General features: G+C 34.0%; 9 protein-coding genes and 5 pseudogenes across 9 annotated transcripts; 9 read left to right on the top strand and 5 right to left on the bottom strand.

The window, feature by feature from the left end:
* The first annotated feature begins 2784 nt into the window (after positions 1-2784).
* LOC100778568 (berberine bridge enzyme-like 8) lies at positions 2785-4597 on the top strand. The gene has a single exon (XM_003546238.5). The coding sequence runs from the start codon at positions 2858-2860 to the stop codon at positions 4463-4465; it is 1608 nt and encodes a 535-aa protein (XP_003546286.1). The 5' UTR covers positions 2785-2857; the 3' UTR covers positions 4466-4597.
* Positions 4598-8206: 3609 nt separating this feature from the next.
* Positions 8207-9832, top strand: LOC100802131 (berberine bridge enzyme-like 8). The gene has a single exon (XM_003547293.5). The coding sequence runs from the start codon at positions 8207-8209 to the stop codon at positions 9830-9832; it is 1626 nt and encodes a 541-aa protein (XP_003547341.1).
* Positions 9833-12231: 2399 nt separating this feature from the next.
* LOC100801606 (MYB-like transcription factor EOBI) lies at positions 12232-13010 on the top strand. The gene is made up of 3 exons (XM_014767624.2): positions 12232-12399; positions 12693-12822; positions 12908-13010. The coding sequence occupies exons 1-3, from the start codon at positions 12258-12260 to the stop codon at positions 13008-13010; spliced, it is 375 nt and encodes a 124-aa protein (XP_014623110.1). The 5' UTR covers positions 12232-12257.
* A 6317-nt stretch (positions 13011-19327) lies between these two features.
* On the top strand, positions 19328-21364 carry LOC100801058 (berberine bridge enzyme-like 8). The gene has a single exon (XM_003547291.5). It carries the CDS (start codon positions 19563-19565, stop codon positions 21240-21242), a length of 1680 nt encoding a protein of 559 aa, XP_003547339.1. The 5' UTR covers positions 19328-19562; the 3' UTR covers positions 21243-21364.
* A 3659-nt stretch (positions 21365-25023) lies between these two features.
* Positions 25024-29289, bottom strand: LOC100800516 (alpha-glucosidase-like; annotated as a pseudogene).
* A 3737-nt stretch (positions 29290-33026) lies between these two features.
* LOC100777498 (alpha-glucosidase) lies at positions 33027-37581 on the top strand. The gene is made up of 5 exons (XM_003546236.5): positions 33027-33376; positions 33534-34252; positions 35171-35401; positions 35516-36162; positions 36254-37581. Exons 1-5 carry the CDS (start codon positions 33060-33062, stop codon positions 37151-37153), a joined length of 2814 nt encoding a protein of 937 aa, XP_003546284.4. The 5' UTR covers positions 33027-33059; the 3' UTR covers positions 37154-37581.
* Positions 37582-38293: 712 nt separating this feature from the next.
* LOC100799987 (alpha-glucosidase) lies at positions 38294-42546 on the top strand. Its single transcript, XM_041010013.1, has 5 exons — positions 38294-38797; positions 39090-39799; positions 40221-40451; positions 40570-41216; positions 41421-42546. Exons 1-5 carry the CDS (start codon positions 38577-38579, stop codon positions 42318-42320), a joined length of 2709 nt encoding a protein of 902 aa, XP_040865947.1. The 5' UTR covers positions 38294-38576; the 3' UTR covers positions 42321-42546.
* A 3460-nt stretch (positions 42547-46006) lies between these two features.
* Positions 46007-54318, top strand: LOC100799456 (uncharacterized). The gene is made up of 14 exons (XM_003547290.5): positions 46007-46121; positions 46199-46260; positions 46349-46460; positions 47570-47652; positions 48501-48566; positions 48894-48994; positions 49717-49835; positions 50162-50202; positions 51274-51362; positions 52620-52797; positions 52876-52992; positions 53096-53140; positions 53595-53723; positions 53831-54318. Exons 1-14 carry the CDS (start codon positions 46073-46075, stop codon positions 53963-53965), a joined length of 1326 nt encoding a protein of 441 aa, XP_003547338.1. The 5' UTR covers positions 46007-46072; the 3' UTR covers positions 53966-54318.
* A 470-nt stretch (positions 54319-54788) lies between these two features.
* On the bottom strand, positions 54789-60427 carry LOC100798934 (wall-associated receptor kinase-like 10; annotated as a pseudogene).
* Positions 60428-63636: 3209 nt separating this feature from the next.
* LOC106796089 (wall-associated receptor kinase-like 22) lies at positions 63637-65744 on the bottom strand (annotated as a pseudogene).
* A 3300-nt stretch (positions 65745-69044) lies between these two features.
* LOC100797880 (berberine bridge enzyme-like 21) lies at positions 69045-75767 on the bottom strand (annotated as a pseudogene).
* Positions 75768-81088: 5321 nt separating this feature from the next.
* On the top strand, positions 81089-82766 carry LOC100797333 (berberine bridge enzyme-like 21; annotated as a pseudogene).
* A 7900-nt stretch (positions 82767-90666) lies between these two features.
* LOC100776438 (berberine bridge enzyme-like 21) lies at positions 90667-92491 on the top strand. The gene is made up of 2 exons (XM_003546234.4): positions 90667-91452; positions 91580-92491. Exons 1-2 carry the CDS (start codon positions 90667-90669, stop codon positions 92405-92407), a joined length of 1614 nt encoding a protein of 537 aa, XP_003546282.3. The 3' UTR covers positions 92408-92491.
* A 7573-nt stretch (positions 92492-100064) lies between these two features.
* On the bottom strand, positions 100065-102179 carry LOC100775893 (berberine bridge enzyme-like 21). Its single transcript, XM_003546233.5, has one exon. The coding sequence runs from the start codon at positions 101902-101904 to the stop codon at positions 100270-100272; it is 1635 nt and encodes a 544-aa protein (XP_003546281.1). The 5' UTR covers positions 101905-102179; the 3' UTR covers positions 100065-100269.
* Between the last annotated feature and the right edge of the window lie 8205 nt (positions 102180-110384).

Here is a 110384-nt window from a genome sequence, read left to right as displayed (position 1 = left end):
TCATTAAGTTAAAAAAAATGATACTAGGGACACCAACATTTTATTCTTAATTATTGCATTCTCATTTATTCAATAAATTGTACTGTATTAATTATCATGATAGTTTTTCGGGTTTATCATTTTTTAGATAAACACGATGGAGTGCAAAAGCATCATTGTAGAACCACTTTTTTTTTGGGTTTATTATCATTAAATCATTCAATAGATAATGGATTTTTAATGTATTTTTTATAAATATTTTATTTTTCAGTTTTGTCATTGTCTTGGAGGAAGAATAATAAATGTTAATGATTTTAATATTTTTATAATTGAATTCATGTTTTCATTTTGTAGTTTTTATGTTTTTATCACCATAATAATGGTGAGAATTACATAATTTTGTTGATGGCTAATTTTTATAAAAAAAACATGACTAATAATTATTTTTGATGAAACTTTTTAAGTGATTTGACTTGATGTAACAATATGGTATTTATTAGTTTTTATATATTTAGTTATTATATTTATATATTTTTAAAATAGAGATATCATATACAAAGAGAAAATAAATGAAAAATTTTATTTTCACTATTCTAACTTTTAATTTTGAAATAAATAAAATCAAATAAGGGACGTTTTAGGTAATAAGTAGTACTTTCTTAATCATTTTATTTTTATTTATTTGAAAATTATATTAATTACTAGAGTATTTAATATACACTGAATTGTTAATTAACACTTTATAAAATATATTATTTTTAAATTTATAATAATTTGAAATTAGGAAACATATATTGTGTTTGATTGATTTATTACTAAGTATTTAAATTTGCGCTTTGTTTTTATTCATTTATTTATTATATTTATTATTTATGAGTTTTTGAAATACAAATATCAGATGCAAAATGTAAATAAAAATATTTTGTTTTCACTTTTTATTTTTTAATTTTGAAAATAATTAAAGTGAAAATAAAAATAATTACAGATGTTTAATTTTGTTATTCATTTGTTATATTTATGAATTTTATTTTTTAAATAACAATTTTATATTAAAAAAAAGAAAACTATTTTTTTAATTTAAAAAATTAATAAAGTTAAAATAAAATAGTATTTTTATCATTAAATGTAAAAAAAGTTCCCCAAATTAGGGACACTTTAGACATTTTATTCTTTATTATTGTATTTCTCCTTTATTTAATAAATTTTATCAATTATCAAGACATTTTTTTGCTGTACCATCACTAAGTCAAGTCACTTAATATATAATGAGTTTTTAATGTGCATTTATATATTTTTCATTTCTTTATTATTGAGTATTGGGGGAAGTATAATGGAAACTAATGATTTAATATTTGTTTATTTGAATTCAAGCATTTATTTATTAGTTATTATGCATGTTTTTTTTATAATTTTTAAATTTTATTTTTCAAATAATGATATCATTTTAAAAAAATAAATTAAATGGAATATTTTACTTTCTATTTTTGTAATTTTTAAAATAATTAAACTCAAAATATTTTTACAATTAAAAATATTTGAATAGGCACATTCATTTATTATATTTATATATGATTCTTATGAGCAGATTTAGGGACACCTTCCTTTCAAATTTTGCAATTTTTTTATAGACATTAGTGGAATTGATTAATTCATTATATAACTATAATTTTTGTACACTATAATTTTTCTATTTAATAATTATATTTATTTCTTATTAATATAACACATTTTTATTGTGTGAGAAATACTTTTACTTGATTAAAAATAATCTTTGAATTTATATATATGCACTGATATTTTATACTGTCATTCAATTATAAATTATTATTTAAATTAATTTAAGATAATTAATTTAAAAATCAACAAACTTATTATATATAATATGTTATGATGGTATGACTTTTGTAAAAAAAATTTATGGTTAGTGCATGACCCATTTTCTCTATATTATATTATATTTTACCATAACCATGTAAAAGTAAAACTAGCATCTGAGTCAACCTATTACGCATCCTGTATTTACTAGCATTTATGTTATTAGTCATAAAAGGGTATTTTCTTATGCAATATATAACAAATAAATATGAGCACTTTTGTTAAAACTAGCATTTGAGTCAACCTATATATTAATCTGCATGCAGGGCCGTGTCTAGAATTATTTAGGCCTTAGACAAATTTTATATTTAAAAAATTGTTAGTTAAAATTTAATAATTAAGCAATTTAAACATCTCATTCAATAGGAATTCTTTTAACCAACATCTTTGCAATATAATTTATCTCAAGTTAATTTTTTTTAAAAATATTTTCTTTCAAAAATGGTAACAATTACTAGTATTATTAATAATATTATGTATTACATGCATGTAAAATGAACTAAATTTTTAAGATATAATTTAATATTTTTAATAAAACATTAATTGATTTTTTTTTGCTTGTAATTTTTTGATTATATTTGTTTCACAAAATAATTTACGGCAACTAATATCAAATTCACGTTTATTAAAATTTTCAAGATTAATTTACGGCAACTAATATCAACTATTATAAACTAAGAGCTTGGAAGGGACCCAAGGCAATGTTGTCATTGGCCATGAAATAGCCACGGCTCAATCTGCATCCTCGCTTAAGGGATATTTCCAGAAATAAAAAAATGCACAATTAAGGTCAAAGAATGATTGAGTTACGTTATCTATTTCCTTTGGGGAAATATTTTGGTCAATTAGGGAGGTAACCTAAACCATCTTCTCATTTATCTTTGACAATTTCTGCCTCCAAGGGATCCTTATAAATTGCATCACAGATCAAGCCAAATAGACTCACTAAAAATCCTCTTTTCTTTTTTATATTGATAACATCTCATCATTGGGATAAGCCAAAATGGGAGTCCTTTCTTCTCATAGAATACAACTATTATTATTTCCCATTGTTGTGTTGCTTTGGTCAGCTTCAGCTGCAAATTCAGCTAACAACACTTTTCTTCATTGCCTCGTGAACCATTCTGAGCCTTCTCACCCCATAACTTCAGCAATTTTCACACCAAACAACACCTCATTCTCTTCAGTATTGGAAGCCTACATTAGAAACCTTCGTTTCAACACCTCCACAACCCGTAAGCCATTCCTCATAATAACTGCACTTCATGTATCCCACATACAAGCATCCATTATTTGTGCTCAAAAACACAACTTGCAAATGAAAATCCGAAGTGGTGGCCATGACTATGAGGGTGTGTCTTACGTGGCAGAGGTTCCATTCTTCATCCTTGACATGTTCAATCTAAGAACCATTGAGGTTGACATAGGCACTGAAACCGCTTGGGTCCAAGCTGGTGCAACACTTGGTGAAGTTTATTATAGAATTGCTGAGAAGAGTAAAACCCATGCTTTCCCAGCAGGGGTTTGTCACACAGTTGGGGTGGGAGGACACATAAGTGGTGGTGGCTATGGCAACATGATGAGAAAATATGGTCTCTCAGTGGATAATGTTATTGATGCACAAATGGTTGATGTTCAAGGTAGATTGCTTGATAGAAAATCCATGGGTGAAGATCTCTTTTGGGCCATCACAGGTGGTGGTGGAGCTAGCTTTGGTGTTGTTCTTGCCTACAAAATAAAGCTAGTTCGAGTTCCAGAAATTGTCACTGTTTTCCAAGTTGGGAGAACCTTAGAGCAAAATGCCACTGATATAGTTTACAATTGGCAGCATGTTGCACCAACTATCGACAACGATCTTTTCCTTAGGGTTATCTTGGACGTTGTGAACGGTACACGAAATGGAACAAAGACTGTAAGAGCTAGGTTCATAGCTCTATTCCTTGGTGACTCCAAAAGCCTTGTTTCTCTCTTGAATGACAAGTTTCCTCAATTGGGTTTGAAGCAATCTGATTGCATCGAAACGAGCTGGCTTCGATCTGTGCTGTTTTGGGACAACATAGACATTGCATCCTCACTTGACATTTTGCTTGAGAGACAACCACGATCACTCAACTACTTGAAAAGGAAATCTGACTATGTGAAGAAACCGATTTCCATAGAGGGTTTTGAAGGGATTTGGAAGAAGATGATTGAGTTGGAGGATACACTATTTCAATTCAATCCTTATGGCGGAAGAATGGCTGAGATTCCTTCAACAGCATCTCCTTTCCCTCATCGAGCTGGGAACCTATGGAAGATCCAATACCAAGCGAATTGGAATAAGCCAGGGAAAGAGGTAGCAGATCACTACATAAACTTGACAAGAAAACTTCACAAGTTCATGACTCCTTTTGTCTCCAAGAACCCTAGAGAGGCTTTCTACAATTATAAGGACCTTGACTTGGGGATTAACCACAATGGTAAAAACAGCTACGCTGAAGGGAGAGTTTATGGAGTGGAGTATTTCAAGGATAACTTCGACAGGTTGGTTCAAATAAAGACCAAGGTTGATCCCCATAATTTCTTTAGGAACGAACAAAGCATCCCTACGCTGTCATATAGGAAGGGTTAGAATAATGGTGACTAATATTTTCTTTTTCTTTTTTGTATTCAAAGATTAGTTTTTTCTATGGTTTGTTGTTGCTTTGTTTGTCTGTAATAAATTGGATTGTGGAAATAAATAACTTGGTGTTAAAGCTTGTTAGATGTAAGTTCAACTAGATATGGCTCCATGCCATGCGTGGGTAAATAAAAAAATTACTTAAATTAAGGATGATAAAAAGACGGTTAGAATTCAGTAAAACAAATTATTAAATATATTATTTTATTGGCTTAAATATATAATTGATTTTTCAATTATTAAAGAGTTAAATTAGATCCTTCAATTGCTTAAAAATATTTTAATTTGATTCCTTAATTTTAAAAAGTTGAATTACATCATTCAATTATTTAAAAACACTATCGTACTTTTTTGTCAACTCTATTATTTTGATTGATAAAAATAAATATTTTTACATCAATTTTCAATATAATTGACATAAACAAGAATTTTTTTACTTTGCTTATCAATACAATCCATGTAAAAACAAAGTACTTATTAAGATCTTTCATCGATGTGAATAGATATATTTTTTACATCAATAATCAATACAATTGATATAAAAATGTTTATTTATAAAACTTTTGTCGATCAAACTAAAGAATTTATGGTATGATTCTAGTTTTCTGATTAAAAATTTTAATAATTGAGAGACTCAATTGAAGAATTTATAAACAATCAAACAATCTAATTGAATTTTTTAATAATTAAAAGACCCAATTGAATTTTTAATTTAATTAAGGAATTAATTATATAATTAAGCCTATTTTATTAGTTTATGTGTTACTTTTAATTATAATGTGATTTCTTCGAACCATGTAATGTAAGCTTATTACTGTAATTTTTTGGTCTTTACATTGAAAAATATTTAGAATCTTTGAAAATAACGTATCAAAAAAATCTAAAAATATTAATTACTATACTATTTATTAACTTTCTGTAACTAAAACTTTAATCAAATTAAATCTGTTAATTAATTTTAAATTAATATAATCATTCATATATAAATACTAATTAAATACAATTTCAAATTATCAGCTTCTGAATCCTTTATTAATTAGTAAAGATTTGTTTTTATTTTTATTTCATTCTAATTTATTTTTTAGATATCCAGTCATCTAAGCAAATAAAAATGAAACCTCACAAACTAGATAGATAATTAAAATTTCTTCTAAATTTGTGAGGGACAATTCCGTCCCAAACAATGAGAGATTTGAACCCTCACAAATTTAAAGGAACAAATTTTCTCATTAAGAACAAGAAATCTAAAAATTCCTTTTGTTTGTGACAAATTTTGTTCTTTGTAAATTTGAGGGATTTATAATCTATCATAAATAGCGATGGATATATATATATATATATATATAAATGTTTCCTTTATTATCAGTTTATAGTGATGAAATTTGTATATTTGTGACGGGTATATTTAGTCACAGTTTGCGACAGATTATAAAATATCCCATGATAAAATTTTGCAATGTTAATTTTTGTGACAGAAATGATATTCATCACAAATTACGTCACAGACTACGTTAGTGACGGATTTTTGATATTTTTAGTGATGAAATTTACCCTCATTAGTAATCATTTTTCGAGTAATGTATCCCAAAAAAACTTCTAAGGACAAGCGTTCATATGCATAATTTTCCTTTTTACAAAAATCAAATTTTTTGTTACTAGCATGATTATATATTTGTAGTATAAATGTGTTTCAAATGTTTTTTTTTTACATTTAATTATTAATTTTAATGTATGTATTTTGTTGAAAAACGACTTGTTTGACTTGATTTCTTGACTTGTTGATGCTACCAGATTTTGTATGATTACACATGGGTGAAGGACTATTGTAAGATGTAGACACATGTGGTTTCTACCCAAAATTTAATTTTGGCACACTTTTGGAATTTCCATAAGTTATTATTTGTGATTTTAGACTCTTGGTGGGCTTCTAGTTGGTGGTATATGTGGAAGTTCTTCACTTGAAGGAAAATTTAAGAAATCGGAAGGTTTAGGAAGTTAATAGAATGAAATAAATTAATTTAATGATTAAAATTTTAATCAATGGTGCAATTAACAAGGAGTCCTGCCACTTTTAATAGCAAACTAGCTTTTAATTTGTTGCAAATGGAGGATAAATCAAGCGCCTTTTTGTTACCAATATGTTCCTCATCTGTAATTAATGTATATGCACAATAATTCAATAATCACAAGCATAAATCCAGAATTTTTGTTAAGGAAGTGTCATGTGAAGAGTTGTAAATACATTACTATAACCTTTAATAAAATTTTTTTGTCTGATATCTAATAAAAGTATTACTATTTTTTTACAATATTTTAAAAAAATGGTCAAATATAGATAAATGTTACTAGTATACTTTTGAGATATTTTATCAAATATTAGGTATACATCTTGATAGACTATACATAACATCTAATAAAATGTCATAAAAATATATTAGTAATTTTTTTCTGTTCTTTAGTTAACATGTTACTCTTCACTCCTCACATATAATTATTATGCATAATGGCACCTAACCATTATGAAACGAAATGGAAACCTTGCTTTGCTGCATTTTACGTATTTCTTGTGCTATTAACATGTATCCAAGAGTATCATGTTAACTAAAGAACAGCTTTCTCCTTTGACTTGTTTTTGCATTTCATGTTAGCTTTTGACACACCTCTCAACATGCGTGTCTACGTTAAGGGCCCCACACCTCTCAAATCTGTTGTACATGTAACAAGGGTGCGATCACGTGAGGAAGGGTAATTCTGGAAAGAATATTTATATTTTAAATGTTAAATTAAATGAATATTTATTAGTAAAATTAGAGACAGGTATAAATTTTTTATTGCGTCAGAAGGTTTCTGGCGGAGGATATATATAGCATTTCTCCTTCTAAAAACAACCTTTATTTAGTTAGTGACTAAATTCGGAGATAGCTAGATCGCAAATAATAAGTATCATCATCAACATATCGTAGAAAATACATCTCACTTAATTACTCCTCCCACCTTAAAACCAGAAATATTTCCAATCTCCATTACCCTTTTCATTTAATCACTTAGTCAAAAGGAGCAACGGCATCACACTATCTTAGACCTTTTGAGTTTTGACAACGATATTTCATTAGATGAGTTGCCTTTAACCATGATAGAAACAAAAGCAGCCAACCCCTCCATTTTTGACAAAAACCAAGCCTAGTCATCATATAATTTAAGAAATCTCAATTCTCAACTCACAAATTGTAAGATTTTTTAAAGTTGACCTTTAAAATCAAACAATATTAACACCTTCATTAATTACCAAAATAAAATTTGCTTATTACAAAGTAAGACAAATTGCCAGCAGGAAGAGATTTTTGAGGCCAACACTTTATTAATACCTCCGTTTATCTCTCTCACTCTTTTTTCTTCTTCTTTTCTCTCTCTCTACCTTCCTTTTTCACTCGTACATCCAAAAACAATTGAGATGTACCTTGTACCATTTTCCTTTCAGAAATAAAAAAAGTGCATTTGCAAGGTCAAAGAATAACTGAGTTAAGTTACCTATTTTGTTTCTCCGACTGTAACCCTAAGCCACCTTCTCATTTATGATTTATCTTTGACATTTCTGCCCGATCCTTATAAAATCCAATACCGATCAAGCCAAATAGACTCACTAGGAATCCTCTTTTCTTTGTTATTCTAACACCATCATTAATATAAGCAAAAATGGGAGTCCTTTCTCCTCATAGAATCCAACTATCATTCTTTTCCATTGTCGTGTTGCTTTCTATTCCTTGGTCAGCTTCAGCTGCAAATTCAGCTCCCAACACTTTTGTTCAATGCCTTCTAAACAACTCAGAGCCCTCTTACCCCATAACATCAGCAATTTTCACACCAAACAACTCCTTATTCTCTTCAGTCTTGGAAGCCTACATCAGAAACCTTCGTTTCAACACCTCCACAACCCGGAAGCCATTCCTTATAGTGACCCCTTCTCATGTTTCCCATGTGCAAGCAGCCATTGTTTGTGCAAAAAAGCACAAATTGCTGATGAAAATCCGAAGTGGTGGCCATGACTACGAAGGGTTGTCTTATGTGGCTTCACAGCCACTCTTCATCCTTGACATGTTCAATCTTCGATCCATTGAGATTGACATGAAAACCGAGACAGCGTGGGTCGAAGCCGGTGCAACGCTTGGTGAAGTTTATTACAGAATTGCTGAGAAGAGTAAAATTCATGCTTTCCCAGCAGGGGTTTGTCCCACTGTTGGGGTAGGAGGACACATAAGTGGTGGTGGCTATGGCAACATGATGAGAAAATATGGTCTCTCAGTGGATAATGTTATTGATGCACTAATGGTTGATGTTCAAGGTAGATTACTTGATAGAAAATCAATGGGTGAAGATCTCTTTTGGGCCATCACAGGTGGTGGTGGAGCTAGTTTTGGTGTGGTTCTTGCCTACAAAATAAAACTAGTTCGAGTTCCCGAAACAGTCACTGTTTTCCGGGTTCCGAAAACGCTGGAGCAAAATGCCACTGACATAGTTTATAATTGGCAGCATGTTGCACCAACCATCAACAACAACCTTTTCATTAGACTTGTCTTGAACGTTGTGAACGTTACACAAAATGAAACAAAGACTATAAGAGCAACCTTCGTAGCTCTATTCCTTGGTGACTCCAAAAGCCTTGTTTCTCTCTTGAATGACAAGTTCCCTCAATTGGGTTTGAAGCAATCCGATTGCATCGAAACAAGCTGGCTTGGTTCAGTGCTGTTTTGGACAAACATCAACATCACAGCTCCGGTTGAGGTTTTGCTTAATAGACAACCACAATCAGTCAACTACTTGAAAAGGAAATCTGATTATGTTAAGAAATCAATTTCCAAAGAGGGTTTGGAAGGGATTTGGAGGAAGATGATTGAGTTGGTGGATACATCACTGAATTTCAATCCTTATGGTGGAAGAATGGCTGAGATTCCTTCAACAACATCTCCTTTCCCTCATCGAGCTGGGAACCTATGGAAGATCCAATACCTAGCGAATTGGAATAAACCAGGGAAAGAGGTAGCAGATCACTACATAAACTTGACAAGAAAACTTCACAAGTACATGACTCCTTTTGTCTCCAAGAATCCTAGAGGGGCTTTCTTTAATTATAGGGACCTTGACTTAGGAAGTAATAACTACAATGGTAAAAATAGCTATGCTAAAGGGAGAGTTTATGGAGTGAAGTATTTCAAGGATAACTTCAACAAGTTGGTTCAAATAAAGACCAAGGTTGATCCTGATAATTTCTTTAGGAATGAACAAAGCATCCCTATGCTACCATATCATAAATTATTAGAGTAATAATTGGTACTCTTTACTCTAAACAATTAATTAACTCTTGTTAGTTCTTACTCACTGCTAGAAATGTATGAAGTGTTAATGAAAGTTACATGCAAGAATAAAAATTTAGAAAAGATATAGAGTGAGACAGAACTTGAGGTGCTCTATATGCTTCAGGCTTCAGTTTCTTTTGGTTGTTTAATTATTTTTCTGTCTATGGTAATATCAGGAAAGTGTAATACTACTAAGATATATAGTTATAGATTTAGTGCATGTTTGGACACTTCCAAACTCATGTATTTCAGGATTTTTACGTCAAATATAAAAAAATTCACACGCCTTTGTTTTTGCTAATGATTTAAGGTAATCTAAATCATTACTGTGGTGTTGAAATTTATTCTTTAAGTATGATGCAAAGGAAAAAGCTCTTGGCTAGAACCCAAAAGGCATGAATGTTCTTGTACACAAACTTCTAATTTCTAGAATTGCAAAAAATCATAGACCATATATCTGTCCAGCCACATGGCCACAAAACTGGCTTTGCCTCTTACCCAAGACGCAGTAATGTTTTGAAAATACAGTACCAGAATCAAGCATATTGATAACCGCTAGACATGGGCTATTTTTGATAATAAAAATATATTGAAAATATCTTTAAAAATATTTATTTAACAGTTATTTTTGACTTAAATGATATGAATTGATATTTTTTTATTTATGACTTGCAGATTTGAAAAAAAAAAAGATTAAAATAAAAAAATCCAAAAGATATCAAAAAGGGAAGATTTTTTGCAACAAGTTCAAGTCCACTCCAACACTTATAAAAAGAGAGTTAAGTCAAGAAGGAAACACACACATCGAGTCTCAAAACCTTCTAGTGCATAAATCCATATTCTAAGCCTCTCCCTTGGGGGAAATCTTCTTCTTAGCCATTCTCCCCCTGTTTTGGTTGGTTACTTGTCATCTATTACTTTCTTAGCCTTTGAATTGTAAAACCTCTCATGACTATGAGAGGTTAAACCCCCCTCAATTGGAGCTTGGTAGCCAAAAGCTCTTGTAATGTAACTGTTCTTCTTATCTATTAATGCAATTTCAGTTTCTATTGTTCTTGCTTGCTTTTATTGTTATTGTGTGGTTTGACCATCCATACATATGTTTTAGGGATTATTCATTGGGAAGTGATCATGTCTAAAAGAACTGGAAAAGAATATCTCAACATTAAATTGCTAGGGATAATTTGATTTTGTTGTGTCTTTGCATAACATCTTTTTACTTAATGTTGTTATTATTCTCTTTTTGCAAAGAGATTTGAGAGAAATAATATATAAATTAAGCTCTTCAGTGTGAGGGATTTGGATTGAGTATATTAGCAAATGTGAGGTAGAAATTGGAAAAACATTCAATAGAGAACATTATTAAAATTACATCAAGGTAGTTAGATATACTAGGTACTAACATCTCATTCTGAACAAACCCTTAACAGAAAAGTTATTACTTAATTTTCTTGTTATTTTCCCTTTTACCTTCTGTACTTCAAATTTCTTCTTATCTTATCTTTCTTTATCTTCTATCTTCTCTTATCTCTATTATCTTTTCATTCAAATATTTTCTATCTTCTATTTTTATCTTTAAATATTTATATTTTTTACTAAATCTTTATCTTATCTCTTGCTTTTAAATTGTATTTGTATCAATCTAAATATTACTTGTCATAAGATTGGTACACTTATCAATAAGTTAACATATATAATATAATGGTTTTTTTTTTAAAGAAAACAGTAGAATCAAATTAGATATAATGAATATTTTTGAAGGTGAGGACATTGAATTGATTGTCACTGCAGTAAATCATTAAATAAATGTGAATAATTGGAGGACTTATGTTCATTTGGAGGCCCGTAATATCCTTTTGACTTTTGAGCTTAAAATACAAAAAAAATAAAATTATGAATGTCAAATAAAGAAAAAGCCTTGTTTTCAATAGATAAAGAACAGTTTAAAGAGAAATATAAACAACTTTAAATATGATCAAATATCAAACTAAATATCAGTCTTAATTATATAGCCAGTTCAAAGGACTAAACTGTATAGGAATATTTTAAAATTCTACAAAGAAACTAAATACTCTAATAAGGTTAAAAAAACACTTTTATTTTAAACATTCATTGAATTATATGATTTTGTCCTGATATTTATATTAATTTTAATTAAAACACTCATTTTTGTCGGGATTAACATTTGCAAATTATAATCTGATCACCCTAGCATGCTATGAAAAAAAATGGTATCAATATGCAGCAAACATTGACTGATAGGATCAAGTTGAGTCATAGCTGCAGGTATAAATATGCAGCAAACATTGAACACAAATCAATACCATAGAATTTGGAAGACAAAGTTTACCCAAGAGCCAACTTAGGCACCTTTTTGTATGTATTAGGAAGTTATGGCAGGAAACATGGGGTGGGGTGTGATAGAAGAGGAGGGATGGAGGAAGGGACCTTGGACTTCTGAGGAGGACAGATTGCTCATTCTGTATGTCAAGTTCCATGGTGAGGGCAGATGGAACTCTGCTGCTAGGCTTGCAGGTCCCTACCAAACTTTATACACTATATATGTCTTGCTCCTTAATTCCTAACATAGTTTACACCTAAGTCTAATATCAATTGACTTTCACAATACAAGTGACACAGCAATTAAATTGCTTCCAACTTCAACTCAGTAAATTGACTACCCTTTACCATAAGTTTTTCTTTTGGCCTTTTGGGATCATGTTTTTTATTATTCTTAACTCTTGACTCTTGAGTATCATTCTTCATAATTGTTTTTATCATCTTTTTTTTTTGTCCAAATGATTGATCATTTATTATTCTCTTAACAGGACTAAAAAGAAATGGGAAGAGCTGCAGATTGAGATGGGTGAATTACCTGAGGCCAGACCTCGAGAAGGGTCAAATAACACCACAAGAAGAAAGCATAATTCTAGAGCTGCATGCTAGGTGGGGAAACAGGTAAAAAAAATGAATTCCAAATCTCTTTGAACTTGCATGTTTTTATAATAAATCTGCGAAGCTAAATCAAAATTAATCACTTCAGGTGGTCAACAATTGCAAGAAGCTTGCCAGGAAGAACTGACAATGAGATAAAGAATTATTGCAGGACTCACTTCAAGAAAAAGATAAGGGCTCACTTCAGCTAAAGATATGAAGAAGACTCCAGAATACAAGTGGACTATGATGTAGTTATTTCTGGTAATAAGTAGACAACTATCATTGCCTTGTGTACCCCTATAAACTGTCTACATTATATAGAATCATGATATAGAGTTTGGGACATCTAGTCTCCCCTGCCAATTAATCCAATCCTATGATTAGGAAACATGACAAAATTAATTAAAATCTATTCATCTAACCTACTCTAAATTGAGATGCAAAATTGTACTATAAAGGGCTAAATTTCAGGTATCTTCACAATTCATCCATAAAAATTGAGTATTTCAGTCCACTTGAACAAAATTTCAGAACATTCATCGATCCATAAAAGATCTGATTAAAGGTCTATGCCAGCACAGAACAAACAGAAGAGGTTGTGGAACTCTGAAATTCTGGAAATGAATTGCTTAGAAAGAATCAATTATGAAAGGAAATAAGGAATGTAAATATTGTAGAGGGTGCTATAGTGGAATGCGTTAAATTTATTCTTATTTTTTTTCCTGTTTTTTCCCATTTCATAATAGCAAGTTAATTTATTAACAGCAACAGTGAAGCCTAATCCAAAAAATCTACATGAAGGCAAACCATACAGAATTTACAGACACAACAAAGAACATATATTTAAGGCATATGATTCAAATGAAAAGGAAAATATGACACTATATCATGAATCACTGAAGAGAAACATCTCAAAATAAGGGGAAAATACAAGACAAGACTGGCCACATTTGTACTCATTCCAATCTTACAACATTTATTTAATATACAAACTTCATTTGCTCTGCTAAAATTAGCAAATATGTTTTGGGAATTACCTTAGTATGAGCTGGTCCCATTCCTTAAACCCAGCATTGATCAAATTATCAACAGTGACACTCCTGTGCCTTTCACTCCGTCCTGTCAGTAGAATAACCTTGAATCCCAGATTCAAAACATCTTCATAGAGCTTTAAACTGGGTTCAATGGCTGGAGCTACACCCTTCTCCACCCAATTGTTAAACTTCTCACGGTCAAAGACCTCAAGCCTACAAGCAAATGCAAACAAAGGTTCATGTTAGGAAGAAAGAAAAATAAGTCAAGTTAGCATGATAGATACAGAAGAATACTATCTAGAGTCATTCATTCCTAGAGGAATATTCACAGGAAGGAATAAGAAAACATCAAAACCTGATTAACCCCTCCAAATGTTCACACTACAGAACTTTTGGCCTAAAAGCTATTTTGGTGTAAAAGTAAACTCCAATTCAAGCTCCAACATTATCCAAACAAAACTAGGGGCAATTAAGCATGAATTTGGGGTTATTTAACTCTTTTTTTTTTAAACCAAAGAGTACAAAACAGAGTTCTTAAATCCCACAAAAGCATAAAATTCCCAACTCCAAATAGGATTACAGTATCTTCAATCTCTCTTGATTGTTAAACAATAATTTATAACACTTCTTATGTCCTTTCCGAATTACCCTATTTTTCAGCTTTCAGATGAAAGCAAACTAAATTTCAGCCAAAAAACTATCTTTACAACACCATTACAACACCATTAAAAGAAATTACATGGAACCCGTGACCTTTCTTCAACAGTACACGAACCAATTAACCTAAAACAAGGTTAAAATAAGCTTAACCTAACAAAGTTAGTAACTGACTAACCAATCTCTGTCTTCACGAAACTTCGAGCGGAGAAGTTGGAGCGATGAAGTCGAAGAGGTGAAGGAGCTTCAATGGAAGAAGGGGTAGAAGCTTCAATGGAAGAACAGGTGAAGGAGCTTCAATGGAAGAAGGAGCAAGCAGAAAGCGAAAATCAGTAGGGTTCATGCAAGCAGAAAGAGAAAATCAATAGGGTTCAAACACAAAGGTCTAGGATTCAAAGCAGAAAACGAAGGAGCAAGCACAAAGGTCTAGGGTTCAAAGCAGCACAATCTCGAAAGCTAGCAGAAACGTGCACACCCGTGAGGTCTAGGAGCAATTTCCCTTATTTGTTTTTACAACTACGACGGTTTTTTTTTAAAAACCGGCTTAAATTTTATAAAACATAACATTCTAAGGCGGTTTTCAATAACCGCCTTAGAAAGTGCGTCGTAAAATGAAATTTGTTACCCAATAATTACAAAAATGCCACCGCACCGCTTTCTAAAGCGGTTCCTCAAATAACCGTCGTAAATCGCGTGTCTTAAAAAGCCGTTTTTCTAGTAGTGGAAATTAAATTTCTGCACAGCATTAAGCAACCAAACTATATCCCGAGAAAATATAGCAAGGTCAACATAATTTAGCATGTGAGATATTGAAGAGAGAGAGAAGGAAATGAAGAGATAAATTATGAAATGAGGGAAAAAAGTTATTGACAGTCATATGTCTTTCCTTCGGATTGGGATGACTGGGACTTGAATACCAAAACTGCAGGAATCAGATTCTTGAAGTAGCAACAAATATTTTAGTATGTATATGTCCAAAATCAGTGCTGTAATTAAAACCTTAATTTGTTGGCATTATCAATAAGCAAAACTCTTCGTCAATTATAAACCTTCTATTAAATCATAGTACCTGATTGTTTGAGATCTGGCAGTTGAGGACAGTGTACATGTTAGTGATCACTTGGACTAGTATGCATCATTTACGTAGATAATGATAGAACATGAACACTTTATTAATTTATGCCTGTTAATTAATTTCATGCAGCTTTGCCTCATCAGAATTTTCAGTTTGAGCCAGATCCAAAGATTGAAAGCCATAATTGTTTGTTAGTGCATTCAGTATTTTTCATTTGCTTCCCATTTATAATCTTTTATGTGTGACTTGTAACTTGGTTGCATACCTTTATAGTTTGGATGGTTTGGCAACCCAAGTTCTATGGTTATTCTATGGTCTGGCTGAAGTAGACCAAGGTTTAATTAACAAAACTAAGCTTGGTGAAATTTCCTATAGTTATGGCAAACTATTGAAAAATTATCAGTATCTTTTTAAAGGATTAAAGGAGAATGGAGAACTCATAGTATTGTAGAATCCCACTCTACTGATCAAAGTTGAATATTTGTCAATAATTTTTTGTTGTGTTTCATTGTGCAACTTGGTCCCTACGTATTCTACTTTGGTTTTGCTACCTTTGCATGATGACAATAATCAAAAGTAAAAATGGAGGACACCAAAAGGAAATCACTTCATGAAATCGAAGATTGAATTTTTAAGATACGTGCATCATCGAAGGTGAACAATATAATTAAGGAGAAGCTCCGAGCACGCAAGACACTATTTTCGTGTATCTTCATTATGGGGGTAATTATATTTATATACTTACTTTTTCTTCTATTCTGTTTTTTATTCCTCTACTAATTATCCTATAGTATTTCTTGTTTCATTCTTGACTAAAGGTATATTTCATTGAAAATAATGATATTCGGGCCAAATAAATCTATTATGAACTTCAAAGTTTGATCCCTCTAAGTATTTATCACCCATGTATACGCTTAATTAGAACTTAATCTAAGACCACTACTTAAGAAGAAACAATTCCACACCAGATGGTTGGTTCACAGGCTCTTGATGGTGTCATATCACTTATTACATCTTTTGTTTTTGTTTCTATCAATTCAATTTATGTGATAATTTACTCAATAACGTTGTTCATGGGATAGTTTGGATCAAATTTGAAAAAAATAGTATCCGAACCAATCAATTAATTTTCATAAGTTTGAATTGGTTCAGATTGTCCAATATTTTTTTTGCACAACCCAAATCATCAAACAAACTTGATTAAGGACGGGTCAATTTAATTCCAATCAAATGGATCTCTTGCTATATACAAATATCAAAATTTCGTTTAGAGTAAAAAAATGAATCAGTGTTAAATCAATGGCTTTCATAAGTTGCCAAGATCACATAAATTGAATTGCTCGTCCATAATAGGTAGCACAAAATGGGAAACCACTATGTTGTCGCGAAGCTAAGTGGTGCGAGGACTGTGAGGGTTGTGTCGCTGCAAAGTGCAAAGGTGTTAGGTTTTAGGACGAATTAATATTTTTTATTGGTTTTGAGTAATTAAGAAAAAAAATTGTATATTTATGAGCTATTTTTTATAATAAAAATATATTGAAAATATCTTTAAAAATATTTAATTAGCAATCATTGTTTGCTACCACCCGAATCAATGTGACAAAAATATGAATAAGATAAGTGAGGTCCTGATCCAAGGAGGAGAAAGAGGACTGCAAAGGGTTGTTCTGTCTTAACTCGCATCACCGGGCAACATGATCATAACACAAATAATTGTCTTAACATATCCTCATCCAAAATATAATTGTTTAAGTATTTTATTGATAATGTAATATAATGTTCTTTTATAAATAAGTTGTTAAACAAAAAATCTTCTCATTTTTAATTAAATCTAATGACATAAATAAATTAATTTTATTTTGTAATATAATTATATTAAAAATAATTATATTAGAAAATTCAAATTTTGAGCAAAAATATTTACCTAAAAAATATTAAGTAAATTAAATAATAAAATAAAAATAATTATATTTAATAATATCATTTTCTTTAAAAAAATTTAGAAACAAAATTATTAAATTTAATTTAATAAATAAGTAACTTTGAAACTAATTAAAAAAATTATATAATATAATATTTATATTTTATAATATTTTAAATTATAAAAAACAAAAAAAAGAAAAAGTTCCAAATAATGTATATTGATAATTAAATTATAAAGTAACTAATAGAAAGATGATGTATTTACCGAAAAATAAAAACTGATCATGTTATATAATCATATTTTCAGACAAAAATTTAGGCTCATTATTTATTATTTTAATCTCATCTTTAGTTTATTTGATAAGACGAATCTTTATTTTTTTAGAAAGATTTGCGAAATTTTTTTGAAAACACAGCTCAACTCCATTATTATAAGTTCTTGTGTTATATATATATATATATATATATATATATATATATATATATATATATATATATATTTTTTTTTTTTTTTTTTTATTTTTTTTTTATTTTTTTTATTTTTACAAATAAGTGAAAGAAAGAAAGAAAAAACATTTTGAAAAATGTTCTCAATATTTCTGATTCTGATGCGATGAGGTGTGTCTGAGTCCTTACCACACATCTCAAGATTCAATTATCACTATTTTTTGTACGGTGAACTGATGCATATTGCATAATGACAATAACCTTTTTACTTTTTCTGGGTCCAGATAATGCAAACAAAGAAACAACCAAGCTAGGACCACAACTCGTTGTACGCTTGTACGATAATGCACCAGAAACCCAACTGAATGACCAATCAATACATCGATCTCATAAAGAAATATTCTCCTCCCATCCTCTTTTTTAAATACTTATCACATCGTGTATTACATCTTTTTTTAAGGCAAATCTGGCCAGCAAAAGCAAATTTGAGTTAAATATTCCAACTATGTTATTCAGAAAGTAGACAAAATGATTGGAAAATTAGCATACAATAACTTTATTTATGTCACTAAATTAAAAAAAAGGAAAATTATTAGATAGAATGAAATAAAATAGATTCTAATAAATTTATTTTATTTTAAATCTTCCAAAAAATTTTAATCATTTAAGTCTTATGTTTTCTTACAGATATATTCATTGACAAAACTAACCCTGATGACGCTTTCTTTTGGTATGTTTGCTTTAATTTTTTTTGTAAAACTAATATTGAAATGAAAGTATTTTTTTTGGGAGGATTTATATTGGAAAATTAATTTATTTTGAAAGTATTATAAAACTAATCTTATTTAAACAGTAAAATAAAATCATTTTTATAATATTATATATTTTTAAAATTTTATGAATTCCAATTCCAAAATCCATTTTATTCTACATAAAAAATAAAAAAATTTACTTATTTCAAAATCGATTCCGTTCATTGTAAATTGGGATCTCTTGGATGATCACACATTGCAATCTCTTGTCCAGTGAATTGAAAGTAAAATCAACCTTATTTGGAGGGGGGGAAATTAAAATATATATTGATAGAGAAAAATTGATAAGAAAAATAAAATATTGAGTTAATGCTTGCTTAATTTTCTTCTAGTAGATTTTATCTTTAATTTTACACATAAATTTAATAAGAATTATTTTGTAAATTTTTTTATTTATTTACCAAATAATTATTTATTATAAGTTAAAAAATAGAATAATTATGTAAAAAAAAATTGCCCCCTTTAATTTTATATGTGCAAAGTTCAGACTACCGACATTTTTCAGTAAGCAAATCACGTTTCAGATAAGTGGACCGAATTATTTTATAAGAAAGTTTCGTTGGCTCCAAGTCTTATAGAAGCATGCTAGATAAGTGGAGCTGGTTGGTAGGTATCACAGTGTGTGAAAGCCTTTTTGCGAACGAGAGGTTGCAACATATTCCAGGTATCCAAATTTGCAACCTAAGATCTGTACCTTTATGGTAAAGGAATTGCATTGATGTTTGGTGCTTTTAATACCATAGTTGGTTGGTTAGTACTTAGTTCTAAGTTCTAACTTTCCATCAAGTACTAAGCAAATAGAAGAAAGTAAAAATGGGACTTTCTTCTACAACACTGCTTCCAATTGTTGTGCTGCTTTCTCTTCTTTGCACAGCCTGTGCCAGAAATTCAGCTGAAAACAACTTTGTTCACTGCCTTGTGAACCATTCTGAGCCCTCTCACCCCATATCTGCAGCAATTTTCACACAAAAGAGTTCCTCATTCTCTTCAGTCTTGCAAGCCTACATCAGAAACCTACGTTTCAACACCTCCACAACCCATAAGCCGTTCCTCATTGTGACCCCATTTCAAGTCTCTCATGTGCAAGCAGCCATTGTTTGTGCCAAAAAGCACAGCTTGCTGATGAAAATTCGAAGTGGCGGCCATGACTATGAAGGGGTGTCTTATGTGGCCTCACAGCCATTTTTCATCCTTGACATGTTCAATCTCCGATCCATTGAGATCGACATGGACACCGAAACCGCGTGGGTCCAAGCCGGTGCAACGCTTGGCGAAGTTTACTATAGAATTGCTGAGAAGAGTAAAACTCATGGTTTCCCTGCAGGGGTGTGTCCCACTGTTGGGGTGGGAGGTCACATTAGTGGTGGTGGATATGGCAATCTCATGAGAAAATATGGCACTTCAGTTGACAATGTTGTTGATGCACATATAGTGGATGCTCAAGGAAGGTTGCTTAATAGAAGAACCATGGGTGAAGATCTCTTTTGGGCTGTTAGAGGTGGTGGTGGAGGTAGCTTTGGTGTGGTTCTTGCCTACAAAATAAAGCTAGTTCGAGTTCCTGAAAAAGTCACTGTTTTCCAAGTTGGGAGAACCTTAGAGCAAAATGCCACAGACATAGTTTACAATTGGCAACATGTTGCGCCTAGCATTGACAATGATCTTTTCATTAGGCTCATCTTGGAGGTGGTAAATGGTACACAAACTGCAACAAAGACTGTGAGGGCTACCTTCATAGCACTCTTCCTTGGTGACTCCAAAAGCCTTGTTTCTCTCATGGATGAGAAGTTTCCTCAATTGGGTTTGAAGCAATTCGATTGCATTGAGACAACCTGGCTTCGATCGGTGCTGTTTTGGGACAACATAGACATTGCAACCCCAGTTGAGATTTTGCTTGAAAGACAACCTCAGTCTTTTAAGTACTTGAAAAGAAAATCTGACTATGTGAAGAAGCCAATTTCCAAGGAGGGTTGGGAGGGGATTTGGAACAAGATGATTGAATTGGAGAAGGCAATAATGTACTTCAATCCTTATGGTGGAAGAATGGCTGAGATTCCATCAACAGAAACCGCTTTCCCTCACCGTGCCGGGAACCTATGGAAGATCCAATACCAAGCAAATTGGTTTGAGGCAGGGGAAGAGGTAGCAGAATACCACATAAACTTGGTAAGAGAACTTCACAAATACATGACACCCTTTGTGTCCCAGAATCCAAGACAAGCTTTCATATGTTACAAAGACTTAGAATTGGGCATCAATCACCACGGTTACTATGGCTACTTTGAAGGGAGTGCTTATGGAGTTCAGTACTTCGATGATAACTTCAGAAGGTTGGTTCAAATAAAGACCAGGGTTGATCCCAGCAATTTCTTCAGGACTGAACAAAGCATCCCGGTACATAGCCATGTGGAATTTTTTAGAATGGTTACTGAAAAATCGTTGGTTTCTGTATTGTTCGGGTTGTTCGCATTAAATTGGATTCGGAACCTCAAGTAACATGTATTAGATTTCTCTTTGTAATTATTTAGTTTCCGTATCTATTTGTCTTATGACAAAATGTTGTGGTGTTAGTGAGTAACTTGGAACGGATTCCAATCTTATTCTTAATTAGTAATAAATTTGGTTTTGGAATGAAGACTTGATATTTAGAGCCAGTTTACATGTTTTAACTTTAATAACTAAGCCTTTGTGTGTAATTTATGAGATTAAACATATATTTAAGCCAAATTAACAATTTCAGTTATTAGTATCAGGCAACATTGAAAGGATAAATACTAACATATATTTAAGCCAAATGAACAATTTCAATTATTAGTATCAGACAACACTAGACTGAAAGAGTGAAAGGATAAATACTTAAAGTACTCGTACTTATATTAGGTAACTAATTCGTTAAACATAAGTAATTAATGTATTAAAATAAAATTTAATTTATTTGAATAACATTTGAGTTTAATCAAATAATTATTAATCAAATTTTATTTATTTTTTGATAAATTTAGATTAATTAGGTTTCTTTCCCTTGATAAATAAGAGAATTAAGAAAAAAATTTATTAATATTTTTTCATTTGTATTTCTTTTTGGAATTTATAATCTATACTTATAATAAAGAAAATATCTTCATTTGGTGTCCATATTTTATTGGACAGTTTTATTCTTAAATCACTTAAACTTTCAATTTTTTCTTCAAACCCACTTTAACCTCTGATTACTTTTATATTGTTAGCTTCTTTTATTCTATTTTTTTATTAACTACATTTAACTTCTGCTTTTTTTATTTATTATTTAAAAAATTTAGAAAAACACGCTCTTTCCCTAATTATTATAAAGGGAATAATTCTATTTAATGTCTACTTTTTTTTTATATTTTTATCCGCAACTATTAAAAATCATTAACCACTTCATTTTAATTTAGCTTTTTTTCTAATTATTTTAAAAAAAAATGACTACGTAAAATATAAAACTATACACATAGTTAAGTTGCAATTTCAGTCTAAGCACAAAATGCCTATTTTGTACTAGCTAGAATATGACGAAATGATGCACGGAGCCACATCCCTGTCTGAATTCATTGGGTTCCAACTTGCAATAATTTAGAGAACGATTGGTGTGGGCAGCACAAATAACGTGAATAGTAGTTAAATATTAACAAACTACGCCCAACAGATATGAGGTAAGATATGCGTGATTCATTAACTTCAATACATGTATTTGCACTGAACCTGTGTGGGCTGTGGCCCTTCTTTAGCCCTTGTGTTAAAACTTTCTTACACCCACAATTACTTTAATATCCGTCTTTTCCACGGGTGTTGAATTTATATTTTTATATGATTAATTATAAGGTTTTGATATATTTGTAATAGTTTTTGTAGTTTTTAAAAATAACTTTTAGTTAATATTATATATATATTTGTTAATTTATAAGCTCTTGTTATTTTTTAGTATGATTGCGTTAACAAACTTCTTGTTATTATTTTGATGGAGTGAGATTGTTTATAGGTATTTTGAGAATAATATGTCAATTTTTTGTATGTAAAAAAAAAGTTACAATTTGGAAATCATAAAATATAAAAAAATCAAACTTACAATTTCAAAAGTCATAAAATTTTAAAAAATAAATATACGACTTTAAAGTGATAAATAAATAAAATTTAAACTGAAATTGTAAAAAAACTTAAAAAAATTTATTACAACTTCTAAATCAGAGGTGACACTATATATTACTACTCATCCCATTTCAATAATAATTCAAAATCAACTCTCATATAAAAAAATCATAAAAAATTTACACCCATTTAATAAAAAAACGTATGTATCTTAGGCTAATATTTTTTAAGAAGGGCAGAACAAGAGAGATGAGCTGGACTTGGAGATAGCATGGACCACCAAGAATATGTATGGCAAAAACTAGAGATAGTGCCTTTTGGAACTATTGGCGTCAAGCAAATCGTTGAAGGAAAGGTGAAACACAAAAAGACAGAATTAGCTAATCCCGTATCAGGAGAAATTATTAGTAGACTAATTATTAAGTCTCTTGTATTATTATTTTTAAATTAAAAAACTCAAATATATATTTTACAAATATTAGTTAAAAATTTAAAATCTTCGTACTATCTAATAATTTTTCCTGTATCAGTAACATGCTGAAACTTGAAAAAGGTTTCCGGTTCGACCAAAAAAAATATGAATCTAGAGAAGAATGACAAGAGAGGGCAAGGCTGAAAGCCTGCAACGGCTCATGTGCTTTGTAAGAAAAGGAAACAGAGAAGAATAGAATAGAATAAGATAATAATTATAGTAACTAACAAAATTAATCCTAACAAATAAGGTAAATTATTTTATTTCATTTTTTTTTGTGAAAGGAGAAATTATTTTAATTGAATACAAACTAATTTTACGTTAATCAGGATCTCATGCTAGCATGCATGTTATTTACTTCAAGTACTAGCATAATTCATATTCGCAAAAAGCTTTTTTTTTTTTTTTATAAAGAAAAAATTGAGCTGATTTCACGCATTAATTCTCTCCAACTGTAGTTTTTTTTTTTTTGAAATAAAATATTTGATAGACAGATGCATACTCACTAACATCTAGAGAGATGAAGAAATAAAAAAGAAAAATAGTGGACTTATAAGAAATAAGATGTAACAAAAAAAAAAAAAAAGAAGAGATCAGACACAGAGAAGAGGGATGTCACATGGCCAATAAGTGTTTATTATAAAAAAAGTGTCCATTTATCGTTATGTTTTCCAACAAATTAAACCCCTTCTCTAAATCACCTTGTGACAGTTGTGTACAAATATTGTGTTTGAAATGTATAAATAAACCTATTGAGAAATGCTAATTTTGGACACACTTTTTTAACATTTTTTTATTGGTTAAAATTTATTAAAAATAATAAATTTTGTGAGTCACATATTATATTTAATTATTCTTTCTCTTAATTTTATAATTTTTAATAAATTTTAAAATATTAAAGGATGCGTTTGAAAGAATACGTTTCTAATACTTTTCTTAAATATTTGACGGAAACAAACAATGAAAATTCTCTTCAATGAAATTATGGCATTAATTAATCAAGTGACATCAATTAAATAAAATTCAAACTATTTCCAAATTTGAACGACTAATATTATGGCTAAATTAAAAACTATGCTTAAAAGAAATTATTTTAACTTACAGAAGAAATTTAATTTATTTTATCTTCTCTATTTTCTTCTCTTATGATATTATACAAGATATTATGCAAAAAATTATCCAAGCAAAACCTTAATATTTTTAATTTTTATTCTTTTATAAATATTATATATCTTTTTGAATTTAAAATTTAAAAACTTAACTTCTCATTTCTTTTCTTCTAAAATTAAGTTGACCCCCAAGAAAATGATGTCCTAAAATAAAGATGGAGAATGAAAATTGAAAACTTGAAAGGAAATAAGAATTACAAAACCACATAAATATTGGTGACGGGTTACACTCAAATATAAGTAAAAAACATGTGCTAATTAAGAAAATTAGTTTATATTTTAATCCACCATTCATAATTATTTTTTATATTTTAATCCGATTAAAATACATAACAAGCGACCAACTGTACCAATTAATACTCAGCTCTATTATTATTAATTGATAGAAAGAGATGTTCATAAATGAGCATAGTAGCCATATGTTAACATTTTTTTGGACAGCAAGCCATATGTTAACATTTATTTCTGATACCAAAAGATGACACTTGGGAAAATGCCATCCCTAGCTAGTAAGAAAGCACATGTATCTTTACCTGATTTTAATGTCCATCTTAAAGTCCTCTCCAATAAGCTGAGACAATTTTGAAACTTCCACAATATCAAACTGTGAGGAGGTATCATTTTGTGTTTTCACAAATTTCAAATTTTTCCTTGCTAAATTCTTGCTTTGCTTAGGTATCCCCAACACAGTTACTTTCTCTAAGATCCACTTTTTGTCCAAAGCAAATGCTCCATTGGTAACCTTAGATGTAACAAGAACGCTAGTAGTGTTCAGTAATGTGGCATTAAAGCTTACCAATGTCCCTGCTATGTCAAGTTGAAAAGTAGTGTTCCGAGCAGCTTCAGTTGTCATTGCTTCTCCTTGCATGGCCAAAATGTTACCTTCCCCAACATGCACATTTATGTGATCGGATGGAGCATCAAGAGTGACATTCTTGCCCGATTCGCCGTTCACCGAATTCGAGAAATTAAAGAGATCAAACCAGTTTCCTTTAGGGAAGTATGTATCAACAGTGGTTGCTCCAGATTTTAGCACAGGTGACACCAGAACCCCTTTACCTAATAGAAATTGTGAGCTTATTTCGTTAAGTTGTGACATCCTCAGGGAAAGAAAAGAAAAGGGGTCGTGCAATTGGTGTCCCTTTTGTGTGTGCTTCATACATCAGTGTGTACAAATAAGGGAGAAGACGATAACGGAGGCCAAGCACTTTCTTAGCTGAATCTGCAACGGAGTCCCAAAGATAAAGCTCTTGCCTATTGGAGTTCTTGTCTGAATGATCTCTGGCAAAAGGGTAAAAGGCCCCCAACTACGTACATTGAGGAAAACTAATTAATGCAGAGTTAGATACATGTATACAATGCTTTTGTTGTATCAAAATTGTATCATAATTAAACATTATAACAAGATATAAGGTTAGTTCAATAGTTTAGAAGGAAGGGCTTAAGAGTAATGGAAAGAGAAAAGAAGTCATAAATTTGAATCGTCATATATCACAAAACAAAGAAATTAACATTTGTCTATAAAACAAATCATAATTAAAGATTATATGTCCCTATATATATATTACTGCATGCATTTGAGAATCAATTTAATTACCTGTGTCCAACGGCGGCAAAGTTCTTCATTTGTACTTCCTAAGAAACCACATATATCTGCTCCAACCATTGGAATTCCAAAGATTCCGGAATTTAATATAGCCCGGATTGAGTATGCCAAATCATTCCATGAAGCAGCATTGTCTCCTGTCCAGTGGGCAACATACTTACCAGAACTCACAAAAGTTGATCTACTTAGGATGAATGGCCTTTTACCAGTTATATTCGTCAATGCCTTGTTTGTTGCTTTGGATTCTAGTAATCCATTCATATTGTGGAGGTTATACTAGCTCTGTGATATTACCAAAGTGTAAAGATGTTGGTGGGACTGTTCTGTCATTGATACCATGGGTAATTTTGTAGGGAGGGTTATCAAGAGTAGAATTTTCAATGGGAGAAGCAATGAAATTGGCCAACTCATTCATGTCAAGCCAAATACCATCGACAGGGAGAAGGTCCCTAAACAATTTGATTTCCCCACCCCAGAAATCTTGGGTGGTAGGGTTTAGAAAATCAGGTAAATAAACTGGTCCAGGCCAAACTTTACCAAGATAATTGGTTCCATTCCTCTTTATGTAGACATCAGCCTTTAAACCTCTAGGATAGGTTTCGTACGTGTCATTGATACCGATACCTGTTAATTCCAAAATTTAATTCAATTGATTTCGCTCAAATTAATGAATAAAAGATGCATGCACAGATGTTTCTAGATCCAACATTAATTAAGAACGTACATAATATGTATGATTTGTTTGAAGGAATAATGTTTATGGTGTCAAATTAGATAATTAAGTTAATTACCTGGATCCACGATAGGCACATATTTCTGACCATTTTGGTGAAGAGTGTCAACAAAATTTTTCATCCTTTCGATTGGAAAGTTGATGGGATCAAACGTGAAATCCTTATATGCATCCATCTAATCAATATCTGTCCACATAAATTCAAGGGGTATACCTGTTTTTGAATAGTTGGCAACAACAGTCTCGAGATCACTTACATTCTAGTAGCCATATCGACACTGATGAAAACCTTCACATACAACAGATAACATACATTAATGATCAATGATGTGAATTAACATGGGAATGAAGTAGATATATATAGTACTGGATTATAGCATTTGCAATGCATGAATCGACGACAAAATATATAAGGCTAGCATGGTGCTTGCAGCTAGGCAGGCAGTGATTATTTTTTTTTGTTCATAAGAATTAAATACAAATATCAGATAATTTATAATAACTCATCCACACTACTCAATCAACTAAACTAGATCCGACTCCGTAGTTATGATTTATTCAACTTGCCAAAGGACCAATAAGGAATGAGAGTAGGCCTGCCAATGAGTTGAGTGTACTGGTCCAACACCAGTTCAGGAGAGGATCCAGCGAAGAAATATAGATAAAAAACCCCAACAATTACCTTATAAGTAATGCGATCACCGATGTACTCGACGTCCATATATTCCATTGCTGTTGAGAAGCAACACCCCGTGTGTGGTGCCGGCCTTCACTCTTCCATCGGAGGAGGTTGATCTCACGTCCATGTAAAAAGGGTGAGAGCCATAGAGGTTGCTGTCCACGTTGGCGCTAGGAATGTCCGCATTCCACATGGTGAGGAGGCTCGGCTGAAGCTTGAAGGATTTCTTGGTGTGCTCACCGAGACCGTAAAGAGAGGCTCTTTGAGGTGGAAGAGAGGAAGATAGTTGCAGGTATTGATCCTTAAAAATAAGAAAATTTGAGGTGTTGGAAGGGTCTGGTGTGGTGTTGAAGAGGACATCATTGGAGGATTTGCGTGAGACTGTGAAGCCAAATGGGGTGGTTTTGTGGAGAGTGAAGATAAGGTCTGAGTCTGGATGAGTTAGTGTGAGATTTGAAGGAGAGTCTTGTGGCTGAGGCTGAGGCTGAGGCGTAGGAGAACTTTCAGGGGCACCTTTTCGCTATTGAGGGAGCCAAGAAGGTCATTAATTTTGGCAAGAGGAGCCTCTGGGAAATGGGAATGATGTCTTCTGGGATTTCCCATCTTTGGTTGTTGGAGTCAGTGATTCTCACTCTCAGCCTATCCTTGGTCTCAAAACTGCATGCAATTCAGATCAACCAATTATTTATATATATAGATCGATAAACCATGTGTCAAAATTTTATTATATATAGTATAAGACAAGTTACTGGATTTTTATAATTTTTTTAAAAGCTTGGGTACTTCACATATACATATGAGTGAAGTATCCAAGAATATTAGTATCAGATATAACTAAATTAAAATATTAGTGCTTTCATATTGTATGAGTGAATGGACAATACTTAACAACTTAAACTAATTGGTTGTTGATGATGTTGTTTGTTACCTGGCAGTGAGGGAGAGGTTTTTGATGTCGGGTCCATAAATATAGAGGGAATTTATGAGATTAAGGTTGACAGTCAAAGAGCTGTTTGTGGGATCATTGTTAACAGTTGAGATGGTGTAGCCATAACCAATTGTTTGATCATCCGATGATGAAGGGGAGCAAAAGATGAAACAAACACATACAAAAGATCATCTTAGTGTTGATAGTGGTAGCGACCTCAGTCCTCCATCGTGTAGCCATAATGTTGAAGTGAGTGTGAAAAAGGATAAGAAATGATAACATATCTTAGTGTTAGTTATATATAGTAAGCATGATAAAGCAAGGCGAGTTGACTTTTTTTAATACAAACGACTTGACTTTTTTGTTGACTTTTTTATTTTTGTTGAATACAAGCTAGTTGACTATCATGTCTTACATGAGCATTAAAGACTTATAGACCAAAATGGATTAAAAAAAACAATTTCTTGATTTGGTATAATTTTGAAATAATTTACCTAGCATCAGTTGCATGTTTTGATCACATAAGAGGCAGGAGATGTCATCATGAATGACTCTTTATGCTAGTATTTTGTCATTAAAGATATAAAAGATAATGTTTTATGCTAGTACACAATTGATATAAAAAAATATGACAAACAAAACATGAGACCACTCAAGAGGACTCTTCCTACTATAAGACAAAAAAATGAATATAAAGTGTCATTAAAGATAATGTCTCCTGCATTTTGTGTAACAAAAAATAATTCATAATAAATTATTTCAAAACTGCACCAAACGAGTAAATAGTTTTCTTGTTAACCCATTTTGGTCAAATAAGTCTGAGCATTACTCCTTGGAACCAACTACCATTTTTTCCCTCGTGCATTAAAGTGTATCAATCATGTTTGATCATTGATGCGAATGTGATTCAATTAGTCTTTTGCTTGACCAAATTTTCTTTTGGTAACCATCCATACCTTCATTTTCAATTCACGTTAGACTTTTCCTAATACTAACAAGCTCCTGGATCCATGCAATTCGTGGGATACAAGGGAATATAGTTTTAGAAATATAATTACATTCTGGTTATATTAAAAGATATTTACTAATGGAATATAACTTAATTGGTTGAATATAATAGGTAAATTATTGTAAATTTCTTAATACCTGTCTTTTTTAATTCATGTGGATAAAAAAATACTAAAAGATATTTTTAAGAATTAATTAAAATTTGAGATAAAATATGCTTTTAGTCCTCATGTTAAACATGACCAAAGATACTATATTTTAATATTAATGAATTTCATGTTCAATTTTTAAAAAAAATGTAAATTTAGTTCTTATTTTAGGCATTTTTAAATAATCAATTAATTAGTAACTAATTTGTATGTGTTTTTTATTTTGAAGATTAAATTCATAGGAATTAAAAACAGAAATAAAATACTATGTATATTTAATTAGAAATTATATTTGATATTGTATTACATTAGATTATTTAAAAATCATTCAATAGAAAAATCTATTTTTTTATCTCTACATATAAAATAATTAAAATATTAATAATATATTAATTTAGTGAACTAAATATTTAAGATATATAATTAATAATATATATATATATATATATATTAAAAATTAATATATCTAATAAATTATGTATTTATCAATAAATTTTGACCCTTCACAGTAATTATTTTTATATATTAATTAATTAATAGTTATATGTATAATATTGTTGCATTATACCAATAAAAATATATATTGGTAACATATTTATATACTTATCATTATGTACATTTAATTATAAGTTGTATAAGATAATATATTATACTAACTTATTTAAAAATATTTCAATAGTCAAATATATAATATAATTAATATTTATGAATAATATATTTATATTACTTTTAATATACTAAATATTTAATTTTGATGTAATTAAAAATATTGTGATTTAAAAAATTGTGTATAAATATTAAAAATGTTAAGAATAAAAATATGGGAAAAGATAAATTATTTTTAACTTTTATTTCCATAAATCCTTAAATTCTATTTTTTTACAGATGGACACCATATGAACTTTGATTTTATTTTAGGGAAAAGAGTATCTAACCACTCTAAATTTTACCTTTTTCACAAATACACATCCTAAACTTTAATTTCATCCTCTTAAACTTTATCATTTTTTTAATTAGACACCATAAAATTTATTTTTTTAATTGATCTTTAAACTTTATGATTTTTGTAAATAAAGACCTTGAACTTTAATTTCATTTTAATTGATACTTAAAATTTATCCTTTTGCAATCATTTCGTTCTATCAAATTAGAGTTAAATTATTTATCTTAAATGCCAACATTTAAGTATCAATTAGAATGAAATTAAAGTTTAAGATGTTTATTTACAAAAATCATAAAGTTTAAAGATCAATTAAAAAAATGAAGTTTATGGTGTCTATTTAAGAAAAAGGATAAATTTTAAGATATAATAAAAGTATAATAAAAATATGAGTTCCAAAAAAAACAATAAAAAGTCTTTATTTGATTTGTAATTATAAGTTTTATTGTGATTTATTGTTTGCAATAGATATTTATAAAAAAAATAAATGATTGGAATTTAAAATAAATAAATTGTTTAATTTAACAACAATTTAATATAAGACACTATAAGTCAATTTTAAGGATTAATTGAGATTCCGATGTCATCACCCCTGGGTTTGCTATGTCTTTATCATCTTTGTTATCACCATACAATTAATTACATCCTTAAACTAATTTTAATATGATAAAATCTCTAATTATATAAGATTATTTTGAAACAAAAATTTAGACAAAAAAAACTAAATCTAAATTTTACAAACTAAAAAAAATGATTATTATTTTTAGAAGTTTTGAACTTACAACTAAAATCACTTTAAACTGGCTTGGCTTGTCCCTTTGTTCAATAAAAACATGAGGGCATACATGAAATTCAAATTAATATATAGTGGACTCATTAGCAATTTGTAATTTTTATTCATATTACAGGACTATTAGTAAAAGATATGTATTTTTGATGTCCTAGTAAAAGATAATTCCTTAAAAAAAAAAAAATCTCCATCATTTATTATTTTAATATTATCCACATGTTTGGTGTAGCGTTGTCAAAGAAAGAACGCACGTTACTTGAAAAGTAAAATCAATTGGAGGAGAAATATATATTCATGTACTTGCATTGTTAACGCTAAAACAAAGACACTCACATCCTATAGATAAAAATGGTGGTAGACCACTTAATTGATGATCACGGTAGAATGCACCATGTCGGTTTGATTTTTTATAGAACGTGGGGGCAAATAAAGGAGATAAGTTGGAGATACGAGGGACCACCAATAATAATCATCAAATTTAATGCACCTCGTTTCAAAGTTTCAACAATTGCTTGGCGTTAAGCAAAGTTGAAGTGAAGCACAAAAGGACAGGATTTGCTCATCCCGTATCATTTCTTCATTGGGTTTATCGAAAGGATTTCCGATTTTCGAAGCTGATGACAAAGAATGAATTTTAGAGAAGAGTGACAAGGGGTAGCAACGCTGCAACTGCAAGGACACATGCATTGTAAGATAAGATATGGAAACAGATCGAGAAGAAGAAAATATGAAAATAGTCATCATAGTAGGCTACAAATTAATTTTACGCCAATGAGGATTTCACCCTAACGTGTAGTTTATTTACTCCAAGTAGCATATAATCCATATACTTATAGGTTTCTTTTTTTTAAATATTTTCACCCCCTTAAACAAGAGAAAAATTATGATGAACATACATTATAAAAAAATCAATATTTAAAATAAGTTTAGATATTTTTTTTTCTTGGTGTACAATAGTCTTATAGAAATTAGAATCTATAACCTTATACATACTACTTAAAACCCCATTTTTTGGCCAACCCTAGAAGGTTTAATACGTTTATATTTGATCATAAGGTTTAATAAGTTTATATCTGATCATGATCATGGTTATCTTTACACCAATACATTTCATTGAAAATAACTCATTTTTCTAGTGAATTTATATTTGAAATATAATGCTTTTCATTTTAATTTTTAGAATTTCAATTTTAACTTTTCATTTTTTTTGCACAGCTTTAACTTTTAAAAATAAAGTATAGGTTTTATAATTGTAAATATTTTTATTTCTAAAATAGACTATTTTACTTCTACTTGAATCTATGTTTATTTATAATCTAAGCATTCCTTTAAATTAATCAAATGATTGAGTACAAATGGTTAATATAAAAATTAAGGTTGAATTGTTTAAATAATATACAAATTTGATTCTTAATAAAAATAATTTTTAATCAAATTTTAATTAACTTCAAGCTGAATTTCAAATTAATGAATTTCAAATTAATAAGAAATCTTTTTTTTTGACGAATGGGATGATTAAAAAAAACAAAAAATTCCTTGGTGCAAAGAAAAGTCCTAATGCAAAGTGAAAATGGTGGATGCTTGCCAAAGTGACTTTATATCCAGCGAAAGAGCCATAATTTGAACAAATTGCGGAATTACACTTGCATCAAACATGATACGCTTATAACAAATACACGTGGGAAAATATTGTTGGTGGTTGGTTCCAAAGAAGACAACAAATAATGTTAATATGAGAAACAATAGTGAAGTTAACTTGCCTCGCCTCCATCATGCCATCATTTCCTATCCTTATTCACACACTCACTTCAACACTAACACTATGGCCACACGATGGAGAGTGACTAAAGCCACCGCTACTATCTTCAGTGTTTTTCTCATCTTTTGCTCCTCCTTTTCATCGTTGGAAGCAACACCAGTTGGTTATGGCTACACAATCTCAACTGTTTACAATTTTCCCATAACCAACTCTTTAACTGCAAACCTTGATCTCATCAAACCCTCCTCTGTTTTCGGACCCGACATTCCACACCTCTCCCTCACTGCCAGGTAATAACAACAACATCATTAACAACCAAATAATTAACGTTGTTGATTGCTGTCCATTCACACTTACACAATTCACACCATTAACTTGTCTTATACTAAAATTTTGACATGTAATCTATCTATGTATCTATCTAAAATTGGATGTTCTGAATTGCAGTTTTGAGAACAAGGATAGGTTGAGAGTGAGAATCACCGACTCCAATCACCAAAGATGGGAAATTCCACAAGAAGTCATTCCCAGAGGCTCCTCTTTCCAGTATTACCCTCTTCGCTCCCTCAATAGTAAACAAGGTTCCCCTCAGAAAAAACACTCTTTCAGTCTCACACATCCAAATTCAGACCTTGTTTTCACTCTCCACAACACTACCCCATTTGGCTTCACAGTCTCGCGCAAATCCTCCAACGATGTCCTCTTCAACACGGCACCTAACCCTTCCAACCCCGAAACTTTTCTTATTTTTAAGGATCAATACCTGCAGCTCTCTTCCTCTCTTCCATCACAAAGAGCCTCTCTATTCGGCCTCGGGGAACACACCAAGAGCTCCTTCAAGCTGCGACCGAACCAGACCCTTACACTGTGGACTGCAGACATTGCAAGTGCCAACTTGGACTTGAACCTTTATGGCTCTCACCCTTTTTACTTGGACGTGAGATCATCCTCTTTTGATGGAAAAGTGAAGGCTGGCACCACACACGGGGTGTTGTTATTCAACAGCAATGGAATGGACATTATGTATGGCGGTGATCAAATTACATATAAGGTCATTGGTGGGGTTTTTGATTTCTACTTTTTCGTTGGATCAACTCCTGAACTGGTGTTGGAGCAATACACTGAATTCATTGGCAGGCCTGCTCCCATGCCTTATTGGTCCTTTGGTAAGTCAAGGTTTTTAATTGCAGTCATGATCGAAGTGTTGTTGCGATCCTTGATATTGCGAGAATTTAAAGACAAATGCGATTAATGCAGCCAGGCAGCTGTAATTGCAGTCACAGATACTCTAAAATCCTTAACATTGTGGCCAAAATTGCAGACAATTTTATAAAATTTTGCTTTTGAGTCTTCAATTTCATTGTTTTTAACTATTGTTAAAGAAAAATAATATAGAAATGACAAGCTTTGAAACTTGAAAGGAGGTGTAATTTTTTCTACAGGTTATTGTATCATTGATAATAGAGTAGTACAACTGCTTAGCTTGTTTCTATAGTCTTGTAGTTTCCAGTGTCCTGTGATTTTGTGTTACAGATACCTGGGAACAAAGCAGTTAGTCATATGTTTAGTTGTTTACTTTTTGCTACATAAGTTTTTGAGTGAATATTGGTTCTCATATTGTAGATACATATACATACTGTAGATTCAAGGCAGAGGAATAATGAGCTACAATTATGCTATGGCATTAATAAAGGAAGTTATTTACATGTTTTCTCGAAAAAGAGAGGCTAGTAAATATAGCATGATTCCTTTTCGTATCTGAAGTAAAAATAGTAGGAGATAAAGCTAAAATGGCTTTGTTTTCTTTTCCTTCTTGAAAACTTTTAGCATTGACAAGTGATCACATTTTCTATTTTGTTAGTGACGAATCTTGCTACTCTGTTTCTTCCAAGGACAAATGGTCGATTCATGCCTCATTGAATTAAAGATGTGTTGGTGAACCTTGTGTACTTTATGAATTTATCTATGGAATGGGCCACAGACATCAAAATCTAACTTATCAATTGCAATTTTTCTGTCTATTCAAGCTAATCCATTTTATCTACTTCCCTTGTTAATCCACATAATTATTATCTATTGTGAAGGTTTTCATCAGTGTCGATATGGCTACAAGAATGTAAGTGATCTCCAGGATGTGGTTGCCAACTATGCAAAAGCAAGTATACCCCTTGAAGTTATGTGGACAGATATCGATTACATGGATGCATATAAAGATTTCACATTTGATCCAATCAACTTTCCGCTGGATAAGATGAGAAGTTTTGTTGATACTCTTCACAAGAATGGTCAGAAATATGTGCTTATCGTGGATCCAGGTACCTAATTTTTACACCATAAATTTTTTTTTAAAAACGAAAATCAAAATCATTATGCTTGAGGAAGCATCTGTACATTTTTTTTTATTAATTTGAGGCAAATTTTGGAAATAGGTATCAGTGTAAATGAGACATATGCAACCTATATTAGAGGTTTGCAGGCTGATGTCTACATAAAGAGGAATGGAAGCAACTATCTTGGTAAAGTTTGGCCTGGACCAGTTTATTATCCTGATTTTCTAAACCCTCGCAGCCAAGCATTTTGGGGCCGGGAAATCAAATTATTTAGGGACCTGCTCCCTATTGATGGTCTTTGGATTGACATGAATGAGTTATCTAATTTCATTACTTCTCCTCCCATTCCATTTTCTAATCTTGATAATCCTCCCTATAAAATTAACAATGTTGGAGATCAACATTCCATTAATGACAGAACAGTTCCAGCAACATCTTTACACTTTGGTAATATCACTGAGTATAATGTCCACAATTTATATGGACTACTAGAATCCAAAGTAACTAACAAAGCCTTAAAGGATATAACTGGCAAAAGGCCATTCATCCTAAGTAGATCAACTTTTGTGAGTTCTGGTAAGTATGCTGCCCACTGGACAGGAGACAATGCTGCTACATGGAATGATTTGGCATACTCAATCCCTGCGATATTAAATTCTGGAATCTTTGGAATTCCAATGGTTGGAGCAGATATATGTGGTTTCGGAGGAAATACAACTGAAGAACTTTGCCGGCGCTGGATCCAGGTAAAATTGATTCAGTAGTATGGATAATATTTTGACTTGTGTGAAATAAATAAACATATATATTTAACTTCTTTTATTTTCCTCAATGAAGTTGGGGGCTTTTTACCCCTTCGCAAGAGATCATTCAGACAAGAACTCCAATAGGCAAGAGCTTTATCTTTGGGACTCCGTTGCAGATTCAGCTAAGAAAGTGCTTGGCCTCCGTTATCGTCTTCTCCCTTATTTGTACACACTGATGTATGAAGCACACACAAAAGGGACACCAATTGCACGACCCCTTTTCTTTTCTTTCCCTGAGGATGTCACAACTTACGAAATAAGCTCACAATTTCTATTAGGTAAAGGGGTTCTGGTGTCACCTGTGCTACAATCTGGGGCAACCTCTGTTGTTGCATACTTTCCTAAAGGAAGCTGGTTTGACCTCTTTAATGTCTCAAATTCAGTGAATGCAGAATCAGGCAAGTATGTTACTCTTGATGCTCCATCTGATCACATAAATGTGCATGTTGGGGAAGGTAATATTTTAGCTTTGCAAGGTGAAGCAATAACAACTGTTGCTGCCCGGAAAACTGCATTTCAACTTGTGGTAGTTATCAGTAACAGCGGAAGTAGTTTTGGACAAGTGTATTTGGATGATGGGGAGGCACTTGACATAGCAGGGGTGAATGATCAGTGGACATTGGCAAGCTTTTATGGCGCATTACACAACAACAGTGTTTTAGTAACATCTAAGGTCACTAATGCAAGATTTGCTCTGGACCAAAGGTGGATCATAGACAATGTAAGTTTCTTGGGGATACCTAAGAATAAGAGATTTAATGGAATGGATTTGGCAGGAAATGAGTTGAAAATTGTGAATGGCATGGATTCAATGAGGACGGCAGTTGTGAAGTCAGAATTTGATAGCTCTTCTCAATTTGTTAATGTACAAGTTTCAAAATTGTCACTTCCTATTGGAGAGGAATTCAAGCTGGAGATAGAAATCAAGTAGAAGGGTACTTTAAGATAGCAAATTCCCACAAAGAATTTGTGCTCTCTTTATAGTTGCATCGTTTTGGCTCTTCGTTTTATCACTGCTAAGGTTACTATATAAGGATGTCATTTTCCCAAACCACGACACAAACATTCATAAAATGTCATATTTTGTGTCAGGAATAAATTTTACAGAATATTGTCAACATGGCTATGAAGTTCAAGCCTAAACGTATGTCTGCCTATCAATAACGGGGTGAGTATTACCTAGTACTGGTGGTCGCTCTTAATTTATGCAATCAATGTAGCAATTACCTTTAGTTGAGGTTCCATGAGTCCTACTCTTATAACTCTTCACACTCTATTTAGTTGGATTCATGCTAGCAGTGCAGTATCCACAAACATCTTTTGCGTAGACTGATAATAGAAACTACTGTTTCATTTGTAGTTCAACTTATATGAGATTTATTAACTTACCGAGGAAACCACAAACTGCTTCTGACACCAAATCTCAGGTCCCAACTGAATAGGTTAATTGGTCCTTTGACTTTATTTGATTCTGACTTTATTTTCAATGCGGGATTTCATTCATAACCCACGTTCCACTCACAACTCCGCTTGCAAATCACAATTCACTTGGATTCCCATTTCCTAACAAGTGCACAAATAATACACTCTGCACATCTACAACAAGCATGTCACTAGTGTCAAGACAGAATCACAGTAAATAAAGTGAGACGCTAAATTCAAATACATGAATAATTGTTCTGTGCACATCTAACATGTGTGTTTGGATGAACGCTAATAATGTTGATTTTGAATTTAATTTGGTTAATTTTGATTTTAAAATAGTGTGATTTATGTTTTGATGTTTTTATTTTAAAAGTTAGTAATGTAACCAAAAAAATTCTAAAACTTTGTAAAGTTACCTAAATTGCTTCAACTTAAAAATCAACACTAAAACCAAAATCATATCCAGATTGCAGAATCAAATATATAAAAATTTACTTAAAATCATGTTAATTGATTTTTGAATGTAATTCTGGAAAATTCAAAACCCACTCTACACAAGCACGTTACAGTGTGAAGTGATATAATCAGAGTATTTAATATAACGCGGTGTGGAAGTTTATGGGGTAACACCTACATATTCTTGATGATTATTGCAACCTTGTGCAACGGAAACAGTCTCCTCTAACAATTCGTAGAGATAGCAGCAGGACAAATGCCATCATATGTTAGCAAATTATAAAGGATTAATGTAATACTATTTCATATATCCTCAAGTGATCAAAAATCGATTTTTTAAAATTATAAATACCCGTGAGGAAAAAGTGGTGATTGGTTCCAGGTAGTAAAGCTCACAAAGTAAAAGACATGAAAGTCAACTCGCCTTCCTTCCACGATCATCCTTCGTTTCACATCCACACCCACATCAACACATGGCTACAACCACTGTCATCACTCCACTACTATTCTGTATCTGTGTTTGTCTTGGCTTCTGCTCCAGTTCTTTGTCAGAAGCAACACCAGTTGGTTATGGCTACATCATCTCAACTGTTAACAGTTATCCCATAAGCGTCTCTTTGGCTGCAAACCTTAAACTCATCAAACCATCCTCGGTTTTCGGACCCGACATTCCGCACCTCTCTCTTGCTGCCAGGTAACAACATCCAATTAATTAACGATGTTGACTATTGTCCATTCAGTCAATCACACTTAACGTAATTCATATCATTAACTTGTCTGATATAATTACTTTCTAGTTCTAGAGAATAAGTGTCTATGACGGATCCTAATCAATTTTTACATTACAGGTATTAAAAATTTTCAAAAAACTAATGACACTTGATAACATATCATGTGAAGATTCATTATCACCTAATAGTTTGTCATATCTATGTGATGTATCAGTCTAAATAATACTACTATTGCTTGTTCTAAATTGCATGCAGTTTTGAGAACAAGGATAGATTGAGAGTAAGAATCACTGACTCCAACAACCAAAGATGGGAAATACCCCAACAAGTCCTTCCCAGAGGGTCCCCTTCCCAATATTACCCTCTTTACTACTTCAATACCAACCAAGGTTTCCAACACTCTCTCAGTCTCACACATCCAGACTCAGACCTTGTTTTCACTCTCCACAACACCACCCCATTTGGCTTCACAGTCTCGCGCAAATCCTCCAACGATGTCCTCTTCAACACGGCACCTAACCCTTCCAACCCCGAAACTTTTCTTATTTTTAAGGATCAATACCTGCAGCTCTCTTCCTCTCTTCCATCACAAAGAGCCTCTCTATTCGGCCTCGGGGAACACACCAAGAGCTCCTTCAAGCTGCGACCGAACCAGACCCTTACACTGTGGAATGCAGACATTGGAAGTGACAACTTGGACGTGAACCTTTATGGCTCTCACCCTTTTTACTTGGACGTGAGATCACCCTCCGCTGATGGAACAGTCAAGGCTGGCACCACACACGGGGTGTTGCTACTCAACAGCAATGGAATGGATATTGTGTACGGCGGTGATCGCATTACTTATAAGGTCATTGGTGGAGTTTTTGATCTGTACTTTTTCTCTGGATCCTCTCCAGAACTGGTGTTGGAGCAGTACACCGAACTCATTGGCAGGCCTGCTCCCATGCCTTATTGGTCCTTTGGTATGTCACACGCACCAAATTGCTTTCATTACTTGTGAATTGGTATACACAGGAAAATTATTACATAGTATCCCACTATCATAATCCTGATTAATCTCCGTATGACGTATCCCACCATCATAATCTTGGTTAATCTCCATGTGACGTATCCCACCATCATAATCTTGGTTAATCTCCATGTGACACATAATTGAGTTTAATTAACATTTTCTAGTAAATTATAAAAAGAAAATTGAATATATTTCATTTGGAGATTGATCAGGACCATGTCATGTGGTGGTCCCAAGCTATACTCATGTGATGATCTCAGACCATACAATAATTTCTTGACACAGATTAAAATCTAAGTTATGAATTGCTATACATATAGTATGTCTATTCATGCTGATCCTCATTGGTATGATCTTTCTTGGTCGGGAAGGTTTTCATCAGTGTCGATGGGGCTACAAGAATGTAAGTGATCTTGAGGGTGTGGTTGACAACTATGCAAAAGCAGGTATACCCCTTGAAGTTATGTGGACAGATATTGATTACATGGATGCATACAAGGATTTCACATTAGATCCCATCAACTTTCCGCTGGATAAGATGATAAGTTTTGTTGATGCTCTTCACAAAAATGGTCAGAAATATGTGCTTATCTTGGATCCAGGTACCTAATTCTGACTATAGCAAAATTCTTTTAAACAAATAAAAATCATATTCTGCTCTTAATGTTTGAGGACATATCTATGCTTCTTTTATTAATTTGTGGTAGATTTTGGAAACAGGTATCAGTGTAAATAAGACGGATGCAACCTATGTTAGAGGTTTGAAGGCTGATGTCTACATAAAGAGAAATGAAGTCAATTATCTTGGTGAAGTTTGGCCTGGACCAGTTTATTACCCGGATTTTCTAAACCCTCGCAGCCAAGCATTTTGGGGTGGGGAAATCAAATTATTTAGGGACCTTCTTTCTTTTGATGGTCTTTGGCTTGACATGAACGAGTTATCTAATTTCATTACTTCTCCTCCCAATCCATCTTCTAATCTTGATAACCCACCCTACAAAATTAACAATGGTGAAGTTCAACAATCCATTAATTACAGAACAGTCCCAGCAACATCTTTACACTTTGGTAATATCACTGAGTATAATGCCCACAATTTGTATGGACTACTAGAATCCAAAGTCACTAACAAGGCATTGGTGGATATAACTGGTAAAAGGCCATTCATCCTAAGTAGATCAACTTTTGTAAGTTCTGGTAAGTATGCGTCTCACTGGACAGGAGATAATGCTGCTACATGGAATGATTTGGCATACTCAATTCCATCGATATTAAATTCAGGAATCTTTGGAATTCCAATGGTTGGAGCAGATATATGTGGTTTTGGAGGAAATACAACTGAAGAACTTTGCCGGCGTTGGATCCAGGTAAAATTGATCCTCAAATGCAGTAGTATGGGATTACATTTTCATTTTTTGAAATAGTATAAAGTAATCAATGCCTTCTTTGCCTAAATATACAGAAGTAACTTGTGAAAACTGAAAAGTACCACGATTTTTGTTTGTTGAAAATACATGCAAAAATGAACTACGAAATACCATATTATACTACTTTAATTTTTCTCAATGTAGTTGGGGGCATTTTACCCCTTTGCGAGAGATCATTCAGAGAAAAACTCCATCAGGCAAGAGCTTTACATTTGGGATTCAGTAGCTTCATCAGCTAGGAAAGTGCTAGGCCTCCGATACAGTCTTCTCCCTTATTTCTACACACTAATGTATGAAGCACATACAAAAGGGACTCCCATTGCAAGACCCCTTTTCTTTTCATTCCCTGAGGATGTCACAACATATAAAATAAACTCACAGTTTCTAGTAGGTAAAGGGGTTCTGGTGTCACCTGTACTACAATCTGGGGCTACCACTGTTAATGCATACTTTCCTAAAGGAAGCTGGTTTGACCTCTTTAATGTCTCAAATTCAGTGAATGCAGAATCAGGAAAGTATGTCACTCTTGATGCTCCATCTGATCACATAAATGTGCATGTTGGGGAAGGTAATATTTTGGCCTTACAAGGAGAAGCAATGACAACTGATGCTGCCCGAAAAACTGCATTTCAACTTGTGGTGGTTATCAGTAGCAGCAGAGATAGTTATGGACAAGTGTATCTGGATGATGGGGAGGCACTTGACATAGCAGGGGAGAATGATCAGTGGACATTGGTAAGCTTTTATGGCACATTACACAACAGCAGTGTTATCGTAACATCTAAGGTCACTAATGGAATATTTGCTCTGGACCAAAGGTGGATCATAGACAATATAATATTCTTGGGGATACCTAAGTATCAGAGATTTAATGGAATGGATTTGGCAGGGAATGAGTTGAATATTGTGAAAGGCACGGATTCAATGAGGACGGCAGTTGTGAAGTCAGAATCTGATAGCTCCTCTCAATTTCTTAATGTACAAGTTTCAAAATTGTCACTCCTTATTGGAGAGGAATTCAAGCTGGAGATTGAAATCAAGTAGAAGGGTATTTAAGATAGCAAATTCCCACCAAGAATTTGTGTTCTCTTTATAGTTGCATCGTTTTGGCTTTTCTTTTTACCACTGCTAAGGTTATTATATAAGCATGTCGTTTTCCCAAACCACGGCAGCAACATTCATAAAATGTCATACTACTTTGTATCATGAATAAATTTTACAGAATATTGTCAACATGGCTATGAAGATCAAGCCTTAACATATTTCTGCATATTAATAACGGGGTTAGTATTACCTAGTACAAATGGGTGGCTTATAATTTATTCAATCAAATTAGCTGTTACCTTTATTTTGAGGTTCCTTGAGTCCTACTCTTATAACTCTTCACACTATACTTAGTTGCATGCAGGCTAGGAGTGCTGTATTCACAACATCTTATGTGTAGAGAGTAGAAAATTAAGACATACGAAACTACTGTTTCAGTGTTTGGCACATTAGGGTATTAAACTCATGAAGTTCAATTTATATGAGATTTGTTAACTCATCGAAGAAACCACAAACTGCTTCGACACCAAATCTCAGGCCCCAACTGAAAGATTGATTGGTCCTTTGACTTTATTTGATTCTCACTTTTTTTTCAGTGAGGGACTTCTTTCCTATGGAATCTCAGAATTCACTCATAACTCACGTTCCACTCACATCAAAATTCACTCAAATTCCCATTTCCTAACAAGTGCACAAATAATACTCTGTGCACATCTACACCAAGCACGCAATTAGTGTCAAGTGACAAAATTCTTTTCAAAAACTTGTGAGGTTCCTTGAGGTCCAACCCTTATAACTCATCACACTCTATCTTTAGTTGCATGCAGGTTAGCAGTGTAGTATTCAGTGATTACTATTCACAAAACCTTATGGGTTCGTAGTATGACATTCTCTACCCATACATATATGTGCTAATAATAAAAGGAAAAAAAATTATAATTAATTAAAAGTTCTTAAAACACATTTAAATAAAATCCTTTCAAAAGGGTAAAAGGTTTACATTCGCTTTTTTCGCATCATAATAAAACTTATCTAAATAAATAATAAAATCATCTCGGTTCAAACAAGGTCGTCCAAGACTTCATGCAATTAATATAAAAACCTATATCCCAATGTCACATCCTATCAGAGCATTGTGTTCCCGCGTCATTTAGCATTAGGTTCTCCATAACCATTCACCTAACCATCTACTCTCACGAACACAAAGTTCGAGATCATCACATGATCCAAACACAAATAGTACACGGGGAGTGAGTTATCACATTCCTAACTAATAGAGAGAAACGAGACAACTAGATATACATATCATGTAAATGAGATACAACTTACTTTAAGATAACTCACATAATTTCACCACTTTGTCGCGTAACATCACATCACAACACAACACGTCTTATTCATTTTCACATCATTCACGTACTCAAAGATCAAAACACAATATCATTAAATCAATCAATATCAATAAATACACAAACATTATGCAACAAATACACTAAGACTCAAGCCTATATGCAATGTGGTACCATATCAGTGAAAAATCACCCTAGGACGCTTAGGAGTACATAACAAGTCACACCACACAATGGGTATGTCAAGTCATTCTCACTAAGTAAAATCATAAAGTGACAAGTCATGGTCACTCTATTTTGCGAGAATGTTCCAACCATATGGGATCAACATAAACTTAAAGGAGTACTCAAACCGAGTGTCTTTACCCCCAAGGTCTAGACTTCGAAGAATCCGTTAGAGCCTCACCTGCCTGATTCAGGTCCAACCCCTAAAACAATTTTTTTTTACACACAGACACTACTCATGAATTATACAATACACATGACCTCATACTCATGTTTCAAACACGTTTAACACATTACGTTACAATTTAACATTGGTTCCTAACAAGGAAACTTACACTTTCCCTTTAACATTGCGCATAAACATTTTTCTCAAGGTAAACACTGGTTGGGTTATTGTATAATTCACAACGCACAATACAAGTATAATCACATCAAGTGTTAAACACACTTATTTACAACCAAATCTCATGTCCACAATTTAACATCTCATAATGTCACAATCCACCATCACATGTTTACGCGTATCTCACAAATTAACACATGTTCAACTTTGCACTTATACTCAATCTCAATAACAATATTATAATTTCAAAGCAACATGTTATCCCACAATTCGTCACATATTTAATTTATCACTTATACACAATTTTAATCATAATTTCATGATCACAATATAACTATTTATCACGTTAATCCTATCAAAAACACAACCAAATTATACAAAAATATTTCTCAATCCACAGGGAGTAAAACCCCTTAAAAAATTTCACATAATTATACAGAAAGAATTTCAATACAATAAACATCAAAAAATAAACCCCAATTTGATCCTCTAAGGATTCCTACACTTGTTCATTCTAATCCCAATTGCGATAAACTCATCCCTTACTTCTAAGCAGGCTCACGTGTGTTCCGACAGTGATAGCGGCATCTCTAACGATACCCTGACATTCCTCAAGCTTTTTCCTCTGGTTGCTCTGATAAGGTTTCCAAACGTTAGAGAGAAGGAGAAAAAATTGAAGCCTTCATTCCATTGTATACGTGCAGTGAGTATTTCTACCTCCTCAGATATCATTTTTCAAATCTCAACGATGAAGATATGCGGAAATGAATTGCAAACTTGGTGTCCAAATTCCACAATGACCCAATGATTAATGAGTCCGGGATCATAGTTTTACTGAGATAGATGTTGGGTCTCTACGGGAAAAGAGAAAACTCCAATACGAAGGGAATTTTTCTCATCTCCAACATTGTTTCATAAATTCCAACGGTGAAAATGTTCGTAAATGAGTTCTGAACCTGGTGCTCAAATGTCACGATGATCCAATGATTAACAAGTTGGAGATCATCGTTTTACTGAGATATGTTTGAGTGTATGCGTAAAAATAAAAAATTTTGGGAAAACGGAGAGGAAGAGGAACAGCAGATACTAACCTCAATCTGAAAAATCACCTAACATATCTCTATTTATGGCTAGGGTACTCTCAATCCATTATTTACTCTATTTTTTATTTATTTATTATTTTATAAAGAAATACTCTAATTTATTTTCTATCAAATAAATAAATCAAATATTTTTTTATTTTTCTTCAAACCATTATTTGAATAAAGTTATTTCTCCTTATTTATTTAATTATAAAAATCTCACCATTTTTTAAAACTATTTATTTTTAACTAAAAAAATCTTTTTAATTTATTTTACGAAATAATAGAATATTATAGATAGTATATCTACAAGAGCATCCTCGGATGATTGTAATTTTTTCCAGTAAAAATGATAATAAGAATATCTTACTGCAAGAATGTCATTGTCGGTTGAGTTGAGAGTGTAATTGTGTAAGATACCCAACAATTTAAAAATATTAATTAACTACAAATAAAATTTAAAAAATAGTTATAATTTGTTATAGTTTTCCACATTTTTTTATCAAAATTAAAAGTCTCATCTTAATGATTTGTATAATAAAAAAACAAATTCGGCATAATAAAATATATATTAAAAATCAGTATAGAGTATTAAGATAAACTATAATTTTGATGAAGTAATTGCAATTTAAGTTTTGTCCAATTGAAAAAACCAGCTTATAAAAAGCCTAAAGAAAACCCTTGAATAGTGACTGAGGGGTTTAAGAGCATAAGTGGCTTGTGCAGTTGAGCTGAGCACTCAGTTGTTGAACCATGCTTTCTCGCACTCGCACCTTTCCTCTCATTTCCCTCGCTTCCAAAGGTACTATTACTCTCTCTTTTCCCTTTTCTCTCTTTACTGACCTAACGCCGTTTCTCTTTCCCGATTCCCAAATCCAGTGTGTGCCCCTCCACTGGAAGCCCTCTACTCCACCCACATTGTCGGCGACAAGCCCGTTCTGGTAAGTGATCCGTTCTCTTTCTCATACATTCAAAATTCAAAGCGATGCCTGCGCCGCAGCCACTGTTGTTCCTTCAATTATCGAACAGGTTCGGGATTTTATTCATTCTGCACTCTACCATCCGTTACATGGCTACTTCTCCCAAAGATCGCGGTCCGTTGGAGTTCTTCCTAATGCTATTAAGTTCAACCAACTTCAAGGTGCTGCTCCTTGCATTCGTTTATCTGTTATCTTAGTTATTTGATTTTTGAGAATTTAATACTGCAGTAATATGTTTGTTGAATGTTGATAATTAATAAGGCTAAACTGCGTACTCCACGTGCTTAATTGGAAATCACATTTTTTTATCCCTATGCTAACCCGGTTAATTGATTGGAAAACATTACACTGACACCCATTATACTTTACATTAACCCCCTTAATTGTTTTGAAAAATATTACACCCATCATACATAAGGGAGGGACTTATGTGTAATTTAAAGAAACCTTAGAGGGTGTTAGTGTAATTTACTTTTTTTTATATATATATATACTTAACTACTTTCTAATTCATGTCTCTAACTATTGGTAACTCGAACTTGCCATAACAGACAGACGTTTTAGTTTAAATCTTTAGCAATCCTGGCTGTTGAACTGTGAAATGTGAATAGTGTGACAGTTATCTAATAGGGCACCACAAATTTCAAAGTTCAAGACCCACCAATGCTGAAATGTGAACCAAACCAGTTTGAGGCTCTAATACGTGCCTCAGATTCTGGTGGAGGAAAGTAGGAGGTTGATAAAAGTTGGGGATGGTGAGATTGTTTTCGAGAGAGAAAGGAGTAGGAAGTTGATGCGAGTATGGAAATAATAGCCAGAAGGTTTTATTAGTTTGGATTACATGATGCAGTTTTTTAGCCTTTTGATTTTGTTCAGGCAGAGCTGTTGTATCCTGCAAATAATGACATCGGCTGTTCCCTTATTTATAGCAGAAAATGGGGTTAATATTTTACTTTGCCTGAAGGAGGGTGAGTGTACTTTACCCTATTGAGATTGATTGTTTGCTAATTTTTGACTGTCGGTTGTAAATATTTAGTCTGGGGAATTGGCTTTTCAATATTCTGCTTTCATATTATTTCAGTCCAGACAGTTTGTCAGTTCTCTGGATTAAAGGCAAAACATAGAACTTCTTAAAATTCCCAAATTATTATAAATTTAGTTCCAATACCTGCTGTTAGTTTAAGAAGCTGACTAACTCAATTTAACACTGATTATAACTTTAAATTTTCTGTGGTTTGTACTCATGTAGTAGAGTGGTGACATATTTCAGGCCGGAAAGCTTATATGAAGTACTTGGATAATATTTACAAGCAGAGTGACATATCATGGTTTACACCAGTGGAACTTTTTAAGGTACACTCTATGGGATAAAAAAGTTTCTAGTCCTTAATATATAAAATCAATAATATGACTCAGAATGTGATTTTTATGGTTCTCAGTTTGCTATGAAGAAAATTGTTATGTTTTATTTAATCAAGAATTTATAGTTTCCATGAACGTCTATTCTTTAAGAGATATTATCATGGTCAAGCTCAACCTTATTGTCAACAGGGGCTGCAAACAATAGAAATAGATTTAAAGGATCAATTGGTGTCTTTTTTGGGGCTGTGAGCATTACCTGCAAATTTGGGGTGCTAAGATGGATGCATCTAGGGAAAGTCTTGGCGAGAATTGACTAGGTTTTCAAGAAAATGGATATTTTATCCTGTCTGGCTACATAATGAGACATTTGAATTTGTAGGTTAACACTAAAGAAATCTAAGTTAAAATTGATAGTAAGAAAAATTAAGCTAGGTATCACACAAACAATAGGACTGAAGGACCAAGTCTGAATTCAATTCCCCATAACTACAAAACCCACAAGGAATAATTGGATGTTGAAATTATAGTTACAAAATTCTCTCAGCCATCCTGTGTATTGCCTACCAAATTCTCCCTACCATGTTCAGTTCACCCAATTCATCATTGGAATCTAAATGCAAAATCAGGCACATGTTGGACATGGGATGGTGTGCAATTTTTCAGAATTTGTACAGTATTTTTGGTAAGCACATCAAATTATAATGAAATTACTTTCTGGTGCTTGAAACATCTGTAGAATCATAAATAATATATTTATTTTTCAAAAATTTTGAATCATGTGTGTCAATGCAGTGTTATAGCTCTTTTATGTTTATTTATTTATATATTTGCTTTTGTAGCCTTGGTATGCTCATGCTATTGCTGAAGCCATCATGCGCACTGCAAATTTCTCTGTGCCTCTAAAAGTAAGTGTATTGCAATCTTGTTGCATTTGATCGTTGTTTCTTGCGTAGGTTCATCTGGTCTTTTTCCCGAATCTAAATTTGTCTCTTCATCCAGCAGCTGAGCTTATGAGAGCCCTGCATTATGCTGCTATTCTGCACTAAACCACTTATTAGATAATGTTTCAGTTCTATATAAGTTTTTTTCATTCATTTTTATTATCTATGTAAGCCTCATATTTCGTTTTTGATAATAATGTAGAAAGCATCATAAATTTATCTTATTTACGCAGGCTGTTACTTTTTATTACTTCAACCAGTATTTGATACAATCCTCTAATTTGCAATCAGATATATGAAATTGGTGGTGGATCTGGAACATGTGCCAAGGGTATAATGGATTACATAATGTTGAATGCTCCTGCAAAAGTTTATAACAGTATGACTTACATGTACGTGCCTTGATACTCAATGTAATATATATTTTATTATAAAACCAAATTATAGTGCTAGACACAGTTTTTAATTTTTTTTGTTGGGATAGTGGGCTGTGCTTATATTTTCTGTACCCCTATTGTCTGTGTACTTCATCTTTCTATGTTGCATAATTCTCCCATTAGTAACTTCTATTTAGGGTCAATCTTTAATTTGGGAGTTCTAATTTCATTGAGATATGATATGAGATTATTTTTTATATGAATCCCATTTTTAACCTTTGAAATTCAATGTAAAGAGAGTGATAAAGTGAGGTGGATTGAAAGGGATTGACAGTTAAAAAATTCAAGTATAAAAATAAAAGAAAGGTAGTTTGAAATGATTGCATTGGTAGTTGCAGCCTCGCGGGAAAAGTGTATAAAATGCATACCCAAAGGAAACAAGAGAGAGAATATTGTGAATGTCTAATTGAGAGGGAGAAAATAATTAGACTTTGAGTAGATTTGTGGGACAATATTCATATTATGAATTTTTACTGCATTTCAAATTATAATAACAATTTATAGTTATATTAAATGTTAAAAAGTTAGTGGGGGCAGTTGTCACTTGCCCCCCTCACTGTATATATGGATCCATGCCTGAGTAGATTCACTATTTTAGTAAGTTTGTCTTCTGTACCTATCTTTCATTGAAATCATATGATTCACATCTGAATTGCCATACCATTTTTTAACTACAGCTCAGTTGAGATTAGTCCTTCACTTGCTGAGGTGCAAAGAGAAACTGTTGGTGAAGTGCGCAGCCATATACCAAAGTTCAGGGTAGAATGTCGTGATGCTGCTGACCGGATTGGATGGGGTAGGATGCTATTATAATTCTGCTGAATTACATAAATTTTATTGTGGCTTCTAAAGTGATTCAGAATCTAAAGATTAAGCTACCCTGTAGTGGGGCCATTGATCAATTTACTAACATAGGTTATAAAAAATGCTACAAACAAGGGGTTAGTGGAAGGCAATGAATTGTTATGGTACATGGAGCTCAATTGTATACCTATTTTTCCCTTAAAAGTTAAATTTCTTAAACTTCAGGGCTCTTTTTTGGAAATGTGTGGGGACTTGTTTGCAGTGTGTCAAAGATAAGTTTATGAAATAATGCTAATACCATTGTTTCCTCCTTTACAGGGCAGGTGGAGCAACAACCATGTTGGGTAATAATGCTTGAGGTGTGTTTTATAATTGAGAAGCTTTTATGTCCTCCAGTTCAAATATTTTTTCCAGTAAAGGAAAAGGACTTGTGGAATGGTCACGGGAGAAGAGTTTCAAATCCTATTATGTTTCTGAAGCAAATAATGCATTACTAAATGGGGGAGAAATCACATTTTGCATCTCTAAAGTCCCTAAACAATGATGTTTTAGGGGGTAAAAAGGGATTTTGAAGCCTATATCATGGTAGTGTCACAATAGAGAATAAAAAGCCACTATTTTGGTTGCAGTGGTCGCTATTGAACCCTTTACTATTTGAATCCCATAGCTGCCCATGGCCGCTTTGCTCTGCTATTATGCTATAGGGAACTATTGACTAATATGGTTTCAACTGAGCAAGCTTCTGTGATGCTTTCTATGATGCTTGAGTGCTTGACTTTCAATGTGATTTCAAATGCCTAAATTAGTTTGTATGATGAACCTAAATCCCTTAATTTGGTGCAGCCCAATGTATGATGAATTTTAGCAAGGTTAGGGAATTGGACTGCCTGTAATATAGTCTTAGAATCTTAGAATGTGAGTTTAGGCCTAACTCAACCCCAAAAGCTAGCTCAAGGGGTGAGAGTTTCCCCTCACTTATATACTCTTACTTGGCTTTATCTTTAGCCGATGTGGGACTTGGGTTTTTGCCAATATATAGCGACTGTTAGCTGTTATTGCAGCACTTGAACTGCTATTAGTGAAATGGTCTGCCACAACATGTATGATAATGGACAGTATTAGGAACCATGCGAGTGCTGACTAGCCTGTTCTCGAAGTTCAACCAGGTGCCATTGGACAGTTTTTGGCATTAAACACTTGTGCTGGTAGTTCTCCTTTAGAAGCTAAGATCTGGCATTTGGCCATCTGCCATTGTCAATACAAATGCATCACAAAAATCAAACAATTATGAGTGCGTTGCTATGAATCTAGGTATTAAAATGTTGCAGACTAGAAATGATATTCTGCCCCTGTTTTTTCTCTCATTAATGAGGTATTTTTATAGTTATTATTATTTAGATATTTCACAACAATTAATTTACTTCGTGTAGGTACTTGATAATCTTCCGCATGATCTTATCTATGCAGAGAATCAAATTTCCTCATGGATGGAAGTCTGGGTTGAGAGGCAACATGACCAGTAAGTCTCAGCTTTATGTGTGGACGCTGATCTTACAAGTGCACATACCCCTTGGCACATATTCAAGTGCTTCATTAGGTAGTATCTGTTAGAAAATCTCATAAATATCTGATGATATTTTTTGTATCTTGGAATATTTTAGAGTATCCTAGATGACCTTTGTAGTTGTAGGCCTATCATATCATGTAAATAGGGGGGTAACATGTTTTAGGTCCTTCTAAAATGACTATTGCTCGAATTTGATCGGTCTAAAAATTTTTGTATTATTTTCGTCCCTCTCATTTTAAAAAGTATTTTTTTCATCCTTCAAAATTTGAAATGTATCACTTTTGGTCCTTAAAATGCTTTCGATAGCTCTTTATACAAGGTAAAACTGGTTTAGATAGCGCTTAAAATGAAAAAAATACATAAAATTAGAGGGACCAAAATCATAGGTAAAATTTTAGAGAGACCAAATTCGAACATTAGTAATTTTAGAGGGACCTAAAACATATTTTACCCTAAATAGGGTGTTATCTCCTATATTTATTTGTATTTATTGTTGCCTGAAGGCTGTATAAAATGGACTTTGTTGCGTAGTCAACTCAAGACACTATTTCAACATCTCTTGCATCTATTTTTCTCTCTTTCAACATGGTATCAGAGCGGTACCATCCTCCACGACCTGTCTTGACACTATGCTGCATTGGGTTCCCAAAAATTTGAAACACCATTAGTCACCTCTTTTGTTGTGTCTCTTTTTTTCAGTGTGACTGACACTTTTCTAATAGTAGATTTTCTTCTGGATAATTCACTTTTATTATCTATAATTTTAATTACATTCTGATTGTACTTTTATGTCTTAGACAGAAACATTATAATCTTAGTTGTGTATTTTGTTCATTGTTGGATACAAAATTAGTTGATACTGTTGGTGTCTTAAAATATTGAATAGTATATCATTAATTCTCAAAGATATCCATCGGCATGAAAATGCTGATTCTATCACAAATAATTTTTTTAATCACCTCTGTTATAATTTGTATTTATTGTATTAAGTCTATAAAAGACAGACTTCCTTGTGTAGTCAAGACAGTTTCAGCATCTTTTGCATCTGTTTTTCTCTATTTCAACATAAGCGACCACAAAATAAAAAAGAAGAAAGATGTTCTCTTTTTATCATATCAGTGATTATTAAATCATAACATTATTCCGTGGCCTCTTTTATGCAACCTAAATGAGAATTACACGTCACCAACCATTTTCTACCTTTAATAGGGAAACATTCAGCGAGTTATACAAGCCGTTGCAAGACTCACTAATTACACGTTGTGTTGAGATCATGGACTTGGATAAAACCAAAACAACTCAGAGCACTGCAGCATCTACTATGAAAAGCATTTGGTCTAAGGTTTACCCAAAACCACGTAGATGTTGGCTGCCGACTGGTTGCTTGGTAAGAATCTCTTAAATCTTCCCTAAGTCACTAATGTATAAATTGATTATTGCATTTATTATCCTTTCACTTTTCCAGAAATTACTTGAGGTTCTCCATGAGGTGCTACCAAAGATGTCTTTGATTGCTTCTGATTTCAGCTACCTACCTGATGTGAAGATACCTGGTGAAAGAGCTCCATTGGTTTCAACTAAAGTATATTATTGTTATACTTTTAACAAAACTGCAGTTGTTTGTTTTCACATCTTGTAAACTTTAGAGAGAATTTTAATTAACTGAGTTTTCCTTATGAATGCAGAAAGATGGGAGCAGCTTAGATTATGATAGTTATATGGAGGCAAAGGTTCAGCTTATCACTAGCTTCTTTCCTTTTCAACATATTTTCCATATTCTCACTCATTCACTTCATCTGGTGCCATACATGATTAGAGGATACTCTATTTGTAACTTGAGACAAACATGTATTTCCTTACAATAATCTTAAAAAGCTGTTGAATCTTGAATCCCATATTTCCATGGTAGTATAACAGAAAGAGCCTGATATCCAATAGTTCAGCTTAATAATGGTTAAGCATCTTGGTTAATTATTTTGTTAGTAATTATTTCCGGCTCATTTTGTTGCATTCACTTGCAACAAGAAACTATTTAAGCTCAATCATGATTTGTAGTTACTTCACAGGAGTACAAAACTAATTATGCATGCTGTCTTATATTAGTGATGATCTTACATAGAACAATTTCTTCCTGAACTTCTAAAACTACATGGTTGTAATAAAGCATGTGTTTATCTTTTGCAGGGTGACGCTGATATCTTTTTTCCTACAGACTTTTGGCTCTTGGAACAAATTGATCATTATTGTTCTGGGTGGCTAAAACTTCATGGTGATCATTCATCAAAAAAAGGAAAGAAAAGAAGAACAATTACGGTAATTTCCAACATTTCTATTATTTGATGAGGCAATACCAGATGTGCTTTGCTTCAAGATCTCAGTAATTAAATGTTCTCTAGCTTAATGGTTTATATTTGATGTAGCTGGAATCATCATCTTTCATGGAGGAGTTTGGTTTGCCCACAAAAACAAGAACCAAGGATGGATACAACCCACTCTTGGATGACTTCAAGAATACCAAATTTTATCTTAGTGTCCCTACACACAATATTAAGTAAGTCATGCTCAATACTAGTACTTGCATTCACAAGAACGTGACACGGGTGCTTTATTGAGATTATACATGTTACGTGTATACCATTATTTCATGGTCTATGACCATAAATGAATTTCAAAAATATAACGTGGTCATATACTGTCGTTGGGAAATTTTGCCTTGGACATGTAGCCCTCCTCTCTGAAGCCCCAGAAATTGTCTGATTTAATTGTAAGATAGACATTTTATGTAGGTTTTAGAATAATGAGTTGTAAAGATCTTAATTTTTGTTGTCGTATTTGTTAGTACTTTGTACTATATACTGCAAGTTGTCTCTATCAAATAATATAAGCTTTGAAGTGTTGAGGGAAATTAGCCAAGGAGAGTGAATGGGATGTGGTTATAAGCTTTCGAAGAGTCATGACTTCATTTTTTTTATTTGTTCTAAGCAAATGAATACTTGTTGGAAAATTCTGAGTCTATTTTCATATGAACAAGTTAAAAGATGAAAACTCATAGGAGGATAATTTAAGTTATGATAAAAAGATTGGCTATTTTTCAGAGTTTTAAGCTACCTCCTTGAATAGCTTACAAGGAACGAGGTTCTATCATACCATCATTTTGCTCTCAACAATTATGCTTTTGAAAGTTACATTCTTCCATGTGTCTAACCAAAATGGTTTGATATATATATATATATATATATATATATATATATATATATATATATATATATATATATATATATATTTTACCCACAACAAAACAAGTTAAGAAAATCCAACAATTATTTGATAAGAGGCATAATCTCCAAGGTTGATGCTTTGCTGTCTGAAGTTTGCCCTGAATTTAAAGTTGTAGAATGCGCACCCTCAAATTTGGCTATCTTCAATTCCAGCAAGCTCAAGTTCTTCATGGTGCTCTTGTGCATTAGATTGTTTTTCCAGTTTTTGGATACTTTCCAATTCTAATGTCACTTTCATGGTTGGTCGCTTTTTCCCATTCAATTGTAAGCATCTTCTTGCTAGATTGGAAACTACAATGATGTTTTCTTTCTCCCCTTCCTGAATGACTCTTTCATCAATGATATCAAACAAACGATTTTCCGCCATACAGAGAAGAAAATATGGAGCTAAACTTTTAAGTTCTTGTTCTTTAACAGAGGATATTGGCTTTTGCCCTGTTAAAAGTTCAACAAGAACCACTTCAAAGCTGTAGACATCACTCTTCCTTGAACTGCAGTAGTGAGATGAGTAGCTTCAATGGAAACCATTCTTGATGCACCATAGTCTGCTACTTTTGCCTTATACTTCTCATCCAATTATTATATATTTGTCGACTTCACATCTCTATGATAAATGGGCTGAGAAGCAGCTGAGTGTAAGAAAAATAGAGCTCCAGCAACTTCAGAAGCAATTCTCAAACGCATATCCCATGTCATTGGTAGCTCATTTTGTCCATGTAAATATTCATAAAGGCCATTAGGAATGAATTCATAAACGATCAAAGGGATTTCCGTCTCCAAACAACATCTTAACCACATTTCTATGGTTAATTTGTGAAAGAATGACAAATTCATTGATGAATTCTTCAACCTTCCCATTGACCTTAAATTTTTTCACTGCAACAATTTTCCCATCTACTAGCATCCCTTTGTAAACAGTACCTTGGCCTCCCTTCCCAAGTACCCTATTTATATTAAAGTGATCGGTGGCCTTCTGTAAGTCCTTTAGGCTAAACAGTTTAATTTTGTCAACATTAACTTCACCTGAAGAGAGTCTTTGTTTTAACAACAACCCTCCATTTTGTTTGAAGAATTTTTCCTTGCGTTTCGTTGCTATACTTTTCCTTATAACTTTATGCAACCACCACAAACCAAGGAGTAAAATGACGGTTCCGAGGCTTGAAGAAACTCCTGCACATTTACATCTTATAGTTAGGTTGGCACACGATTAGATATTAGAACACTTTACGTAAACACATCCACACCCAAGAGTACAAGGTGAAGATGAGAGTATAAGATGAACAAAATCTCAACAATGCAGTTTCTTTTACTGCAAAATCTCAATAATGTAGTTAAACTTGGTGGTTAAGAATAAAATTTTTAAAAACAAGCTTGACCATTCATATATGATTGTATGTTCAAGTAGTTTATCTCTTATGGTCTCACTTGGTATGTCTCTATATGTGTGTATGGAAGACCAATTAAAACTTGATGTCAAAATTTGTAAAATTAGCACATTTCATAACTTCTTACAAAATGTGTTTATTGATTTTTAATATTTTTATTAAAACTATTAAAAGGATCTAGTTAAATTGGTTGAATAGGATAAATGAATTATAATAAATTACTTAACACTTTTTTATTCCCACAGATAAAAAAAATATTTTTTTATTAAAACTCCATTTTGATATATATCGCACAACATAATTAATGCTATTGTTTTTTTTTTTTTTTACTTAAATAAGTTTTTGTTCTATAATAAATTAATGAGTTTTATTTTTTGGTCTCTAATATTTTTTTTAATTTGTCATATTATTATTTTCTTTTAATCCTTCTAATATATCTATTTTTTATTTTAGTTCTTATACAATTTTATTCATTTAGTATTAGTTTCTTTTTGAAAAATATTGGACAATAACTACTAACAAATGATGATCTTCATAATAATATGGAGGGACAAAAACAAATGATAGACTTTTCCTGTTATAAAAATAAGACACAAGATAAATATACTTTTCTTTATCATTTCATGCGTACCTATGGCCCACTTTAATCGAGTTTTGTTTCTTTCAGGAGAATCCTCCATAGCTGAAATGTCAAGAATCAAGTTCAAATAAATTTTATAACAGTAATTTATGTAGTACAAAACTGAAAAAAAATATAAAAGTAAAAAAATGATAATAGTTAAAAAAATCAAAACTAAAAAATAAAATATTAATTAGAATGTATTTACAATATAAACTATTTACACTACATATAATCCAAATACAAATTAATTATGGCAAGTATATTTATTTTTATAATAACCACTTTACATATTATTATATCCATCATTATTTTCTGTTAATTATATTTAAGATGAACTCTGTTAGTCATATCTAACATGGTTTTTTTATTGGTTGAATGTATAAAAATATTTATGCCATCAAAGTCCACAATTAACCGATAAAGGGTAAATTTGTTTTCCATTGTAAACTAAAATGGGAAGGAGCTCTACAAAAATGGCGTACTACATTGGTTATTTTCCACATTTAATGTCGATTATGTGGTGGTTATTTTCCACATTTAATGTCGATTATGTGGATCGTCATCGTATCACACGTCATAGAAAGGGTACGATGACAATTTACAATAATCGTCATAAAATGTGTGAACATTCTAAGAACGGTTCATTGCGAGGAGCGTCTTAGAATGTACCACATTCTAAGACGGTTGCGTTGCGAGAACTGTCTTAGAATGTAACACATTCTAAGATGGTCTTAAACACAACTGTCGTAGAATGTATTATATATCCATGTCAACCAAATCTTGACGGCACGACCAAACTTAGGGCACGAACTCAGTTGGTACCACAGTACGATCAGGACACAACGACGGGCCGACATGGGAGATACTATTGACGGAGTGTGATTGACGAAGGCGACGATATCGATCAATGAGGGCTTCGACTGTAGGGTCAGTTGTTAGTCACGACTAGCTAGCTACACGCAAGTGATGAAGGACCCATACTAAGTGAGTATATGAACGCTAACCTTGACGGTTCTCTGGATTGAACCACCTTTGTACACAACATGCAATTTACAAAATTGTCATTGCGTTTCTACCTACAAAGATAGTAAACCAAAAACATCGTCATTCTCTTCATGTTAATTATAGTAATGTCACCGCGACACATTCTAAGACGAGTGATGGTTGTTTGGTCAAGCAGGGCAAGAAGAGTAGTGCTGAGAATATAGAAATTGGAGCTCATAAACTGATGGGGACGCCAAGTGAAAAAATCCCCACTTATAATCGGGGGTTCTGTTGGGTTACTTCTTGGTCATGCTGGAGATTCAATTCGGTGTTCGAGTGTCCTTTCTTCTAAAATACACCGTAGGTCGTACCCCAAAGGTGGAAAATAATTCATATACCAATTTTGTAACTTATTAATGATATGTGATGACAAACCCTTTATTTTTCGTTTGCATGGTGAAATTTGACGAATCCTGTGGACCACCATCATACATGCACCATAATTTAGAGTTCTTAGATATATCTAAGGTGCAAAATCTTATTATCATGGATCCTCTTATCCAAACCATCTCCTCTTTCTCCTTCAACACCCCCTCCATCGTCCTTGCATGATAAGATTTTGCATTTGTTTCCCTCCATCTTCTCCTTCGACAATTAAATAATAATTGGTTTAAAAATCAGGTACGTAGAAGGATTGGTTGTGGGGATAACACTTTGTTTTGGCATGATAAATGGGTGGGAAATATTTGTTTGAAGCAACAGTTTCAAAGGCTTTGGTATTGTTATCTATCCAGAGATTATCATGGTCTTGGATAATTTCTAAACGAAACTTGTTTTGATATTTCTTTTGCCAATCGGTGTAATAGTCCTTTTCAATGACGTTAGCTACCTCATGATATAATTTTTGTTTTGATTATAGGTCACATTTTGTGTACAGATTATCATTAGATTAATTTAATTGAATGGTATGAAATGTAAGTCATATATATATATATATATATATATATATATATATATATATATATATATATATATATATATTGAAATGATACTTTTACACTTAATTGAGAGAATCACATTTAAGCAAAAAAATCATAAAAATTACTGTATTATTTTTTAAACTCGCATAATTTCTTAAATTATTTACATATTTTAATTTTAACTATTCATAATAAAATGTAATGATTACTATTTTTTTTTCATTTTTAGGTATAAAAACTGTTTCAATAAATGCATATAAAAATCAGAAATAAATTTGAACTAAATGATTAATCAATGCTGTAAAAAAAAGCTAAATGATTAAGCAAAATTAAATTTAACTCTGAGGGATGGTTGTATGTAAATAGGGGACATACCTAATTTACAGCCTTGGTCAAGGTAGGGATTTCCCTTGAAGCCATATTTGCATGTACATCTCCAACCCGATTTTGATTGTGCAGATGTAACATTAGTGTAACTGCAGTTGTAGTTGGCATATGAATCCGCATCTGTACGGAATTCGGGGAAGGAATTGTTGGGCATGTGAATCGGAATCTCCCATTGAAGCACCGCAGGAACATCTTTTACTTTCTTTAGGTTCCCAAGAGTAGGAACCCAGTAACTTGAATTGTATTCATCGTACACGTAATTGAACTGAAAATAATCTGCTTTAATCAGCCCATAACCGCACTCTGGTTTGATCTCACTTTTCACTTCTACAGTTCCAACTGAGACGTTGTATGCTTGAAGGTACGGTGGCAGTGAAGTCTCACAGCAGTACTTGCCGCGACAACTTGACACGTCCATCATATTGGCATTTTTTGGGTCGTCGTAACACACGGACACACAGGCAGTAAGTATCGTGTCGTTTGACAACAACAAGGCTGCGTTTTGGCAACCTACGGTCACAAATGAGTTGTAATCCTGGGAATACACGAAAGGACCACCTTCGAGATTTATGCCTGTACTAGTGTTGTCGCAACCAGGGTGAAAAATTGGATTCTTGATCCCGACCGTACCGTATTCAAGATCAATGTACATTACCTCTAGATTTATATACTTGAGGTAGGGTGCGATCAGTTTCTCACCTTGAGAACCATTTTTATTGTGTCTGCATTCTATTTCAAACGGCTCGCTTGCATAGCATTTGGGTTTGCGCATTCCGAAAGGGTAAGGAATGGAAACATTTCCACATTTCGAATCGCAACCGAATCGTGCTATAGTCTCTTTCTGATTTTGTGCAGATATTATAGCCTGATTCTGATATTGTGCACATGTTAATGGATACATCCGCCCTATCATCACAATGATGATATAAACAAGTTTCAGAACCATTTCTGGCTAGCTAGAGGAGTGATCCTAGTTTTGAAGAGGGTGTGTTTAATTTCCAGGTTAGACGTTAGAGGATGGATATTTATGCTCCCGCCTTATATTGCCAGCATCACTTGTCTATGTAATTTCTTGGCATTTTCTTCTACGAGAACTCAAAACTAGTTGTAGCTAGGGGAGACTTGTGTCAATTAACTTGTCCCACACGTTTCAATAATTCACACTATTACTATAGTTTAGTTTGATAGCTAGACAATAATTCTACTAATGATTGATGTAGACTTGGACAAGGTGGAGGAGACTAAAAGCAAAGACGCCTACAATGCTACATTAAATATTGAATGGAATGTCCTCATGGCCGTGTTCCAACAGTGTTGGAGATCTAGTGTAGGTAAGTGGAGGATAAATTTTATCTTACAAGCTGATTTTATGGAGTTAAATTTGATCGAAATTTAAATTTCAAGATACTATCAGAATATATATAAGTAATTATTATTAGGCTTATCAAGTCATTCATTATCTTATCGTTATCTTATCACTCGCAAATATTTAATACTGCCAATTCTACCGTCGAAATGTTCCTCAAACTTTGGGGCAGTAAGCCAGTTTCATTTTATGGCATGAGACCGACCATACATATCCTCATGCAGGATTGCTGAGTGTTGTGCTATGATTATCTATTCCGCGTGGAGAATCAATTAAGAAAAAAAGCAAAAGCCTTTACTTTGTCAATTATTGTTGCTTTCGGCTACAGCACGTGGCCCGCTATCCACCCAAGCCTTTACTTTGACAATTATTGTTGCTTTTGGCCTCCACCCTTACTAGTAAAGTTAATTAAAGTCAATATTACTTATTAGTCAATAAATTACTTTCTAGAAAAGCTAAATCAAATTGTCGACAAGAAAAATAGAAGTCACATGTCCTTAATTATAATCAATACACTAATATTTGGTTTGATAGTGAACAATTAATAAATAATAACAAAATAGTGGAAAAGAGAATCAAAAGCTATGGTATATTCAATAGCTTTTCGAAAAAGCTAAATCAAATAGTCGAGAAGAAAAGTATGAGTTTACGCACGAGTGTATTGTCGGCATAAAAAGTATCTCCAACTCACGAGTGTTAAAAAAATTAAATCGAACTGAATTATCGGAAAACTGCTGATACGAATAACGCTACTTTATTCTACCGCTATAGTTAAGGAACTAAGGAAAGCTAATTGAGGTAATTGTTCTCTTCTTTTCTTATTTCCTCTGTTCCTTATTTATAGATTTTCTTACAAAATATCCTATAGTTTGTTATAACAGAAGTGTGAATATTGCCACTAATCAGGTAATGATAATAAAACGTGCAAAATGCTTGTGTTGGTATCCGCTGAATTGCTATCATTACCCACCGTTTCAAAACAACCTTGTCCTCAAGGTTGGACAATAAAACAAGCGAAAACAGGGGTGAGTTTAAAAAACAGGAGGTATGTTAGGGAAGTTACTTTGTTTGTGAGCTGGTTTAGGCCCAACATTATTAATGTCTGAAGCAGTAAGCGAGTGTGTGACCCATGCCACGAAACTGAACGACCAAGGAAAGGAGTGGGTGTGTTACCCGCGCCGTAGAGCAATCAAGGGAGGTGTTAAAGACGGTAACAGAGATAATGGTGGAGGCGGTGGCTTCGGAGGTGGTGGTGGCCGTGGCGGCGGGCATGGCGGCGGGCGTTGGCGCCGAGGACGAACAAAGCAACGCTAAGTCTCAGAAGCACAAAGAACCCAAATCCAACGAGGATGAAGCTGATACGCAACCACGACGTTCCCGTGCAGGTTGATGTCGTTGTCGTGGGGGATCTTGCGGTAACAGCGGGTGTTGGTGCGGAGCGGCAAAGGCCACAGCTGGATGGACTGGAAGTGGCGGTTGATGTCGGCACGGTGGTGCTGCCACACGCTGACGGGGAAGTCGATGGTGCTGGAATCGATTCCAATAACAGGACTATCTCGTTGTCTAGCCATGGGAGGAGGTACGTGAGAGCAAGGCGGAGGAGCTGGCGGTGTCGATGGTGGTTGCGCTGAAGGAGGAAACGGTGGCAACGGCGGCGGTGGTGGCTGTACCGGAGAAGGTGACGGGGATCGTTGGCGGAAAATCATGATATCTAGTTTCCGGCTAAGGAAATCAAGTTTGAAGAGCATGGAAGCGTGGAGCGCATCTAAACGAAGGTGAGATGCATGGAGATCGGAATCCACTGCGGCGAGGTTGGCCATGGCTGCCTCGAGCCGGTCCAGGCTGGCGTTGAGAGGTTCAGCATCTGCCATTGAAGAATGGCAGAGAAGGGGGCAGGTCGGACCAATTGATACAAATAACGCTACTCTATTCTACTACTACAATTAAGGAACTAAGGAAAGCTAATTAAGGTAATTGTTCTCTTCTTTTCTTATTTCCTCTGTTCCTTATTTATAGATTTTCTTACAAAATATCCTATAGTTTGTTATAATAGAATTGTGAATATTGCCACTAATCAGGTAATGATAATAAAATGTGCAAAATGCTTGTGTTGATATCCGCTGAATTGCTATCAACTGCACTGAATTGAAATATAAAAAACTGGCCTATTTTTTTATGAAAACTGAACTGAACTTTTTTTTAAGTTTAGTTTTACAAAACTGAACTGTTACAATCCGTGGTTGGATTAATTGTTATAAAATTGATCTATTATACAATATCTATTAAACTTATAAAAAATTAATATCTTGATACTGAATCAAACAAGCACATAATAACTTGTTGCAAAACCAAATTAACAACAACAACAGAAAAAAAAACCAGTCCATGAATATATAACAGTTCAGTTCGGAGGACCAAAATAGTGCAGTTCGGTACAAACTTTTAGAATGCAACTCACTGAACCCAAAAAACCAGATATCATGAAACACAACTAGCACAATAGCCATTGATAGAATCATATGATACTTCCGGTCACACCATAACATAACAAATATCAAGACATCTAGCAGTTAACATGCATGATCACAAAACATGATACAATCACCACAATCATATGAAGGGATTATAATTGCACACAAATGATGCATCCTAACCCATGCTACACACAAATAGAGATTTGAAGCACAGTCATTGTCAGACTATTTTGTAGGTGAAAATAGTCTAAGTTCTTGTAATCAAATTAAAATAAAAAAGTTTACATGCCACACTATCAATTAAAATTAGAGCATTCACCCTTTAGTCCCTTTTTAATTCCCCAAAACCTTTTCCAGTTCTCTCGTACAAACTATATGCTTCAATAATCCATACAAAGAATAAGAATGTCTCGACAAAGATACATATAAATTGCAATAACATATCAAGCTGATTCTAGGTGGTATATAGTTTACCGGTGCTTGGTTTTGTAAATTTATTGTCTGAATGTTACACTGGTGCTGTGCAAAGGGGGATATCGAGCCATGTTGATATATATGTGGTGTAGGTAAACCATGATCTAATTACTGTAATTTTTGTTCAATCGGGTACTACTTGTACCTGTTTTTTGGCTTTATCAATAAAATGCACTTTTGTTGGCTTTAAAAAAAATACAAAGAAGAAAATAACAAGAAGGCAGTATTTGGTAAGAGAGCAAACACACGGATCCTCATGCACCATTGATGAGTCCTGTGCTCTGTTTTATTATAAATAACTCCTAACAATTACACTTACAGAGTTTAGGCTGTTACATGTCTTCAATTACCAAAAATGATTATCGATTCTGCATGAAGAACAAATTATGAAAATTCATCAATTATTATAATGTAACAATAGGTATAACCTCCGAGTCTGATGAGATTGTTTCACTGCTTAGAGTTGGCAACGAATTTGATGTGGAATATGCAACCCAAGGTTGGCAATCTTCTATTCTACCAAGTTCAATTTCTTCATGGTTTTGTTCTGCATTGGATTTAACCAATCTCTTGATCCTTTCTAACTCAAAAGTAACTTCTTTCATAGTTGGACGTTTCTTTCCATTCAACTCTAAGCATCTATTTGCAAGATTAGCAACTGCAATGATTTGCCCCTTCTCTGCTTCTTTCACAACTCTTTTTGTCAATAATGTCAAACAGATTATCCTCCTCCATACACTGAACAAAATATGAAGCCAAATTATTGGATTCCGCATTTCTCACTGAGGACATTGGTTGTTGGCCTGTTAAAAGTTCAGCAAGAACTACAAAACTTTAGACATCACTTTTTTCTGTAAATTGACTAGTGTGAAAATATTCGGGATCCAAGTATCCAAAGGTACCTTGAACGACTGTGGTGAGATGAGTATCTTCAATGGAAATCATTCGGGTTGCTCCAAAGTCTGCAATTTTAGCTCTATACTTTTCATCCAATAGAATATTTGTGGATTTGATGTCTCTGTGATAAATGGGTTGAGATGCAACTGAGTGCAAGTAAAACAGTGCTCCTGCAATTCCTGTTGCAATTCTCAAACGAATATCCCATGTCATTGGTAAGTCCTCGTTTTGATCATGTAAATATTGAAAAAGGTTACCATTAGGAATGAATTCATAACAAGCAAGGGTATTTCTGTCCCCAAACAACATCCTAACAGCTTGACCACATTTCTATTGTTAATTTGTGAAAGGATGATAAACTCATCCTAACATCCTAACAGTACCTTGGCCTCCCTTTCCTATAATTATGTTCAAGTTAAAGTGGTCAGTGGCTTTCTCTAAATCCTTTAAGCTGAACAAAGTAGCTTTGTCCACATTAACTTCACCAGATGACATTCTTTTTTTTAGCAACAAACCACCATTCTTTTTGAAGAATTTTTGTATGCGTTTCTTTATCACTCTCTTCCTTGCCACTTTATACAACAACCATAGACCAAGGAGGCAGATGATAGATCCCAAGGCCTGACGAAACTCCTACACATAATTTATCTGTTGACTACAAAAATTGATGTGAATGCACTTATATTAATCAGTAAATTTAAATTCATAAAGGCTCTAGTTTACAATACGGGGATTTGAGTAATATGCATAAGGTTATACTTCTAACTTCAGGGCAACTATTGTAAAAAAAAAAAAAAAAAGAATTCCAGGAAATTATAAAGAAAAATGTTTCTTGGACAACTTTGAGTTGTCTACAACTCGAGAGAGAAGAAAGAGGAGAGATATAAGTGTGTGGAGAATGGGCTCTGCATGAATTGTTCGAGCTTGTTGACTGTGTAGGCTATGTCTAGCCTTGTCATTGAAAAATACTGAAGGGCTCCTATGATGCTTCTATATTAAGTAGCGTCAACTGCACTTGTGCCATCATATTGAGTGAGTTGAGAAGAGGTGGACATTGGTGAATCAACAACCTTTGCATCTGCCATTTGTGTGTGGCCAAGCAAGTCATGAATATATTTGTGTTGACTAAGGAATAGTCCTTGAGTGGTAGGAATGGCTTCAACCCTAAGGAATAAATGAATGTATCCCAAGTCCTTAATGGAGAACACCGTAGCTAGTGTGGAAATGCACCTATGTATTGCTTGATCATTGTTACCTGTAATTAAAATATCATCAACATATACCAATGTGTTGAGTTTGGCATCACCTTTGAGATAGATAAACAGTGACGGGTCGGATTTGGAGTTGATGAACCCATAGGAGAGTAAGAAGGAATACAAGGTGTTAAACCAAGCTTGAGGAGCCTGTTTTAAACCATACAAGGATTTCTTTAGCCTGCAAACATGATAAGGATAGTCTGGATTGTGAAATCCTGGTGGTTGTTGCATGTAGACAGTTTTCAAAAGCTTACCATGCAAAAACACATTGTTGACATCAAGCTAACGAATGTGCCAACGGTGTTGAATGGCAAGTGTAAGAACTAACCAAACTGTTGGCGGTTTAATCACCAGGCTGAAAGTTTGATCATAGTCTAGTCCAGGGCGATGATGAAAGCCTTTTTGCGATTAGACGTGCCTTGCACCTATCAATGGAGCCATCTGAGTGCCGCTTCACTCTGAACATCCACTTACACCCAATGAGATTAGAGGCTTTATTTTTGGGAACTAGATCCCATGTCCCTTGCTGGATTAGTGCATTGAATTTTGAGGCCATGGCGGCATGCACGCCACTCCAGGGAAGCCATTGCTTGTGAGACAATGTAGGTTCATGTGATGGTGGTATGGGATGTTTTGTGACCAGCAAGAATTTTTTGTTGGGTTTATGTATGTCGTTCATGGACCGTGCAACAGGTCTTGAAGGCACCGAGGTTGATGTTGATGTGTAGTCGACTGGTGGTGGCATTGGTAAAGGGTTGGGAGAGGTGGTGTTACTTGGTGGATGGTGTGGTTCGGGTGTTGGTTGATTAGATGTTTGGGTAGTACTGGGTGATTGATGTGTTATGGATGTATGTTGATTTGGTGTGTGGGAGTTATTAGAATTTAGAGGTGGGGTTACGGTTGAATTGTGTGACGTTGAAGTGGAGTGATTTGAAAGAGTTATGTTTGGGCTGATTTGGAGGGATATTGGAGAGTGATGTGGGGATGCGATTTGGGGATTGGGTGCCATTGAATTTGGTGAGGCGGTTTCGGCCAAGGGAGGTATGATATTGGGGAGTGGAAGCCACGAATTGTGTGGTGATGGTTGAGGGTTGGATTGGGAGAAGGGGAATTGGTCTTCAATGAAGATTACATGGCGAGACATATGCACCTTTTGATTTGCTCGATTTGGACAAATATAGGAGTGATATTGTGTAGAGTAGCCAAGGAAGACATATGGTGTACTACATGGAGAGAGTTTGTTTGGAGCTCTGATACCATATGAAATGAGCGTATAATATGATAAGGATAATATTTGCATTAATATTCACAGCATACAAATGTTCAGAGTATATGACATTTGAATTTTGAATTGACTCCTCATATTACTCTTCGATTCTCTCCAATTGCTTAAATTAAGACTTTTGACAGCTATTATTCTTAGATTAGCTCATCTCATGAATAGTTTGATTCTATTGTCTTAACAAGAGTCAATCTAAATTAACGTGAAATAAGATTTTTTTTCTGACAGAAAATTATTATTGGTATTATTTTTAACATACTAATTATTATAAAAATTAATAAACATACATTATTCATGTTATTTTTTATTGGATGAAAATTCAAATATATATATATATATATATATATATATGCTCAGATATATTTTTTTGTCATTATAAGATTTGCAAAATTTAGATTTTATTCCTATAAAAATTTTGATATATTTTTCATTCTCATAAACTTATAACTTGTCATTTTTGGTTCATAAAAAATTTCAGATATTTGAACTATAACTTTTTTACATCAGTTATATATAATGGGTGTAAAAAAATCTACCCTATACCTTGCTCCAAGTCAAAAAATTATATATTATAATTTTAAGAGAACAAATTTTTTTAGAAGAATTAAATTTAAACTATCAATTTCACAAAAAAAAAACATATTTTAGTCATTTTATATCTAATATATTGAGAACCATAGATCAAACATATATAATATATAGAGAACCGCATTCATATTTATAAAATTTTCTTTAGTAATTGTTTATATTCAAACCTGGATTCTTGATCCATTACCAATTATTTCAGCAGATAGCTAGATTGAATTTAGGCCAATTGATGACATCCTTAACACATAAATGTCACTAGGGAGAATTTTCTTGGTAGATTCCTAAACTAAATGCAGGTGTCAGATTATGTTAGAAAAAGATATATAAAAAAAGTGAATCAGAAAAGCAAACACAAAGCAGAGTGAGTAAGGCATATGCCAGGAAGATCCTTTCCTCCACTTTCCATTTCACTTACAAATTAAAAGCCACTTACTAAAACCAACAAGTTTTCTTCACCTGAGCACCATTATTGTATTGTCACCTTGTGTTTGCTCTTATCAGCAAACGTTTTGGCACTAACTCTTCTTTCTTCCAGCCAAGGTCAATATGAATCCCAAGTTCAGATCATGGGACAGCGTTTGCAATCATCAAGGGAGCAAAAGGAAGAAAGGGAGCTCTTCATATATGTTAGTCCGACTAGTTAGGTCACAGTTGTAATCCTTAACCTTGAAGGGCAACCAATGATCCTTTGGCAATGTATGTATCCTGCTATATATCAGATATATACGTGCAGTATAATAAGGATTCTTGGTAATTAGTTTCCTTTTTTTTTGCTCTTATGTTTATTGTTTAATGGATGTTTCTGAGCAACATATTTTTATTTGGATAGCCTTGGCCCTGAGTTACTATTAATGTTGAGATTGAGATGTTCTGCATGTTAACCTCTTCCATACGTGTAGTCCTCTTATACAAATATATAATATACAAGGCTTAAAAAAGAAATGTCCTTAACTGTAATTTCAGACATAACGTCAAGATTTGTTTGATCTTTGTGACCGTAACGTGATTAAAATTACAGCCACATCAGTTCCATTTATATGTAATTTCTCTCGATATCAATATCAAGAATCATGACAAAATCGAGACTACAACAACAATTTAAAACCTTGGGAAAATATGTCACCGTAAGTACAATATTGTATTCACATGTTCAGTTTGACTATTCAGCTAAGCCATCTTCTAACATATGGTATATTCATTCAATTTAATGCAAGTATTCTCTAGCTTAAAAAGCAAAACTCGGTGGACAATTTAGTCGCAACCAAGATCATGAAAAAAAAAAGTATGAAGAGATTGAGAAAGGATAATTAATTTATCGTTAGACAGTCCTTATTGTTTGGTTTGTTTTATCGGTGTTTTATCCTACCTATTAGGTTAATTACAGCTAATTTTGTTACAATTTGATGTTTAGTTATCCATTTGAGAGTATTTAATCTATTAATCATGTGAGGTTTCTGATGGTTTGAGAATTTGTTTACGAGGGGATCATATCAAATTAACAATTAATCTGATTAGGAATCAAGTTAATTATTTGACTTAAATAACCTTTTAGTTTTTATAATTTAATATTTTTTTATTTTCATCCTTACAATTTTTTTTCTTAATTTTTATAAATTTTATTTATTTTATTTTTTATCCCTAAAACAATTTAAATACTAAATAGCACTTGAACAATGAAAAAAGTAATTTAGACGGCACTTTAAGAAAAATAAAAAAATTAACACAATTTATAAGGACTAAAATTAAAAAAATAAAATAATATTGTATTATAAAGAAGTATAAAATATTATTAAAAAATAATATAGAAACTCATACAAGTATGAAATATCCTTACCAAAAAAAATAAAAATACAAGTATGAAATATTCTTTCACTGTTTGATTCCCTATGCTTTGCTCGGAGCTAGGGGAATACTCTGTTCATTCCTGAAAAAGTTTGTCGAATCAACTACAGTCTTAACCTTGATGAGCCTCTGAAAATTGCCATTGAAGTACTTTGCCCCATAAACCTCCCCTTCTTGAAAGCTATTCTTACGAAAGTTGTTAACACCAATATCAAGGTCCCTATAATTCAAAAAGGCACTTCTTGGATTCTTGGACACAAAAGGGGTCATGTAACTGTACAGCTTCCTAGCCTGATTCAAGAAATTCTGAGCCGCAGCAAGTGAAGGATCTTTCCAAGTCACAGAGTATTGAACCTTAAACAGGTTCCCCTTACGGTGTGGAAAAGGCGTCGCATAGAAGAAACCTGAGCCATTTTCCTTCCATAAGGGTTGAACACAAGCCCCGTTTTCCCCAACTCAATCATCCTCTTCCATATAAACTCCAACCCTTCTCTGGGAATAGCTTTCTGAACATAATCAGATTTTCTTTTAAGGAAATCAGCAGTGTTGGCATGCCTATCCAATAGGGTTTCAGGTTTGGCACCATTTTTCAGACTCTTATCATCGTCCCACCAAAGAACCGAATCCATCCAACTCACCTCAGTGCAATTCTCCTTCCTTAACCCAAGAAGCGGAAATTGTTTCGCCAAAATCGGCACAACCTCGTTAGCCCCTCCGAGAAACAAAGCCACAACCGAGGCTCTAATGGTGTTCCCTCCCTTCACAACCTTGGAACTCACGGGCTGCAATAACAGCCTCATGAAAAGCCTCTCATCAGTGGTTGGCGCCACCTGCTGCCACTACAACACAAAGTCAGTGGCATTCTCTTCCAATGTCTTCTCAACGCGAAAAACGGTAACCGTTTTAGGCACGGGAACTAGCTTAAAAGTAAACGACAATATGACACCAAAACTCGCTCCTCCACCTCCTCTAATAGCCCAAAAAAGATCTTCTCCCATTGTTTTTCTGTTTAGAAGATTTCCTTTGACATCAACGATTTGAGCATCAATGACATTATCAACAGATAATCCATGTTTTCTCAACATGTTATCGTACCCTCCTCCACTGATATGGCCACCGACATCGACAGTGGGACACACCCCTGCAGGGAAGCCAAGAACTTTACTCTTCTCCCAGATTCTGTAATAAACTTCTCCAAGTGTTGCTCCGGCTTGGACCATGGCAACCTCGTTTTTTACATTGACGATGATTCCACCAAGGTTGATGTTGGGTTGTGACTAAAATCCATATGGCAGTTTATTATATTATTTTTCTGTTTTGTCCTCTGCTTATATAAGGTAAGGATGCCCTGTATTTTAACAAGCTTCCACTTGTATATTGCATCAGTAAAAAAAGGCTTTCTGTTTCACTCCCGTGGAAGTAGCCTTACTCAAGGGTGAACCATGCAAATATGTGTGTTGTTCCTCATCTTTCTCTCTTTCACCTTGCTGCAAAACTCTGCGTATGACATAGTTTTCTGCTGCATCTGTTACTGCTGTTCTTGCTTGTTCTTCTTCACTTCCATAACAAACTGGTATCAAGAGCTCAAGTTGCGATCAAGGGAATTCAAGATTCTCGTCTGAATACGAAGATCAAGTTGTGGGAGTCTTGTTTCTGGTATCTTTCGTTGCTTCACTATGATCAAGAACACTCGAGAAATCATGTCAAACACAATCAAGATTGAGAAATTCAATGGAAAGAACAGCTTCAATCTGTTGCGCATCAAGATGCGTGCTTTGTTGAAGGAACAACATGTTTGGGCTCCTGTTGCTTCTACATCTATGAAGAAACCAGTGGCTTCTGAATCAAAAGAAAAGGCCTCTGTTTCAAAGACTGAAGAACTTGCGGAACAAGAAGAAAAGGCTCACTCACTAATCTTGCTTTCTTTGTCTGATGAAGTTTTATATGAAGTTGCTAATGAAGGAACTGCAAGTGGCTTATGGCTCAAGTTGGAAAATCTATATATGACCAAGTCAATCTGCAACAAGCTCTTCTTGAAGACGCGTCTATTTGGTTTACACATGAAAGAAGGTACATCTCTTAAGGACCATCTTGATGAATTAAATTTTATTTTGATGGAATTAAGAGATATAGATGTTAAGATAGAGGATAAAGATGCTTCCATGATTCTGTTAGCCTCTCTACCACCATCATATGAGAGCTTTGCCAATTCTCTTAGTGTTGGTAAGGAATGTGTCACCATGGAGGAGGTGAAATCCAGCTTATACTCAAGGGAACTTTGATCTAAAGCACCTGGAAATTCTGAAGAATCAAATGGAACTGGTCTTGTGGTCTCTAACTCTAACAAGAACATCAAGAAAAAGGTGTTTAAAGGAAAGAAGAAAACTCATGTCAATCCAAAGGACATCTGTAACTACTACAAGGAGCCAGGTCACTGGAAGAAAGATTGTCCTAAGAAAAAAGGCAAACCATCTGCTGCTGTTGCCAAGGAAGGTTCCACATCTGAAAATGAGCTTGTTCTCTCAGTTGCTGATCACCACCAACATTCTGAAGATCAGTGGATATTAGACTCTGGTTCTTCCTTTCATATGTGTCCTAACAAAACTTGGTTTGACACCTATGAAGAGAAATCGGGTGGAAATGTCTTCATGGGAAATGATGTCTCATGCAAGACAGTTGGAATTGGCACAGTAAAAATCAAGATGCATGATGGAATTATCTGAACACTCACTGAAGTTAGGCATGTTCCTGAGCTGAAGAAGAACCTAATCTCTATAGGTATTATGGATGGAAAGGGGTTCAAATGCAACACTAAAAATGGGGTCATGAAAATTCAGAAAGGCTCTACAATGGTGATGAAGGGTATAAAGAGGGGTAATCTCTATATACTTCAAGGTACAACATGTATTGATGATGGTCTAGTAGTTGTTGCATCAAAATCCAATAAGAGAATACCTGACTTAACTCAATTATGGCACATGAGGCTTGGTCATATGAGTGAAAAGGGTATGATGATACTTTAAAAACAACAGCTATTGGGAAATCAGAAACTGGATGAACTTAAATTCTGTGAGCACTGTGTTTTCGACAAGCAACATAGGATTAAATTTCCTAAAGCAATTCACACCACCAAAGGAACTCTTGATTACATTCATGCTGACTGCTAGGGGCCTGCACAAGTACCTTCACTAGGTGGTGGAAGGTATTTTCTGTCCATAATTGATGACTACTCAAGGATGACATGGATCTACATCATGAGTTAGAAGAGTCAAGCTTTCAAATGCTTCAAAGAATGGAAGGCACTGATTGAAAAACAAACTGAAAGGAAAGTTAAAAGACTCAGAACTGATAATGGCTTGGAGTTTTGCTCAACAGAATTTAACAAATTCTGTAGAGATGAAGGGATTGCTAGACAACTTACTGTTAGGAACACTCCTCAGCAAAATGGAGTTGTTAAACGAATGAACAGAACACTTCTGGAAAGAACAAGATGCCTATTGTCTAATGCTGGTCTCAACAGAAGTTTTTGGGGAGAAGCTATCAATACAACTTGTTTTCTAATCAATAGAACACCCTTTACTGCTATAGGACTTAAAAGTCCTATTGAAATCTAGAATGGCAAAACAGCAAACTACTCAAATCTAAGAGTATTTGGCTGCAATGCCTATTATCATGTCAATGAAGGAAAGCTGATACCTAGATCAAGAAAAGGTCTGCTCATGGGTTATGGTGATGGGGTGAAAGGTTATAGGATCTGGTCACCCTCTGAAAGGAAAGTTCTTCTCAGCAGAGATGTAATTTTTGATGAATCGCATCTGCTCCATCCAAAAATTGAGGTTTCAATTGCTGGAACACAGAGTTGCCACTCTCCTCAAGAAAAGAATGTAGAATCTACAACCAAAGACTCAGAAAAGGGGGTTATACAGATACATCTCCTGTTCTTCAAGAAGGTGAGCAATCAGAAGATTCCAGTGCAGATGAGGCTCATCAGAATGTTGAACCCGAGCCTGCACAGTTCAATCCTGGAATCAGTCAGAGACCTAAGAGGGTCATTAAGCCTCCTGAGAGATATGGCTTTGAAGACAAGGCTGCCTATGCATTACATGCAGCTGAAGAAATAGATTCAAATGAACCTGCCACCTACAAAGAAGCTATCAATCATCCTGAAGCTGAAAATTGCTTGTTAGCTATGAAAGAGGAAATGGAATCTCTATATAAGAATCAAACCTGGAAACTTGTTGAACTATCTAAAGGAAGACATGTGGTAGGTTGCAAGTGGATATTCAAGAGGAAACCTGGTCTTTTAGAAAAGGAAGGGATAAGATACAAGGCTAGGTTAGTTGCCAAGGGATTCAGCCAGAAAGAAAGAGTAGATTCCAACGAAATATTTTCACCTGTGGTTAGACATACATCCATTAGAGTTTTGCTTGCTATAGTGGCAAACCAAGATTTGGAACTTGAACAACTTGATGTCAAGACTGCTTTTCTCCATGGAAGATTGGAAGAAAATATTCTAATGAAACAACCTGAAGGGTTTGAAGTTCAAGGAAAAGAAAGGTATGTTTGTCAATTGCAGAGGTCCTTGTATGGATTGAAACAATCTCCAAGGCAATGGTACATGAGGTTTGACAGCTTTATCACTAGCCAAGGATTCAAGAGAAGTTTCTATGACTGTTGTGTTTATCACAACAAGGTGGAGGATGGATCAATGATCTATCTTCTACTCTATGTAGATGACATGCTTATTGTAGCAAAAAGCATGTGTGATATACAAAATCTGAAGATCCTCCTGAGTGGTGAATTTGATATGAAAGATCTAGGGGCTGCAAAGAAAATCTTAGGAATGGAGATCTATAGGGACAGAACTCAGAAAAGGCTATTTTTGTCTCAAAGGACTACATTCAGAAGATACTTGTGAGGTTTGGAATGACTGATTCTAAACCTATCAGCACTCCTATTTTAGAAAAAGAGAAGTTGTCTGTTATGATAAAGGTTCAAGCTCTGGCCGATTAGGACTATATGTGAAAGGTTCCATACTCAAGTGTTGTTGGCAGCCTCATGTATGCCATGGTCTGCACCAGACCTGACCTTGCTTATGCTGTTAGCATGGTTAGTAGGTTCTTAAACCAACCTCAAAAGGAACATTGAAAGGTTGTGAAGAGAATTTTCAGATATCTTAAAGTGCAGATGTAGGGTTGATTTATGGATCTAACTCAGATTGTTGTCTCACTAGCTATTCTGATGCTAATTTTGTTGCTGATCTTGTCAAGAGAAGGTCCCTAACAAGGTATGCTTACACCCTTGGTGGCTGCTTGGTGGGTTGGAAGGAAACACTTCAACCTTCTGTTGCCCTCTCAACTGTTGAAGCTGAATACATGGCTTTTACTGAAGCTGCAAAGGAAGGAATTTGGCTGGGAGGTCTGACAAATGATCTCGAAATTAATCAAGAATATGCTAACATCTACTGTGATAGCCTTAGTGTTATACGCTTGGCCAAGGATTAAGTTCATCATGATAGAACAGCATATAGATGTTAGATATCACTTCATTCGGTCAGAAAGAAGAATTAAGGTTCATAAGATCAACATTCTGCACAATCATGTTGATATGTTCACAAAGCCAGTTCCAAAGAGCAAGTTTGATCACTGTTTAAGCTTGCTCAATGTTGATTGTTGGGGTTAAGTTCATGTATGCTTGGAGGGAATAGTTTGTGTCTTATATGGATGTTAGTTCAAGGTGGTGGATTATTGGGTTGTGACTAAAATCCATATGGCAGTTTATTCTGTTATTTTTCTGTTTTGTCCTCTGCTTATATAAGGTAAGGATGCCCTGTATTTTAACAAGCTTCCACTTGTATATTGCATCAGTAATAAAAGGTTTTCTGTTTCCCTCCCGTGGATGTAGCCTTACTCAAGGGTGAACCACGTAAATCTGTGTGTTGTTCCTCATCTTTCTCTCTTTCACCTTGCTGCAAAACTCTGTGTATGACATAGTTTTTTGCTGCATCTGTTGCTGTTGTTCTTGTTTGTTCTTCTTCACTTCCATAATAGTTGAACAAGTCGAGGATGATAAAGGGTGTCTTGGAGATGTACGAGATACCCTCTTAATCATGGCCTCCACTCCTGATTTTGAGTTGAACGTTGACGCTTTTGGCGCATATTACAGTGGCCTGGACATGCGATTCTACCTGGGGAGTGACGATGAGTAACAGCTTTTGCGTCAAGGGGGTGTTGAAACGCGCGTTTCGGATGTAGTTTTGGGTGACAAAGGGGAATTTGGGGTTGCTTTGGGGGAAGACTATGTTGGAGAATTGGGTTGAGGAGTTTGTGTGCTGTGTGAAGCAGTGAAGGAAAGTGTCATAGAGTGAGGATTTTGGGGATGGTTTTGACAATGAAATGGAGACAATTAGAAGAAGAAAAGCAGCAAAAAGATAGGCCAAACTAGGTTTTGCCATTGTCATGTTACTATTGATGTGTGACTTGGTCGAAGGTGAGTGCGGTTTAATTTATACACAAGGGTGTGAGTGCTATGTGCTAACTGATGCCGTGTCACTCATCTTCCTTGACTTTTGAACATTAATTAGGGAGAGTGTTGACTCTAACAAGTCTTTGAAACTTGAAAGAATAATCATTCCTGGTCAATGTCCTAGAAGGAAAAAAAAAACCTAATGAATTTAATTTTCAAACTAGAAATATGGAAATAACGTTTATGGAAGTTAATAAAATAGAATTTTGACTCATCATATAAAAATCCATGACTTTGCTTCTTTCCTTTAAGGATAAATAAACAATTTTAACTATGAGAATACAAAGTGCTATCAATTTAACCCCCTGAAGTAATTGAATGACAAAAAGTTCATGGAAGCGTAATTTTTCACTTTAATCTAAACTTCAGAAAGTTTTATGACTTAAAGGTGCCAATATTAATTAAGTTGGGAATTAAAATGAAAAAAAAATAATTAAATTTGAAACTAAAGTGACAGTAAAGAGTCTCTCAAGAATCTTTTTGTTATTTAATTATTTTTAAGGATTAAATTAATTGTGTCTTATACTTTCATGAATAAAATTGATCATTTTATCCTTCCTTTAAATAATTATATATTTACGTATTTTTTTCCTATTTCTTCTTCTTCTTTTTTTACCATTTGTTATTCATTACAATATAGCTCAAATGCATTCTTCTATTATACTTTCATCATCCCTAAATATAAGATATGATTTTAAAATTTCTTTGTCCTTTTTAAGTACTCTTTTCTAATTATCCCTTGCATTAATTATTTTAGTCCATAAATAATAAATGTCATGGATTATTTCTTTTTCTCTCTTTTGAGGATTGAGAAATTGGAGAATTTAAGAGTTTAATTTTTAAAAATAAAATTCACTACTATTATTCTCTCTCCATAAATTAATTATTTATGCCTAGTTTTGAAAAATATTACAATTACATATAGATTTAATGTTAATAACTAAATTAACAAAACTTTCTTAATACATGTGAATTATTTAATAATGTCTTATAATTAGGAATGAAAGGATTATTTTTATTTTTTTTTGAAAGGATGGAAGGAGTATTTTAAAGATTATAAATGATTGCATTTGTAATCAAATGACCATTATTAGTTTTTCCTTTAATGGATTTTTTTATGATTATTTAGGAAATAAAGACTATTTCTTATTAATTTTTCCAAATGGGATAAACTTATGAATATTGTATAAGGGGTTGACAACTTAAACTTTGAAACACAAAAGTAAATATTTTTTATCATTTATTTTCATTTTTATTGTTCCCCTATGGTCTTGTTCTTGGCCATGTTTTTAGGTTCTGACGTGTTTGGGGCTTCTAATGCTTGAGTCCAAACATATTATTGTGTAATCTTTATGAAAACAAACCCAATATCGGTTTCAGGTTGCACTAAATGTTTGTCAAAAGAGAATAATATGAACTTTTTGTAAAAACTTATGATCCACCCATATACCAATTTGTATTATAAATTGATGATGATTATTTTTTTTATTGGTAAATATTAATTTGTTAGAAATTCATTATGGTTATTAGTCACATGTGAAATTGATAATTAACATTTCTATTTAATTTATTTTTTAGTCAATATACGTTCTATTATATGTTCTTGAATTGTTTTGAAAAACATATAATTGTAAGTATTTTATATAAAACTTAATACTTATCTATTTTTTAAAATAAATTTCAATTTCTAAAATTTCCTCATGCCATCTAACTTGAGCATTGTAGCAAGTACCCACAAGTGCACGAAGGAGCTTGACAAACCAACTAGCAGTTCAGAAAAGATAAAAGAACCAGTTCGAGATCAGATCAATCTACATAGTTGAAGGTCACATCAGGAGCTCTTCAGAAGTCGGTAAGAGAACATTTGATGCCCACTGCGCCTGAAGCAATATTTCCTTTGTCCACCAAGTTTTCATGGTACTAACACGACAAAGATTGTAGTGCAACTACACAATTCGGGATGGAGGAGAACTTGATTATAAAAGAAATACGGGAACAGTTGGAAGTAGTTCAATGCTAAAGACATCGAAGCCTTGCGTAGACAACATGAAGAAGTTTTGCAGGCCTTGCATCGGCAGAATGCAGATATCTGAGCACATAATCAATAATTTGAACAGGAGCCAAGCATTCCAGCATTCACTGATGTGGATTCTGAATACCAAGGTACTAATACTCACATGGAGGAGTACATCGACATCCATTTATTGATGGGATCATATATAGAAGTACCTCTGCCTCTAAATAAGGTGGAAACCATTCAATTTGGAGAGATATGATGACACGACTGACCCGAATGAACATATTGATGCGTACACAACAAAGGTAAATCTATTCACCAATGGCGATTATATATTATTTAGGAATTTTCTGATGTCTTTCAAGGATGCAACACTAAGTCGTTTGTTACGCACAGAAGCACGGAAAAGAACAGTCTAGCTTCGAGGGCTAGGAACCTCCATAAGAGAGAAGGATAAGGAAGAAAACTTGTATTATTTTCAGTTCTTCTCTATTACCTACTAAGCATCCCTTATATAGAGGCACTAGCCAAGGGTGCTGCTATGAAAACAGAAGGTGCTAGAATGCAAAAAGAAAATAACAGAGAAGTGGAAAATGGCGACAATGTAGTGCTGCACGATGGGAAGCAATATGCCAATAGCATATTCCCTATGAACCAGTATCCTCCTGACAACTCAGCACCTTCTAACAGATTCTGTTAAAGGGAATCCACCAAGGGGTTTGTACCCTTAGTGGTGCTTTTGCTGGTTTGTTTTGTCCCTCCTAACATTTCCTGACCCATCAAAAACACCTTGTCCTCAAGGTGTTGGGTTTTCAAACCATGGCTTCCAAAAGCAATACCGAATCCCAAGGTCTATTCCAGTGAAATGCACCTGGTTTCGCAGTTGTGCATAGTGCAAAGGCAACCGGTTGGCATTTGCGTGCGACCATAGCAAACCCATAATATTCAGTTTCCATCTCAAACAACGTCATGTTTTTCCCTTCGAGAGCCTTGTCATTAGGAGCTATTGCATGGCCATACTAAGCAACAGTACGAAAGAGCTTGTTGCATGAAAAAGTGGCACGAGTGTGGCGGAGATCGGGGAGGTAGGTAGAGGCATAGGAAGTGGAGCCGGCAATGGTGCAAGGAATGGTTGCACAGGTGCAGGACATGGAGGCACAGTCTGCATGGGAAGTGGAGCCGATAATGATGCGGGACTTGGTTGCATGGGTGTGGGGCATGGAAACGGAATCAGCATGGGTTGCGGAGTCGACATGGATGGCGGAGTCGACATGGGTGATTGGCTTTGTTGCATTGGCACCGGGCATGAAGGCACAGTCAACCTGGAAAGCGGAGGCAACGGTGGTGACTGCACGGAGGAAGAAGATTGGTAGTGGTGGCTGGTTAACGGGATTGGCAGTTTTAGAAAAATGGCATCCAGTTTGGATTCCATGGAAGCTTGGGTCACGACGAAGCGGAGTTGAGCTGCAGCAAGTTTGGCCATGGCGGCCTCGAGGTGGTCCGCCATTTGAGATGTGTGTTGAAATGGAAGGGATGAGTCTGACAGAGGTGGTTGCTGATGGAGGGTAATGTGGAGAGGATGCAATGAAGAGGTGGTTTGGCGGGTGGTGTGGGTTGGCATGGCAACCATGGAAGGCAGTCATTGGAGCTCAATGAAAGCACCAATTGTTACGCACAGAAGCATGAAAAAGAACAGTCTAGCTTCGAGGGCTAGGAACCTCCATAAGAGAGAAGGATAAGGAAGAAAACTTGTATTATTTTTCTGTTCTTCTCTATTACATACTAAGCATCCCTTATATAGATAATAGATGCACTAGCCAAGGGTGCTGCTACGAAAAGAGAAGGTGCTAGAATGCGAAAAGAAAATAATAGAAAAGTGGAAAGGCGACAATGCAGTGCTGCACGATGGGAAGCAATATGCCAATAGCATATTTCCTATGAATCAATATCCTCCTGACAGCTCAGTACCTTCTAACAGATTCTGTTAAAGGAAATCCACCAAGGGATTTGTACCCTTATTGGTGCTTTTTCGGGTTTGTTTTGTCCCTCCTAACATCGTTGGTATACTCGGCTTCCATATATGACATATGCTAACAAATAGTTTTTTATTTAGAATACTTTTTACTTTATTTGACATAGTTGATAGATTTTTTAATTTGCTAACACATAAGGATGAATTTCAATGATCTTATTCTTAAGAACCACTTTAGCGCTTCAAATTCAATTCAATTTTTTCTATCCATGACAGGGAGTATTGTAGAAGAAAATTCGTTCTTTAAGATCACACCCTTTCTATTCTTGCCATTATCTATTTAGAGGGTGAGCCATTGGCTTCAAATTTTCTCTAAGTACATTTTTATGTTATTGCTTCTATCTATATAATCCTATCCTAAGCTAACTTATATCAACTCCTTTGCAGCAACCAAAACAACACACAAGGGAAAGGAAGATCAATTGGAACATTATTTCAAAACATGAAAGTAGCAGCAGTGCTTTCACGTTAACCTAATTTCCAGCAAAAGCATTGAGGGATCTCAAGAATGAACTCAAAAACTGGCAAATATGTAAGCTTATTTGTTTAAAATGTTAGTTTCTATTACAATTTGTTTAAAATGTTTCTTAAGACTCAATGAGTATATTTGTTCTTAAATGTTAAGAAAATATATTAATAAATATTCATAATTATTTTCACAAATACAAATCAACATGTGTGGATCACACGGATTATTATACTGGTTAAAATCTATTTTCGCTTTTATCACAGCATAGTTAATAAGCACCCACTATACAAAACAAATATCCCACAAATCAGGCAAATAAGACATATCAAAAGCTAATAACTCCACCAATCAAAAGTCGCCCCTCTGCACACTAAATATCTCGTAGTAATAAATGCACCCCGAAATATATGCATTCAGACATGGTAACCACCCTACACACTAAAAGTGAAAGAATTCGTTGAAAATTATTGAATCATACCCGCATGCATGTTCCAGGATTGGACGACCACTGAATGAACGAATGCTTGAATTTATGATCATAATTACGAAGCCGGCCCCAATAGTGATATAAAAATCTGTGGGATCAAACTCATCTTTATGTAAAAAATTTCCCCTTAACCCTCCACCAAGTCACCATACAATAACACACATAATGATATCATGAGATGACAGAATTTGTGTGAAATTATGTGTAATTATTATATTATCGCGTTTTATTAGCCTGTGATGAGATGACAGGCTAATAATACGGAATAATATAATAATTGCACATAACTTCACAGATTCTGTTATCTCGTCATGATATCATTAACACACGACAATGGCAAAACCTAGTTTGGCCTATCTTTTCACTGCTTTTGTTTTTCTGTCTGTTTCAACTTCGTCGGCACAACCCCCAAATCCCCCACTCTCTGACACTTTCCTTTCGTGCCTCACACAGCATGCAAACTCCTCAACCCCACACTCCAACATAGTTTTTGACAATACCAACCCTAACTTCACCACCGTGCTCCCAAACTACATCGCTCGTTTGAACACCCCCTTGACGCCAAAGCCGTTACTCATTGTCACTGTCCTCCAAGAATCGCACGTCCAGGCCACTGTAATATGCGCAAAAAGCACCAACGTTCAACTCAGAATCAGGAGTGGAGGCCATGATTATGAGGGCCTCTCGTACGTCTCCCAGAATCCCTTTATCCTCCTCGACATGTTCAACCTTCACAGAATCACAGTGGATGTAAAAAACGAGGTTGCCATGGGCCAAGCCAGTGCCACGCTAGGCGAGGTTTATTATAGGATCTGGGACAGCAGTAAGGTCCATGGCTTCCCCGCATCAGTGTGTCCCATTGTTGCCGTCGGTGGCCATATCAGCGGAGGAGGGTACGGTAACATGTTGAGAAAATATGGCTTATCCGTTGATAATGTCATCGACGCGCAAATTGTTGATGTCAAAGGAAATCTTCTAAACAGGCAAACAATGGGGGATGATCTCTTCTGGGCTATTAGAGGAGGCAGAGTAGCGAGTTTTGGTGTCGTAGTGTTGTTTACTATTAAAATTGTTCCCGTGCCTGAAACGGTTACCTTTTTCCGCGTTGACAAGACTTTGGAAGAGAATGCCACTGACCTTGTGTTGTAGTGGCAGCAGGTGGCGCCAACAACTGATGACAGGCTTTTCATGAGGTTACTATTGGCGCCCTCAGGGAAAACCGTTAGAGCCTCTGTTATGGCTTTGTTCCTGGGAGAGGCTAACGAGGTTCTGCCAATTTTGGAGAAGGAGTTTCCGCTTCTAGGGTTAAAGAAGGTGAATTGCACTGAGGCGCATTGGATTGATTCTGTTGCCTGGTTTAACGACGATCAGGGTTCTAAAAATGGTGCCAAACCTGAAACCCTATTGGTTCGGCAACTCAACTATGTTTCTGAAAAGAAAATCTGATTATGTTCAGAATGCTAATCCCAGAGAAGGATTGGAGATTATATGGAAGAAGATGATTGAATTGGGGGAAATGGGACTTGTGTTCAACCCTTACAGAGGGAAAATGGCTCAGATTCCTTCTGATGCGACACCGTTTCCACACCGTAAGGGGAACTTGTTCAAGGCTCGGTACTCAGTGAGCTGGAAAGATCCTTCACCTGCAGCGGCTCAGAATTTCTTAAATCAGACTAGGGAGCTGCACAGTTGCATGACCCCATATGTGTCGAAGAATCCCAGAAGTGCCTTCTTGAATTATAGGGATCTTGATATTGGTGTTAACAGCTTTGGTAAGAATAGCTTTCAAGAAGTTTATGGGGCCAAATACTTCAATGACAATCTTCAGAGGCTTGTCAAGGTTAAGACTGCGGTTGACCCAGAAAACTTTTTCAGGAATGAGCAGAGTATTCCTGTAAGTCCCAGCAAAGCATTGGGGAATCAAACAGTGAAGAATATTGCCTACTTAGACGTCTCTAACAAACAAAATTGTATGAGATTCTATACTACAATTTTTAATAACATTTCATAGCTCTTCAATATCACAAGTCATTTTCTAATTTTTATTAAATCATTTTATTCTCCTACTAAAAACGTGCTAAATTTTGTCATTGAACTTATCAATTTATCTTATTCTTTTATAATTACTGTTTATATTCATTTTAATTGAATATATTTGATTGTTAATTGACAAACAAAATTTTAATTAAACTCAACTATGAAATATGCAAACAAGGCAGGCCAACTGGAAGATGAATAGTGTGTGCATCCATGGTAGCTAGATGAAAATGACCGACTAGAAACAAAGCGTTAAAAATTACATTAAAATCATTAAAAAAGTAGTCGGGTGGCCAACCAAAGGCAGAGTTAATAAAACATCAACAATTTAAGAGTGAAAAGCTGAACAAGGATCTAATGGTTTGGAGTTTGTGTAAAATGTTTTATGATTAAGCTTGGAGACGGAAATTTAACTTTCTGCTGTGATTCTTCGGCAACAAAAATTCCCATTTCCTAACAAGTTCCCTGGATTGACATTCATGATTTGGAGTACAACGTGAAGAACGATCTTTGGCATGCTGATGGTTCATGGTTCGAAGTTGCATATGTCTTACACTAATATATACCCCTCAATGTGTCCCGTCGTATGTCTAATATTAGTCCGTGCCCAATAGAGGATATGCCAGATTTGTGGGTGTGGAAACACAACGTCTCTGGATTTTGTTCAATAATACTACACCAAAAGTTGTTTTTAGTGGCAATTATTTTGTCTTTTACCGGCAATAAGAATAGTCATCAATAATTTTACCAGCAACCGAGATATGGCGGGCATCCACGGTCTGTAAAGCTATTACCGGCAATTTTAACGATTGCTGGTAAAAGCCTCTTTTATTGCCGACACCAGCAATTTGTATGGCCACTAAAAAAGTTTTCCTCTGCATATTTTCAAACCAATTTCAACTATTGTTAATACTGACAAGCACTACTGTATGAAATTTAATGTGCTAATTTCAAAACCATTAATGAACCAGGATTCGAAAGAAGAAAAAAATGAATTAACATGGTGTTAGACTATTAGTCAAAACAAAAAATGAATTAACAAAACTAGAGTAAGATACACACATTCTATTAATATCTATGAGAAACTGGCTAGTTCTTTAACCAGAGAAGATGCAGAATTATTTGATAATGTGACTAAAAGTCTATAACTGTAATTCAATGATCATAATTTTACAAGCGAATGTTGCTTATTCAATTCTTTGATTGCAGGGCTTTGTAGTGATGACTGATAGGTATCGTTGAGTAGGTAACCAAAGAATGCCAAATATGGTAAACTGTTAACTCGTTAGCAAGTGTACCAAAATTATGACAAATAGTAAAGTACTCGAAAGTCCGAGTGTCGAATCCACAGAAACTTTATTTGTACTTAAATTAATACAAACCCAATTTAAAAACAATAGATAGATAATTTAAAATAAAGATAAGAAAATATAGTAGATAAGATAAAGATTTAAAAGAAAAGACAAAAGATTTAAAGATAAAAATAGAAGATGGAAAAGATAAAATATTTAAATTAAGATATGATAAAGATAAAAGAAAATAGAAGATAAAAGATAAGATAAGAAAAGTAAAAGATAAAAATAGAAGATAAAAATAAAATAAAATCAGAATTTGATAAGGTTTGGACCTGGTCTGCCTTGTTTGCTTAGGATGTATGAGTTTATGATTTTTCTTTATCAATTTAGGTAACTCTGTTCTATCCACATCTGTTCAATTAGTTACCCCTGATTCCTACAAGCTTATTTTATTTATCTATCTTCCAAATTCCTTTGCAAAGACTTAACAAATAAAATGCATGAAATATGAATGCTAGATCTTTGCAAGAATGCATGGGCATAAAATTATCATTCTATTCCTAGCAATGATTTTCTTATGAAATCCTTTCTTTTTGTTCTATTAGAAGTTACCCTCTTCCGAGGGTCTAACCCCTAGAACCAATGCATCCATACCTTCTTTAAATCTTATTTAGAAGTTACCCTCTCCCGAACGTCTAACCCCTAACACACTATAAAGATGAATAATGCAAGATAAAAGCAGAAAAGATAATAGGATAGAAACACCTTTGCATTGATAAATAGTGAGTACATCATACATCGCTTGGCTTTTAGGCCTGCGAGACCCTAACCAGGGATTTAGCCACTCATGATCATCGAGGGCTTTACAATGAATGGAGTATAAGAACTGATGGGATGGGATAAGAGGGGTGAAAGAAATGTAGTAAATGAAACCCTTAGGAGAGGAGGTTCTGTCATGTTCTCTTCTCTGCTTGGCTTGACTCTCTTTTTAGAGTTGTTGTAGTGGACGATTTGGGCTTGATGCTACAAATCTTCTTTTTTGATATTTTTTATATCTTTTGGATTTGTTTTGTTTGTAATCATATCTTCTTGAGATTTTTTGATATTTTGGATATTTTCTCTGAATCTTTTTTTTTTAATCTCTCATTTTCATGTCTGCAAGCCATAAATAAGAAAAATATCAAATCTTAATATTTAAGCCAAAGATAACTGCTAAATAAATATTTTTAAAAATATTTTTAATATATTTTTATTATCAAAATAACTCATATTTAGCCGTTGTGATAAACCCAACTCAATTATCATGTGTTAAGTATCCAATGGCTGGGACTTCCTTGAAAACCGATAAATTCTGCATTTCAGAAATCTTTTCAATTGCTAATATAGTCAGAATTCAAAATGAAATAATTGACTTGTATGTTTATACCTTATAATGTTCAGCTCCTTTTTCAACATTTGTTCCTTCAAGTCAGCTTAAATGCATGGATCTTTGCATAAGCCAGCTTAGAATTATCATGTAATAAAAGTAAATATAAAAATTCAACCATGGTAGGCTCTGCAATGCAAAAAATAATCTCTTGATAGTTTTTTTTTGGTGAAAATCTCTTGATACTTAATATAAAGCTTCAATGCTCTATCTGATAGATCTAGCAATTAAATAAATCATTCCTCCACAATTTTAGGGGTTAAAGAGAATCAGGGTAGGTATGGGCTTCCTTCCGGTATAGACAGGACAATTGAGAAAAAAGATTGAACTTGGTCACTACTTGTTTCAGAACCTCTGCGACAAGGAGATTCCTGCATGTAGAACGAAAATTCAAAAGCAAAATTAAGTATTAGTATTAAAGATAGACACGAAAGAAGCTAGAGAAGAGGATGTTGAGAACATCATATGGACAAAAGAAGCAACTTATAAGAATGTCTACAATTGATTAATGGAAGCACAAGGGAGGATGGCTCCTTTAGGAAGTTGGTCCTAGATTTTGTCAACTTAGATTACCGAAAAATGTTCAGTTCTTTCTTTCAAGTGTGTCATCATGCTAAACCAGTTCTTTCTTTATGCCATGCTGCATCTTTTTTTTTTTTTGGTGGCCTTATGCCATGCAGCATCTAAGACAATATGTCATAGTCTATTTTTGTGTACAATTTACTGCTAATTTATGGACACTTCCTCAAGTTCCTAAAACAGATTTGGAATTTTCACAATGGCTTCATGATATCATCACAGATTTGGAAGGGTGGTCCCGATCATCATGTGGAATCTTTGGTGTGTGAGAAACATATATAATGCTTTTTTTAGTAGTTGGAGAGGAGACTACTATTTCACTGTATGCTGAAGTCCACTAACTGACTTGCATTGATTGTTAACGACAGCGCGTGGACATGGGTTCAGGAGAGTTGCATGTTTCTCGGACTCCATCACTAAAATTGATATGGTTAAGGAGATTTTGATTACTCTTATTTGCAACAACACCTTCCTTATTTGAATAGATTACTCTTATTTGTATTTATTTGGATATGGATTGGAGTACTGTTCGCTGCAACACACACTAAAAGCTACGGGAAGGAAACTAATGTGCGGATGTTTTAGCTAAAATTGCACCAAGTTAGTGGAGTAATTAGTGGTTCTACATGAGCCACTAGCCTGTGTGAGCAATTGTTTGTGCATTATGCTATAGGAATATACTTCCCTAGGATTTAATTTGTAATTGCTTTGTTATGATTTTCTTGCTTATCTCTTGTAAAAAAAAAAAAAAAACTTTGACCCAAACATATGAAATCATAGTTGTTGTGTCCCTATTGTCATGTTTCACTCGTTAACTGCTCATACTTTTAACAGAAAATTAAATGATCATCAAGGGTAACACCTATTAGTGTCTATAGTCCATATCAGCATGTGACACTGTTAAAAAATTCTAGTTCTCTAAATTCATATTATTTATCAAACATAAAATTAATGTTAGGGACAAAAATAGTAATTTCAAATTTTAAAGAGATGAAAATCAAAGAAATATTTATAGAGACCAAAACCAAAATTCACTCATTAGAGGGAGAAAAATAGTAATTTCAAATTTTAGAGAGATGAAAAAACAAAGAAATATATTTATAGAATCCAAAATCAGAACTCCCTCATTTAATAGGGATAAAAAAATATATTTAAGCCTTAAATATATTTTTAATTTCAATATAAATTGAATGAGTCATTTTTTCACCACTATAATAAATATATTTTCAATCACCAATTAAAAAATAAAAATAAATTAATAAATATTTGATTTGAATCAGTTTTCATTTAATATAAAAATTAATTATTGAATAAAAAAATAATTTTTTATATCAGTTTCTCCACTAGGAAGCGAAAGTTGATTATGTCGATAAAAAAGATTAAATTACTAATTGTATATATTTATATGAAACAGATTTATAAATTATGTTATAGTTGGTTATTTATTAACATATATAACAAATATTTTTAATTAAAATTTAAATATTAAGTTAAAACTTAGTACTATTTTCTTTTCTAACGTTGCATAAATTTGAAAGCAAAAGTTGATTATCTAACCCTGAGGATGAAATCAATTAGTGATGACCATGTAGTTTTAAATGACAAAAAAAGTGTAAAGAATTCTAAGAAGGAAACATTATTCATTTTGAAAAATATTAAAATAAATCTAAGAAAAATTTGTTAGAATCTTGTAGATTATTTAGTTCTATATACGTTGTAACCATTTTGCTCTGGTAATTCATATAGCTTACATTAATCCCTTTAACAAAAATTTTCGTAGTAATGTCAGATAATGTTAGAAAATGATATATAAAAAAGTGGACAGAAAAGCAAACACAGGCACTGTGAGTGTCAAGGTATATGCCAGGAAGATCCATTCCTCCACTTTCCCTTTCACCTACAAAAGCCACTAACAAAACCAACATGTTTCCCTCACTTGAGCACCATTATTGTCACCTTCTGTTTGCTCTCATCAGCAAGCATTTTGGCAATAACTCTTCTTTCTTCCAGCAAAGGTCAATATGAATCCCAAGTTCAGATCATGGGACAGTGTTTGCAATCATCAAGGGAGCAAAAGGAAGAAGGGTGTTAACGTTCTTCGTGTTAGTCCTACTACTTAGATCATAGTTGTAAGCCTTAACCTTGAAGGGCAACCATGATCCTTTGGCAATGTATCCTACTATATCTCAGATATATTTCGCAGTATAATAAGCACTCCCATGTAAGCAATCTTGGCAATTAGTTCACTTTTTTTTGCTCTTATGTGCCCCTTTGCTCAATGGATATATTTCTGGGTAACATATTTTAATTGGTATCCTGGATTACCATAAATGTTGAAAAGTTCTACATGTTAAACTCTGCCGTGTAATCCTTCCAATATTGTTCTCAAATAATCTTCATGATTGCAGTTCTTTTGTTTTCTTATTGCAGTGTTTTATTTTGCATAAACTAAATTCGAATATGAATATATGGTCCTCATCTCTGTTAGCATATGTGAACTATAAGGGAACAACCGAACAAGTTAAACAAATGTTCAATGAAATATATGATCTTAATTAATATATATATATATATATATATATATATATATATATATATATATATATATAATATGCCACCATAAGTACATATAATTGTATTTACATGTTTAATTTGACTATTCGAGTCAGCAAAGTTTTTAACGTATAGTCTATTTATTCAATTAAATTTAATACAAAAAGTATACTCTAGCTTAAAAAGCAAAAGTTCGTGGATCGTGATTTATTGGAAGAATATGGGAAACTTGCAATTTGTAAACGTTGTTAGTTTACAAGCATTAGCTAAAAAATATTGCGATAGATTTTAATAAGACACCTAACTGATTATCTGTAGAGTGTGTGTATATTGTTTCCGTGTCCTACTTTTTTCTATCACTCATCTCAATACACTGCTTCACTGATTAATTCTTTCTCAAGAAATTAAAGCAGATCCTTACCATAAAGACATCAGTGAGGATCGGTGTATACATGCATGTCTGGCCTTTCCTATGCACCTCATTTATATTACTAATGAAACTTCATTTCTTGAAATTTCTTGGTCGAAAAAGGTGATGGTAGTAGTATTTTGTTGGTCAAGTAAAAAGTAAATGTTAGATGTGTAACATAACATGGCAACCACTGTATTTTTATTGGTCAAAAACCACCTGCACTGAAACAGGTCTATATTTTTATATGGTACGGTAGTAACTCCCCTTATATAATTATCTCTATCTCTATCTGATCTTAATTATTTTTTTATACACGTATTCCAAAAACACATTCCAAAATCAAACAAACAACTTTTTGTTATTTCAAATTTGTGTTCAAAGTTCAAACAATATTTTCCATATTTCAACTCGGGATCTAATATGATTTAAGCATATTACATTATGGCAACAAAAACGTGCACTGGATAATTTACATATATAGCTTCTGCTTTTGAAAAGATTTTGTCTCTTGAACTTTTATGTCCGTGTTGCTCAGTCTTAAAAGGCATAAATAATGAAGTATGAAAGCTGGGAATGTGGAGACAGCCAAAGTAAAGGATACATGATGAAGGGAACAAAAGTTGGGAAATGACTAAACTTACTTGATTAACTTTTATATATAGTCGTAATGATTCAATTGATTCACTTAACTTTTATACTGGCCCGTAACCACTGTCATTCTACCTGTTGTTAATGTGTTGTAGCTTTAGACTTGGTGCATGTAATTGATTTCCATGTAGAATTATACGGGAAAACCACTTCGTTAGCTCCAATATATATTAATAAATTTTAGAGTGCGACATATTAACGTTCGAATTCCATGCTGTCTTTAGTTTTAGTTAAGCTTCTTCAGCTGAGGGATTTTAACTGACTTGGTTAAAATCCTCTGAAAAATCTAAGTATCCCCATCACCAAGAACATGATTAGGAACTTAATTGACTTTGGGTTTTAAAGGAGAAAAGGGAAATGAAACAATTCAAGTAAAATTAGGATGATTTTCTCTTAGAAATATATTTTACTATGATATCGCATTGGAAGTTTAAATTTCTTCTTCTTTAATGTACAATGAATTGAATGTGATAATATGCTTTCACAAGAGAAAATAATCTTGACCTTACAATTATGATGAGGGATAAAGTTATATTTAAAAAAACAATATTTAGTAGCTAGCTAGTATACGTGTTCAATAGTAATTTTTTCATCTTGATGCACCATATTGGGTCTATCAACAATTAGATACAGGATTGATTTCTCATTTCTTATGGCTAATTAAATGGTTGGTACTTGGTACAGTATCTCCATATAATTAATGCCGGCTAAGCATGCGCAAACGGCAAAGCTCAAAGAAGAATCTTCATCACTCACTAGTGTCCCTCAAGAAAAGTATGGTAATAACATCTCGTCAAATTTTATGAAGTAATGCCAAAAAACATTGTCTATCATTTAATAATACCTTGGGCTAATGCGTCCCAACCTTTGTGTCTCTTTCGACATAACCGAACTTAGCCCGCACTATTTCATTTCATCTATAATTCAGAAATGGATCATGCATGCACTGTGCACCACCCAAATGGAAAAACCAAGTCCATTGGCCACTATTATGCTCCCCATTGTTATTGTGCTTTTGCTTTCACCCCATGCATCATATGCTGCCCAAGCAACAGAATCAGTATATGAAACTTTTGTTGACTGTCTAAGAAACTACATTAACTCCCCCAACATCTCTAACATAGTCTTTGCCCAAACCAACTCTTCCTATTCTTCCATTCTCCGTGCATACATTCGTAATGCCCGGTTCAACACCACCTCTTCACCAAAACCTTTAATCATAGTCGCACCAGTGCAAGAATCTCATGTCCAGACTGCCGTAATCTGTGCAGAAAGCATTGATATGCAAATTAAAACAAGAAGTGGTGGCCATGACTTTGAAGGCCTCTCATACATCTCTGATGAGCCCTTCATCATGCTTGACATGTTCAACCTCCGCAACATCACAGTGGATGCGCAAAACAAGGTTGCTGTGGTCCAAGCCGGTGCCACACTTGGCGAACTTTATTATAGGATTTGGGAGAAGAGTGATGTTCTTGGCTTTCCTGCAGGGGTGTGCCACACTGTTGGTGTTGGTGGTCATTTCAGTGGAGGAGGGTATGGTAACATGATGAGAAAATATGGGTTATCCATTGATCACATCAGTGATGCTCAAATTGTTGACGTCAAAGGTAGGATTCTAAACAAGGAGTCAATGGGGGAAGACCTTTTTTGGGCTATTAGAGGAGGTGGAGGAGCAAGTTTTGGTGTCATATTATCATACACAATTAAGTTGGTTCCTGTGCCTGAAGTTGTTACTGTTTTTCAGGTTTTTTAAACTTAGTTTGTTAGTTTTTATTAGTGGGAGGAATTTAAACTCATGAACTCTCCCTCTTTTTCTATTTTTTTTTTCAATCAACGTCAAGTCAACCTTATAACTTCTAATCGTTTTTCAGGTTGAGAAGACTTTGGAGCAAAATGCCACTGATCTTGTTGTGCAATGGCAACAAGTTGCACCGTACACGGATGAAAGGCTTTTCATGAGACTGCAGTTACACCCCATGATTTCGAACGTCGGAGAGAGGCACAAAACTGTTAGAGCCGCGGTTATGACTATGTTTCTGGGAGGAGCAGAAGAGCTTGTGTCACTTTTGGACAAAAAGTTTCCAACTTTGGGTCTAAAGAAGGAGAATTGCATTGAAATGAGTTGGATTGAGTCTGTGGTTTGGTGGGATAGTTTTCCAAATGGTGCCCACCCAGAAGCTCTACTTGGCAGAAATCTCAACTCAGCAAAGTTCCTCAAAAGGAAATCTGATTATGTGAAGGATCCAATTTCCAAAGACGGGTTAGAATGGATATGGAAAAGGATGATTGAGTTGGGACAAACAGGTATGGCTTTCAATCCATATGGCGGAAGAATGAATGAGATTTCAGCAAATGCTACAGCATTTCCTCACCGAGCAGGAAATCTGTTCAAAATTGAGTATTCTGCCAATTGGGAGGAACCTGGAGGTTCTGCAGAGAAGAACTTTACAACACAAATTAGAAGGTTACATAGCTACATGACACCATTTGTGTCCAAAAATCCAAGGAGGGCTTTTCTGAATTATAGGGACCTTGACATTGGTATTAATCACCATGATAACAATAGCTACCAAGAAGGGGAGGTTTATGGTTTTAAGTACTTCGATGACAACTTCTATAGACTGGCGAAGATTAAAACTGAGGTTGATCCCGGAAACTATTTCAGAAATGAACAGAGTATCCCAACGCTAAAATTGTGATACAGGGAACCCAGACGGTGGAACGGATCGGGTTGATAAATTTAATGGACATGTTAGTAACGTATGCTTCCAATGTGCACTTGATTGGAATAAATAATATATCCACTCATCTTGTAAAGTTTTTTTTTTATTCTTTCATTTATTTACAATTTCTTATACTTATCATAAGTTTGTCAATTTTGATGAAACTTAATATGTTTTTTTAAACTTAAATACGTTTTTATTTCTATAAAATAGCATGTTTTAATTTGGGTATTTATAAAAAAAATCTTTAATTTTTATCCTTCTAAAATTAAAATTATTATTTTTAGTTCTTATAATATTAACAAATTTTTGTTTTGATCCGGGCAAATGAAAGGTGTTTTTCAAACTAGTTGAATCCAATACACCTTTTTTACGGACCAATCAGCTCTAGTTCAGCATAGTTAAACATGGCAATTTTTTTTAAGAGTATCTTTAATAATAGATCTTATTTTGGGATTTTTAAACACTTTTTAGTGGATTCTGTGTGTCATATATGTGCATCAAGATTTTTCTTCTTTTTTGCTTTAATAGTAAATTTCAATTTGAAATCTTGAGGTACTTTTTGTGGGTCACACAATGGATTCTACTAGAATATATTTTATGAATTAATTTTCAATTAAATTTAAGTAACTAATTATAAATATTTTAATTATAAAATAACTAATTTAAAAATAGAAAAATATTAATAACTAAAATTTTTTTATGAATTAAAATTAAACCGATGAAAAATACATCACATTCAAAAGTAAAAAAATACAAAACATTGACATTCAACAAGAAAAATTAAATTTCATCATTGTTGTCACTGAAACGTCCAAATATGCTCCACAAAATTTATTTGAAGTTGTTGATGAATTTCTCTTGTATGCATATAGTGTCTTGTTTGAAGGTATATAGAAAAGTTGCGAAGAGCACTACAAGATACATCAACATTTGAAATCTCCTCATTTATTTGATCATAATCAGCATCAATATTATCATTGTATGTATCTCATTTGTATTCAACAATCATGTTACACAATACAATGCATGTCAATATAATATTTTTTATATATCGATGTGTCAATTATGCGATGGACAACATATAACTGTAAATTGAGATTTTAGCACACCAAATATTCTCTTCACATCCTTTCTTGACATTTTGTGAATAAATTTTTTTCTCTCCTTGTGACATGGGAATGGTCTTCACCAAAGTATCCAAATCAGGATAAACGTCATCTACAATATAGTATCTCATATTATATGGGGTTACATTAATTGTAAATTGCACTAGAGAGCTCAACCTTCCAAAATGTCATTAAACACAAATGATTGGTTTAACACATTAATGTCATCATTTGAATCCACAACTCCATAATAATGCATGTCAAATCCACAAGTCTTGTTACGGGACGCCTTCAAGTATTACTATGGGTTTGCAATGATCACTTCTACAATATTGACCTTGTAATGCAACTAGACAATTTTTCAATTTCCGATGCATGCAATCAATAGAATCAAACATACCTGTCAACCCATATGTCTCTCTAATTTGTAGTAGACGATTGATGTCGTTATTGTTTGGCCTTCCCAAGTATATATCCCACAATATCTCGTTCACATCCCTTACAAAAGCTTCTAAGCATTGAATTCCAGTGCATTCGGTAATTCTAACATACTCATTGACACTATCGACAAGTGATCTGTATGCTAATATATGAATTGTTGTAGTACACTTCTGTAATGGTGAAAAATCTTTTTCTACTAGTTGCATCAAATCTCATTTGAAAATACAGATCATGATTATTGATAGCGACTATAATTTGAATGAACAATTGCTTCTGCATCCAAAACCTTCATCGAAACTACCTCTTTGTGTATACAGAATTTTCAAAGAAGTATTCATTCAACGAGCGACTATGTCCGCCTTCACAATCACAATTTATATGGCGTCTTGATCGACTTTTATTCTCTACTTGTAGTCACACCTTGCATAAGTACCTCATGATTTGTTCTTTAGTGTTGTCTCTAAGTGTTTCATCAACAATTTGTTTCTAAATTGTATCAAAGTCAGAGTTTAGATCCATTTTACAAGTGAGCGGAGCTAGAGAAAAAAAGAAAGAAGAAGACTGCAGAGTTTGTAGAAAGGTGGATGATTGAAAGCAAATTTAGCAATTAAATAGCATCATTTCCAACGGCTAATTTTTAATTTCTAGTTTCACAATGATTACTTTTTAACGGCTAGTATCCCAACGACTACTTTTAAAATGGCTAGTTTTGTAACAATCACACTGCTAGTTACATAATTAAAAATTAATAATTAACATAAAGTTACAATATGAAAACTAATTAACACAAAGTTCAACATTCAACTAATTAAAAGTTACAATATGAATACTAATTAAAACTAAAATCGTTACAACATAGTGACTAATTAAAATAAACCTGCAACATAGTGTCTAATTAAAACTAACTTACAACACAATAACTAATTGCTAAGCTTTTTTAAAATATAATTACAAGTGATTTCATGTTTCTTGAGTTAATCTTTAGAAATGACAGATGTGTCCTTCATTAGAATTTCGTACAACATTGTTACATTCTTCTTCTCCTTTGCCTCTGCTATTCATTTCTTGACAACATTTTTTCCCTGATTACAGCTTCCATGTCTGACAAGTCCACAATCGATGAACCGTTGCATCTTCTTTCCACTTGATCTTCCTCTTGGTTGCCTTTTATCCCATTGGATGAGGGATTCGTGATGGTGTGCCAATTTTTGAAACCTCAATCGATATCTCCGGGTTAGATGACGATGAGTAAGCCCCAAAAGCATAAAGCTTTGTTCTTTTTGAATAAATTCATGTACATTGTTCTAACCATTTAGGTTGATCTTTTAGTAGTCACCATGCATGCTTTAAAGCAAAGTTGTTTCCCTCGTCTTCCTTCCAAATGACATATGCATGAATCATGACATCACTCTTCTTATAACCGTTTTTCTTCAAATCAACAACTTGTTTGTAATGGTCCTTGAACTTTTGAACCCCAACATTAATTTTTTGTCATCAAGATATCACTTGATTCAAGGTTCTCTCTCGTAGATTGCCATAAAAGTTGTTGTAATTTCTTATAACTCTTAACCAAAAATGCTCTCTTGATTGACCATCATCAACAATTGGATCCATTGAGACATTAAGCCATGAACCAATGAGTTGTGTATCATCTTCAATTGAAAAGTAAATTCGTGTTTTCTTTTTTGTAGAATTCTCTTTTCCTTCCTTTAGTGTGATATTTTCTAGCCAAATTTGGGTAAAAAATTATGGAAATTGGGTTTCAATTTCATCATTGGAAGGAGTTTGTGAACCACTAGAACTATTGGGAAGCATACGAAACACGACGAAATTGCTTTATGGCATTGAAGAAAAAGTTTGAGAACTTTTAGAATTTTCAGTGGAAAGAGATTGATTATTTTGCATAAAATTTATTGGAGATGGTGGCAAGGGAAAAAAATTAAGGAGTATTTTGAGAATTTTTTATTGTGGGAGCCATTTGATAATTTTGCAAATAATTGTAATATGCTTGCCAATGAAACTAATTTGGATCCATTAAGAATGAGAATAAAAGGACAATGAAAAATGGTGTGAAAAATATGATCACCAATGAGTGAATTTATAGGATTTCAAATGCATAATTTTATAATATTTTAATTTCATTAATTAGATTGTTTGAAATTTAAACAATTATCTTGATAAATTTTACACTAGCAAATGGTTCAAATTTGGTCATATGTCATTGGTGATGTCACAACCTACTCTACAATGGGAGTGTGGATGAAAAGCCTAAGGAGAGTCTTCCAAAAAGAAAAACGTGTGGGAGTCGCCACCAACGTTTATTCGAGGAAAACGTTAGAAAAACTAAAAAGAGGTCTGAGAATTTTGAAAATAAGGATTCGGGAGTGTTTACTCATGGGGAAGGTATTAGCACCCCACACACCCGTCACAAGGGACGGCAGTCTTTAATCGAGTGTGTAAAAACGTGACTTCAAAATTGTGTATTTTTCCTTTTTATTTTTTTAGGGTCGACAAGGGTGTTGCCCCGTATCCTCAGGTGCGATGAGGAATTCAGACCTATATAGTTCTTTAAGTCTGAATGTTTATGTGTTAAATTGATTTTTATGCTTTTGAAATATTTATTTTAATTGCGAACAAAAAAGTCATTTAAGTCGTTGGAACTTGAAACGATGTTTTAAATTTTGAAAAGCGGAGAGTATCATTAAGGCGTTGGATCCTAAAATGATCATATAAATTTGAAAAGTGGAGGGAATCGTTAAGGCGATGGACCTTGAAACGATCTCAAGTGATATTTGACAAAAAGAAGTTATTTATGAGTTGGTTTTATCTTGGTTTTGTTTATTAACTTTCAATCTCTTTAAAGACAACTTTACAACACTAGTGATCGATTAAGATTGAACTTTACAAAGGAAAACGAGATTGTCGATGATAGATGGAGAATATGGATGTGCACATAATAACAAAGGGGACCCCTAATAAGGGTACATATATCACATTCAATCCCTAAAAATAAAACTAACCGACGGTCGCACGAAGAACACAGAACAAGAAAACGACGTAAGGAATGATCGCGGTCGTGATTCGGTAGCGCCTCGGCTTCGTTTCCTCTTCTTTCTTCTTCTTCTTTCTCTCTTCTCTCAATTCTCTCCACTTCTAACCCTTGGAACCCTTTAAAACACCCCTAGGATGCCTATTTATAGGCAAAGGGTCACTTTGGGGCAGTTGCAGCTCGCCCAAGTGAGTTGAAACTTAGTGCTGAAGCAATGAGCTCACCCAAGCGAGCTAGAGCTTGCCCAGGCGAGTTGGTTTCTTCACTATGAAGTTATTTGGTGGCCCAAGCGAGCCAGAGGCTAGCCTGGGCGAGCTAAGGTCCAGGAAAACCAAGGAAAAAACCCTTTTGCCCCTTTTTTTGGTATTTTTCGCATTCTTGATCAAAACACTGAATGATCATCTGTTTCGCATTATAAATGGCGTTCAACACCGTAAGTCAACTAACAAGGATCAAAAGATCAATGAACGATAGTCCCCGGACGAAATTAGAGTATGACAGGTGACAAGCAACGATGAGATTCTTTATTTTAAAAAAACAAAACCTTTTCACTTTTCACGGACAAACACATTTTTCTCCCTCACACCCTCTCTTCTCTTTCACGCCCAAACCTTCTCTTCTCCCTCACACAGGCAACACACTCGCCCCCTTTCACTTCCCCTTTCCTCTCTACCCCACCACAAATCCCTACACGACCCTAAGTTCCTCTTTCCCATCCCATTTCCACGAAACCCTCCATGGCCCCACCCTCCCTCCACAACCACCCTCCCCCTTTATTGCCCCTTTCTTTTCCCTTTACATTCCCTTTTCTCCTCTAGCCCACCTTCCCTCCCCTTTACCTCTTCCTTCTACCCCCCACCCTCCTTCTCGACTAGATAGGGCCACCGCTGTCAGCACAGATGCTCTTCTCTCTCACATAACCTCCATCTCCCTAGTGAAGGCCACCACATTCCTCTTCTCCCTCATCTACCTCGACACCACCACAACATGCTCTTCTCCCTCATATTTGTGTTTCTAACTGTATTTAATTTTTAAATTTATTATTTTCGTTGTATTTTGTTGTTGTTATTTGGATTTGTTGTTGTGGAGGTGGGTGTGGATCTGTTTTCTTTTTTCCCCTCTTTGTTCTATTCATTGCTTCCTTCCAGAAACTATTAGGGAGAGAAGGAGTAAAAAATAATTTGTTTTAAAAGAAGATGCATATCTTTAAGGATCTTGTGGAAGATCTCATCCTCTAGTGTAGAGGTCCTAACTCCATCTTTAGTGGCAAATCTATTAAATACCGGATTTTAAGCTCAAGATCTAACACTAAAGTTGTTCTAAGAATCCACCGACCTAACAATTCAACTTAATGGCCCATGAACTTCCAACTTTGACTTATCCATGTTTAGTTTACCTTCCTATTTAGCTATTGCTGAAAATGAATTGGATCTCATGCTACTTGAACATGTAAATAGTTTGTTGACTTTTATCATAATTACTTTAAAAGTCAAACAAAAGATAATTTGTGAATAATAACAATGCAAAATTATTTTACATTATTAACACATAATCATTAAACTTATATAATAATAGGATTACAAACATAAAGCAAATAATCAGAGTGGGAGAAATTAATTAAATAAAGATTAATAATTAAATCCAACTTGCTACTGTAGCGCGCACGAGTCCAACAGGCCCATGGCAAGCTAAAAAGGGACTCATCTTTGCTTAAGTGATGTCTCCTTCCCTATTGGAGTGAGTTGTTTTTTTGTGCACATGTCCCCTATAGCCGCCAGCTAGCACAATGATTTGCAGTACTGTTGATTTGCTCGCATGGATTGATTAGGGGCATTAGGGTTAGTGATCATTCTCACGCTTCAAGTGGTAAACAAAAACATCTTGTGGTTATTATCGTAGTATTTAACTTGTCATCCTTGGATAGGGAATTGTTCTGCCATATCATGAGATATAACTCGTTCATGTCTATCTTGTGATTCCCCAATAGGAGATAAGATATATCTTTATGGCAAATTGGAGGCTTGAGTTGTAGTTTGTGGTTGGTGCCATTGGAGGCTTTGTGTGTCATTGAGATCAGGGTGAGAGTTGAATCTTTTGGGTCTTTCTTGGTTCATTATTACTTCTTGCCCTAATTTATACCAATATGGTTTTGTTGAGCCAGGACTGACTTATGACCAAAACAAGAGTTTGTATCATTAGTGTTAAGAGTAATTTAATGAAAAACATAAAATTAAAATAAATTTAATATTATTAATTAAATTAATTATTTTCTTAATTCTTATATAAGTAAAAAAATAATCTTATTTATTGGATTTAAATATAAACAAATTTAACTAATTTTGTCATATTTAATATTATTCATCCTAAAATATCATTTATTTAATTTTATTTTTATTTTTAATAACTCTTTTTTATTCATAATAATAAGTTCTGATGAAAGATATTTTAAAAATAATCTTATTTTTTATTGTAAAATTAGTTATTTTTGTTTTAGGAAATAATTATTTGGATATTACTAAACTAACCGAAATAAGTATTAATTGCACGTAACGACATTTTTGTCAAACAATTCCCGTGACTAGTTCCACTGAAATTGCTCGGTAATTTCGTATGTCTGGTTTAAACTAAAACAGGTGGGCTTATGAAATTCAATGAATTTGGTCAAAAATCAAACTAAATTAAATGAATAAAGTGGAGGAGTTAAAAATCCCTTGCAGAACATCACGCATTGAAAATTCATGGGACCACAAGACAAAATCTAAAGACAAAAACCACAAGAAAAAATAAGAACCACAAGATGTGGTCACTGGTCAGCCTGAAAAAGCAAGACCTCCACTAGTCACACAAGTATAGTTCGGATAATTCAACCAATAACGAGTACTCTCATATTATTATATTCATACTGGGATTTAACCAGTTTTCCTACCGCCCTGACACAAGTCTCATGATTAAATGCACAAATGGAGGAGCAAAAATAAACAGAAAGAAAAGAACAAATAAAATAAATGAAAATCCGTAAGCAGAACCTACCATATACCTCAACTTTAAAATTCAATGATATAATAATAATCAAATCAATTGACAAACATCACGGCCTATGGGCCAACTATTCATATAGAACTATAGGAACAAAAGAAAATGCCACAACTAACAGGAGCACTAAGCAATATTCTTTACTGTCAAACAAGGAAAAAAAAAAAAAAACTAAGCAATATTCTTCACTGTATCTGTATGATTCCCTATGCTTCGCCATGAAGAACAGGGATACTCTGTTCATTCCTGAAAAAGTTTTCAGGATCAACCGTGGTCTTAATCTTCACAAGCCTCTGAAAATTATCATTGAAGTATTTGGTCCCATAAACCAACCCTTCCTGAAAGCTATTCTCACCAAAGCTGTTAACCCCAATATCAAGATCCCTATAATTCAAAAACGCACTTCTGGGATTCTTGGACACAAAAGGGGTCATGTAACTGAACAACCTCTTAGCCTGGTTCGTGAAATTCAGAGCAGCACCGGGTGAAGGATCATCCCAGTTCACAGAGTACTGGATCTTATACAAGTTCCCTTTACGGTGCGGAAACGGCGTCGCATCAGAAGGAATCTCAGCCATTTTCCCTCCATAAGGATTGAAAACAAGCCCCGTTTTTCCCAACTCAATCATCCTTTTAAATAGCCACTCCAACCCATCTCTGGAAATAGCATTCTGGACGTAATCAGATTTTCTTTTGAGAAAACCTGCATTGTTTAAATTCCGATCCAATAAGGTTTCAGGTTTGTCACCATTCTTCAAACTATTGTCATCGTTCCACCACAGAACAGAGTCAATCCAACTCACCTCAGTGCAATTCTCCTTCTTTAACCCAAGAAGAGGAAACTCCTTCGCCAAAATCGACACAACCTCATTAGCCCCTCCGAGGAACAAAGCCACAACCGAGGCTCTAACGGTTCTTGTTCCCTTCACAACCTTCGAACTCACAGGCTGCAACAGTAACCTCATGAAAAGTCTATCATCAGTATTTGGCGCCACCTGCTGCCACTGCACGACAAGGTCAGTGGCAGTGACATTCGTTTCAAGAGTCTTCTCAACGCGGAAAACGGTAACCGTTTCCGGCACCGGAACGAGTTTAATAGTAAACGACAAAATGACACCAAAACTCGCTCCACCACCTCCTCTAATAGCCCAGAACAGATCTTCCCCCATTGTTTTTCTGTTTAGAAGATTTCCTTTCACATCAACAATTTGCGCGTCGATGACGTTATCAACGGATAAGCCATATTTTCTCAACATGTTGCCGTACCCTCCGCCGCTGAAATGGCCACCGACGCCAACAGTGGGACACACCCCTGCTGGAAAGCCAAGAACTTTACTCTTCTCCCAGATTCTGTAATAAACTTCTCCAAGTGTTGCTCCAGCTTCGACCACTGCAACCTCGTTTTTTACGTCCACGGTGATTCTGCGATAGTTGAACATGTCGAGGATGACGAAGGGTTCCTCGGAGATGTACGAGATGCCCTCGTAATCATGGCCTCCGCTTCTGATTTTGAGTTGAATTTCAACGCTTTTGGCGCAGATTACTGTGCCCTGGACGTGTGATTCTTGCTGGGGAGTGACGATGAGTAATGGTTTTCGCGTCGAGGAGGTGTTGAAACGCGCGTTTCGGATGTAGTTTTGGAGGATAGTGGGGAACTTGGGGTTGGTGTTGGCGAAGACTATGTTGGAGGGGTTATTTGTGTATTTGGTGAGGCATTGAAGGAAGGTGTTGTAGAGTGATGGGGATTCTGGGGCTTGTGCCGACACCGAAGTAAAGACAGTTACAACAAGAAGAAGAAGAAAAGTGGAAGAGAGATAAGCCAAACGAGGTTTTGTCGCCATTGTCGGTTGTGAATTCTATGACAAGTGTTGTTGGTGACTTCGGGGAGGGTGAGTGCGGTTTTTATATATACACTACAGGAAGTGTTTAGGACGTGTACGTTGGTCCAATTTTGCGACCAACAGAAACGTGAGGATTGTCATAAACGAGTTTTTCTTCTCCTTCTTCTTTTTTTTGGAGTCAACCAATGTGGTATGATTATCAAATAAGTTAGTTTTTTAAGTATGTGTGGGCAGGTATTCATTCTTGATCTAAACATAATAAAAAATATCTGTTAAAACAGATCAGCATTTCAACTGAATTTCCATACATCAAGATATAATTAACCATGAACTCTCGAACGAATTTTTATTTTCATTGCAAAAATATTTGGTGGAATGACTCAAATGAGGAATCTTCTTGAAATTGTTTTGATTATGATCAGTTATGACTTGTTAACGTTCCTTGACAGAAAGAATTGAAGTCGACATCTATCCGATAAATAGATTATATATATAGATATTTTTATATAAAGTCACTTTGGCTTATTATTATATATGAGTTAAAAAAAAATAAACAGCGGTAATCTATTACTAGATATTTTGTTTTTCTATGGACCATATATTTTGTTTGGTAAGTACGTTATTGATTATTTCCCCCCTATAAATTAGAAATTTATGATTAGTTTAGCTTTCTTTGGGTTGTTGAATTATACTGATGCTGCATGACTTATCTTCGTTGACTAATTGCACATTAGGAAGAAAAAAGAGCAAAAGAGTTGTTTTATTCTGGTACAAGTGTAAGGAGTTTCAACTAATTAAATAATGTTAAAAATAATATTATATCTATTCTTTTAGAATATAAAAGAATGTTGACTTTTACAAAAGTCTTAAAAGGATGATTAATCCGGGTTTTGTGTCGCCTTCATTTTTTCTTAATCAACCAGCAGTGTTGTAGGGGATGAGTTTGGACGATGTCCTAGAAGGTGAAAAATCAATGTGAAGTATAACTGTTTGCTTGTGTAAGCGTGCGTTTTTTTACAAAAATTATGTACACACTCCAATTTAAATCGGATAAAACATAAAACTCGAACTCAAAATAAATAAGTGTGTTTTCTAATTCATCAATCTCTTCCTTCTAAATTTAGTGTATTGGAAAATCAGATTCCCCGTGTAAAAAATTGTGAATGAATTTCCAAACACAACCTTTAAATGTTTATTGCATTTCTCAAACTAGAATATAAAAATGTTTATAAAAGTTTTTTTAGTATTGAAAAATTTATCTGAGTTGGGTCTCAAAATTTATTAGAGTCAAGCCTCAAAGTTCAATAAACATTTATAAGAATATTTATAAATTATTCATCAAAATGATACTCACACTGAAATCAAACTCATTCTTTTTATGTCAATTTTTTTAAAATAAAGTTGACCTTTATGAATGTTGGTTCAGGTTGAGAATTTAGAATGAAAGTTGAATAAATTCTTTCAAAATCTTTATCAAATTGTTTTTAACATCAATTAAAAACATCTCTATAAATCAATCAAAGTTTTTCAAAAAAAATGGAAAATAGAAACTTTTTATGATAATCCTTTGAAATCAATTCTAATATCAAGATGATTACAAAACTCAAAGTTATAAAGAATAAGAGAATAATACAAGACTTCATACTAGTTAAATCCAATCCGAACTTATATCCAATTTGTTCTAAAATCTCTTGGAACTTCCACTTTATAAAGAACACTAGTATAAACAGTATGCATACATAATCCTCTAATAGAAAGTAAATCTTTCTCTTGAATCCTACAAAAAAAGATTCTCCAACATCCCTAATAACTCTAACAAAAAAAAACAATACTCTAAAATATTAAAAGATAAAGGATTGAATACACCTGAAATGTGTAAATTTTTAATCTTCAATACTTTTTCACGAGATAATTAAATCATGTTGTTAAAATGAATGATTATTTGATCAACTTCAATCTTCAATTTTATTGCAGTGTTATTGTTTTTCAGACTCTCTTGCAATGTTTTTCTCTAAAACTGAACCAATCAAGAGTCTTTTTCTAAGAAAACATTTAGGGGTATTTATAAATTTTGACAATAAAAACATATCTAATTGATTATAAAACCAGGTAATCAATTAATTCAACAAAATCCCCTTTGTTCTGCAATTCTAGAAATTGATTAATCGATTATCAAAAAGGATAATTGATTAACTTGTTTCAGTCCAATAATTTTAGTTCCTTTTGTGCTAAGTGGATAATCGATTATCATATGTGATAATCGATTATCAATTTACATAAAGAACTTTTCTTCATTTTCAACAATTGGATAATCGATTATCTTAAGCTCCAAATCTTTTCTTTTTCTGAAATTGGTTTGGATAATTCGATTACCAAATGAGACAATAAATTAAATTAATATTATTGATCAATTTTCAAGTAGAAGTACGTTGTTAAGAAAGAAATAAGAAATATTATATTATATACAGATAAAGGGTTGTAAATGGCTTACTTACAATTACAAACGCGTTTTTTTAAGCGCGTATAAGCAGCTAATGTATTTTCAAATTAATTTCATCCTCGATCATGTTCTCTAAACATAAATGAATCATTCTATTATTTTTTTAAATTTTCTTTTATTAAGTTAGTCATTTTATTATTAATTTTGTAAAGATTTAACCATCAAATAAATCTCATAAAAAACTGAAATCTCAATAACTATAATCTTAAGAACTAACGTGTGAGGATTTGCTCATTTATGTATATTGGTGGGACGAATATAAAAAAGATCATCCTGGAGGCCAAAACTGGCAGAGTTTGATTTTTCAAAAACAAAAAATATGTTGATTAAATATAAACGTGTGCAAGTTGTTGAATATTTCAAAATTGAAGTGTATCATTTGGTTTTCCATTCAACAGGGAAACTGATATATCCTTGTCATTTGTAGTGCAATCATACGCATCCCACTCGTATGCCATATGCTTCTTTCCATTTGATTATTTAACCAAAAATGTCGTTGTTTTATCTCCGGCCAAGGAATTAAAATGACATTCGCATAAATTTTACACATAATAGTGAAAATTATATAATTAATTCTAAGAATAGATAAAATGAGAAGAGATACACGACATGAAAGTCTTACTCAAGATAACAAGAAGTTGATCACAGGATCAAAATTTTGATAGGGTGATTTATTTAAACATAAACCCAACTAATTAATTTAACATAAACCCAATGGATAATAGCAAACTGCCGGTTTTGAATTTAGGGATATGCTAGGTGCACCCAGCAATATTGCTGGTGCACCCAGCAATTCAATGAAAGGTCAATTTTGCCCTTCATTTAAAAAAATAAAAAGCATTTTTTTCCCGGAAGCATTCTCTCTTTTTCACTGTGTCTCTTCCGCAAAAGCTTCTTCTCTTCTCTCTTCCCCGACAAGCTTCTTCTCTGCGAGCTTCTCCGACAGCCCTTGGACCCATTTGCTTTCGAGGTAGGTGGCCTTCTTCTTAGCTTTGGTTTTGTTATGCACTACATTAGGGTAGGTTAGTGTAACGTTAGGTTAGTGGAACCTTAGGGTAGAAGACGAAACCTAGGGTAGAAGACGAGAGGGGAGAAGACGAGAGGACGCCGGAAAAAATGGCTCAAAAGGCTGACGACGGCGTCTTCCGGAAGACCCGTTAGGGGTTCTTCCGGAAGTTCCGGAAGAACCTTTTCCGGAAAGTTTCCGGAAGAAGTGTTCTTCCGGAAGTAACAAAACGTTTTCCGGAAGAAGTGTTCTTCCGGAAGACTTCCGGAAAACGTCTTCCGGGAACTTTCCGGAAGACGCGCACTTCCGGAAGAACTTCCAAAGTTCCGGAAGACCTTTCCGGAAGAACCCCTTCTTCCGGAATGTTTCCGGAAGAACCACTTCTTCCGGAAGTGGTTTTTTTGTTTTTTTTTTGTGTTTTTTTTTTTTAAATTTTTTTTAAACAGAAATTGTTTTGTTTTTTTTTTAAATGAATTATTTTATTTATTTTGGTTATTTTGTTTTTTAGATTTTATGAAAAATGAAGTTTGGGTTTTTGATGTCATATTTTTTTTATAATTTAAATTGTGTATTTTTACTAAATATTAATTTGTAAATTAATTTTCTTTTATAAAAGTAGTTGTGTTTGTTTTTGTTTATTGTTTTTTTTTAAATTAGTGTTTTTTTTTAAAAAATGAAGTTGTCTATTTTTATAATTAAAGTTGTGTGTTTTGGAAGTTTTATAAAAATACTAATTTTTTATAATTAATTAGTTTATTTTATTATAAATGAAGTATTTTATTTACTAAAAAAATTGTGGATGTTTACTAAATAATTTTTTTTTTACATTAGTTGTTTAATTTTTTTAAAAAAAATTAACTTGTGGATGTTTACTAATTAATTTTTTTTACATTAGTTGTGTTTTTTTTTATAAATGAAGTTGTTTATTTTTTTTTTAAAATTAAGTTGTGGATGTTTAGTAATGAATTATTTTTATATTAGTTGTGTTTTTTTTTTTATAAATGAAGTTGTTTAATTTTTTTTAAAAAAAATTAAGTTGTGCATGTTTATTAATAATTTTATTTTACATTAGTTGTTTTTTTTTATATAAATGAAGTTGTTTAATTTTTTTTTTAAAATTAGGTCGTGTATGTGTGAAAATAATTTGATTTAAGTTAGTCTTATTTGTTTATAAATAAAGTTGATTTTTTATAAAGAAAATTGTGTATATTTTGACCGAAAAAAATACGTGTTCGACATGATTTACAGATCATGGCTAGAACACGAGGTTTAGGTCGTGCCATAGGTAGAGTCGTAGGCAGAGATAGAGCTGCTGACGAGGATGCTGGCGATGTTCCCGAGAGGCGTAGGCCTACTGCCTCAGCCCGTAGGCTACGCGTTCATCAGATGACTACGGAGGGACGTGATATGGCTGAGGACGTCGCTGACATGACTGATGATGTCCCTGAGCAGCCTACGGAGGCACCTGAGATGCGTGCGGACGCACAGGGTGTTGATAGTGGTGAGGGGTCAGATGGTGATGATGCTGCAGAGGGATTCCCTGGTGGTCCACGTGACCCGTCAGTGCTCACATCATTTGCCGAGCATGTTGCACATGCCGTGTGGAGTGGACAGGTATTTTAATTTGTTAATTATTTGTCATTGTTTATTTATTTGTTTATGATTAATTTTTTTTAATAATTGTATAATTTGTACTTCAAATCAGGAACGTCCTGATTTGAAGTTAGTGTCACATGGGAGGAAGCTGACACTGATTGGGAGGCCAGTGCCTGAGATTGAAGGCCTGGTGGCTGCCACAGGATTAAGTCCACTGATAGATTGTTCAGTTATTACTGGCGATCCTGGACTTATATCCGCATTTGTGGAGAGGTGGCACAGTGAGACTAGCACCTTCCACCTTCCAGTAGGAGAGCTGACGATCACATTGGATGATGTGTCGTCCATTCTACATTTGCCCATCACTGGCGCCTTGCACAGTTTCCACGCTCTTTCTACGGAGGAGGCCAGATTCTTGCTCACGGAGTTGCTGGAAGTGTCTGCGGAGGAGGCCAGAGCCGAGACAGCACTCACACGTGGAGCATATGTACGATTAGGATGGGTTCGTGACATTTATGAGACCAGATGTCAGGCCCGGCGGTGGATTGTCGCAGCTCGCGCTTATTTGCTGCACCTTGTCGGTTGCACTCTTTTTGCTAATAAGAGTGCAACATACGTGCATGTGGTCCACCTTGACGCTTTCCGGGACCTCGCTCATAGTGGTGGTTACGCTTGGGGGGTTGCCGCGCTGGTTCATATGTACGACCAGTTAGATGAGGCTTGTAGGACCACCACCCGACAGCTTGCGGGGTACTTGACGCTATTTCAGGTAAATTTTGTGTTTATTAATATGTTAGGTTCGATTATGATTTAAACATGTTTTTATGTTATGTTAACCTCAATTATTGTGTAGTGCTGGATCTATGAGCACTTCCCTAGTGTGCATCAGTGCGTGACTGACGACACATACCAGGAGACGTCCCCACGTGCTTCCCGGTGGTTGACGTCGAAGGCGCACATGAAGGGCATCACAGGAGCACCCTACAGGGCACGTTGTGATGGTTTGACCGTCACAGATGTGTCTTGGTTGCCGTACACGGAGCATCGGGGTGTTAGGGCGTTTCAGGAGATTTCATCGTTCCAGGGTCAGCTCAGATGGGGTCCTATGATCGTCGCAGTTCGACCGGAGAGGGTGGTACGCCAGTTCGGTTACATCCAGAGCATCCCTCCGCCGCCTGTTAGTGCACGATTGTCACAGGAGCAGATAGATGACAGGTGGATGGAGTTTGCGGATCACTTACTACCTGCGGGTCAGCCTTGTTTAGTGCCTGGGCAGGTATCTGCGGATTACATTGAGTGGTTTTTCCGCATATCTCACCCTTTCATGACACCAACCCAGGCAGCTGACCAGCAGAGGGATGCACCAGCTGCAGACCCTGAGGACTACATACAGCCGCCCAGCCCCCAGGTTCCAATGGCATTTGACCCCCCTCCATATGTGGTAAGATTATTTGCGCGTTTAATGTTTTATGAGTTGTTGTTTATTTTGAATTTCATAATAAATATTTTTACTGACTTTGACAGGATGATTACGAGGGATATGAGGCGATTGCACAGAGGTTGGAGCGTGTGCTCAACCTTAGGATAGTCACTGCAGGCACAGAGTTATATGACATTATGCAGGACTGCCTGACGATCGCGAGAGGGGGACCCAGTGCTGATGGGACGGTCAGGGCTCGTCAGAGACGCCGCACGGACCATTGATCATTGTATTTATATTGTTGTGTTGTAGTTGACATGAATATTTGTAATTATTACAGTTTTTGTTTAATATAGTTGGCGTGTTTTGCACAGTTTATTATTTTATAATATAGTTTGTTATTCCGATTGTTTGTGGTCCTTAAGCGAAGTTTACGGTTGTTTTAAATTTATTTTTAAAAAAAGGGAACCTAGAATCATGAGTTTTGTTTGTAAGAATTACATAAAAAATAAATGTTTTTAAAATAATTAATAAATCAGGAAATAGTCCCGTTCCCCAGTTCTTTTGTTTGGACGTCAAAGAATCCAAAAAAAATAGTCCCGTTCCCCAGTTCCGTCAACTAACACGTCAAAACAAAGCCTCAAAATCGAAAAAAATAGGAAATGAACCCTTTTTCCATGTTCAAGTACCCATGTTTGGGATTTTTTTGCGTGGGTGTGCCTGTGCCCTGAGACAATGGAGGGCGGCCATTTCTCATGTTTGGACGTCAAAGAATCCAAAAAAAATAGTCCCGTTCCCCAGTTCCGACAATGGAGGGCGGCCATTTCTCATCTTGCTTGTTTACAATGTGATAAACGGATTAATTAAAGGATCCTAAAAAAGATCAAATCTTCCAAATGCACAGAAGCTCCACGATCACAATCTTCAAAACCTATTCATTAAAGAAGCAAGAGAGTTCATTAAAGTTCAAACTTGGAATATTCTTATTCCCCTTGTATTCTTGTAACTCTCGCAAGCATACTCATCGTCACCATTAAAACGCATTCACGCATAGAAGGCGGCGCGCACATTCTCCAAGCAATTAATAGCCACCTTAAGTTACATATGATTCACTCTCATCATCGTATATTCCTATTTCGTATTCATATAAATTGCCAACTTCCTTTCATATTCCCCACGTTCTACTACTGTTTCAGCAAGGAAGGGACTTATAATCCTTCTTCAATACTTCAACGTCTTTATATATCTTCGTGTCTGGAGCATGATCATGGAGTCTCAGCCACTTATGGGTTGGAGCTCTTTCTACGAAATAGGTGAAGAACCATTTCCATTTACGTGCCAATTTTCTTACAGGTAAACTATGAAACTTCTGTTCTATATCTTGATGCCATGATGAAATAGGAAATGATTTTACGTGTAGTCAAGTCAGCCAATGTGTTGTCGCTAATGTGTAGTCAAGTCAACCAATGTGTTGTTGAGCGACTGCTAGTTTCAAAATGTGTACTGAAGTCAACCAATGTGTTGTCACGCTCAAACTGTAACACGCATGCATGTCATTATGTGTTGTCAATTATGACAATGATGTATGCTGTACGCGTAAATGATTTTTGTTGGACCAACAATTTCCTTGCTTAACCAAACGAGTAGTTGATAATATTAATTGGTTAGTGACGGGTTACAACGAATTATATCGCATAATGAATACAAATAAATAAACAATGAATGTTTAGTCTTCATTTAGGTCTACATAGTGTGTTTTGAATGACATCAAGCTTGTGTATTCCTGCATTCTACTAATATATGGAATTGCCCATTGCTTTGCCTGAGAATAACAATTGGTTGACCTTAAGGACATATGCATCATACACAAGTACATTCAAATTATCATATAACCACATCCAAAAATTTACTATACCTTAAATAACAAACATATTAATAGGACATATGCATCATACACG

Source organism: Glycine max, chromosome 15, assembly GCF_000004515.6.
Source record: "Glycine max cultivar Williams 82 chromosome 15, Glycine_max_v4.0, whole genome shotgun sequence".
In the NCBI taxonomy this organism is placed as follows: domain Eukaryota; kingdom Viridiplantae; phylum Streptophyta; class Magnoliopsida; order Fabales; family Fabaceae; genus Glycine; species Glycine max.
This window is presented reverse-complemented; position numbering and strand designations above follow the sequence as displayed.

Excerpts from the sequence above, each read along its gene's own strand:
- LOC100799987 (XM_041010013.1), top strand. The coding sequence starts at position 38,577 with ATGGCTACAACCACTGTCATCACTCCACTACTATTCTGTATCTGTGTT. Across the intron at positions 38,798-39,089 it reads CACCTCTCTCTTGCTGCCAG|TTTTGAGAACAAGGATAGAT; the intron begins GTAACAACATCC and ends AATTGCATGCAG. Across the intron at positions 39,800-40,220 it reads CATGCCTTATTGGTCCTTTG|GTTTTCATCAGTGTCGATGG; the intron begins GTATGTCACACG and ends TTGGTCGGGAAG.
- LOC100777498 (XM_003546236.5), top strand. The coding sequence starts at position 33,060 with ATGAGAAACAATAGTGAAGTTAACTTGCCTCGCCTCCATCATGCCATC. Across the intron at positions 35,402-35,515 it reads TGTGCTTATCGTGGATCCAG|GTATCAGTGTAAATGAGACA; the intron begins GTACCTAATTTT and ends TTTTGGAAATAG. Across the intron at positions 36,163-36,253 it reads TTTGCCGGCGCTGGATCCAG|TTGGGGGCTTTTTACCCCTT; the intron begins GTAAAATTGATT and ends TCCTCAATGAAG.
- LOC100801058 (XM_003547291.5), top strand. The coding sequence starts at position 19,563 with ATGGGACTTTCTTCTACAACACTGCTTCCAATTGTTGTGCTGCTTTCT.
- LOC100799456 (XM_003547290.5), top strand. The coding sequence starts at position 46,073 with ATGCTTTCTCGCACTCGCACCTTTCCTCTCATTTCCCTCGCTTCCAAA. Across the intron at positions 46,122-46,198 it reads CATTTCCCTCGCTTCCAAAG|TGTGTGCCCCTCCACTGGAA; the intron begins GTACTATTACTC and ends TCCCAAATCCAG. Across the intron at positions 48,567-48,893 it reads ATTTCTCTGTGCCTCTAAAA|ATATATGAAATTGGTGGTGG; the intron begins GTAAGTGTATTG and ends ATTTGCAATCAG.
- LOC100778568 (XM_003546238.5), top strand. The coding sequence starts at position 2,858 with ATGGGAGTCCTTTCTTCTCATAGAATACAACTATTATTATTTCCCATT.
- LOC100776438 (XM_003546234.4), top strand. The coding sequence starts at position 90,667 with ATGGAAAAACCAAGTCCATTGGCCACTATTATGCTCCCCATTGTTATT. Across the intron at positions 91,453-91,579 it reads AAGTTGTTACTGTTTTTCAG|GTTGAGAAGACTTTGGAGCA; the intron begins GTTTTTTAAACT and ends ATCGTTTTTCAG.
- LOC100802131 (XM_003547293.5), top strand. The coding sequence starts at position 8,207 with ATGGGAGTCCTTTCTCCTCATAGAATCCAACTATCATTCTTTTCCATT.
- LOC100775893 (XM_003546233.5), bottom strand. The coding sequence starts at position 101,904 with ATGGCGACAAAACCTCGTTTGGCTTATCTCTCTTCCACTTTTCTTCTT.
- LOC100801606 (XM_014767624.2), top strand. The coding sequence starts at position 12,258 with ATGGCAGGAAACATGGGGTGGGGTGTGATAGAAGAGGAGGGATGGAGG. Across the intron at positions 12,400-12,692 it reads CTCTGCTGCTAGGCTTGCAG|GACTAAAAAGAAATGGGAAG; the intron begins GTCCCTACCAAA and ends TTCTCTTAACAG. Across the intron at positions 12,823-12,907 it reads CATGCTAGGTGGGGAAACAG|GTGGTCAACAATTGCAAGAA; the intron begins GTAAAAAAAATG and ends TAATCACTTCAG.